Source organism: Leptidea sinapis, chromosome 21 (assembly GCF_905404315.1).
Source record: "Leptidea sinapis chromosome 21, ilLepSina1.1, whole genome shotgun sequence".
NCBI lineage: Eukaryota > Metazoa > Arthropoda > Insecta > Lepidoptera > Pieridae > Leptidea > Leptidea sinapis.
The window spans coordinates 1911564-2055742 of NC_066285.1; the positions used below are offsets into that span (position 1 = coordinate 1911564).

Here is a 144179-nt window from a genome sequence, read left to right on the forward strand (position 1 = left end):
CTACGCTTGGCGTTCGTGGACTATGAGAAAGCCTTTGATTCGATCGAGATCTGGGCGGTGCTTCAGTCTCTTCAGAGGTGCCACATTGATTATCGGTTTATCGAAGCGTTGAAGTGTTTGTATGATAACGCCACCATGTCAGTCCGTCTCCAGGATAAGCTCTCGAAGCCTATCCGACTGCAGCGAGGAGTCAGACAAGGCGATGTTATATCGCCGAAGCTGTTGACCGCTGCATTGGAGGATGTCGTTAAGCTTCTGGACTGGAAAGGGCTGGGCGTCAATATCAACGGCGAATACATCACTCACCTTCGATTCGCAGACGATATCGTAATCATGGCAGAGACCATGGAGGACTTAAGCCATATGCTCGATAGCCTCAATACAGCTTCCCAAGGAGTAGGTCTCAAAATGAACATAGACAAGACGAAGATCATGTCTAATGCCCATGTCACACCTACTCCCGTAACAGTTGGGAACTGTACTCTCGAAATAGTTGACGAGCACGTCTACCTTGGACAAATAATCCAGTTGGGCAGGTCTAATTTCGGGAAAGAGGTCACTCGTCGAATCCAACTCGGATGGGCAGCGTTCGGGAAGCTCCGTAAAATCTTCTCATCCAAAATACCACAGTGTCTGAAGTTGAAGGTTTTTAACCAATGTGTGTTGCCAGTGATGACATACGGAACACAGACGTGGTCGCTAACTATGGGCCTTATGAGTGAGCTCGCTGTTGCTCACCGGGCAATGGAGTGGGCTATGCTCGTAATTTCCCTGCGAGATCGAATTAGAAATAGGGAGATCCGTAAGAGAACCAAAGTCACCGACATAGCCCAAATGATTGCGAAACTGAAGTGGCAGTGGTCAGGGCACATAGCTCGGCGGACAGATGGCCGTTGTGGCAGTAAGGTCCTCCAATGGCGACCATGTACCGGAAGGCACTACGCCTTCCGGTACATGGTCGGTTGGTAGGACCCCCACAAGATGGACCGACGATCTGGTCAAGATCGCCGGAGTAGGATGGATGAGGGCAGCGCAGGACCAATCGTCATGGCGATATTTGTGGGAGGCATTTGTCCAGCAGTGGACGTCTTCCGGCTGAAATGATGATGATGAACGTCCTGCTCGTCTCGTCCCTTATTTTCATAAAAAAAGCCTCTTCCTGCTAGACAATCTATGAAAACAGGTCAGGTTTATTACTATAGTGTGCGTGACAAGCTACGTTTGTGCTCAAAATAGAGGTTAACTGTCAACCTCAATTTTTTTTCCAAGTTTCCACAGCTGTCAGAGTCTATTTAGTCGTATAAATGATCTAAGTTGTAAATCATAATAAGTATTTTAAATATAAGCCTGTTTACTATATTTATATATTTTGTGTCACATATTTTATGCACCTAACTATAATATTATTTCGTATAAAACCTCAAAGTTAAAGGTTTGGCAAGGGGAAAGGTAATTAAGATGTAAATGAAACAATAAAACAATTTATTCTTTAATTTATTATTAACGTAAATGAGTACACAATGCCGGAGGCTATAATGATTTACTTCATTCAACATTTTTCATTTGACAAAAAATATATTTACATTTAAAAGAGAAAATTAGCTCTGCAATCTATTTATAAAATCGCACACCAAAAAATTCAGTATCATTATCACAAGTCGTATGAAAGAGCTGGCTGTGCACATGGTCCGAACAATTTACAGTAATTTATTAGAGCGACTTACGAGCCGCGCCTCGGAACGTGCTCGTCCTATCAAATGTGTCGAACGGAAGACGAAGACATCTACCCTCTCATCCATAATAACGCCATTCGTTCATTAACGGCCGTTTTCAATAACCTATCTATCCTAAGTTTAACTTACTAGAGGTAGATAAATATGTATCCTTTTACGCTTACTTACATTTCAATAACCTATCGACAGATAGCATTGGACTATAACTATTTTGGACATGGATATGGATACATGAGTACTATGGATACATGAGATGTTATCATTAAACGGTGATAGCAATATATCCGTAGCTAGAGTAACGGCCGTTTTCAATAACGAATCTCTAGTAACGGATATATTGCTATCACCGCTTGATGACAAGATCTTATCTATCCATAATTATAATCCAATCCTATCTGTCGATAGGTTATTGAAATGTAAGTAAAAGGATAGAGTTGTCTACCTCTAGTAAGTTAAACTAAGGATAGATAGGTTATTGAAATCGACCGTTAGTCAATATCTATCGAACTGTTTCGTAATGTTAAAATGACGTTAAACAGTGTGATAGCTAAAATAAGTTAAATTAATGGCGTTAAGATGAATAACAAGGTTACACTATAACAACAGTTGATTTCAAATTACTCTATTCCAATGATTTAAAAAACGTTAAATTTTAACATTACACGAACATACAAAACACGGAAATTGAGCACGATACATAAATACTGGTCTAACATCACACATGGGTGTGTGTGTGTGTATCAAGCCGCGATCTCGCCCCCGCACGCAACGCATCATTGCCACGCAACAACTAGCCCACCACACAAATACAAGCTGCTAAAGTATGCAACTGATCAACCGAAATTAATCACCGAATACAGTACTGAGCACAGGTTGATACGCCGTATACTTTAGTGGACTGTATTCGTCGCTACTCTTCAAGCAACACTAATTAGCATATAGTGACCACTCAGAACCAGAGGCGAAGGTTGCGTTGCGTCGTTGCTTTATAAAAAAATATGACATTAAACTAGTAAATATGCCGTTATCTGTATCGAATTGATGCTGAAACGAGACACAGTTCAACATCAGAATACATCTATGCGTCTAATGGAGCGGCGCCGTCGAGTGCAATAGACAAACAAGTGTTACTTAACAACAAACTACTTTAACAATATTACTCCATCGGTATTATCGTGGTGGGCTTGCACCTAATATATTATATATAGATCGCACGTTTAAAAGGCTCTGTGATTAGATAGCTTAAGGCTCCAAGTGTGCACGCCCGCACGCACGCATGCACGCACGCACGCACGCATTACATATTACAAGCAATCAGTTAAATCAAGCCGACTAAAATTTGTTTGTGCACAGCGCGTTGAAATTATAGTAATCGCGACCGATAACAATTCATAGAGAAACTATCTCGTTAAAAAATACAATTATTATACTTAATTAACGATTACAATAATTATAATACATTTTGATTTTGATGATTTCATTTCAAAATCTTATCGTATTACACTAACCATTTTGTCAGATATGTAATGTAAATTCAGATTTTTCTCCATGTAAAAATCAAAAAAAAAAAAAAATTAAATAGTAACAATTCATTTTTTCGTGTGATTTGTAAATAAAGATTGCATTAAAATCAACTCGAAAAAAATAGATTAAATCAATAAAAAGACATTAAATTGTAAACGTAGAGAGAGCTATTCAATAAACAGGGTAGTTTAGCATCGGGAGTATAACATATAAATCATTGCAAATAGCCAGCATTCAAAACACACTCACCCTAAACACCCTGTTTATTTTTTACGTACAAGTAAAATAATAAAAAAAAAATCACGATCATTTGTGACATTCTTTATCGATAACTAAAAACTAATATAAAATAATAATCAATCAATAGGATCACATGTACTTCAGTTGATGTACTTATTGTAGAATTGAGTAAAATTATCTAAACTCTAAAATAAAGACCCCTTACAAATACATACAAATGATGCTTGAGTATTTATTTAGCAATAAAGCACGATATTGTTCAAAGCTGCAACTGGAGTGGACTACCGTAAAGTAAAAATAACCTACAACATAAGCCAGCGGCACCACTGGACGAGCGAAATAATTACGAACAAACGATCGATCGAGATAATATGACACAAAACAGCTTACGTCAGCCCCTATAGATAAAACTTACCATTGAACTCAATCAAATCGGACATCAAATTATTCGTAGCTATCACATGAAATCTTTAAGAAAAAGCACCATTATTTCTATATAATTGTGCGCAAAAGACTAGAACTTTCAAGAAAAACGTCATGGGATTATTGTTTCGGCGGCCGGCACTAGGCTCAGACAGTGAACGAAGTGTCCGGCGACCGGCACCTAGTGTGTTAGCAGTTGTCGGGGCCGTTAGCTCTTAGTTAGTGTACGAGACTCATCCGGCTTCAGCCGCGATTCCAGACTATATAAGGCCGAATCCACATGTCTATATTCTCGATCCGGTGATCAGATCTAGCAAATGATAGAAACGTGGATCCGCCTCAGCTATCGCGCCCGCACTCATTATCACTAAACGGAGTAACAAACGTTTAAAGATCACAAGCGATATTAAAAAATGTACATACTATTAGCACGTGTGTGCTACAAAGCTACAGTAACTCCAATCAGGTTACAGTACTAAAAAAAACCTTATTACGTTACAGCTAATATTTAGCAAAAAATACTCAGTAAGAAATTCAAAATAAATTTATCATAAGTGATAATTTAAACCTGATAGAGTGGCATCAGATCTATCCTTAATTTACGTTAGTATGACGTCCTCTCAGTACTAAACCACGACTCCAAGATTCGGAAGTTTTTCTCGAAGAAAGACTATTAAATCTAATGAAAGAGAACCAATGACACGCAAGAGCTCAGATTGCGTACGAATCGATGGGTAATTGTGCTTTGGTATAAATGTTGAGCGAATCAATACAAATATTTTACAATCCTAATGAAATATGTTAAATCTAGTTACGAAGTCTAAGCGGCTTGGACCCGTAAGATTAATAATTGTTCAAATCAAGTCAATGTTTGGACACTGTAAAATTAGAAACCTTCGACAAAATATAGTTTTTAAAAACATAAGTTACAGGAGAAATCTCAATGATATGTAAGAACTCCACGGAGTAATTCTTTTTTTCTTACACGCTACATTTAAAGCATACACCTACGATTCAGTAAAGTTACACCGTCTTAGTCACAAAAATATTTGACAATCTAATTTAGTTAGTTGTTAACTTACCTACTGTCTATAACAGTGTAATATTTACTAGCGACCCGTGAAAGCTGTGCCTAATATTTTAGCGATTAAGATCGTCTGACATTGAATTACAACAAGCAGTCAACGAAAATTTCAATATATCTACCGTATATTTTGTGTATGAATACAGGAAAGCTGAATACAAAAAGTGCGTAACATATCAATTGCAAACAAGTTCGATTCGATTATCTTACACTTGAGCAATGTTACGAGGAGTTCGTAAAGCCGGTCACTACTCATTTTGTTACGAGCTTGATCTACGAGCTATGAATCCTACTTATTACATTAAGTTATACTTACTTGAATATGGTATCAGTATATTATTATAACAACCGAACAAATGGCACAAAATGGAAAACGCACCACAAAATGTTCGAGAGTACAAAGTAAACATTTATACGCACAAGTGGGGGAGTATTTGTAGTACCGGTGAGGAAAGGGGGCAGAACCTAAATGCATTACACAATGAATACACTATTTATTACAATAATAATAAACCGCAAAATATTCGATCTGTGTTCGCGTAAAGGTGTCAATTTGAAAGCCATATTTGATAACCTGTTAGGAAATCTCGAATTAGTAAAGCTACAAATTTTGTTCCACACATTAATTCATAACGTACGCTTTAGTTTAGTAAAATGTGTATTTTTGTATTATATTTACAAATTCACTATGATATGCAAGGGCAAAGCTCACTAAATATTTTTACAAGGTATAAACTATTGTCAACCGTACGAATTAACAACTACGCTAGGGAACCCGTTCGCAACAATATGAAGGTATCCAAAACGACACTAATAATAATTATTATTAATATACGAACAAGTTGTAATGAACGTCGGGTGAGTGTCACCGCCCGCACTTGTATACGCATTACGACAATTATATAACAATCGAACTTATACTATCTGAATGATAAGTTGAAACGACTTTGGTATGTTTGTTCCGTAGCCCCATCGCTCGGGAGGACCTTAACTAACTATGAGTCTGGCCGACACTGTCGCCCTGTTCATTAGAAACGTTTACAAAGAGAGTTCACTGTCATGATACGTGAGTACGACGGCAAATATTCGAGTACGTGAGTCGCTAGCTGACACGTCCACGGACCTAGTACGGCGCGAACCTGTTGAAATGGCTCCGGTATACTGCGGTCTGTAAAACATAAAAACATACGTTTAATGAATTGTTCTTAGTAATCAACTAAATATATGGGTCATACTCAAAGTTTCTGGCCTATATATTTGTCAAACAATTATTTATTTGAAATTCCCAGGGTAGGTTACAGTTTCTTTGATTGTCATTTGTTTGAGCATTGTGGCATTGACATGGCAACCAGAGAGTCACAGGAGCGTTGCCAGCCGTTGAGGAAGGTGTACGTGCTTTTTTCTTGAAGGTACCCATATCGTATCGTCCCGAAAACGCCGCACAAGGAAGCTCATTCCACAGCTCCATAAAGTTAAGCTAAACCCTGAAGAGGCGGTGAACACGTCCCAAGAGGAAATCCACGACGTCATTTACGAAGACTGGAACAACTGTATATTACTACTGTATACATGCAATGGTTCCACATGCAAAATTATGTAAGAATATACTTTCAAATATAAAAAAAAGTGTGTGCGTACTAATGTACGCACGCAAGAAGCTATTCTTCTATGACGTAATAAAACAAAAATCCTTAAAGAAACTATTCCTCGTGCAAAAAAAAACAACATTGTAACAAAGAAGGTTTTAATTGCAACCAATGAAAATATTACTTTACCGCATAATTTAGTTAAGTAACGTAAATAATATTTATACAATTGAAGAGAGATATTTTTTATTGTTTTTAAACTTGGTGTTGTACGCGGGCATCGTAATAATTCACTCAGAATTTTTTTTCCTAACGCGCCAAAATAAGTATAACTTTCAATAAATAATATAATATCATAAATACATAAGGTGGCATTATCAGTGGGAATCCAGTAACTTACAGTATGACTCAAGAATTCATTGACCATTCATAGTTAACAGATGTTGCACAAATGTAGGTTTCCGCGCTCCAATTAATAGACTTATGAATTCATTCAATAAAAACTTTGTCTCTGTTCATATTGATATAGATTTTAATATAATTAATTTAGCACAATTTAAAAATGTAATAAACAAGACAATTACTGCAATACATGATCTAAAATGTAGCTTAGAAATTCTGTAACATTAGTCTTTTTACAATGTTCTTTTTCAGTAATCGTTAGTTAATTAAACTGTCCTTGTCACATTAGAAACTTTAAGTCTTAGTGAGAAATTTCTAACGAACAATTGTTTTAGCATTATATGTTATAAGCCACTTATTTGTTCATAGATTTTTGATAATTGTTCTGTTTTTTTCTGCAAATAAATAAAATAAAAAATAAATAAAAGTAAAATAAAATGAAGAGTGATATATTAGAATGATATCTTACTCCATAGCCTGTGACTGGCGCGAGACTGTGTCCTAAGTAAGGATCAGCATACTCTCTTCCGTACCTGTAATATTTAACAAAATACTCGTTAATTAATTTAGAATCGTCAAAGTTAAATTAAAATATACTTAATAATCAATAATTTTAGGACTAAATATTCACGATTTCGAGAGAGATAAAATCTTATTATTTTCCTAAAATGAGAAACTCGAGACATTTGATACAGTCTAGAAGTCTGATTTTAACAAAAATTGAAAGGACCGGTACTATCCGAACGGTAGCAGTGGTTCGACGATACCATACAGAACGAACGTTCCATATTTCGGCTTTATTTTTATATGACGTGATTTGTCTATATATTGTATAGAACGTCATGCGGCCTTACAAATAAACTTTATATAAAGTTTTAACTGATGATAAATAAAGAAAATGCAAAATGTTGACAATATCGTTGACAACACTGTCAATACAATGATAATTCTGAAGTTTTCCGAATGACAAGCTGCATTGCAAATAAACGCGGGAAACGTTATACGTCCGAGCAAACCATTCAATGTGAGTAAGCAAAATGTCTATAATTTGTAAACATTTTACATATTCTTGGCTTATGCTTAGTTATAACTCTATGCCAATTTTATTTGTAAGGCCGATTGGGTCTAAGATTGTGATTTATAGAGCGTGCTTATACTTTGCTTAGACTTTACTCGCTTAAAACTCAGATGAGTGTGTGTGAGCTTAGCATAATGTCTAATTTCGTATTTTCAGTCATTTGACAGAAGAAATACTGAGCTTAAGCGAAGACAGCCCAATACAATAGACAAGTTCGCGTTTTATCACACCTAGGAAAGTTTTACGTAAGTTAAATCTGAGCAAAGTCTTAGTACGCTCTACAGATCTCAGCCTTAGTGTGCGTCCTGAGTCACGGCGTATAGCGGATTGCAGACCGGCTTTACAAGTCGATACCTGTCCTTAGTGCAAGCGGGAAAGTTGATGCTTGCGAGCGTGTTTACTTTGGTTTTAATAATGCTGATATTGAAACTTATTAATAATATTTAGATAGAAGCAGTTTGTTTTTTACCGATATATTTATTAGATATAATTTTAAAAGATATTGAACAAGATCTTTTGAGAGCTGAACAAAATTTTCATAGAGAATTAATAAGTCCTTCTGAAAAATTGTTCCTAACTTTAAGGTTTCTTTTTATTAGAGTATACAGAATAATATTGAAATATTTTAGGTCCAAAATATTCCATTATAACATAAGAATAAGGTAATGTTCATAATCTTCAGCAGGAAAGTCAACATTCAAATTAATTTGCTATACATCACTTCGATATTCGCGAGTAAAAATCAAAATACGCGTATTCATGAGCGCATCCGCCGGAAGAATGCACCGTGAAATGTGCGCGCCCTCTCGCACTCCGGACACTTCCAAACACGTCTAACATTTGTTTAATGCGCCGTTCATTCAGCCTGCGCGGTCCGCCGCCACTCAGGACGCAGCCTAAGTTATGTATGTAGGAGTATAGCATGATACTATAGCATAAACGATTTTCTTAATGATACCACAGACTGGGAATGAAGGGAACACCCTGAGGCTCTTTAATTATAAATTTTTATGTATATGTGTATATGTAATCCATATTTTTGTATAAAAAAAAGCCCGCCGGGTTTCTTCCGCCCGTTCTTCTCAGGTCTGAGGCAGCCTATTTTCAATTTTGACATTAAATTTTTTTCAGTTATTGACGTTTAATAAGTGTTTTTGAATAAAAAATATTTGAATTTGAATTGATATTTACGTGGCTGCCAGCGGCGCCAGCGCGGCGGGCGTGGTCTGCGCGGAGACGGCTGCTGCGGCGGCTCGCGCGGCCGCTCCGTAGTTGGCCGCGGCTGCCGCAGCCGCGGCGTGCTGTGCGCTCGTCAGCGGGGACTTCAGCAGCGGGGCAGTAGCCGCTGCCGCCGCGGCCGCCTGCTGACACCATCCACATTATTGATACACATTTATAACATTACTAGCTGACCCAGCGAACTTTGTATTGATTTTATATATAAGAGGGGGGCAAACGGGCAAGAGGCTCACGGGATGGGGAGAGGTGAGGCAACCGCCCATGGACATCCGCAACAACAGGCGTGTCAAGAAATGCGTTGCCGGCCTTTAAGGTGGGTGGTATGCTTTTTTCTTGAAGGTCCCGAAGTCGTATCGGTTCAGGAAAACCGCAGCCGGTAATTGATTCCACAAAGTGGCTGTGCGAGGCAAGAAGAGGCGCGGTTATGGAATGTCAGAAGATGTCAACGTGGTGCGTTAGTACTTTGCACGTAATGTCCAGTGGTGGAATTCGGCCGCTGGAATCAAACTGAACAGCTCCTCTGAGCACTCCCCATGATAAATGGGGTAGAAGGTGCAGAGAAAACCCACATCTCTACGTTGATCGTCGATGATTCGAGCCGCTCTTCATTGTATGCGGTCAAATGGAAGAAGCTGGTACTGGGGAGCACCCTCCCAGAGGTAAGAACAGTAATCCATGTGAGGCGGAATCTGGCCTTATAAATTTAAAAATATGCTAAAGTAATAAAAAAAAAAATCAATAATAAACATTTTTGGGGTATTAAAATAGATGACGACCGATTCTCAGAACTACCAAATTCATCGAACAAAATTTATCGTACTACAATGATCATTATACTCGATTGCCATCTTGCAACTCTATTGCGTATCTGAGGATGGAATAGAATAATATTAAAATAGCAATACAAAAATAGGTGTTGTTCGTAGACGGGTGAAAATTTGAAGTTGTATGTATTTTTGAATGCTGAATCATAGTAAGATTAATAATAAAATAAAAATTAGGGGTGGGTGACTCTCATCATTTAGGGGTATGAAAAATAGATGCTGGCCGATTCTCAGACCTACCCGATATACACACAAATTTTCAAACAAACCGTTTCGGAGGAGTTGGGTAACAAACACCGGGACACGAGAATTTTATATGTAAGATAATAGATCGATAATGGAATTAAATACCATAGTACACCAGATTAGGTACTCTCAAAACTACTCTACAATATTGAGCCGGTGACACTGTGGAGCCGGTCAAACGTGCTAGCGCGTCAATACGCGATCCACAGTGGTTCGATCAGTAGTTCACCGTCTAACCGGTTATTACATAAATGATCCGGGTTTTAAACAAGTGTCTGATCTGAACTAAATGAGGGAGAAGAAGTGTTAATATATTTAATGGATGGAGAAAAGTATTGCTTTTTAATTGTTAATTTTATAATAGTAATAGTATATATAATGTTAACAATGAGCCCACAAAGGCATAATATTTGTAATTATTATTTAAATACCCTTACCACGTGCCAGTCACTCGAATCCGGATGGGCTTATATTTAAATGAATTTTAAAATGAAAAGAGAAAAAGCAACATACAAGGCATAGACACACAAGTTACAATAAGATATTATATAATATATATATAGAGTTCATACATTTAAATGATTGAGTCATGCAACAATTTGTAGCTGTTAAAACTATTTAAGTTCACTACCATGTCTTGAAGTACTGGTAGAAATACATTGGCAACGCCAATTATTGAAGCATGCATTATTTTTACTATAAATGGAAATTTTACATACTACAGTAAACAAAGGTACTAGATACAGTGTTAGTGTGGTGATTGCGAAGGCGGGGCGTATCGTTGTGGGCTCAATGTTCTAAACGGAGCATGATTCGTTAGCGGTAACAACAGCATTACCTACTCTATATATATATCACCCGCCACAGTACTGAGAAGAAAGAAATATTCAGAAAGCGTCGCGACCTTCTGTTACCACACAAGTGCAACCTGCAATACTGTCACCTCTCGCTGTGATAGAGGCAACCGAAATCCCAGCACTCACTCCAAAATCGCTGTCAAACTTATTCTAGCATAGTGGTACACAAATCAGAAAGCCATAGACAATACACAAAAAGATGAAAAGAGTAACGTTGGTAGCGGGGCGTTTACCTCGGTCGCCGGCTTCGCCGTCTGTAACAACACACCCCCAGTCATCTGTCGCTCTCTTACGGACACAAGCTGATCAATCTCATCCATCTAGAAGCGTGAACAGCAGTGTCACCGGGTCGATAGGGCACGGGTGACTAACTTACACAGAGCGTTCGCCCTTCTTAAAGGTTACAATAGCGCGATACCGATGGCCACTCATCGACAATTACAAAAAATATGATTAAGTCATACCATAAGCTGGTTTAGGTTGGTTTATTCCATAAAAGATAGCACTATTTGATATAATATATAGTGACAAGCGTAGGTATATATATTGCCCCTTTAATATTTATATTTTCATTAAATTATTTGGCAACATATGATGTTCTTATCATATGACAGTCATAAAAGTTATTTCAACTTTGTACAAGTTATTACCAATGAGACTGAGGTACTTTTTCACACTGTACATGTAAAGTTTGGAATTGGCTACTTAACTTATGTATCGAATGAAGACATCAGTTGCGTTTTAGTTGTATAAAAAGTGTTAACCAACACATGTATACAGGTTCTATTAAATTATACGAAAGACATAGCAGCAAAATAGTATATTATGTGCTGGATACGTTATGACTATGAAAGAATCTTAAAGATTTTAGGTTAGTTGACATTCCCAAATTGCATTACACGAAAGCGCGAAACTTAAGACTAAAAAATAGGGGTGATGTTACAAAAATTCCCACAATTGGTAGTATTGTTCAATACACTATTATAAAGGAAATGTAAGAAGTTCTCATCGATCCGGCACGTGCAAAAATATTAACTCGGGGTCAAATGTCACAAAAACGGGTTTTTCGCGATTTTCAGCAAAACGGTAAGTTTTATCATAAAATTAATATATAAATAACATTTTGGATTAAATAATTATCTATAAAAAGTTTAAATTTTTTTTCCTAAGAGCCACCGTTTTTGAGATATATAACGATTCAAAAAGTTAAAAGAGTTGTAATCGTCATAATATGTATAAGTACACCACGTATACACATGAAAGAACCTGTTATACAAGCATAAATGTGGTGATTGATTTTAGTGTGAAACTGGTTGAATAAGTGCTATTTAGAGAGAAAGAAAGAAAATATATTTATTGACAAAAATGGATACATAAAAATACAAAAATTAGCAGCGCTTTCCGCACTAGGCATGCCTGTATCGCGGAAAACATGTGAACATACAAATACAATTAAGTAACAAAACCGGTTCATGAGTGAGCTTCAAATTAAATTTTTAAATGAGTTCTGAAAATATTTGATAGAAGTACTCCTTTCTAAAATTAATATAATATGTTATAAGTAACCATTATCTATGTGTTTAAGCACGTACAAAATATTTATTTATGATTTTAGTAGTGATCTGACAGAGTATGTGTGAGTGTGCGTGTGCGTGTGTGATGAGTTTGTGTGAGTGTGCGTTTTGAAATATCTTAGTGGGTTATTTTAAGGAAGTTTTCGGTAGAGTCGTAGTCTAGGGAATGCAGTATATCCTTAGTTGTCTTTTTAAATTCATATTTAGACAAATTAGTAATATTTTGGAGCTTATTTACTTGACTAAATAAATAAGGAAAGGCAAATGCAGGAAAACGTTGAGCAAAACTGGTTTTTACAAGATAATGAGGGATTTTAATTCGTCTACTATTATTTTGGGATAAAAAAAATTGTCTGCAATGTTTTATGGTAGGAAGTTATGGCTTTTTGTATATATAATTGCCTGACCGTAAGAACCTTAGCCTCTTTGTATAGCGAATAAGTAGGAAAACGGAAGAGTTTACGAAATATTACCTTTAAAACAGATCTTTGTGCCCGCTCTGCTTTAATAAGAGTCGTTTTAGCAGCATTACCCCAAGAGGCAATGCAATAGAGGAGTAGAGATTGGCATAGTGCGGTGTAAACTAGAAGTAATGTTTCCTTACTAGAACCATTCCGTAGAAGTTTCATAAAATGAATTGTTTTACGAATTCTTGACGAAATATATTGTGTTTGTTCAGAAAAAGTTAGTTTTGGTCTAGGTATACACCTAGATACCGAACAACATTAAGCCTATTCAGAGTAACACAAGAACATGGAATTATGTCATCAGGGCAGGTGTGAATTTTTAAGGAAAGATTTGGTGGAGGGGATGATGGTTGGGATTTATGGAAGCATACATAGTTGGTTTTGGAAATGTTTAAGGATAATAAATTATGCTTTAGCCAGTTAGATATTTTGAGGATTTCGTTTTCAGCTTTGCAAAACACATTTTGCCATATTGATGCTTGTAACATTAGAGCTGTATTATCGGCATAGCCAATTATGTCAACGTCATCGCTAGCTCGAAATAAATTTAGCATGTCATTTACATAAATTAGGAAGAGTAGAGGTCCAAGAACGCTTCCTTGGGGTACACTGAATTTTACAATAGATGTTGAGCTAGAGAAACCATAAATTTTTATACAATGTTGCTTGTTCACAAGGTAGCTCGAGAACCAGTCCAAGGTGACACCCCTGATACCAAGCAGTTCGAGTTTCCGAAGGAGGATAGGTTGGGACACAGTATCAAAGGCCTTGGAAAGGTCTAAGAAAACGCCTATACAGCTTTTCCCATTGTCAAGCGCGTTAGATACCCCTCCAAGAAGAAGAGACACTGCATCTTCCGTTGACCTTTTCCTACGGAAACCGAACTGATTAGGTGATAAAATATTTTTAGAGTCTAAAAATCTCCTAAGCCGACTGTCGACAATTTTCTCTAAGATTTTTGAAAACGCAGACAGAAGTGATATGGGCCTGTAGTTGGAAGGGTTGGTATTCGGGCTACCTTTGTGAACAGGCACAATCAACGCATTTTTCCAGCATTCAGGAAATACTCCAGTGGATAAACTAAGGTTAAATATGTGACATAACGGTAAAAGAACTATAGGAGCAATTTTTTTAATAAGAACATTGCTAATTTTATCTAAACCTGGTGCGCAATTGTGTTTTGACTGTTGGACGATTAAGTATATTTCTTGCTCATCGCACGGATGTAGGAAAAATTACTGGGATGAAATAGTATGTTGGGTTGTATTGGGAAGGTAAATATTCGATGCCAGCTCAAGCTCTGTTTTGTTTAAGTTAATTAGGGAATCATTAGCTAGATTACTTCCAATATTAGCAAAATAGTCATTACAAAGAGTAATTAGGGAATTTGCAGGAGATCCACAGATTTTTGTTAATTCGTTACTTAGAGATATATAAAAAGAAAATTGTATAAAATGAAACAACAGTAACCTTACTTTGTACTAGGTACAGTTATTTTTAATTTTTTCATTTGGCATAGCAGTGAAGTGAGTGTAACACGAACTAGGAACTTCTTTTCGACCATTAATTTATTTAGCCTATGACAATTCGCCACTTTACTTGTACATTGTGAAACGGGCCCTAACGATTATTAAACATTTTAAAGTTGTGATAAGTAATTTATTGATAAATATAATAAATTTAAGAAAAAAATCAAATTACCTGTAGTCTATAATTCGAGTCAGCACTAGCTGCAGCTGCTAAGAAGGGGTCATAATATACGCTGAAAATGGAAAATATTGGTAATTATACTCAGTTACTATGTTCAATTGCAAATTAATAATATGTATTATCTAAACTAAAATATTTTCAGATTTTAAAAATAAAATACTTCTTAATGGTCAAAGCGGTTGGTAGTGCTTGAATTTATGTTAACAGTGAATTTTAATATTAATTATTTCGTGATAAAATTTATTGAAGTAGGCTTACTTTGCGGAAATCATAATTATCCAAATGTTTTGAGCCTTCTTTATTGTTAATTCCGGCGATACTCGTCTTTAAACAATTCGACACGTGTTTCGCCTCTACACGAGGCATCCTCAAGAGATGCTGACTCGCCAAACTCTGGCACGAGACTGCTCCAGTCAGTCAGGCGGAATTAACAAGAAGAGGACTACTCAATTGGATATTTGGATAGTTAGCGTGATCACTAGCGCCTACTAGACAAAGTGATCTAATTCTTTAAAAAGTATTTTATTTTATGGTGTAATAGGTACTCAATTTAATGCAACAGAATACAATTTTATAATATTACCAAAATGAGAGAAACTACGGACACCTAGACTTTTCATGCAAAATTAATTCAATTATCTATTTAAAAAAAAATTAGAAGAATGGAAAGAGAAAAATATGCTTCGAAGAAATGATACAATGTGAGACACAGTGACAACAAGCAGTACTTAGTAAAATAAATAATTTAACATTTTGTTAAAATTCAATCTACATCTAGGTACATCTAATTTTTCTACAAAGTGCTTGTGATGCTGTTAAGTGGTTAAGGATAAAAATATTTAAAATCATACCATACTGGTAGCTTATACAGTACAATTATTAGATTTATTATTCTTAAATATTTTCATTTGAGCTGTCTATGGACTGTTGAATCCTGTCAGGAAAAGATATTAACTTTTATTTTTGCTACGTACGTTTTAGTTAAGTTCGGTGTTTGTAAGTAGCGTTAAGCAAGCGATGTGATTATTTAGATGTCAGAAAGAACAAGATGTTATTGTGTTACGAAACAGTGCCAGAATCACAACAAAACTAGCATCACTTTGAATTGTAAAAGTTTAAAAAAAATATGAAACTGTCAGAATATAATTACTTTTTACATTAATATTAGGCACTATTTGTGGCGTTTTGTCGTGATTCTAGCTGTTCTTAGTTTAAAAATAATGTTAAGTACAAGTAGACAGAGAAAACTATGTATCATAGGCATGTATTTTAGGCTTATTTTGCTTTAATTTAAAATTATTAAGTATATTTTTTACTAACACTAAACCTTTTGGTCAAAGATTTCGAGCCAAAATAAATTTGATTTAAGTAATACAAAATAAAGATAAACGTTGCAGCTCCCTTGTACAATTAAGGAGAGCTCGCTTCTAGTTCGGTCTGCCTACAGCGTGTTACTCACTGTGCATACGCGTGCAACGGCGATGCGTAGGCAGCGCGCGGCACCATCTGCGGGAGGGGCGGGAGGGGCGCGAGGGGGCGGGGCGAGCGACCGCGCATCACGGCCGACCCGCGCAGTGCCGCCGAGCCTACATGCAACAAACGATCACGCCATACATAATACAGAGCACTCGTCTGTTCTCGCGTCACTCCCTGTATTACATATAATGTGACTCGAACTACGACATGCGGGCGTGCAAGGTGGGGGAGATGGTGCAGCTGTGCGGTTAGGCTAGCGCACACGAGGCGTGTGTACCGCGTTACCTGCGTCGCTGCGCCGCGCGTGGCGCCAGCACCAGCGGCGGCGCGGGGGAGGCCGCCGGCGTCGCGCCCAGCCACGGCCACGTCATGCCCGACACCCGCAGCCCTGAACACACACCGCGCTGACACACTGACCTGGCACTCGCACTACCCTTACACTCACCCCGACATACTACTGTCCGACTCTAACTCTCACTATGAGTGAGACATAGGTACCATGTTAAATTATTGTTTGGTGTGAGAGCCAAACATTATATATATAATATATTCTTGATAATGTAATGTATGTTCATAGGCACATAAGTGAATTTGCTAGAAACTGTCATAACCATAATGTTAACACCAGGAACAGACATAAGCTTATATTGCCTTCTAATCGGCTAAGTCGAGTTAGTAAGTCTTTTGTGGGGCGATGTATATGCTTTTACAGATAAACAAGATCCCAGAAAATGTTTAAAACAAAAGTATTACGCTATTCAAAAGAATTGTTAAAAAACGTTTGTGTGGTAAAGGTTATTATAACATAAATGACTTTCTTAATGATACCACAGATTGGGAATGCTATTAAAGAATAAGTTTAATAATTCTACAATTTTACTTTGTAAACATATCTTTTGACGGAAAAAAAGCCCACCGAGTTTATTGCGCCCATACTTCTCAGGTCTGAGGTATTCATTTTGGAATGGGTGGTAGTTTTTTTTTAACATTCAATAAGTGATGTCACATGCTATTTTAAATGAATTACATACTTTAAATAAAAGCATAAACGGGTCCTGGAGTTTGTTCAGTCTCTATTTTGAATTAATCTTGATTGATTTTTGCTGTTCGAGTTTTATGTTAAGGCCTTCATGGCATTTTTCTATACAAGACACACAGGAGTGCATTAAATATGCACACACTATTAATCCCAACCTTGATGCCACCGCCGATAGAATACTAGTGTACTATATACTCCATACAACAGTTGGATGAATGGTATCAGTGAGTGTACCGAACTTAGGCCATGCTACATTACAACAAGACTATTTTTTATCAAAAAAAATCAATGCTCACCACCGTGCGTTTGATTAAAACATTCGTACTTAATAATGCTTAAAAAAGCATGGCCGTTAGAATAATTTATACAAAATATGCTGTATTATGACATGACAACATCTCATCGAGCAAATAAACTATACCATAGTCCCACCGACATTAATAAGAAGTCATGCTCCAATGATGGTTATTGTAAAATGTAACGTGAATGCTTTGATCGTCATGTCGATAAATCACTGAATATTTTCTCACCTTCGGGCCACTGGACACACACTGAAACAAAATTCACTTGTGATATATTCTATATGACTGAGCATGATTACACACTACATATTAAAAGACTAAGAAATCAGACAGAACAGATCTACAAAGTTAACATTCTCTAATACAATATCGATATGAGTGCATATTGACATAACATACATTCCAGGATCTTGAAATTTTAAAAAATATAGAACTAACAGAACTTTTGAGATAATGATGGGTAGTTCTAAAAAAAATATATGTTGGTGTCACCAGTTAATTGAAAGTCATCTTTCCAATCAGGTGAGACATGAGTTAAGAGACAGCCTTTGACGATGTATTTTTCACAAAGAAAATATATATCAATATTTTTTTCTTGAATGCTGTTGAATGCTTGAATGTTTTTTTTAAATATTTCTGACTGTTTCACCAATATAATCGCATGAAGCTATCTGACATAATAACGGATAATAAATGTGAAATGCTTCATTTAAATATAGCTCAATTCGACCATTGAAACAACTATGATGATAGGTATCACCATTTAAGTCAATAAATTAGATGTATAAATACAAAATTAAATTGAAATGGGAAATGGGATGTTAAATTCAAATGTAGAATATTTCTATTTGTTCACATGCTATTAAAATTTAAGTTTCATTGTAAATAATGTCACAGGCTGCCTCTTACGATCTATAGTGTGTGTGTATCTAGTGCCTCCTCTACACATCGCCTGATACATCCGCAGGTGCAATTTGCCATAGATCTTCTAACCCGCATAATAAAGGGCAAACGCTTGCAAATACCACATTTGGATAATAAATCTTATACAAATCCACAGTAGCCACTTGGGATTGTTTACGATATGTTGTGATTATTTCCTAACCAATAATTGAAATATGTGACCAATCAGCATTCAGTACCCTGCGAACGCTCGGTTAACTGAAATGAATTGTTTTCATTGCAAATATATATGCAAATATATATGTATATTTATCTGTGTTACAAGGTAGAATGCGTCCGACGACGTATTCCATAATAGGTAAGTGAGAGAGCACACATCTTTAGGCTTCACTTGCTATTAAAATGAATGACAAATGATGAAACTTTTCAAGTTCATATCATCATCAGCCGGAAGAAGTCCACTGCTGGACAAAGGCCTCCCCCAAAGATTTCCACGACGATCGATCCTGCGCTGCCCTCATCCAACGCATTCCGGCGATCTTGAACAGACCGTCGGTCCATCTTGTGGGGGGCCTACCAACACTGCGTCTTGCGGTTGTCGCCATTCGAGGACTTTACTGTCCCAACGGCCATATGTCCGTCGAACTATGTGCCCTGCCCACTGCCACTTCAGGTTCGCAATCATTTGGGTTATGGCATTGACTTTTGTTCTCCTATGGATCTCCTTATTTCCGATTCGATCTCGCAGGGAAACTCCGAGCATTGCCCTCTGAGTGACACTGAGCTTTCTCAAGTTCATTAGTTGTCTGAAATTTAAAACTAGAATCCCAAACATTTACTGTATTATTAATAAACGCGAAGTAAAGTTATTCCAAGTTTAAAACTTTTTGACTTATCTTACCTTTGTCACTAGAGAATCATGTGCCAGGGAGAGGTAAATTTTAACTTGCAGTAACTTTACATTGCGTTTATTAATAAAACAGTTACGGCCTTACAAATAAACTTGGTATAAAGTTATAACTGATGATAAACAAAGAAAATGCAAAATGTTAACAATATCGTTGACAACACTGTCAATAAAATGATAATTCTGAAGTTTTCCTAATAACAAGCTGCCTTGCAAATAAACGCACGAAACGTTATACGTCCGAACAAACCATTCGTAAGCAAAATGTCTATTTGTAAACATTTTACATATTTTTGGTTTATGCTTAGTTATAACTTTATGCCAAGTTTATTTGTAAGGCCGTTAAAGTATAAACTAAACTCGACATTCTAGGTGTAAATTATGTTAAGCACGTATACTGCTAGGATATTAAATGTTTTTATAAAAGCAGCCATTTGTGTGCGGATACGTTTGCCAATTTACTTATGTATGCATTTGTATCATCTTTTTATTTAATTAATTTATTTAATATTTGCTTAATGGAGGACACTAGCCCAATTTATGTTAATATTTGTTTTATATGGTGTAAATAATTATATTTTGATTTTTTTTTGATCTGTTGATGTGTAAAGGAGGCATATGAAGAGCATTCATCTAAAGGCATTCCCAGAGATCTATGTGATGCAACACGGAACAGACAACACCGATTGATATAATGTCAGCACCCTCACCCAGAGTGGGAATCGTTCCATTTCTAGTCAGAATATCTGGATGGGTTAAAATGCCAAGATGCATTACTATTGAATTATTAAATATTTGTGTATCAAACTTTTATTTCATATTTTATGTAAACCATGTTGAACTCACCGTTTGGCACTGCTTGAGGTTTCTTCGTCTGCACTCTGGCTGTAGCATTATTAACCTTATTTGGGGAGCATAAAATATATTTTAAACTACATCCTTTAAGCTTGCAGGAGTCTGTTCATTACAGTTGTGTGCCATACCATAAACAATTAAACATAGCTTCACAATATAATATATTTATATTATGTTCATTATTTTCTCTTTTAAATAATAACTGTAGTTAGGATACTTGTTCTCTGACTGTTATAAAATCATCCAATTAATGAACCATATGAAAACTGGTTTCTACATCAACATTCCATTACGAAGATTTTTCTTAGTATGTATTCAATAGTTATATTTTGTCTCAGGAATGCGCTGCCAGGTTGCTAAAATAGCTTGATGTATTTTTTTCAAATATCTCTGCAGTTGCCACTTACGTTATAAAGAATGAGACGCACTGAGGCGTAATTGGGATATTTCATATTTATATTCAAAGTTATGGTGTGGGGGTAATGAGCAGACACCTTAAAACAAACGAAATTGAGAGAAAATCTAGACCAGATAGTAACATAGTTAGTGAGTGTACCTTTAAGTCACCAGGGATTCGAACCCAATTATAGTTAGTCCATAACTTGAAGCACAATTTTGATCTTAGAATTTATATTTATGAAAAATTTTAAAATTAGGAATACATAGGTATAGTTTGACACAAACATAATGAGAATTAAGAAACATTTTTTTTTTATTAAAGGAATTTTAAACGAAAATTAACTATGTGATTGGTGTTCTTACCTCTGTCAGACAGACGAAACGTTCGTTCTACATTCTGTGTGATACTCTCTGAATCGATCGGCATATTAAATGGCCGTCTAGAGAGTAAAGGGACAAAATAAATAAGGTTTGTTTAACGGAATAGACATACGTGGTGCTGGCCGTGCGCTAGCACGCGTAACTACTGAGCGGTCGAGCGCAGGTTGCGGTGGCGGGGCGCGCAAGACGGGGGGATGTTTGTTATGTATATAGTACAGGTTACATAGTGCTACGGATGGTAATCATTGAATCATGCACACCTCTATCTTTCTGCCCTCAACCACGGTGCCGTGAAGACGCTCTCGTGCTCGCTCCGCATCACCACTATTTGCGAATGTTACAAAACCGAATCCCTGCATGCAAGACAGACAAAACATGCATTAAAAACAGCGTCGCTCAAAAAACAACGTGCAACAAAAATTAACATAATGTTATATGCGTTGCATGTTCTTCATTTAATTTATATCTACTGAGTCAAAATGTGTCCACGGGACCTTATTTATAATTGTTTCGTTACGTTGGTAGTTTGAGCGGAGTCTAGCTGAATGGGTACACAGAAGCGTTTGGATTACAGTACATTGATACATAAAGTAATTCGTCCTAGCCGTTTTAAAAACTTTTTCATTACACATTGACAATATATTATTTCGGAGAAATTATACAAATAAAACATACTACTTTATTTGTCTAGTAATCCATATGTGAAATGTTAGCTGCAATTTGTTCTATAAAAGTCATCGCTCATGCAGGAAACTAAATATCTAAACTTGGCTAAGCAAATAATATTATGATGTTACTTACGGAGTTCAGTCTATATTTATTTTCCAATATTTCCAAGGAAACCCTCAAAAAGTATCCTCTTGCAAGACCATATGGTACTAACTTGTGTAATAATTGATTTCAATACACAATATTGTACACCTACCCTCATTTAAATAATAAAATAGTGCTTAGTCTGTACAGTGCAACTGAATCTATAAAACGTTATATAAATATAAAAGCGGTTTTTTATTACATATTATTTTAATCGGAATATGATTCTGCTTATAATAGTTAAATATATTATTGTTCGTAAATAATAATAGTACTCATACAAAAATTACATTGAATGACAGTTGTTCGTGCTAAAGAAAACTAATTTCAAATGTAAAATACATGGTGATAACCCATAGATACAAGAAGCAGCTAGCACAGCACACAATACAGTGGAAAGTATTCGAGTTGTGAAAGTGACAAACGTACGTAACGCTTACACTCAAAAAAGCATGACAGCCCTATTATTATAAAATAAAATTCAGAGTGCAACAACTTGTATACATAAACAAATATTTGGGCAGAGAGAGAGAGAGAGAGAGACTGTAAGGGTAGGAAGAAAGTTTATGTAATGAAAGCGTTGGGCGTCCACTAGGCAACTAGCGCCGACGACGGTGCACTCCGCTGCACACGAGATACGAGGACAATCGACACAAAGCCAGTCTAAATGGTGCACCAAACTTACTTCTAGAAAATACTTCATGGACATATTAACACAGTATTCAGGGTCAGCGAAGTATACATGCCCAAAAACTAATGAATTATGTTCCCTGGTTAGGAAAAGCGCATGACTGAGAAAAACTAGTATTAAACAAAACAGACGGAAAATAAGTATTCACATAACCGATCTAAAAGACTGCATTAATAAGAAGTTCAGAATGCGTCATCATCCAAACTACACTGTTTTATGAAAGAGTAACAGTAAGAAAAACAAATCATACATCTACATAATACCAAGTCTGGCCATAAGTTCTGTTACAAATAAAAATTACGTATTATTTTAAACATATTATCACTAATCACTGCATACATAGTATAAACCAAAGTCGCTTCCCGCTGTCTGTCCGTTTGTATGCGTAGATCTTTAAAACTACGCAATGGATATTGATGCATTTTTTTAAAATATTTGAGTGATTCAAGAGGAAGATTTATATTTATAATATTTGCATATAATAAAGAAGAGAAACACTGATACTTTTAGAGATTTCTAATATAATGTCGTCAATAAACACGTTTTTTGCGCTCACATTGCAAACACAGTCTGAGCCCTACGAGATAGTATTAGTAGATTTTATTTTGTGATTTTTACGAGAAATAATTGCTTATTTACGAAGTGATTTTAAGCAATACAGCATAAATCCTTATTCAATTAAGTACATTAAATAAAGATCAATATGGCCCCTTACACCATGTAATATAAATAAATATTGTCGAAGATATAACAGATTTAAAATGCAGGGGCAGGGGCAACGCGGTTGCGGCGGTACCGGCCGGGAAAGCATTAGAATGAGTATCATGAAGTTTATAAAGTATTGCAGTCTGCAAAACTTTTAGCCATTGCTTGTCGTAGAGATTTTTTAAGCGACTCGGTGTTAACGTATCGTTTAGACCAGGCCATGTATCCTTCAAGGAATTCTGGATTTAACAGTATTAACTGCCTTTTTAATTATAACAACAGCCGGCCGCCGTTGTGGTTGCCATCTGTATGGTCTTCGACAGAAGAAATTATGGGATTTCTATCGACAATACTAAATACGACTGACATATATGTAGCTGTGTATTTCAAGTGTCTTGAAAATTACCCACTGACGGCTCCACACACATTGTACAAGACAAACGCTACATTTCTGTTTTATCTAACCCCCCATTCCATTATTGACATAGTATATTGTGCAAAAAGTGCGACAAGTGGGTAATCGACAACGTCGCACTAGTTGCACATACTATTTTGTATTACAAATGCGACGATTTATGCATTATTTTCGACTCCATATTCGTTTTTAAGCTTTTGTAACTTACATTATAATTTTATTTATTATATTAAACTGTCAGACGCGTCAACCTCATTATAGTTTTGATATTTCGAAAATTGCGTGCGACAAGTACACTTTTCCCACTCAATGCACGCACGTAATTTTAAAATGGACAAACGGCTCTTTTTCAACCGCAACAGCGAGCGTCAAGATACTACTTTTCCCGCATGAGTAATACAAAAATAGTTGAAATAGCCCAAATGATCGAAGTTACAATAATTATAATAAAATTTAAATAAAAAAAATAATGTTTTTAAATTGTAACAATATTTATGGCCAGACATACATAACATTTCTATGTTTCATTTCAATTACATTGCAATAAGAACACACTGAGAGAGAGCAAGCGGTGCAGTTTGGACAATACAAAAGTATTATTATTATCATTAGTGATAAATAATAGAGTTGTCCTCCGAATGACGTGGAACATCAGCTGTTAAAGTGACGATGCATCATTCACTAATACGCGGCATATCCCAATGAGAGGCGTTGAAGAAATTTGGAGCTGGTATATCATAGAATGAATACTTTTAGACTACTTAAGGGTCGGTCATCAAAGTGACACAAGGAAAGCAGTAAACACGAATAAGCGCTCAATCCAGTCACAATGTATGATTATCATTAATCTGCAGTCACATTATTATTAAATCTTATTTAACAGCACACTGGGTTTATAGTATTGTATTGCTGAGTTGTTTTTTGAGTATATTGCCATAGATAAACTTATATGTCATGGTTATTATAGAAAACTGGTGACAAATTGCTAATAATAACAATTAACTTATTAGAGAATTAAAAAATAAATTCAATGCAATACGTTCAATATTTGATCAGCATTTTGTCACCATATGCACAGAATGTTAAATTCACATTATAATTCAAAGTTGAGATAGCATTTAATAATGAAAGGTAATAATAATATTCTGGTATATTTGCAATGATATTATTCTGCACCAAACATGACGACCAGTATTATGCAATGAAATATTTTTATAATTCAAGAATCATCCAAGCCCATCAGCCACTGATTAAAGTTAAATAATTAACATTTATAACATTAAAAACAGAATTCATTAAATATCCTAATTTAGTTTGGGCTGTAAGTAATAAATTTGAAACTATTATCTGATAACAGTATTGTCCAATAAATTTAAAAATTGTAAATACAAATACACAGGAATATGTTTATTAATGAATTTATTTTAATAGTGAAAGTGTTTAACCATTATTTCTTTATGTAATCATAATATTATAACTGTAACATATTCCTATGTACTTTAACTTAAAGAAACAATGAACAAAATTAATTATAACAGATGAAAAGCAGTCGTTCATTGTTACTTTGGATAATAGTAAATACAATGGCTACAAGGAAATCCACCACTTGGAATGGATTTCAGCGAGCCACTGGTTGAATGAAAACGACCCAAAGCCGTGCTTACCTTCGAGCCTCGTTCGTTGAAGATAATTTCTACATCAAGTATCGTGCCATATTGCTGGAAGACAAGATATGAATAATTAAATAGGTATATGGTATGGGTACGCGTTTGGTTTGTGCATGCCGTGCATAGGATACGTACCCCGAACATGTTTCTGAGGTCGGGGTCTCTGAAGCGGAACGGTATGTTGGAGACGTGGAGACGCTTTGGCTGCGAGCCTTGCGAGACGGGCACGAGGTTCTTGTCGGAGCTGGCGACGGCGGCGCTCACGGCGGCGGCGGCGGCGTGAGCGGCGGCCGCCTGCTGGGCCACCGCGGCCGCGGCCTGCTGCTGCGCCACCACCGCCGCCACGTTCACTGACTTGCTCTCATCCGACGACTCGCCTTCACTTTGCTGAAACATTCAACAAAATGCTTTAGGGATCGTTCAGACACGCGGAAGCCGCACGTGCTGTATGTTCGCGAATTGTTTGAAGTCGACAAATACTTCAAACCAAAGATAAGAATCTAGACGGAGGTAGCAAGTGCCTAAGTGTATTCAATATTCATAGATTTAAACAAAGCCTTCGTCACTGTTTCTGTCCCATCCCTTGTGACCAAGTTACAAAAAATTGGTATACGAGGAACCACCAAAATTATTTACTGATCGACGAACGTAATAGAAAACAGAGAATAAAGATATCATGCTAAGCTAGTGGCGACGCAGATGTATCATTTGGCATACCCCAGGGAAGCGTGCTAGGCCCAACATTATTCTTGGTATATATTAATGACCTCTGTAACCTGTCACAAACGCAAAAATATTTTCCTACGCCGATGATTCTGCTGTTGTCTTTCATGGGAGGACTTGTTCTGAAGCTTGGCTTAAACATAGCTTCAGCTAATTGTATATGTATTAGCGTATCCAATCGTTCAAAACCAAATACAAATGTTAATATTAAAATACATTAATTCTTTCCAGGTCTCCAGAGTGCAATAGCAAAGAAAAAGAGCAAAAGCATAAATAAACCTTCCCCTGAGATAGCAGAAAAGTATAGATAATGGGAGTAAATAGCCTCGATTAGATAAATACAATATTTTTCCTTACAAAAAATGCTTAAGAGATAGGTAAGCCGGTAAGAGGATAAACAAAGGCTAATCGTTATTCGGAAAGTTCACTGGCTATATCTAATTTCACACAGTCTAAGTCTCTTTCAATTATTATACATGTTATGGACCAAGTAATAAAGGAGGGTATTATCTATAATGCCCGGGAATTATGAATAATGAAAAGACGTTTGTTTATGTGGTAAAGGTTAATTACTCTTAACATAAATGAATTTCTCAATGGTACAACAAATTGGGAATAGAGCGACCACCCACAGGCAACTTAATTATATTTTATTGTATGAAACTATATTGCGAAGAAATTTTATGTAAAAAAAAAGCTCGCTGAGTTTCATTCGGCCGTTCTTTTTAGCATAAATATAACTCGACCGTTCGAGTGAGTGGTAGTTTAAAACGTAGTTTAGTAGAGTAAATTATGGAAGGGCTGTGTTATGTATTGCCTTACGATGTTATGTATTGCCTTACGATAGTTGTAGCCTTACTATAGTTATACATTGATCATTCCTATTATTTACTTTTAATACATAATATTGCTTCTACACTTATTATTTACTCTGAGTACTTAATTATATTCAACATTTATATCGTAATGACTCTGTTTATGTATTTTTCCCAAATCGTAATCAGTACGTAATTAGTAACGACCCTTAGCATTGTTTAATATATTGTTTACTGTTCCCATGTTTAGTTATCTTCAATACATTAGTTAAGTACACTCCTTAGCATAATATAAGCTCTTGCTAGAGCTATAGCAGTTAGTCGATACTTCAATGTCTTAGATATAAGTTGTAAATTGTGAATCATTATAATAAATATTTTTTATAACAAGTTTTCTTCTCGTCACGTAACAAATTTGGCGCAGTCGGTAGGATCTCGCGTGATCCACTTCGTGAAACACGGAAGACGAAACCAACGTACAAACGCAGCGGGACACACATCGCCCATCGCAGAAAACGTACGGTAGCCACAGGCTTTTAAACGTTTCGCCGGACCATGCAGCTCCTGATTTTACTGTTATTGTGGTGAGTGGCTTAACTTGTTGCTCTATTTTCTGATTCCATATCCTCTTGTTTCCTTTTCCTATTAATAATATTATCTACGTATATTATTGTTCAAGTCTAGGCATACTCTGACTTACTACTTCAAACTCAAACGATTTATTAATTTTTGTTATATTACTAACAAAAACATTTCAAAATGAGTAAACCAGAAGTCAAAATCAATGCAGAAGTAGATCTTAAGGTGCTACTACAACTAATTCCTGATTTCGACACGTCACAAAGTTCAGAAGTGTATCGATTCATTCGTTCTTGCGACGCCGCATTCTTGTTAGCCTCCATTCAGCAGCAACAACTTCTTTTAATTTACACATTAAATAAAATTATAGGTCCCGGTTCCTCTGACGTCCATGTTAAGCAATATGTTACTTGGGACGACTTAAAAGCATTTTTAATTCAAAAATATTCTCAAACAAAAACTTTAGGTCACTTGACCCTAGAACTACAATCCTTATTTCAAAAACCCAATGAATCGGTAACGGATTATTTCCTTCGCGTAGACTTATGTAGAAGTAAAATAATTGAAAAACTAACAACAGAAATTTCAGATAATACCCTGGAGGGTCGTAAGACAACTACCGAAGAGATAGCCTTAAATGTGTTTGTAAATGGTCTTAGCTCCGATATAGGTATAATGCTTCGAACTAGGGCTTTTACCAACCTATCAGACGCGGGTAACTTCGCTACACAAGAAGACAAAATTCGGAAAATGAATCTTGCTAGACAGTCTTTATATAGAAATGTATCTAGGCCTGCTATTTCCATACCTTCACCTAACAAAAACTCACAATACAGTTATAACACACCCAAGTCTCAGTTCCAAATAAGTAATATAAAAATTTGCAATTATTGCAAAAAACCTGGCCATCTAATCGCTGAATGTCGAAAAAGAGCCTACAATAACAATTTAAAAAAGAACCACATACATCCCTCAACATTTAGTCACCGTACATTACCTACACAATCACAGGAAAATAACGAACATTCAAAACATATCAATCATTTAAACTCACAAGCGGCCGAGGAGAGGGGCTTATCCTTGGAAACCGCTTTAGTACCCTGCTCCAATGCCCAAACACAGTCTTGGAACCCTGTAATCCAACAGGAACTGAACAACAACCTGGAAAACCTACAACTTTAAAGAAGGTTCAATTATCAAACAAACTAAAATACCCTTCAAATCCAGTCCATCGGGGACAAACGAAAATCATCTTGACCGAAACAGATAAGTCACAAAGTAATGTATATTCACAAACAAATTCAGTCTATCGGAGACAGTTTCGTGATGCATGCACACAAACAGATGACTTGACTAGCCGGTTTCAAAATACTAAATCTGAATGCACTAAATCAACCCAATTCAATACCGAACTCACTAACTCTGAAACAAATTCTAAAAATAATATCTCTCATAACTTACTACCTCATGAAACTCCTAAATCCAATACATACAAATCTAAATCAAGTCAAAATCCCAAATCAAAGAGAATATCTAAATTAAAAATAAACAAAGAAGTTTCACCTGAATCATACAATATTTCCTCACTAAATGTTCCTCCAGAAAATCTTTTACATTGCAAATTTCATATCCATGGCGTACCAGTAACATTATTAGTTGATACCGGTGCCGCTATATCTATCATTAAGAGAGATAAGATAGGTAACAACACGATCAATCCTTCTAATAAAGTTTCAATTATTAGCATCTCTAACTCAAAATCTACAATACAAACTTACGGCACTTCCGAAATTTCTCTTGATGATTTCCCTAAACATAAATTTCACATAGCCGATCTCAATATAATTGCTGACGGTATCCTAGGGAACGACTTTATGTCTCAATTCAATGTTAACATCTATGTCCAATCAAAAACTATGCGAATACGTAATAAGTCTTTTAAACTCTTTTTCCTTGATGAAATACCAAAGAAGGAAGACACTAAACAATTTATAGAACAAAGATCAGAAACAGTTATCAATTGCTATGCTAATCATCTTCCAGACGGTCCTGCTATTGTTGAAAAACAAACAATTGGCGACGATTTGACTATCCCTAATGCACTAGTCAATATTAACGATAACAAATTCCTAATTACTTGTGTAAACTCCAGCAATCAAAACAAATTCATTTCCGTTCCTTATATCAATGTCAGTTCATTTAATGAACAAACAAACCTAATTAGTTACTCTGTAAACTCCATGAACACAGGAAACAATAACAATTTCTCATCAAAAGAAAAGATTAATAAACTTATTAGACGTGATCACTTAAACGACGAAGAATGTGAATCATTAGATAAGATTGTTTCCAACTATGCAGACATATTTTACACTGAGGGCGACCCCCTAACATTCACGAATCACACCAAGCATTCAATTCCCACAACATCAGAGACACCCATTAATACAAAAACGTATACATTTCCCTTTGTACACCAACAAGAAGTAAAATCACAGGTAGACAAAATGTTAGATCAAAACGTAATACGACCTAGTACATCACCTTGGAGTAGCCCTATTTGGGTAGTGCCCAAAAAGCTAGATGCCTCTGGAAAACAAAAATGGAGAGTTGTTATAGATTATCGTTAGCTCAATGACATTACAATAGGAGATTCATATCCCTTGCCTAATATTACGGATATATTAGATAAATTAGGACACTCAGTATATTTTACGACTCTAGATCTTGCTTCAGGTTTTCATCAAATAGAGCTTAACCCTACAGATATCCCTAAAACCGCATTTAACACACCTTACGGACATTACGAGTTTTTAAGAATGCCATTTGGCTTGAAGAATGCCCCTGCCACGTTCCAAAGGGCAATGGATAGCGTTCTTTATGGTCTTCAAGGTGAACGATGTTTTGTTTACCTTGATGACATTGTAGTTTTTGCATCTAGCCTCCAAGAACATGAGCAGAAACTTAACGAAGTCTTTAGTCGCTTGAGACAACATGGGTTAAAGGTTCAACCAGATAAATGCGAGTTCCTGAGAAAAGAAGTTGCTTATCTCGGTCACATCGTCTCGAGTGAAGGCGTAAAGCCTAATCCTGAAAAGGTTAAGGCCGTCAAAGATTTTCCAATCCCAAAATCATGCAAAGACATAAAATCTTTCCTCGGTCTTGCAGGTTATTACCGCAGATTTATACCAAATTTTAGTAAAATCACTAAACCTACGACGGGTCTTCTAAAAAAGGACGTTCCTTTCATTTGGAGTGTAGAACAACAGCAGGCTTTTGACACGTGCAAAGATATACTCACTACCGTTCCCGTTTTGCAATATCCAGATTTTAGCAAGGAATTCGTATTAACAACCGATGCCTCTATTCATGCAATTGGAGCAATACTTTCTCAAGGTGAAATTGGTAAAGATTTGCCAATCGCGTACGCTTCTCGTACTCTCAACAAAGCAGAATCCAACTATTCAACAATTGAACGCGAATTACTAGCAATCGTATGGGCAGTAAAACACTTTCGCCCCAATTTGTTTGGTAGAAGATTCAAAATTGTGACTGATCATAAACCTCTTACCTGGCTATTTTCAATCAAAGACCCAGGTAGCCGTCTTGTTCGCTGGAGACTGAAATTAGAAGAGTATGATTATGAAATCATCTATAAAGCCGGTAAAATCAATACCAATGCTGACGCGCTCTCACGACCACCAATTTTTAACACCAACACAATTGATCACAAGATCAATACTTCAGATCCAAAAATCACTTCCGAAGATTATCTACAAACTAATTACGAGCGTTTCTCCGAAATCTCATCTCATAATCTCGATACCCCAAAACTGAAACTTTCACCAGATAGACTCCTAGACCCCCGACACAAAAACATCTTTGTTCCCATATCCTGTGAACTCTCCGACTTAAACGAGATCTATAAAGAAGCTATAAACTCATGTTCACAAATAAACCCATATCTCGAAAAATCTAGATCTCTTTATGACACCGATCTCTTAATCTCAAATGAAAACCAGAACATATACTTTTCTTGCACACGACCTACACATTTTGATCCTTGGAACTCAGAAAGCTATTTTAAATCTTTAATGTCATGCCTTCAAAGAAACGATATAAAAGTACTTTATGTACCAGATCTCAAAAATGATAAGACATGTAAACTCAACGGAAATGAACAATTACACATAACGGCATATCTAGCCGAATATTTCGATTGTCATATAACAATATGTGAGAATAGAGTCCGTATTCCAAGTCCCGACGAAATTTCGAACATTCTTAAAATGTACCATGATGAACCCCTTTCAGGACACCGCGGTGTCATTGAAACTACACGGAAAATCCGTGATGACTATTTTTGGAAAGGAATGACGAACGATATTAAAAATTATATTGACTCATGTCTTGTCTGCCAACGAAATAAAATTCAAAGAAAATCCTTTCAAGCTCCTATGGTTATAACCTCTCAATCAACTGAACCTTTCGAAAGAGTTTCTATGGACCTAGTTTCTTATTCCGACATAAGCAATAGCAATAATAAGTATGTTCTCACGCTACAGGACGAACTTACAAAATATGTCCAAGCATACCCACTTCCAGACAAAGAAGCTCTTACCGTTGCCAAACAATTAATTCATTTTTGCCAACACTACGGTGTACCTAAACGCTTCCACTCTGACCAAGGCTCTGAATTCATGAATAATGTAATGAAACAACTCATGAAATTCTTGGGGTCCAACCACACGTTTAATACAGCCTATCACCCACAAACCAACGGTGCTCTGGAAAGGTTTCACGCCACATTACGTGATCATATTCGCATGTATCACAACAGAAATCTTAGAAACTGGGATCAAATCATACCATTTGCAATCATGTGTCATAACACTTCTGTTAATAATTCTACAGGCTTTACCCCACACGAACTTCTATTCGGATTTAAACCTCGTCAATTTTATTCAATAAAATCTATTCCAGAATATACAGCATGTGACTACTTAAAGGACTTAAATGAACGCCTGAAGATTGCGAGAGACTCCGCCTTACGTAATGTTCAATCTATGAAGGAAAAAGCCAAAGAGCGTTATGACAGTCAAATCAAAAATATAATTAACTTCCAAATTGGTAGCCAAGTAATGCTCAGAAATCCAAATCCTAACAATCTGGATGCTAAATGGGACGGCCCGTACGAAATAATACGTGTAGGTTTTAATGAAAACCATGTTATTCGAAAAGCCGGCAAAAATCAGCTAGTTCATGCAAATAGATTAAGACCCTTTGCTACCCAAGAAACAATTAGAAACTAATTCATATTTTTATTTTTGTTTATAAATTTTAGACTAATAAAAGTTATATCTTATCATAATTAAATTAATTACAACATATACGTTGCAGGGCCAGCCATCTCGCAACAGCCCAAAACCTTCCCCCAAAATCCAATTCATTTAACAAATTTATTAATAATCCTTATATCAGTTTCACCATCGGTTCTATTATAAAATTTATATTATATATTATTTTATACAAAACGTACAAATTTATAAAATCTTTTATTATACAATATAGGCTTAAATCAAATAAATTTAACGAGACTGTTTCGTCTCTTTCAGGGCAATCGCCGCTGCCGACACCAATATAAAAATTACCCAACCTTTACCATCTCATTCAAGTTTATTCTTTCTAGAAGAAGGTTCAATTTTTCCTTCAGACGAGTCATGGAAACTTGTCATATATCGAGATCTTAAACCATTATTTATCGCTCATGAATCTCTGCTCCGATTATCTAATAAATTCCAATCTATATCAAATAAACACCCCAACTTCCCCAATGTGCAATCAACAAAATCATATCTAAAAACAAACTTAGGAAAAATCGAAAACCGGTTATCAGAATTAAATATGTATTTAGGTAAAAATTCGAGACAAAAAAGAGAGTTGTTTGATGCCCTAAGTTCTGTTCTTAAATGGCTTATAGGAACACCAGATGCAAGTGATGCGCAAAGATACAACGAATGCATCGATGCACTTGAGAAACGTGAACTAGACCTATCAACACTCATGCAAAAGCAGATTCAAATAACATCATCAACGATCCTAAATTTTAACGAAACTATTTTTAAAATTGCAATCGATGAACAAGTTATAAATGAAAACATAAATCGACTGAACGAGTACATAAATTCCACTGAAACTATTTTATTTGATATTAAATTCAGTGAAGATATCTCTTCAATCTCTCTACAAATTTTAGAATTAGTTACAAATTTAGATAGCGAAATTAATGATTGTCTCTCTAGTATACTATTTGCAAAATCTAATACGATCCACCCTTCAATAATATCTCTTCAAAAACTTTATACAGAACTTCTACTAACAAGCAACTTAAGAACTAACAGACGTCTAGTAGCCCCTGTAATCATAGAAAACATTCATACAATTTTAGATTCCTCCAGATTATCTGCATATGTCTATTCAAATCGGTTAGTTTATGTATTAGAATTTCCATTAGTCCAAAATGAACCTTATACATTATATCATATATACTCTATCCCAATCCAACATCCTAATTCCTCATACCATACCACCATCATCCCAGAGCATACATACCTAGCCACGAACCCTAATGGACAACAGTACATCTCTACGAGCTCACTGGACACATGTAAGACGTATGCTACAAGAAAAAGCGTCTGTACTAAGCTCGCCGTCTACGATTCAGCAGCAAGACCCTTATGTGAAGCACAAATTTTATACAGCGTTACAACCACAATTCCAAGTATATGCACCACAACGACATTCGCTGCCAACATCAATATTTTCCAAGCATTAAACAACAACAAATGGTTATACATATTGTCGAATGATACTCAGTGTGTTCTGCAATGTGAGAAAGAACTCAGCCATCACAAGCTTCATGGAGCTGGAATCTTAACGCTACCTCATCGATGCAAATTGCATACTGGTTACAGCACTCTATCAGCATTCCATTCAACTGAAGAAAACATCACCAGCCCAATCATCATTCCTGATATTAGAACAGAAGACTGCTTCGAAGAAATGAAGAATCTAAAAACTCCAACTCTGCTTCCAATATCAATCAGTGATTTACCATTAGATTCACTAAAGCAAATTAAACACCATCTCGACAAGAACTCCGATGAATTAGAAAAAATAAGATCCCAAAATTTTCTACAAAAGCATCAATCGAGTTTCTCATGGATTTATTTCATTATCGGCATAATAATGCTAACATTTATAACTTTCAAATGCTGTCAACGATGGCCCAATGGTTTTATTAGAACAAATCTACGTCGCCGCCGCAACTCCAGCAATTGTATACAGATCTTCAATAACTGCTTCGACTCATCGCCCCGACGTCGTGCAACACATATAAACGCTGCAATCCCGTTGTCTACGCTAGCTCAACCAACAACATCATGCATCTCTGAAGACGAAGACGACATCCATATGACGACTCCATCGCAAAGATCAGGCGCTAACGCCCAATCTTTGTTCTAAGAGGGGAGGTGTTATGTATTGCCTTACGATGTTATGTATTGCCTTACGATAGTTGTAGCCTTACTATAGTTATACATTGATCATTCCTATTATTTACTTTTAATACATAATATTGCTTCTACACTTATTATTTACTCTGAGTACTTAATTATATTCAACATTTATATCGTAATGACTCTGTTTATGTATTTTTCCCAAATCGTAATCAGTACGTAATTAGTAACGACCCTTAGCATTGTTTAATATATTGTTTACTGTTCCCATGTTTAGTTATCTTCAATACATTAGTTAAGTACACTCCTTAGCATAATATAAGCTCTTGCTAGAGCTATAGCAGTTAGTCGATACTTCAATGTCTTAGATATAAGTTGTAAATTGTGAATCATTATAATAAATATTTTTTATAACAAGTTTTCTTCTCGTCACGTAACAGCTGGCAATAAAATATACACATTAGATATGCTACGGCGGGAAATTACACGCGTAAAAAGTGCTGGTCCATGCCAGGCCATCCAGGCCCGCGTAGTTATTCTACATCAACACATCTTTAAGGAAAACAATTGACAGTATGCAAGAAAAAACTTGTTTCGCTCGAAGATGTTGCAAAGTCAGAGATTTATAAAATAAGTAATATTCTAGTGTAGCGATATAATATAAGAATATTTGAGTGGGATCAGGTGGGCAAGAATGATGAGGGAACGAAGGTAATCAATCAAACCTTGGAGATGCTTCAAGTATTCACAAACTTTATCTCTATCGATCATAATCCTATTTTCATCCCTACTGCTGTAAGCTTAATTAATTACATTATTCTATAAATGTAGATAGAGAAATGAATTTTGCTTCTATTTCACATCGTATTAATGCGATATAAGGTAACTACGATTCACGTAGCTATATTAAGTAGACGTATATACAGGGTGTCCCGTAATCAGTGGACCAACGGGATACCCGTGATAGGGGTGGTCATCATCTCTCGAAAACACCAAATTTTACTGTTCTAGGGCCAGTAGTTCAAAAGATATGATTTTTTAAGCATTATTTTGAAAATTCTACCCTTATCAACACAAAAGTTGAAAAAAAATATTTTTTATTTTTATTTTGCCCTGTTTCTTAACTTAAGGTGGCTGAGGAAACATGTGTCTTCACAATTAAATCCATTTTTGTGAATAAATATTGCCAAATTAAAAATTAAAAACCAAAACATGCGCAAATATCAAATAACTAAATTTGCAACGTGATGTTTGAAGCAAGCTAGTGCAAAAAAAATGTATGACAGCCTTGCGGACCATTATTTAAAAAACATCTGCAGTTCATACTGATTCCAAAAAGGTATAACAATATTACATTTTACAAAAAAAATAACTTAATAACCAATTTTAGACTCCAATTGCGAGAAACATTTAAGCGCTATCTATTCTGAGAATTATTTTGTTATCGAGAGAGAGATAACACAATATGCTATCTCTTTCTCGCTCAGGTACCTTTTTCGTTTACGGGGTCCTATTGGCCGACGCCTATGATCCCCACACCCTAATTTTTCAAATTATTCTTAGTTTCATCAGAGACTTGCTCATAGCTCGTAGCTGCACACGTGTTTTTTACTTCGCTACCATTACGACTCTTTTTTTTGGTGACTGACGCTTGAATTGGACCTTGTTTGTCTTTGTGATTTGGATACTGTTTGCCCGGATTTTATAAAATGCCTAATACCTATACTCCTCGTGAATATGCTGAGATGTATTTTATTTACGGTCTGTGTAATGCAAACGCTCGGCAAGCAGCCCGTACGTATCGTGAGCGCTATCCTAATCGCGACCGCTATCCGGATCATCGAATTTTTCTCCGTGTAAATAACGCGTATTTAGAAGGCAGAATTCCCGGAGCTGCAAACAACGTGGGAAGACCTAGAAGAGTCGATGAACTTCAAATACTGGCCGAAGTGACAGAAGAACCTTCTACGAGTGTTCGTCGTATTTCAAGACGTACTGGTATAGCAAAAACAACAGTACATCGCATTTTAAAAAGAAACAGTTTATACCCTTATCATATTCAACGAGTGCAGGCACTATTACCTGCTGATTATCAACGGAGGATAGATTTTTGTGCAGAGATGCTTCGCCGATGCCGACAAGATCCACTATTTTTCAATTCAATATTATGGAGCGATGAATCGTGTTTTAAAAGAGTTGGAGTGTTTAACATTCATAATTTACATGAATGGGCTGTTGTGAATCCACGTATTGTACGAGAAGATAGATTCCAGCACCAGTTTGGAGTCAATTTGTGGGCTGGAATCTTAGATGGTAAACTTATTGGTCCATTTGAGCTCCCACCGAGGCTTAATGGTGCTCGGTACTTGCAATTTTTAAGAAATGACTTAAGTAATTTATTAGCAAATGTACCACAGGAGGTATGTGAGAGGATGTGGTTACAGCATGATGGCGCACCCGCTCATTATTGCAGACAAGTGAGGGAATATTTAAACGAGTCTTACCCAAGTAGGTGGATTGGACGAGGAGGTACAATCCCATGGCCAGCTCGATCACCTGATCTTAATCCATTGGATTATTTTTTATGGGGATATTTTAAAGAATCCGTATATGAAACCGTTAACGATAACGAAAGACAGCTAAGACAAAAACTGAATGTGGTGAGTGAAAAAGTCAAAAATAATGAAAGGGCGTTAAAAAGTTTAAAAAGAAATTTTATAAGAAGATGCCGGCTATGCCTTAGAGTAAGAGGAAGACATTTCGAACATTTATTATAAGAAATAAATAAAAAAATTCTAACTATTTACTTTTGTTTTATTGTAAATTCCGCCAAGAAATTGCTATCTAATGTTGATTTAAAATAATTATTGTCTTTTATTGTTTCACAATAATGATTAATTATACCTTTTTGGAATCAGTATGAACTGCAGATGTTTTTTAAATAATGGTCCGCAAGGCTGTCATACATTTTTTTTGCACTAGCTTGCTTCAAACATCACGTTGCAAATTTAGTTATTTGATATTTGCGCATGTTTTGGTTTTTAATTTTTAATTTGGCAATATTTATTCACAAAAATGGATTTAATTGTGAAGACACATGTTTCCTCAGCCACCTTAAGTTAAGAAACAGGGCAAAATAAAAATAAAAAATATTTTTTTTCAACTTTTGTGTTGATAAGGGTAGAATTTTCAAAATAATGCTTAAAAAATCATATCTTTTGAACTACTGGCCCTAGAACAGTAAAATTTGGTGTTTTCGATAGATGATGACCACCCCTATCACGGGTATCCCGTTGGTCCACTGATTACGGGACACCCTGTATAAAGGATTTGTTGTAATTTGGAAGCAAGAGTAATGAAAAGATTCCACCGGTTTAACAACCTCTCCCTTAAACAAAACACTCGACAGTTTTAACATTAGACACGGTTAATGTTATTTAGTTTTCATGCTAGTCAACGATAGGTTATTGACGCTAAACCAGTACAGTGTCAAATAGAACATTGTTTACTTCGTCATTCGTAACTTGGTTTCTATTCACTTTGAATATGAGTGAAGAGTAATCCGAAATATATACTAACTTATCATTTTAGTTAGGCAGATCATTATTGTTACTAAAGAAGCTGAACGCTCCAAGAATAGAGGACGAATTTTTTTTTTGAAACTAAATTTTATTGTAAGAGAAAGAAGGCCGCTCTGAGTGTCTCAAGTCTGAGGCATAAATTGTCGAATGGGTGGTATTTTTTGTCGATCATAAATGATCTAAAATCCTACTTTGAATAATTACTTGGGTAAGTTCCCCAAGTAAAGTCAAATGTTTCATATGATGTAACTTATGAGAGTTAGAGAGGGTAAGCATGCTAGGCCTAAAATAATATTTTGGTAAATTTTATTAAATCTCGGTAATACTAAAACAGGACGTCATACCAAGCAATAGTTGTACGGGTAAGAAGAGCTTTCCAAATTATATATTGATGTAATTTTACTATATTTCAGAAGACAAGGAATACACGCCATGTAGAATATAACTATATAACAACAATTATTGAACTTATTATTTTTACAGAGATGCCTCAGATATCAGCAGTTCTTTTTTCATGTGATCATTCATCACATTAAAATTATCGTATTAAATATATCGTTGTCTTGCAACCTATGGCACAGGCTATGCCTAATTAGGGGCAAGATAATTTGTGTAAAAGTGTGTGAATAAACTAAACTAAAACATAAAAAGGGCATACCACGGGTTTGGTTGTAAATGGAAGAAATAATTTACTGGGTGAAATGTATGTTCTACTCTACTACTACAATTGAATATATCGGCATTAGTTTTTCAAATTTTGTATTTAAAGGAAACCTAATCGGGTGACTATCCTGTAAAAACCAAACAATAAATCGCAGCGGGGTCAACTTACCGTGCTATTGTTGAGTGTGTCCGTTGAGTTTTGTGTGTGGTTCTGCGAGGGCGGTTGTGGAGAGAAGTTGGAGGGTGGCAGAGGTGCGGGCGCGGGGGGCCCCTCGCTCTTGACAAGCGAGGCCTGCTGCGCCGCGGCGTCTGCCTTGGCCGCCGCGAGGTCTCCGTTGGCTGCGAACTGAGCAGCCGCAGCCGCCGCCGCCGCCGCAGCGGGAAACGGGTTTGCCATTCCCGTTCCCACCATGTGCTGAAATATACCATACAATCGTGTTAAACGCTATCTATTGGTTACATATCGAACATATGCGTAGACGTATGCTATTCAAGGAAGTGAGTCAAGTAATATGAAGTCTATTCACTTAAAGGAAGCCAAACGGTAGACAGTCTGCCGCAAGCAAGTAAGCGGTTTTGGCAATAATGGAAAAAATCAAGAATGCTTATAAATATATATAATATAAACATTATTTTAGTTGGAACAACAATTATATGAAAGATGTCCTAATATAACTCAACTAACACATAAATTAAACTATATATTACAGAGTCTAAGCTAATGAAACCAAACTCGATTCGGTACAATGTCATAGACTAAAAATAAAAACTATACTTCAATAGGATTCACCAAAATCACTTTGACATGTTTATTTACATTGATTCCTCGCAAGTCGCAACCAAAGCATCAATTCGGCAACAGACTGTGCAAAGTTATTTTTGTAACAATATTTTCTTAGATATTACGTGTATTCCACTAACACGACTAGTGAAAGTATAGTCAGGCGAACAATGAATGCATTAACCATGTTTGCGAATAACCAAATAGTTGAGGCAACGATGCTTCACCAACCAAACACTACATTTACATTCATGCAAGCACCATTTGAATTGCGGTATCTAATGGTAGGAACTACCTTCCTTATATGAGAGAAGATAGGATAAACGAGCGTACGGGTCAATTAAATTTAGTCAGGAGCTTTGCTGGACTTTTGGTCTTAGAGGTACCCAAGTCGTGCCTGCGTTTCCAGGACGATCCGAAAAAACGACGTCGCTTGGTTTGACTCGAAGCTTATTCAACAATTTAGTTGTACGTGGAATAAAGTCTTTTCTAGACCGCACTGTAGAATAACGCTACACATCCAGATGGTGAGGATGATATTCAAGAGTTTGTGATGTCCTGCTAGTCAGAATGATTAATCAGATGGAACAGCTCGTCGGAACACTCCTCGTGATAAATGCGGCAGGTGACACAGTGAAATGATGTCTCTTCGCATTGTGTGTCATCTAGCCGACTGGATTACCGTAGCAGTGTTGCACGCGGTCAAATGCTTCCATCCGATACTGGGGTGCGGCGAAAATAGAGATGAGAGCACTACTCGAAATGTGGCCGGACCTGCGCTTCGTAGAGCACTAGGATGTGGGCAGGCTTAAAGTACTTAGTGCCTTACTCTAATCCAGAACCCCAGCTTTTTCGAAGCCAATCTGGCTTTTTCTTCCAGATGACCGCGGAATTGGCAATTGCTCTAGTATTCCGATACTATGCGAGGCATTTAAGGGGAGCATTATCGCCTGTTTAAAAACTGTGGCCAAAATACTCATAAAAGTACAATAAAAAAATTGCAAACTTGATTCGCCAACTCACGCAAACGTTTTAATATTTGTTGGTAACAATAAAAGCGATATTAAATATTTAATCTCAAACATTCTTCCTTCTGAAGCGTGATGTAATTAATTCCAAACCCTCAATTTTATATTCAGTAATATATTTAATGAGTATTATCTGTTTACCTATCCCGAAATACACGCACGGGTTCGGGGAACGGTGGAAAACGAGCAACGCGGAGATAAACAACAGCGCGAGCAATCATTTACCAGAGTTTGTGGCTAATTTGCATGAAGTTATTATTGGGTGCAAAGTGATTTGTTTAGGTAAATCGAATAAAGATAAGCTTTTGTGAAAATTAACTTTTGCAACATCAGGCTTCAAACGTAATCATAATACATGACTGCTGGTGTTTTGCATTATACTATTTCTAAGAGGTAACCCCCGCGACATTTTTACCAGGCGGATGCTACTCTTTATATTTAAATCAATCTTTTCTTACGATTCATCGGTGTTGGTACCGATTAGTTTGGGGCCATTCGGAGGCCCTTTACCAGGGTGAGTGTAGTGGGTGGCAGAGCATGCCCTCAACTCCGTCATTTAACATTATATTATAAGGTGAAAGTATTGGCCGGCGATATGAGCTTTGTATCTTGCAAGCTTTTGGACACCTCTAATATCAACCGGCGACCTAAATTTATTAAAAACAAGGGATGTTCTGGCCCGTTTGATACTGTTTCCAACTTGAGAGATATGATAGTTTTTATTTCGATTCGTAACCTTTAAATATATTTTTTATTTCAATTTTTTTTTCAGTGTGAATATTTCTACGAGATAAATTTATGACGCACAATTTGCCAGTTCTGCTGTTAAGTTATGTGGCATTATTTCATTACAAGAACTGTAAAATACGAAATAATTATTGCAATCATTGAACTTCTACAAATTTTGTAGCATTTGTTTTTTTTTAATGAAGATACGGGGCGAGACGAGCAGGACGTTCACGACAGCTGATGGTAATTGATACGCCCTGCCCATTACAATGCAGTGCCACTCAGGATTCTTGAAAAGCCCAAAAATTCTGAGCGGCACTACAATTGTAGCGCAATTGCGCTCGTCACCTTGAGACATAAGATGTTAAGTCTCATTTGCTCAGTAATTTCAGCACATTTAATTAGCTACGGCGCCCTTCAGAACGAAACACAGTAATCTTTTCACATTACTGGTTCACGGCTGAAATAGGCGCCGTTGTGGTACCCATAATCTAGCCGGCATCCTGTGCAATGTGCTGTATAGGTGAAGCGAAGCGCACCGGTGAACAGCTAGTATTATATACGTGATCCATTCCCATTTCTTTTTTATCAGACCGTCTGTCTCCCAGAGGGATGGCCAGAGATTGCAGACCACCCTTTCATCCATCCTCCACGCTCTTGACATGTTTGCCTGTTTATATTCAAATAGAAACGATCCATTGAAACTATTTCTCGTGACACAGCCGAGGCGGTCCCGGTCGCGAACACTAATTTCGTCGCAATAAATACCCCAACCGTTTATAGCTGACGTTTCTGGGCTACGAATCGAATTATTGACACGGAGTGCTCGTGCCAACACCCACACCTAACACAACACAGCTCTGATACTCTGATCATATAGATAATACCCACACATGTAAACTTAATTACACATTATCATTAGCATCAATAACGAGATATCTGCAACAATTCGAGGATTTTTATACAAAATATGTATAGGGAAATCCAACAGTCATGGGAGGTGCCAAATATTCTATTCTGATACTTTTCTTTTACTAAGTCACAGCGAGGTAACGAGTGGTTCTACTTATAGCTGCGTTAAGATTATTGTAATTTTTTTCATGGAATAGGAGGACAAACGAGCGTACGGGTTATCTGGTGTTAAGTGATCACCGCCGCCCACAATCTCTTGCAACACCAGAGAAATCACAGGAGCGTTGCCGGCCTTTAAGGAAGGTGTACGCGATTTTTTTTGAAGGTACCCATGTCGTATCGTCCCGGAAACACCGCACAAGGAAGCTCATTCCACAGCTTTGTAGTACGTAAATCAATATAATGTTGCTTTACTAAACGGTAGGTTCTGTAATATTGGTCGCGACACACGATACATGTATATATAACGACTACTGCGTGAACAAAAGCGTTATATTAAATATAGGATATCCCTGTGTCTTGTAAGTCCGTTCTCAAAGGGAGATAATAGCGTTATATTATGTAATATTCCACGTCCGCCGCTTAAAGGAGCTGAAACACGCAGATACAACGCTGGATAACATTATAAAACGACCGCAACGCGTTCCGCAGCGGCCGGGCCGGACGGGAAGGCTTTAATTACTGTTACAGTTTAATATTCATTAGAGAATGCTTACTCACAACTTCCCAATGTTTAATTTTTTTTTTATGAAAATAAGGGACCAGATGAGCAGGACGTTTAGTTGATGGTAATTGATACGCCATGCCTATTACAATGCAGTGCTGCTCAGGATTCTTGAAAAACCTGCGATCGTCACCTTAAGGCATAAGATATTAAGCCTCATTTGCTCTGAAATTTCACTAGCTACGGTGCCCTTCAGACCGAAATACAGTAATGTTTACACAGTAACATTACTGTGTTTCGGTCTGTAGTACACATATGTATCAGAATATATCAGGCGTTAAAACCAATATAAGTAACTATAAATACGGTACCTACCTAGCGTTAATGCATGCGCTACAAGTTCTCTGCCAACGTTATCTAATCGTCGGTGGAATAGTTCGCAGTACTAGGGAGGAAACGAGAAAATTAGGAAGTGCCTATTGGCTGCAATTACGTTGACTGCTGCTGACCGCGATTCAGAGAGTACTTGTTCATTTTGTACAGGCAGACGGCGATTTGCTATTACGTACCTACTTTTTAAATCGTTTTACTTCTTTATATATTTGAAACATGCTCTATTTGACATCTACAGGGGTTAAAAGACCATTCAAGTTAAATATAACTTTAGGAGTCCATTCGTGTCATTCCCTTAGCATTACAAGATAAATAGCTGTCAATATAAAATATGATGTAAGAATTCGGGGATAAAGTAGTGACAATTTGAATTAGTTAAAAGGCTCCTGTTTCCATTAATTGATTTCTGATATTGATAAATTCGTCAAAAATAAGATTTTTAAAATATTTTGTATGCTGTCCGTACAAAACATGTTGTCAAACACATAAATTACTACCCGAGGCGAATAAAGAACAAAAAGTGGGGCAAAACAAGAATAAAATAATAAATTATTCGTTATTTTTATTTTCGAGACGAAACAGGAATAAAATCTGGGTCGAAAAAAGAATTTTTTGTGTGGGGTGAAACTTTGCAGGGCGAAACAGGAACAAATTGTAATCAAAGTTAATGAGTTATAAATGAAACAAAAACGTATTTCTGAATTATTTATAATATGTAGTAATAAAATAATAATGATTAATATCGTATTTGTATAAACAGCTTTTACAATACCGCTCTATGAGATTAACATATTATGCCATCGCCAACAGACAAACAGACAGACAGACGCGGCGGAGGACTTCATTTTTGTAAAATGTACTGATGTAAAAAAAATCTGTCCACCGAGGTTTACGGAGTGCTAATTGGTCAGATAACGATCGTATCGTAATTGGTCAGGACATATCGTGTCGTAAACAATAGCTATTTACTGTTGATTTAAGGCCTATTATACGATTGTGGTGTTTCTTAAGCGTTTCGCCTATAATAGGCTAGACCAGGTGATGAAATTGATAATTAATCAGAGCGGTCGACCTCTTGTGAATAATATTATTATCAAAAAATATTTTGTTGTAAACGAAGTAAAAACATTTGTTCGATTTTATATATGAACCAAATTTCATGATCGAGGTGGTCTGAAATTGTCGCGAGACGATAATCCAGTAGTCATCACCTAAAACTTAGAATTATATTCTTTCATAAGGTTAACAGCTTTATCTATTATTTTAGACACACGCCTGTATAGTGTAGGTACTTAGAGCACAACTTCAAGCAAATCGCACTTTTTTTATTGAAAAGGACGACAAACGAGCCTACGGGTCACCTGGTGTTAAGTGATCACCGCCGCCCACATTATCTTGCAACACCAGAGCAATCACAGAAGCGTTGCCGAGCCTTGCACTTGCTGTCACTACGCCACCAAGGCAGCGTATTTCAAAAAATTAACATAATCTATCTATCCCGGCGGTTCATTGCTCAGGTTGTCACAGGTAATTTGCAATACAGATTATAAGTAACAGTATGTTTGTATTGAAAAGGTAGCTAGCGGTCGGACGGGCTTTTGAAGCGTAACCCACTTTGATGAACGTTCTATGTTTATATTATGCCTTTCATATTATAGGGTAAGTTTTAATTACAGCAGCCATTGTTACCGCCAGCTTTTAATCAACGAATACTTTTCACCCCAACTTCCAACGCCAAAATAGCGTAATAATATCAGATATAATAACTATAAACTTGCAACTGTGTCATATTAATTTTGCTTATTATAAAATTCGATGTGCATATTAAAGGCACAGATAGACAGTGTTATTGAGAAATAGGCGACGACTTGAAGGATCTTGAAAAGTTATGTGACTGAAGGATTGACCCAAGATCCAACTGTAGACTCGGTATTTCACCATCTATGATTTTTATCCGTGATCTGTGATTTGATTTAACTCTTAAGGCGAAGAGTCAGCAGAAAACACGCAAACATGGTGTTTTTAGACAAGTTTTGTGGTGAAAGTATAGCATTTCGAGATATGAACACTACTTAATCCTGTTATACATATCCTTAAGTCTTACTTGCAGGTTGCTAATTCTTGGTGTTGGTTATAGTTAACACTGCCGAGCCTTTTTGAACTACCACTTTTTTTTGGTACTTCTCTCAGAAAAGTTATTCTTATCGCTTGTACTTTTTGTGTAGGTTCATTTATTGTCTATGTAACAAAGCCAATATTTTCAAAATTCTTGCGTGGAAAACAGTTTATATGCTTACAATCCTCGTTATTCACTACTAATCTGAACAAATGAATCTACACAAAAAAGTACAAGCTATAAGAATAACTTTTATGAGAGAAGTACCAAAAAAATGCGTCACGCCATGTCAAAAAACTTGTTTAACTTCAAAGAAAAGTGGTGGTTCATAAAGGCTCGGCAGTGTTAATAATTATAACCAACAGCAAGCATTAGCAACCTACAAATAAGACTTAAGGATATGTGTAACAGGATTAAGTAGTGTTCATAACTCGAAATGCTATACTTTCACCACAAAACTTGTCTAAAAACACCATGTTTGCGTGTTTTCTGCTTACTCTTCGCCTTAAGTGCCGTAATCGTAGTATCAATAATTCCGTACGTCCAACCAAACAGCATCCAATGCATACGACCATCAAAGAGGACCGTCTGTCCAGTGACACAATTTCGAACTTTATAACGGACTAAACAAAATTATAGCGTCTATCATTGTTCAAGGATCTTAGTAGTATTATGAATGTGTATATTTAAAAAAAAATGCCACAGTGGCAGAGGGCGCTGTAGGCGTCATGCTCAAAACTATCAAATTATCTGTAAGTAATTTTGAGAGGTAACAAAATTAAATAATACCAGAATTAAAATAGGTACTTCTTACCTAACAACACACACGTAAAAATCATTCTATCGTATAAGTGAAAGATTTTTTTTATTATGTAATTTAATTGTACATCCGAATTTATAACACTTAATATTATTATAAATAGTATGAAAGTTGCGTGCAGTGCGCACCAGTTAACATCTGTACAATATAGGGTTGCCAACAACAACAGTACTAAAATAGAGTATTGTACTCTATATCATGTAGGTGTACACTATAATCTATAACACTAATAGAATATGCTAAAATACTCTTTTTTACGCAATGTGTACTATACTAGTGCCAGTCATGTAATATTATACAAATCCATTAAAATAACCAAAAAAGTCGACAATTTACTGTTAATAAGTTGATATCCCCAATTACCCAAGCCACATTCGGACGTTTCTGAACACAGCCACTAATGTCATTCTGTCACTATCATGCACAAAAATTACCTTTTAAAAAATATAAAATAAATTATATTCTTTTTTGGAAGTACGTACTCTTTATTTACCTCTCTTTAAATGAGTTATACTCTATTTCTTCTAATAAAATTTGGCAACCCTAGCATAATGTGCATTTAAATTAAACCTTATAGAACGTAACAGCAAAGAAAAACACCGAGAGAAAGTAAAAACATACTTAGTATACCGGGTTCTAAAATATGCTTAAACACTTTTAGACTCAACAAGTACCTTGAGCTGTTTGTCAAATACCTGGTGGTATTTGAATTGCATGGATGACACAAGGTATAATTGCTGGCACGTAAGACTACTTAGGTTGGTTATATTATATGGCAGAAAGTTACTTGAAAATTGCACTGTAGAGGAACGCCGCCAGATGGTGACGATGATATCCAAGGTTGTGTCGGGCAGGGCGAAGATGGTATTCGGCGGCAGGTATCAGGTCACATTCCCCGTGATAATGCCAAGCCAATTTGGCTTTGTCTTCCAGATGACCGCGGAATTGGCAATCGTTGGTGTTTTCGAGACCCAGTATTCCGATACTAAGCGAGGCATTCAAGGCAGTGTTGTTGAAGAGTGAGAGTCATTTCGATCACGTTTAACACGCCTTGTATCAAGGTATGTAGGGAGGTAAACAAGGCCTTCACTATATCGAGACTAACGGCTAGGCCATCTCAGTGTCTTTCGATGCTTATGCTTTCCATGATTTTGGTAATAAGTACAGTAAGCGCGCGAGTTGAATACAGTCGCCCCCCTGCTGTCCGCACGCCACGCCTCGCGCGCCTAATGTGTAGTGCTCTGCCGTCGTTTATAGCTATCGCACGCTAACCGTGTTATCGCGTTAGTACTGAAGTTGCCAGCCCGGATTATTTATTTTGATTTTTATAGTGACTGATCCGAATCTATTGGGTATCGTTCCAAAATAACAAGTTTTTATTCTTTTAGTTAGTTTAAGACATGCTTGTTGAAGAAGGCAGGACAAAAGTCCTGCCTTCAACAAAACTGCATTCAACTCGCGCGTTATCTGTAGCAATAGGCCTGTTAGTTAGGTGGATCGAAGCTTTTTGTCCAATACCTATAAGATAGAAATATAAAATAATATTCGATCGAATGGATACGGGGCTGACTTCGATCAGCCCAGGACTACACCTTTTAAGTCTGATTGCTAGAATAAAAGCGTTAGCAACGACGTCAACTCTGGGGTACACGTTCTGAGGACAATGAGAAAATGCCAGCCGCCGCCTTGCCGCTCGACTTCTTAACGTCCAAAGAAAAAGAGCTCACTGAACATTTTTCTATCTGACCTGTACTATAGGCATAGAGTTTTTACATAGCGGTCTACGGTGATTTTCTATATGATAAGAGTGGAAGTAGATGCTAAAACTACGGTCATCTCTTTTTCCGCATGGGCCAAACTGTTATCCAAATGCGACAACAACCACTCAGATCATATGGATGATGATAATACCACCATTAAAACTTAATTTAGTTTTACAACGATTCAATTGTAATAATATTAGCTTTTTAAGATATATCCCTGACACCTGGCAATAAGCCTTTAATGTATTTCTGTTATCATCAGCCGGAAGACGTCCACTGTTGGACAAAGGCCTCCCCCAAAGATCTCCACCACGATCGGTCCTGCGCTGCCCTCATCCAACGTATTCTGCGCCTTCCGGTACGTGGTCGCCATTTGAGGACTTTTCTGCCCCACAGGTCATCTCATCGCAATCATTTGTGCTATGCTCATTCGATCTCGCAGGGAAACTCCGAGAATAGTCCCTATTTCTTTAAATAATTGTAAGTACGTAGTTATAACTTTCCAATTAAAGGAAAATAAAAAATCTAAATAAAATATTATTACCAAGGAACACCTACACACGAGCAACCTTAATGATGAAAATGAATAATTATAGTCGAGGCGGTAAATAGCGATTCCTTTGTTAAGCAAGCTTGAATACAAAATTGAAGCAGTTTAGGCATTCATTATTTGTAGATTCAAAGCGAAGCAATAAACCATTTATGAATACACAGGAAAATCTCACAATGGCAAGCAATATTCCGAGAAAAAAACCATCAAAATGAATACATTTTCCATGAATAGCAAAATTCGGTCTATATTGTGCTACACAATTTGGGACACGAAACAGGCCCCCAAGGTTTATTCAGAGAATTCTACCTGGATTATGACATACTTCGTTATTTTTTATTTAAACATATATATCGACAAAGACATAAAATTCCCATGGATTAAAAACATTATGAATCTGTTAATGTTTAAGTAGGTACATAGAATCTATATTCGGTTTTTATTCAAACTTTAACCATTATTTAACAGTTTTTGATATTTACTCATATGACACCGCAAAAGACCAGCGGTTTGGTAGATACGCTCGTCTCATTTCGACTCCGACGGAATTAATCAGTTAATCAGGGTCAGTAAAACACTCCATCGTTTACAATGCCGAAGTCGCGAACGAATTAAATTTGGGCTTGCTCTAGCTATCTCAGCGGATACTCCATATCCGTGCCGCTTGCGCCTCTCTCTCCCCAAGAGAAGGTCGCCTTCGATGAAGGGTTAGAGCACACCTGCCCAAAGCCAACCTCAGGTGGTGTTTAATTGGTAGGCAACTAGGTGTTACGTGAGTCCCACATAACCAACGCAGACTAAGGCTGCGTTGGTATGCATGAGCATTCACCACCTCCCTCCCGTCGTTATCCCGGAGGGTAGCCCTTTCCCTTTGTTTGTGCGCAAAAAAAAGCCCGCTAGAGACATAGATTTTCATACAAATACTCGACGCACGTATTTGGTTGGTCTTAAGAGGAAGGATGCGAAATAAATATATCCTAAGGTCAATCAACTCTATATTCTAGCTAGAGAAGGCTCTTTTAATTAGCTTTATTTTTTTAGCACTATGCATTGCACACGGACCTGTATAAATACCACTGGACAGGCTGTTCCATATGTTTGAAAGCAAAATTTTTGTGCCTATATGAAGCGCCACTCGCGAGCGTCCAGAGAACTAATTTTGACGTACAATACAAATGGCTGCGAGAGAAGCGTCCAGTACTCTGAAGTATTTTTGCCTTTTGAATTAATTTCATTCTTTTTCCGTGTTATTATTAATACTTCAGGTATCAACGTAATAAACTACACATTTTTTTTTGTAAATAGTTTCCCACCATCTATCGAAGTTTGTTTAGCTGAGGCCGTCATGTTTTAGTACCGCAGACTCACGCTACATGGCCAACAGCGCCATAATGGCGAATATCAAACAGGCGCAAAAGCACTTTGACAGCCGCCAGACCAGTGGTAAATAGTAGAGGTCAGTGCTTGCACTAGTTCCCAATGCGACGTAAGCTAGAAATAAATTTAACTAAGCTGCCTACAATTGCATTTTATTTGTAACTTTAAAACACAGCTCTAAGCGATTACATTTTTTTATGCGTACGGTCAAGAACGTTCACAATAAGTAGTCGTTATCTTGGAAGTTATAATTTTTGGCTCGACTTTTGCTTCATATAGAGAAGATTTGAAAATGTTTGCACAACAATTTAATTTGAAGATGCCGTTGACTGCAACAAAACAAGGCCGCTGCTTTGGTATTCCAATAAGTTAGTGACCAAGTGCAGACAAAGGGAGCCAGCCATCTATTACTGTATATAGTGCGAAACTTAAACATGCTCTTGATATTACGAGGTCGTAAACAAAGTAATATCTCTAAGCCGAGATCGTGAATCTCGCCGCATTATTACATTCGCGAACTTCAGCGGCTCTATATTAAAAACAACCTAACTGGGAAACTGTTTAACTTTATACGTAAGTATCTATCCCTACTCAGTAGTATAACAGAGACCACTTTGCAAACAAAGCTATAAATAGTTACACACTGACCCCTACTATATACGACTGGATGACTGTCAAAGTGCTTTTGTACCTGTTTGATAATCGCCAATTTGGCGCTGTTGGCTGCATGGCCAATGGCGAGTCTGCAACACTAAACTAGAGATGACAACCTCAACAAAAATCGGTAGATGGTGGAAAAGTATTTACAAAAAGAAGGTGTGTACTTTATAACGTTGATTTTTGGTGTATTAAAAAACAAGGAAAACGAACGAAATGAATTCAAAATGCAAAAATACTTAAGAGTAAAAAATACTTACGTCAAAATTAGTTCTCTGGACGCTCGCGAGGGGCGCTTCATATAGGCACAATTTTTTTTATGTCAAACATAGGGAACAACCTGTCCAGTGGTATTTAATATTTATAAAGATCAGTGTAGTTACATAATAAATGTGAAATATATTTTTTATCATATGAACGTACGATTTCTAATACACATTAATAATTGTAGACAACTTCTAGTAGCTACTCACGTTATTATCACAACAATAGAATCAGCCACTTGAGTTTTTGCCCTTGTTAGTTTTTAGTTAAGTGCATAATATAACGGTATATTATTAAAGCAAACAATATGATAATGACATTGTTTACAATACAATAAACATAATTAACTAAGTATAGTAAACTGTATTACTAAGGAACCTGTAGTCTGTCCGTCTATCTGTCTGTCAGCCGGCTCTATCCCATAAATCGCAACAGTAAGGACATCTGCAATTGTGAGAGAATGTGTGTGTGTGTATGAATATTTTTTATGAGTGAGCAGGAGAAACGAGCGTACGAGTCATCTCATGTAAAGTAATCCCCGCCGTCCAAATTCTCCTGCAACACCAACGGAATTACCAATAACTTTGCCGGAAAGTTGTGCGATTTTTTTGAAGGTAAGTCCTGTAAACATCGCATAAAAAAGCCCATTCGAGCCCGCTTGGTTGTACGCGAAAGAAGGTTCCTTGAAAACCTTACAGTGGAGGATCGCCACATATCCAGATGTTAGGGATGATATCCTAATTTGTGGCGTGTCGTGCGAAGGTGGATTTCGGCGGCAGGAATCAAATGATACTGCTCTTCGGAACACTCCCCGTGATAAATGCGGTAGAAGACACACAATGAAGCGACATCTCTTCGCCGTTTACAGAGCACTGGCTCGCCGACGATTTGAGCGGATATAACGGATAGTTGAAAACCATTCATTAATCAACTTAAAATTCTTACTTTGACCTCACTATATATCTATGAAATAGCATTATTTGTAAAAACTAACCCTGATACATTTGTCAGAACATCTGAAATCCACAATATAAATTTGAGAAGCAAGAACAGATTACGTTTACATGGCAGTAACACAGCTTCTATGTACTATAGTGTTCTTGAAATGGCGACGAGAATATTTAACAAGATACCTACACATATCACATAACTTAAGTTGACGGGTTTTAAAAAGAAACTATTTAATCTCCTACTGTATCTATATATATAGTACAATATCGCTACAAAAATGATGTGAATGTAGGACATAAAACAAATATAGTTTATACAAATGATTTAAGTTTTCTTTAGTGTTAATTCCGCCAATATTTGGCACGAGACTGAACGTTGGCGAGACAACAAAAAAAGACAAAAGTCCTGAGGATGCCTCGTGTAGATGCGAAACACGTGTCGAATTGTTTTAAAAACAAGTATTGGCGGAATTAACACTAAATAAAACTGAAATGGTTTGTATAATTATGGATTTCCGCAAAGTAACGCCTAACTCAATCAATTTTCAAATATAGTTTACTTGGACGATCCGGACTACATCACATCTTACAACACGTCATATTGATAGCCGAGGGTTATATTGTGAGGTCGCGGTGTCGTAATAACAAATAAGTCAACAGTGGTGCGTTGATCTCTGCGCCAAGCTCACCCGGCCGCCCTTCACGCACACATCCGGCACGACTGTAGTTCTCTCTAGCGTCACGTAAACAGACTTTTTATAGAGCGGGCTTCTGTGTTTCGTCGTTCATTCAACTGAGACGTTTTGTTTATACTCAAAATTTTGTAAAGATCTACACCGAGGTTTCAGTGCCTACCAGATATATAATTAGAATGGCGCCATTTTGGAAATCACAATGTTAGTTTTGTGAAGTGAAAACTGCTTTAGCGGTGTTGGGATGGGTATAAAATGTTAAACTCGCGTCAGAACACGTTACCTGATCGAAAATTCGTAAGACAATCTTTGAAATTATGGATAAAAGTAGATTTTTCTGAGAGATGTTTTCAATGTTAAGTTATTGTAATAGTTCTGAAGTGTAAAATTATATATGTACCTAATATAAATTGTCTTTTTGTGAACAATAGCACAATAAATGAATAATTATGCATCCACATAAATGCTAGTACTTTTATACTGATAAATAAAGTAATACTTGCGATTTTTTTTTATGAAAATAAGGGACGAGACGAGCAGGACGTTCAGCTGATGATTCTTGAAAAACCCAAAAATTCTGAGCGGCACTACAATTGCGCTCGTCACTATGAGACATATGATGTTATCTCATTTGCCCAGTAATTTCACTGGCCCCGGCGCCGTTCAGACCGAAACACTACTGCTTCACGGCAGAAATAGGCGCCGTTGTGGTATTCATAATCTAGCCGGCTTCCTGTGCAAAGGAGCCTCTCACTGGTAATTGTAGACAATTACAACAACAATATCTAGAGATAAGAATCTACGCGACAATTAATTATAATTAAACTTTTGCGCTTAAACAGACGAACATTTTATTAAAAATTAAAACGATGAGAGGAATGTTAGTTTGGTCTTGTGACTAGCCATCCCGCATCCCGTCCGACTCACAACAAACCTAATTATATTAAAGACTATTAACACTAATTGATCTCAACTGGACGAGGCGCGTGTGACGACGGCAGCGGCTGATGATGCGTCACACTATGTAAGGATCTAATAATAAGTTTATAACGTTCTCTTCGGTTCATTCGCATCTCAATTAAAAAAAGAAAACAATTTCTAGCACCCAAATGTTGTGATTTTTTATTGAGATCCGCTTAGTCTTGTCTTAAATCTATTCGACACGTCTTTCGCCACTACACGAGGCATCCTCAGGAGATGTTGACTCGCCAAATTCTGGAATGAGACTCAAGGCGACTTGGCAAGGCAAGTGACTTGACAACATCTCAAGAAGCTGAAGTAGACCGTACTTCCCACCTCGAATACCGACAATGTCTTTACCTCAGCTCAATGAGCGGCTTTTACTCTTCATCGGGTGAGATTAATGCTTCGTTTGCCCCACTCTAATATAAATTTTTTAGATGAAATGAAAAAAAGGCATACTAGGGACATACATAATAAGTATACATCTATAGAACCTGAGAATAATGAGATGTCTACTGTCTTCGCGGTGTATTATAGAAAAGTAAAAGTTAATTAAGAATATAGTTATGATATATATATATATATATATATATATATATATATATATATATATCTATGTATTTATATTCCAAAGATGGCACTTCTACTCATCCGTTTTTAAGCCAAATATAAAACGAACGACAGCTATTAAAAACATGTAACAGTATTTGTAGCGTAAGCGAGTGACAGAGCATTTATTTATTTATTTGTATAAAGAAACTTACAGCTATTTATATTACACTAGCTGACCCGACAGTCGTTGTTCTGTATATAATAAATAAAATAATGTTTTTATATGAATCTGTCAATAATATATCATAACATCAAAAATTACTTCGTAAAATATGCACCCTGCTGTCGTAATGAAATTGTTTCACAGCAGAACTGTCAAACCGTGCGTCAATAAATTCTCTCATAGAAATTATGATTGGACACATCAGAGGAAAAATAAATTTGTTGTTTTTATTTAATTTAGCAGCATTTTCCTATTTATTCACCTTTTAAACCTTCTCTGGACTTCCACAAATAATTCAAGACCAAAATTAGCCAAATCGGTCCAGCCGTTCTCGAGTTTTAGTGAGACTAACGAACAGCAATTCATTTTTATATATATAGATAGAAGATAGATAGATAAAGGTATGATAATCGATAAATATTACACTAGCCAAAATAGTTCTTAACAATACTTATTACATAGTGAACTTTTAAGACTTATTAAAAATAATTACAAAAAATATACAAAATTATGAGACCTATTTGGTTAAGTTTGCCATCGTTGTATAGATTAACCGATAAGACCATATACCCGCAGACGAACAAGCTACCGTATAAAGCTATGGTCTCGTGAACTGAACGCACAACGAGATACGCAGTTGTATTGCAACGAGGCTGTTTGCGAAGACGCGGTATGTAATATGTATTGCATAGTCATCTTATACAACAAATATTTTTTTATGAAAATACGGAACGAGACGAGCAGGACGTTCAGCCGATAGTAATTGATATTCAGTGCCTTTCTTTTGGATTCTTGAAGAACCCAAAAATTACGGACGGCACTACAATTGCGCTCGTTACCTTGAGACATAACATGTTAAGTCTCATTTGCCCAGTGATTTCACTAGCCACGGCGCCTTTCAGACTGAAACACAATAATGTTTACACAATACTGCTTCACGGTAGAAATAGGCGCCGTTGTGGTACCCATAACCTAGACGGCATCCTGTGCCAAGGAGCCTCCCACTGGTAGGTGTGTTGCGTGTAGGATTTAAAAATAAACGATTAATATATCTGGAGCGTGTACACTACACAGTACATGATGTTTTAACATTAACATACCGACAGACGCTACGCTCATTATCATCAATCTAACAGATTTACAGCGCCGCGGGCGGAGCCTCGCGCTATAAAATATAAAATGGTGATGATATAGAAATAACAAAAGCCGGGGAAATTTAATAAAATGGTTTGCACAGAGAGACCGCGGCAACGTTTCATCCGGGATTCTTTTATGGAATAATATTTCGTGTATTTAATATTCAACAGTTTGCAGGAGACGTGACTGGGTTGGTGTTTACTCTGCTCAGCGCTGGCTTCGCAAGGGCGGAAGACGCGGGGCTTAGGACCGTGATATTATGCGGATATGGATATTGGATATAGAAACTAAGTAAATGTTACTTCATACTTTTAACAAAATTAGTAGATATTCTACTCAATACAATCACATTAGAATAAAGAAACTGCATTTACCGCCGTTCCCAATATACTATCTATAGATAAAGATAAATTACTACCTTCTAGTAGTAGCTGTCAATAATCTGAAGCTGTCCCAATATACCCGATGAGTCATTCTGATCGCTTTATTTTGGTACGCGTTAATTGCAATTTCCATACAAACTTCTATCGCTGGTAAGCTATACGTCCTCCCATTCCATTGTACAGACAGCGTGTACGGATAAGGTGAGTTACCGTCGATAAGTTTATTGGAACAAAAAAGTCAACGATAGTATCGATTTTTATCTCAAGTAGGCCACCACCGGAGACTGAATATTGGGAACGGCCATTAGAGAAATCTCTTTGTCACGTCACAATGATGCGTAAGTATAAAAACTAAGTAGCTATTGTTATTTTGGTGTTGTACCTACATGCAAGTTTCATGTAATTTGTAATTTAATACAAGTAATAAACAATGAAATAATTTTTTTTTTAAGCAATCGGTAACACTGCTAATATTCATTCCATAATTTTTACTTATTAGACTTTATAACATCTGACTTGTATTGAAATAAAGACATAAAAATTGTTTAAAAAAAACACGGTTTGGTTGAAAAGATAATGATTTCAATTTAAAATAAACATCCTGCCTTGATAGATGAAAAAAATATATAAAATAACAAAAATTGAATAATAAAAAACCTAATAAAAAGCGTGTAGAAAAATCGGACAAGTACGAGTCGCCCACCGAGGGTTTAGTACAATTTTTTATGTTTAAATTACAACTGATGATTTTTTAGAATCTTCCCTATACTTGTATACAGCAGACATATGTGTCTACTGTGGTATTACATGCTAAATTTCATGGTTTTAAGTACATGGAAAATACCCTATAAAGATTTTTTCTACTAAGACTGTCGAAATATACGTTTTCTGCAGCATTAGCGACCGTATCTTTGTGTAAGTTAACTTAGCTTCAAGAGTTTGTAGACTTGAGTATATCATTTTAATTTCAACTCGATACGTCCACGCCGTTTCCGAAAAGGGTTCTGTCTTTTCCTTTAAATGTACGGACCCCTAAATATAAATACTATGGGAACATTTTTACACAAATAAAATTTGAAGTTGACCGTTCGAGTGACGTATCGTCATAAATCTTGTATGTTTTGTTCAACTCTCAGGTTGTGGCTTTGTTTAGATTTACAAGAGCGACATATCAAGTCAATTTCATAATATGCAAATATTGGGGTTGAGCAGGTTATCAACTGTAAAGCAGATCCTGTAGATAAAGCCACAACCTGAGAGTTGAACAAAGCATACAAGATTTTATGACGATACGTCACTCGAACGATAAGCTCAGTTGGGAGAGCACTGACACGGAACGCCAGAGGTCGTGGGTTCGAGCCCCGCATCGTTCATAAAATTTTGTTTTCAAATTTTATTTGTGTATTAATCCTAGAAGTGAGAGTTATCACTTTAAAACATAACAAATTGTTTGGAACATTTTTAATCAATACTTATAATAATTACTTATTCTCAATATAGCATCTAAATTAGTTGCATTAGTATGAATTCAACTATTGAAATGGCACAGAAACCAGAAATACGATTTGTCTTAACGCAATAACAACTCGTAGCCGTGTGTCGAGATACAAGTAACATGAATCGAGGAAGCGTTCAATTTAAACAAGGTATCGTTCCCTTGAGGTATTCGCTGACTAATAATCTAATAACGGAGATAACTTCAACAGTGGCTCCTTTGCACAGGATGCCGGCTAGATTATGGGTACCACAACGGCGCCTATTTCTGCTGTGAAGCAGTAATGTGTAGTTTGAAGGTCGCCGTAGCTAGTAAAATTACTGGGCAAATGAGACTTAACAACTTATGTCTCAAGGTGTCGAGAGCAATTGTGGTGCCGCTCAGAAATTTTGGGTATTTCAAGAATCCTGAGCACTGGCACTGCATTGTAATGGGCAGGGCGTATCACTTACCATCAGCTGAACGTCCTGCTCGTCTCGTTCCTTATTTCCATTAAAAAAAAGTATTGAATGGATGTAATATGATGTGAATTCAGTGCCTACCCGAATTCATTTACACTTTAAATAAAAAGACAAATTATCATAGAGTAGAGTTAAGACTGTTTTTAGCATACAGATTATTTTATCACACTCAGCTAAGTTTTACGTAAGTAAAGTCTCAGTATGCTCTATAGATCTCACCCTAATTGTGCAATAGATCTAAAATTCTATCACTCAATTGCACTCAGTATCTAACATAATTCATAACAACTTTTTACGAATTGTGTTTAATACGTTTGAAACGTTTTGATAGTTGAATTACAGTATTGCAGTGAATGATGTTGGTACTTGTTAATATTTGTATTGTGCTGGTAATAGAGTTGCGGGCGGCGACTGGCGGGTGTTCTCGGCAGATAACTGAAATAACCTCCTTCCTTCCTAGTTGAAACATCCGCTCAGTTCCCCTCACATGACATATACATTCAACTGTAAAAACAGCTTGAGAACGCTTTAGCTGTCAGTTATTTTCTTTTGTTCGCTACGAAGCTGAGAAGCCAGATTTACAGGATGCCGGCTAGATTATGAAGATACAGTTAAGAGAGTAGAAAATAATTTTTATTATGGAGGGTTTGTTCTGTAGTGATATAAAATCCAATGAAAGTTTTTAAATCATAGTATTATATACAGTTTCGTCTTTTTTCATGAAAATAAGGGACAAGACGAGCAGGACGTTCATCTGATGGTAATTGATACGCCTTGCCCATTACAATGCAGTGCCGCTCATTTAATTCTTGAAAAACCCAAAAATTCTGAGCGGCACTACAACTGCGCTTGTCACCTTGAGACGTAAGATGTTAAGTCTCATTTGCCTTTATTTGCATTAATTTTCTCTTTTTGTGTCTTTTCTAATATAGTAGATATACCGCTTCGGAAACAAATGGCGCTCTGGGAGAGAATAAGCGGCGCAAGAAACTCTCCCAAGCATTCTTTTTTTGCGCTCTTTTTAATAAAATATACAATATTGTACTGCCATTTCTATTGCTATAAAATAATCATAATCTAATCCAAGGCTGTCCGATCACTTAGATAGTCAGCTGTGAAGTAGTAGGATTTACGACGCGACGGAGACATATTTTAATAAAACACTTAAATTTATTTATAAATAATGCCTGAACAGCGGCTGGGACTTAATTATAAAAGTGTATACAATATACCCTTAAAGCTATCATGTATCTTATGAAGCCTACTAAATAACGAAAATCACCATTAAGAGCAAAAAGGTGACGATTTTTGTGAACGGATACACTATTGTTATAAATTATAATATAATAATAATGGAAATACATTAAATCGAAAACAATTAATTTCATAACACTAATAATTATAACCACACTTACCCCCTTATTCATAATAGTCTGCTAACTTAAAGCATTGCTAATTCTCACTCTGTCTTCTTCTATTGACCTAAGTCAGAATGAGAAAAAAACACTCCTAAGCGGCTGTTTAAAGTTAGCGGACCATTATGAATAAGGGGGTTATTGTTAAACAGCTGAGGCAAGAATCGAAACAATTCCAATGAACATTATGTTTCTGCATTCGATTCCGACAAATGGAATGAAGTTATTCGCACCTAAAATTGGAAAACACGTCATTCTATACCGGAGCTCCACAATGGTTTAGTGTGCTACGAGCTTTGTAACTGTGGTTATTTGTGAAAACTAACGACGCCTTATTTGCACTGAGCACGCAACAATTTCTACATTATCTAGCTATTAAAGTTGCAATATCTAATTTGGATATATTATTAAGTACAAGTTTAATAATAATCAATGGCAGAATGAAAATGGGAAATAACTACATAATTTTTTCACAAACGATGAAGCGGTCTGAATACCTCCTTATTGTTTAGAGGGCAACACGAAGAATATGAATTTATAAATGTAGTATGGAACCGCATCATCAAGCAGTATATATATATATATAGCACTTTACAAAAAGCGGCCAAGCGCGAGTCGGATTTACGCTCTGCATTACCCCGAAATTTATTATTATTATTTTTTTCTATTTTTGTGTGAAGTTCTTATAGTTTCGGAAAAAAGTGGCTGTGTCATACGGACGGACAGACAGACAGACAGACATGACGAATCGATAAGGGTTCCGGTTTTTTGCGATTTGGCTACGGAACCCTAAAAACAGTAGCAACGCCGCGCCGTGCTCTTTATACATATATAATTTGCCTTTAATAAAATATGATAAGACTATCGGAGTACTTTAGTCCAGATGAAACATTTACGACTCATCAAAGAACGTGGAAGCATATAAAAAAATCGCGGGGAAACGATGAACTAGTTATATCGACAATACGCCACTTGCTACGAATACCCGCCTCCACCGCTGTTATACGCATTAAGATCCCAGTATGGAACAGTCGAGTTAAGCTTAAGGAACTTTGATATGAGACTATATTGAGCAGTTAGTTCATACAAAGGCTGTCTCATAGAGTACTGAGCTGACTCGGGCGCGACCTATTAAGTCAGTGCTCTGTGACTCTCACCGTATAGAAACTATGCTGTGTTTTATCACACTCAGCTAAGTTTTATGTTGTTGTGCTAAAATAGAACTAAAATTTTATAACTATTGAGTTATAAAATTTGGTTATGAATTATGTTGGATCTATTGAGATCCAACATAATTCATAACCGCTTTTTTACGAATTGTATTTGATAAGTTTGGAACTTTTTAAGAGTTGAATTACAGAATTAAAGTGAAATATGTTGGTACTTGACAATATGATGAACTAGTCATATCGACAATACGCCAATTGCTACGAATACCACCGCCCGCCTACACCGCTGTTATACGCATTAAGTTCCTTGTATTAAACAGTCGAGTTAAGCTTAAGCAACTTTGATATGAGACAATATTCCGCAGTTAGTTCATACAAAGGCTGTCTCATAGCGTACTGAGCTGACTCGGGCGCGATTTTTTTTTTTTTAATTAATTAATTTATTTATAAAACAGTATACAAAGTTAGAACCATACATATTGTAGTCGCCAAACTTTTACGTTTGATGGCGAGATAACGCTCTTATAATAAACCAATACTTTGCACAGTAAACACTTGAAATCAAAAAAAATATACACATATTATATTAATGACTCACAATATATAATTAACATTAACCTTATCACACATTTTCTAAGAGTAAGACTTTTTTTAGATTGTTTTTTAAACAATACTTGCTCATTTTCGGTGTTTGCCTCAGAAATTGTACATTATTAAAAACCATTGGTAATATATACTTAGTTAATCGTTCTCCATAATAATTTTAAACTTTGGCTGATATAATTTTTGTCTCTTACATTTTTAGTTACATAAACATTTTTTACATTAAATTTATGTTCATCACTAAAATAATATTCTATTTATTCCTATTAAAATAATAACCTAAATTTCTTATCTATCGGTAATATATTGCACATTTTAAACAACTGATTATAATCTTTATTGCAACTCTCTTTGCTATGTCAGTGCTCTGTGACTCTCTCCGTAGTGTAGGAGCTATCATATATAGATAATAGGTTCAACACACCAACAGCAATACAAATACGTCGCTCCACCCTCTACCCCACCTTTGCACCTGTACCAATTGCTTTTATTGGATTGTCTCCGGAGCTCATTGCAACTTGTACAATAATATATAATAAAGATACCGCTTTCATAATATGAAACACGTTTTATACTTTACGTTATATTTAACTGATTGAAAGAAAAGAATAATTCATGATTGCATATTCAAATGCAATTCCTCATTGAATGTTAAAACTCATTCGCATATTGCAGAACGGTGTTAGCTAGATAATTTACATGTATGGAAATTTTATTCAGTGAATTGGATCTCAGCTTATATGGAACATGTATCTTTTTATCTATGCTAACTCATTCCACATTTCTGCTATTAATATTTTATGAGTTATTAAATTAAAAAGAATCCCTTAAACATTTAATTTTATGAAGCAAAGACAGCTCTTACTGCTACTGTATTTACGACGGATATAACAAATAATGTAATATTATATGCCTATTACCACCACCAGAGGGAGACCTTTGCACAGGATGCCGGCTAGATTATCGGTACCACAACGGCGCCTATTTCTGCCGTGAAGCAGTGATGTGTAAGCATTATTCTGTTTCGGTCTGAAGGGCGCCGTAGCTAGTGAAACAAATGAGACTTAACATCTTATGTCTCAAGGTGACGAGCCCAGCTGTAGTGCCACTCAGAACTTTGGGGTTTTTCAAGAATCCTGAGGGGCACAACATTGTAATGGAAGGGCATATCAATTACCATCAGCTAAACGTCCTGCTCGTCTCGTCCCTTATTTTCATAAAAACAAAATATTACGATGTTTGGCTTGCCTAGCAACTGAAAGTTTACTTTTATCTGTTTTTTTTTTAATATTCAATAATTCCGATAAAAAGGAGTGTTTTATTAAACGTATTATGCTTCTGGATTCCCCTTTGCGCTCGCTGCCCTCATAATTTGGCCGTAAAACTCCGTCGTGTTGAATGGTGCCGTCAAATGAAAGATTGTTTGCTCAATGTGTGTTTCCTTCCGAAGAGTTGCCAACTAAAGTGAATAGAGATCCAAGCGTGGGAAAATAGATGGTGGCCTTGTTCTTTGAAAGGGCAGGTAATTACGAGACAATTGTTTTAGAGGATCGAAAAACAGTTACTGCAGGGTGGAACACTAATTGTTAGTGTTCCAACTTCCACCCTGCAGTTGTGAGTTTGCCACTTTGAAAAAGTTCGAGAGAATCGGCCTCGTAAATGATCTTTCTTCACTACGACGACGCCGTATTTTATGTAGTCATAGTATTGTAAATATAGTTATTAGACTACACTTATTAGTATCTATCTAGCATTCGGCACAGAAACAAACTGTCATACGAGCCAATTATGAAGTAGTTCTGGCGTAAATACGAGCACAGGCAAGTAGTCCGAAGCAAAGCAATCTGTGTGGAAGTGCACCCGGGCCACCTAGCCACCAGTTACCTTTATGTTATGGGTCGCCGCCCCCGTTCATTAACTAGCTAACGTACTGCTATCATTTCTGTTATATTATTTTAACTTTTGTGTTCTCTTTTGATAAATAGAATTACCGATGCTTTATGCAATATTCAACATATTCAATGGCAAGTTATTAAATAATGTTTCTTTTTAATTAGCAATCATCATCAACACTCATGAGGCTCACGTGTTAAAAGATGAAACTTAAATTTGCGTTAGGGCGCCGCTTGTTACTAAAAACAAGCTTACACATCCTATTAATATTATAAATGTGAAAGTTTGTATGTCTGGATGTATGTTTGTACTTCTTTAACGCAAAAACTACTGAATGGATTTTGATGAAACTTTACAATAATATAGCTTACACACCAGAATAACACATAGGCTATTATTTATAAAACTATCCCGTGAATTATACTTTATATGACATAACAACGTTTGCCGGGTCAGCTAGTGTGTAATAAATATACACTTTGGTCGAAGTCAAAGATTTTTTTTTTTTGCATAAACATGTTAGATTGGATGCTTTGGGATGCGATCATAGATTTTTGCATGTGCATAGTGCATACATAAAAAAGCAGATTCTCTGAAACAATATAGTTCTACAGTAAGGTACTTGTAGTTTTGTGGGGTCTCTGGATACAAAAAGAGAAGTGTTTTCATATTTAGTAAATTCGCTAATTTTTTTTCGAACAAACACAGAGCATTCAAATATGTGTAAAATAATAATCGTTAATAAGTTATATATTTAAATACAGGTCTGCAGCTATCAAGGGGCCCTTTTTCCGCTGCAGCCCAAAACATTTTTTTTGCGCTATTAAGACTAAGTATATTATATTACTGTCAAGTCAGCCCATATTATTATACCATAAATAATTGTAGATTCCACGTAAGCGTGGTAAGCCGTTAAAGCTGCTTTTAACCGACTTCAAAAAGGAGGAGGCTATCAATTCGATCGGTATTTTTTTTATGTATGTACTACGATTAATGATCCGATTTACGTAATTTATCTTTAGTTCGATGCAGAATAGATGCCATTTGGTCCCATAAAAATTTTACTTTTACATAGTTTGGCCCAGTAGTTTTAATTTATGAACATTTTTTATGAAAGTTTTTGTTTACCTCGATGATATAATTGTTTTTTGCGTAGGTACGGCTTTTTAAAGAGTTTTCATTCAGGTTGATAATATATATTATAATTATAAACTGACACTTAAAAAATAAAAATAAACTACGTTTAAATAAACCGACATCAAAAACTGGAAGGTATCAAATAACTAAAAATTTTATTTAATACACCTTTACCTCTAATATTAATAAAATACTACTATTTGTATATGCTACATATTGATAGCTTTGAAGTCGGTGCTAAGCCAAATGTAATAGCGTAGGTACCTACACTCGCCACGCGTGACTTTGAGTGGGTTAGCTTCGTCTAGAACAAAATAACCAAAGCGGACAGACACGCGTGGCCAGACAACCTTAAGCGGGTTGTCGCGACGGCCGTGGCGGGCGTATTTGTCTCGCTGTCTCCAGCATATTATTGTAATGTGAAATTTCAATATGTGTGCACACCAGCTCTATCGGAGGTGAAGCATTTCTCTGGCACGCTTCTACATAATGACTAGTCACGCTAGCTACAGAAAATGCAGATAATCGGGGTAATAATTGTGAATAATAATTAGTGGAGTGTCGGTGTGTGATAAAAGCGGAACGATTTGATCGATGCAATGATTGACGAGCCTCGACACGAGTTTCAAATACGAGTGATGGGTTCAAATTTCAAATAAGCTGGGCTCTGTAGTCCGAACAGGAGCGAACTGCGGTTTACTCTTTCATATCACAACCACAATGATTTCAGTACACACAGGTATGATAAACAATAAAAGTGTAAACTCCTTTAGACGCGCTGAGCTATATGTTGTCGATACTGAATGAGACTGAGCCATCGGGCTTGAGCTCGGCAATGTGTCGCTCTTTCAGGGAAGGCGGTTGAATGGAGCACAACAAAATATAGAACAAATTTTGACGAAGCATTTTAAAATCATTTTGTATTCATTTCATATATATTTTAAGCTGGGTACCACAAACTTGCCCTATACTTATAATATGAGTACGGTACAAATGACGATAAACCATAAAAATAACAAATAATTGATACTCTAAACATTTTGTTATTGATATCCCTCACTTCTGTAATTAAATAAACCTATACAAAGTATAGTCAGGAACTCAAACTCTCGCCACTCAGGTTACGTCCTTTTTTAACCAACCGTCCGTCGATTGGTCTCGCATCGTTCATAAATATTGGTACAAATTAAATTTGTAAATTTATAACTCTATTATAACACTGATATGTATAATTTACTTAATATAAATATTATTTATTGCTCTATAAAATATATGTATTTTATAAACTATACTTTTATTCTATGTTAATATAGTTTTATATAGTACTAGCTGACCAGACAGACGTTGTTCTGTACATAATAAATAAAATACCGTTTTAAATGAATTTGTCAATAATTTTTCATTGTAACATAATAATATGCTCCTTGTTGTTATAATGAAATTTTTTCACAGCAGAACAGTCAAACCGCGCGTCAAAAATACTCTCACAGAAAATATGTCCAAACAAAACAAATATTGGAAATAAAAATAATTATGGGATTAAAATATTGGAATTAAATAAATATATCCCAAATCGAAATAAAAACTATCCTATCTCTTAAGTTGGACTAAACTGCACTCCATGAAGTAATCCCCATTGAAATCCGTTCATTAGTTTAGGAGTCCATTGAAGACAAACATTGTGACACGAGATTTATATATATATAGATTATTAATACCGCGTATATGAAGTTTTCATATAGAACGTCATTGACTGCACGCACTATTTTCGGGTCACATGAGGGGGACTAAACAGCACCCAATGTGATTCACTTCAAGGTTTTTTTTTATGGAATAGGAGGACAAACGAGCGTATGGGTCACCTGGTGTTAAGGGAACACCGCCGCCCACAATCTCTTGCAGCATCAGAGGAATCACAGGAGCGTTGCCGGCCTTTAAGGAAAGAGTACGGGCTTTTTTTGAAGGTACCCATGTCGTATCGTCCCGGAAACACCGCACAAGGAAGCTCATTCCACAGCTTTGTAGTACGTGAAAGAAAGCTCCTTGAAAACCGCACTGTGGAGGACCGCCACACATCCAGATGGTGGGGATGATATCCTAACTTGTGACTGAGCAATCCGGTTAAACAGCTCTTCGGATATACCAACAAGTGACTCCTGTATCCGCGCGTCACAGGTAACATAATGAAATAGATGTTCAGAATATGTACTCTACATTTTAATCTTTCATCTTACTCAAGTGAAAGCACGAAACTGAAAGTGCACACGACAGAGATAAGGTTACTACTTATATTATATTACTTAGATAACATGGTCAAGGACAGCTAGAACAAAAACTGTGGAAATTTGCTACGACCCCTTCTAGATTATTAATATAATATATAATTATGTTATTTTGAAAGTGATATTGCTCACTTCTCACATTAATTAAATCGTAACCAAAATTTAAGGAATATCCCTTTAAATAATTGTTGAAAAAGCGACATTTCAAGTCAATTTCCTAATATGGAATTATTGGGGTTGAGCAGGTTATCAATTACTGTAAAGTAGATCCTGTAGATGGAGCCACAACCTGAGAGTTGAACAAGACATACCAAGATTTACGAACCGTCACTCGAAAGGTTGGCTTATTTGGACAGGCGCTCGGACCGAACCTAATAGATTGCGGGTTCGAGTCTCCCATCGTTCATAAGTTACTTAATAGGATAACTAGAGTTAATGCGGCAATGTGTTTGCATGCATGCGGCAATGCATTTGTGGCGTGTTTCATATTTCGGCTTTGATTTTATACGACGTAATTTGTCTATATGTATAGAACGTCACTGTATAGATATGATAATATTATGTACAAAGTAAAACGGCGAGAAAATAAAAGCTAGGAGTGAAACTCGCAAGAGCACTACTGTACTTCTCACCCTAAGCGCTTTGAGGGCTACAACCACATAGCTATCGATGCCGCAAGACACTCAGACCGGAAAAATATACGAGCGACAACCTGCTAATGGAACCCGTGACCTAGTGACGAGGCCAACTGCCCGAACCGCTCGATCAACGAGCTCGCAGAAGTAACTTGTCTTAGCAACGTGGTAATTGTAGAGCTGTGATTTGTGACCGACTCGCGACGCCATCGAGGCCACACTTATTTACGAAACTACACAACACCATCAAGTCGCACCAACTTTATACACTTCTTAGAAACATGTGAACTCTCTCTAACAACTAATCGGTTTGTTAATATAAAGCTGTATAGCATATTATAACAAGTTATTAGTAAAATTAAAAAGCGGTGGTTTAGTATGTGAACAAAAAATGATAAATAAAAGGCATTTATTTCAGCTATAATAAAATCACAATTACAAAAAATTTTAGACACTGTAAGGGTGTGCCAAGTTAAAAGTAAACTTAGAGTAACTAAAACTATATATTGCACATATTTGTGCAGTCTTTTTTTGTTGTTGTCCATGTGAACAGAGATCAAGCGCTTAAACACTGGATTCCTGATGTCGTCAGAGACAGTCACAAGTATCTTGTTGTAGTAAAAAAACTTTCGTTTAACATTAATCGTTAATCTTAAGACATTGAAAAGTGTCATTATAAATACAAAAATGTAACTAATTTGAATAAGAACATAAAACAAAAAATTATCGCGAGAAATAAAGATTCCTGCTAGTACTCCGAACTGTCTTATTAATAAACACAACGTAAAGTGAAACAAGTTTAAAATTACTTCTCCCTGTCATGGAATTCTGTAGTGACAAAAAGTATAAGTTTAGGTGTAACCATTTCTGGGGTTGGACTAGAAATTTTTGTCAGTATTAAGGGAACACCGACGTCGAATCGCTTGATAAATTTTTAGACCAAGTAGTGAGTGAATCCATGGATTCGTAGTCAGATTAAAAAGACCTGTAGCCAAAGGTAGTCGTCGCGAGTAGATTTATATCTGAGACTTCGAAAAAACACATTTTAAGTAAAGATTACAATACGTCTAAAAAAAAATTAACCCATATATATTTTATTTGAAATAGAACTTATGGGCTAGACTATGTATGTATAGGTATAATTTACAACAACATCTGTAGATTAATGATATTATAGGTATCGAGATAAAGATTTAAATAATTAATTTGTTAAATTAAACTTATTTGAAACAATTAAAAAATGAACTTGACAAAGACATCCATACACTTAATGCATGGTCATCATTGAGCGCCTAAACAACCAAACATGAAAGTGATATTAATAAGTATGAGGTACACAATTGGTATATGTGCACAAAAGCGTGCGATTTGCCAGATTAATAATTCCTCGATGAAATACTGCAATAGTTTCCATCTTCTAACTTTGAATTATTACTACTATTGTAAATATAGTGTTAGAAACTGTCGTAACCATAATGTTAACACCAGGAACAGACCTACTTAAAATGCCTACTACTCGGGTAAGTCGAGTGAGTAAAGTCTTTTGTGGGGCGATGTATAGCATATACATTAACAACAAGATCCCAGAAAATGTTCAAAACAGAAGTATTACGTTATTCAAAAGAATTGTTAAAAAACGTTTGTGTGGTAAAGGTTGCTATAACATAAATGACTTTCTTAATGATACAACAGATTAAGAATAGAGTGACCACCCTCAGGCTATTAAATAATAAGTTTAATTGTATAACATTACTTTGTAAACATATTTTTTCGACGAAAAAAAAAAGCCTGCTGAGTTTGTTGCGCCCATTGTTCTCAGGTCTCAGGCATTCATTTTAGAATGGGCGGCAGTTTTTGACTTTCAATAAGTGATGTCACATCCTACTCTTGTGTTTTTATTTACATTTATTTTATTTACTCGTGTAAAGCATTGAGTATTTAAAATTTAAGTATAATTGTTGCATCACTTTACATATTATATTCTAATTAAAATAGAAGAGTCACAATGAGTTGCTTGCCACTTCTAAGTTTTTTTTGTTTGAGCTTTAAAAAAAAACTTTTGAAACTCATAAGTGTCATTTCCGTGACCTAAATGAACGCTGTGATTTGAAGTTGAATTACACAGGCGTGGAGAAAATAATGCTCATTCTGCCAAATACACTGCAATGTTAATGGATGTCAAACGGTTTGAAAATGAAAATTGAAAAGGAAAATAAATTATAAGCTGGTTTAGCATCGTCACGGTCGAACGCTGCGACCACACAAAGATGAAAGTGGTATTAATTAGGCTGGGCCACATGAATATAGGTTGCGTCCGATCCGCCTGGTAATCCTGGGTGACAGGCGGCGAGCAACGAGACCGTCACCCACAAGTATCGATCCTCCTTGAGCTTGATTAACTCGAACGTAGCCGACGTGCTAATAATATCAAAACTCTGGCAACGGTCCAGTCCAGTTTAATAGCACTTCGATCATAACTGCTCCCAAAGTTTTACGATCGAAAATGGCACATGTAGGTATTTAACTTATTTTTCTCTTAATAGTGATTTTCATTATTATAACACTAGAAATAAGGGATTGTTTGTAACTAAGTCTAGTAGGCTTCATAAGATACATAATAGCTTTAAGGGTAAATGTATACAATTTCATAATGTAGCCACTGTTCAGGCATTAATGTTTTATAAAAAAAATGGCTCTGTCGTAAATCCTATTATTCCACAGCTGAACATCTAAGTGATCGGACTGCCTGGGACTAGATTAGATTGTTTTATAGCGATAGAAATGACTGTACAATATTATATATTTTTATTGAAAAGACCGCAAAAAAGAATGCTGGGAGAGTTTCTTGCTCCGCTTCATTTATCTCATAGCGCCATTTGTTTCCGAAGCGGTAGTAGTATCTAGTACATAGGTTCTCAACGTGGGCGATAACGCCCCCTTGTGGGCGTTTGAGACTTTCGGGGGGGCAGTAGAAGACCCAGAGAAAATTAGGGGGCATTGAGATGGCGCAGATGGGGCGAGGGTAGATTAAAAATAATATTTTAAAAAGGCAAAAAAAAATACACGAAAATACTATAGAAAATAACATATTCTCAAAGTGGGCGGTGAGCAAATTAAGGTTGAGAAACTATGATCTAGTATATTAGAAATGACATCAAAAAAAAATCTAAAGGAATCAATTTTGAGAAAATAAATGCCTTTATGCCTTTAACTGAAGGATTTTTGTCAGCGGTTATAATTCTGATATCTCGTATGAATAAGTTGGCACCTTATTTAAATTCCAGACGTCTACGACGCTGTTTATCCCGACTTGCACCGATAATAAAAACGAATTATTCTAACTACCATACATTATACATTCATTATTTTTCTGTTGTTTACCCTGAAACTGTCTGAATAATGACTAAATTTGTATGTATTCAAGTTATTCGTTCAACGTGATTTTCATCGCCTTCAAGACATGCGATTTATGTGATAATAAGTACACGGAGCGAGGAATATATCGCTGATCTTATATCATAACTTGGATCACCAGGAGCGTATTGTGTAAGTTCACTAGTAATATAAGCTAATGATTTCCAAGTCGTACAAAATATGTGTTGCAGAACAATTTTTGTTTTTGCTAGTAATACAAAAATATTACTGTTGCTTAAACTGCTAACTAATTTTTTGTAAACTACAAGTTATATGATCACTATTTACTAGTCCTAATGTATTTGAATGCATAATGTATTTATCCGAACTAGTAATATTACCAGCAAGCCAGTCGATAGTAGAACACAGTTGTTGACTGGGAGAATGTGCACCACCATTGTTTTTTGAGGACTGGCATGTGAAATTGCTTGAAGAATTCGCTCAGTTTAACTTAATATTAAACCCTCTATAATATAATAGATCACAAAAATCATGCGTGTGTTGACCGCATGACCGACAAGACAAGTTGTGTGGATAACACACAGCGCGAACAATTGCCGCACTGCAATTAGTTCCCTTTCTGAGGTTAGCAGTGAATGTGTTAATCGATGGCATACAGCACATTTCATAGAAGTGTGCACTATTTTAAAGACGAAATTTATTTGGAAAAATTTAAACAAGAAAATCGCTGACGCCTTGTTTGTAAGAGTAATAATTTATCTGCTTCTTCATCTACTGATGAAAATATAAAATCTTGTATGCTTTGATCAGCTCTTAGGCTGTGGCTTCAGACTTTTTTTTTCTTTTAGATTTACAAGCCGACATCACAAGTCAATTTCCTAATATGCAAATATTGGGGTTATCAACTGTAAAGTAGATCCTGTAGATGAAGCCACAAAATAAAAGTTGAACAAAGCATACAAGATTTTATCAACGATACGTTGGCTCAGTTGAAAAGAGCGCTCGCACGGAACGCGGGAAGTCGCGGGTTCGAATCCCGCACCGTTCATAAAATTTTGTTTTCAGTTTTATGTAAGTAATTAATCCCAGAAGTGAGGGTTATCACATTAGAAACATAACAAATTGTTTAAATAGAATAATATGTTATTAATAAGTATAGGCGGGAGTAATGGGAGAATGAACTAAAGAGAATAGCCGGACCTTTTTCACAGTCCCCTAACGGTAAAGATCCCGTTTTCACGGTTCCATTAAATACTTCAGTACAATATTTTTACGATGTTCCTATGCGAGACCGCTTTCTCGGTCATGGTTAACAGCATCGACCTCAACTATAATAAAACATGTATTCAGACTATATACATAAAAATATAGAGTTAGTAAGTCTTTTTTACAACAAGATCCCAGAAAATGTTCAAAACAAAAATATTACGTTGTTCAAAAGAATTGTTAGAAAACGTTTGTGTGGTAAATTTAACTATAACATAAATGACTTTCTTAATGATACCACAGATTGGGAATGGAGTGACCGCCCTCAGGCTATTAAATAATAAGTTTAATTGTACAATATTACTTTGTAAACATATTTATTCGATGAAAAAAAAAGCCCGCTGAGTTTGTTGCGCCCATTCTTCTCAGGACTGAGGCATTCATTTTGGAATGGGTGGTAGTTTTTTTTGACTTTCAATAAGTGATGTCACATCATATTTTGAATAAAAATATTTCAATTTGAATCATATATAAAAGCTACAATAATATGATACAATAAACGTATATTCGTACTTTGAAATTTTCTGATCAATGATTTGATCACAAACTAAATGGGAGGCTCCTTTGCACCTGATGCCGGCTAGATTATGGGTACCACAACGGTGCCTATTTCTAACGTTAAGCAGTAATTTGTAAGCAGTACTGTGTTTCGGTCTGAAGGGCGCCGTAGCTAGTGAAATTACTGGGCAAATGAGACTTGACAACTTATGACTCAAGGTGACGAGCGCAGTTGTATGAGTTACCGCTCAGAATTTTTGGGTTTTTCAGTAATCCTGAGCGGCACTGCATTGTAAAGGGCAGGGTGTATCAATTACCATCAGCTGAACGTCCTGCTCGTGTCGTCCGTTATGTTTATAAAAAAAATGTGTAAAACTTAAATATATATAAAACACACAATAATTATATACATATATACTTAAAGTTAGTGAACGAATATTTGGTACGTGCTAAACGATAATATTTTTTTCGAAGATCCATCTATAATTTTTAAATACTTCACTATAGCACATTCTAAATTCAAATATAAGCCTAATCCTAAATGAACATTAGAACAAATTGTTAATTTTTAAAATGTGATTTGTTTATATGCCGACAATAATGGCAAACACGAGCGTTAAAATGGTGTTTAGTAAGATGAGTGGAAGTTATGGCGTTACGACAATAAACACCTTTGAGATAATGAATAATATGTAGAGGTAATAATTGTATGTACCTACTGACATATTATATTTTATTATTTATGTACATATTATAATTAGTGAAAATTAGGTTACAAAGTAAAAGATACGTACATCTTTTACTTTTTAAATATACTTGCTGTGTGTCCTACAAACAGTATATAAAGGAATAATAAGTACTTTATAGAATTTCCGTCTGTTTGTCTGTATGTAGGTACTTATGTCCGGGTAAAACGTAAAAACTACTGAAAAGGCACGGACAAGTAAAAAAAGAAAAAGTCCGTGCCGTGATATAAGCAAGTGAAGCACCGTTATGCTAGTGTGTGTGCGGTTACGGGGGATACCAATCACACAATTTTTTCTCCCTTAAATAATCATAATATATGGCCACAAATACTAATTTAATATCGTTTTACACTTTTTCACATCGCACACCGGCATTTTTAGATATTTTATTGCGAGGCAAACTGATCACACACAAACACAGACGATGGCAAATCTCATAATGGCGGCCAATCGGCTTGTTTTAGTGTGTGTGCGTGGGGCTATGTATTTACTCGTTTACCGGTTTGTTTTGGTGCTTCACTGTTATTACAGGTGACACGGAGTCCTTTTTTTTTACTCGTCCGTGTGAAAAGGTATAATTCTTATTTTCCATGAATATTAGAGGTTATTAGAGGTTAGGAAAACATATGGGCTATATATTATTATGCTATACACAAGCGTAGTTTTAGTGTTGCTTTAAAGCGTCCACGCGGATGACGTCGCGGGCAGCAGCTAGTGCAGCTATACGCCTGCACTGTTCTGGAAAAGTGGGCTAAATGTCAAAGTAAAACGTAGCCCGGAAACAATAAAAGCTGCGAGTAAAACTCGCAAGAATACCCGTCAAAAGCACTTGACATATTACTATGTGACCTGCGCGTCTGTGTGTGTTCACCTGAACAAAGCCAACTCCAAATTGTCATCACATTAATAAGTGATGCGTTATCATTTCGCCATGATTGGATTGAGCGTGACAACCAATAATCAAGGGAAATTCACTCATCACAAGGTGACTTCTACGATCTGTTGTCATGAAATGAGCTGTAGGTATTTCAGGACTTTTTGTCGAGAAGTCAGTAAACGTGAGATCACAACATCATACATAAGCCAGACAGACCAGATATTTGATTAACAGTCTGAGCTGACCTCTACTCGGCGAAAGTAATATACCAACCAAATTTCCAGTCTCTACGCCTTATGATGTTGGCCGATTCTCAGACTTACCCGATATGCACACAAAATTTCATTCAAATCGGTTCAGCCGTTTCGGAGGAGTTTGGTGACAAACACCGCGACACGAGAATTTTATATATTAGATATAAAACACACTTTTTTTACAAGATTACCAGAGTCCAAATTGTGATATAAATTGCCATTCAAGACATGACAGTACATTACAGTACAGTACATACATTGAGTGTGTGGGTATGTGTGCGGTGTGGTCTTTAGACGTTTCACGAACATTTGTGGGTATCCGTAAAAAGGGAAACGCCCATCAATGAGGTTTCATAATGGTGACTTTATATTTTTAAAATATGAAGTAACGACCAATTTCGACCATGTGTTTAGGCTATAAGAGAAAATCGTTCATCTCACTGAACCTAAATCATTGAATGGATAAGAGAAGACTTTTTCTTCATTATTAGATTGGGTAAAACTGCATGTTTCATGAAGGTCAGATAAATAATTTGTGGTACAAACTTCCGAGCTTGCCTTTGATCCAACACACGGTTTATCAGCATCCACCTATTAGAATTATATTGTCTGATTACGCTTTCCATCTGAAACTGCTTGTTTTGTAACAAATTTATTCTCCAAATAAAAAAAACGTGGAATTAATACTGGAGTCTGAGGGAGACATTTAAAGGCAACAATCCGACAGCTATTAAAACAAAAGTCATGAACTCAAATCCACTATCGTGCCTGACATATGGATACCAGACACGGAAATTCACAGCCAAAGCAAAAAATGTAATAAACATATGCCACAAAGGAATGCAACGTAGTATGCTCAATATACAAAAAGGAGACAAAATAAGAAGAAAAACGGGGCAAAACTAAAACAACTGATGCTTTTAGTTATGAACAATAACTTAAATGGCAATTGCCCGGCCATGTTGTACGAATGTAAAATCAAAGATGGACAGAGAGAATCACAAGTTGGCGCAGTTCGTCTGGGAAAGAAATAGAAGATAAATCCAATACTAAATTGGAGATTGAACTAAAGAGAATAGCCGGACCTTTCTGGATATAAACTCAGGGTAGAGGCATTTGGAGCATGACCTACGTACAAAAAATAAACAAATACTAACACTTAGAAAATAAAGTTATTAGTAACCTTTGTAATAAATCTAACTGAATTGAAATACTGTTCAAATTTAAGTTAGTTCAAATCTACAGGAAATAAAGGGCTATTTCATTTAAATGTATTAAAATTTGTGCTGGCAAGTTTTGGTTTAAAATTGATATGATGTGGGCTATATTCAAAGTTTCTGAACTGTCCATTTGTAATATTATTTAAAAACAATTACGGTATTGAAAATACAACACTCCCCAAGTAGGTTATATTTTAGTTGTGTGATTGTCATTTTTTTTGTAAGATTTATTGAAGAAGGCAAAATTATTTATTAATATTGGAAATCCATAACTATAAAATGTTTTGAGCCCTCCTGAGTATTATTTCCGCCAACATTCTTCCTCAAACAATTTGACACGTGTTTCGCCTCTACACGAGGCATCCCCAGGAGCCGTTGACTCTCCAAACTCGAAACGAGAGTATGAATCTCGCTCATGCATTGTTTTGAAATTTGTGGGGCGGCAGTGCTATTTATTTCGAGAAAATATACGCACCACGACTTTTTATGATTTTTGCTATGGCTATGACACTAAAACAAAGTTTCCAGACACTTCAATTTGCATTTGGTGATGAAGCTCCTGTAATTCTATGTATTCCGGATTCAAAGAGCTAAGCCGTTGATGTGATTATTTCTGTGATGATTGTCATGACGGTTGGTGATTCCCGAAGCTAATATTGATTGATACCAGACAACGGATTCAAACAGACAAAAACTTACATGTTAGTAAATTCGTACTGTATTAGGTATTGATACGAGCTAAGTGCAAAACTTTGTATTTGGTTGGTATGGTTCGGAATCTTGCCACTCGATAGATACCGCATGATTTAAACGGGTGACCAGTAACGACTGCGTGTAGAGTGCTGCCGTAAAATGATAAAAAAACATAATATAGAACAGTTATTGACTGTATGTAATATGGCCACCGATGACGATATCTAGATACATTACAGCGTTATTTTGATGCAATTTAAAAAAGTTAGTCGTCTGTAAAGTCGGTTTAGCAACGATAATTTTACGTAATAACGTCATAAGATAACATCCTTATATGATTTGTGTGAAACTTTAACATAACCTATTATTACCACAGTCACCGACCGATGCTCCTTTTTTTAAATAATCAATGAACAAGATGCGTCGCAAGCCGAACGCTTAGCCTCGATCATGCCTCTCTATCGCTTGTTCTTCGCTCTCGCTTGCACGCTCGACTCAGCCGGAACGTGACATTTTTTTCGTGCATGCAGCCGCCGTTCATTTATTTATAAGACGTTATCTATAAATACTATTGTAACTTTAAATATATTAACGATATCGTTTTTTTTTTCAATTAAATATTTTATCCCTTCCTGTCCACGCGTTACATTCGTAATACTAATTGAATTTTAATGATAATTACAGCCGAGCTCGAGTTCGACATTTGGTATTCATATTCATTGAGTGTATTTACAATAAAAGTGACGCAACTTTGAGCCTATTACGCTACTATATAGAGTTGAAAATATTAAGTGTTACATTGGTGAGTCAATGAAATAATTTTGTATTCTGCACGGATCGGACGTTAGAGTTGGTGTCACGTCCACACTACAGGTCTAGAAGTTGTACGTCCATATAAAACGGCGGTACACTCGTGTTTTATAGCTGAGTTTCTTGCGCCCGTTCTTTTCAGGTCTGAGGCATACATTCTCTAACGGGTGGTAGTTTTTGACTTTCAATAAGTGATATCGTATCCTATTTTAAATATAAATGTTTGACTGTGTAAATATAACAAGTTTGCAAACGTTCTTGAAATCGAGAGTCCAGACTATAATTGAGATATTTTCGCTGCCTATAAAAGGGGGAGATTTTATTTTAAAAATTTAGAACCCGCAGACTTAGCTCAGTTATACCTGGAACTGCCGTCAGGGTTGCCTCCAATCTCGATACAAAATTTTCAGAAAAAACCTTTTTCTCTCTATGACATCTCCTAGAAGCACAGACATTAAGGACCTTTATTTTCCACAGGTCTGTTCTACTTCACTGGCTTTGTCTCTAGGGCTGGACTTATCCTCGGTATCCGCGTTATCCTTTTCGAAAAAGCCCACACCACATACCGATTCTAATCAATATCGATAGCAGGTGTCAGGGCGTCATTATATTTCATCATACTGATAGCTACAGAAATATTCATTGAACAATAAGTAGCAAGGTAAAGTACCCATTATACTTATTCTTAAAGCTCAGCTTTAATTAGTTACGCGAGAGTACCCATGTCCCTCATGACATGTCGTCCCACGGACAGTGACAATATTGGGCTCAATTAACCTCAGTAAACTATTAGAACATGGAACCTTCATTATCTTCGGCTATATTTTAATGGATATAGCTTGCATGGCTATGGCAAATTATGTCATGGCACATATTTCTGCCGTGAAGCAGTGATGTGCAAGCATTATTGTGTTTGAGACCGTTGTGAGACCGAAACACAATGCTTGCACTTCAGGGATCCGTAGCTAGTGCAATTACTGGGCAAATGAGACTTAACATCTTATGTCTCAAGGCGACGAGCGCAATTGTACTGCCGCCCAGAATTTTTGGGGTTTTAAAAGAATCCTGAGCGGCACTCCATTATCAATCACCGTGAGCTGAACGTCCTGCTCATCTCATCCCTTATTGTCATAATAAAAAAAATGTAAGTACATATAATGCTTGAACGTACTTTATCCGTTATAATCTTATATATAAAATTCTCGTGTCATAATGTTCGTTCCCGTACTCCTCCGAAACGGCTTGACCGACTCTCATGTAATTTTGTGAGCATATTGAGTAGGTCTGAGAATCGGCCAACATCTATTTTTCATACCCCTAAGTAATAAGGGTTGTTCACCCTTAATTTTTTTTTTTTAATTTTTGGATGAAATTTTTTGTTTTTATTTTTTTATAATGTGGCATTAAAAATACATACAACTTCAAATTTTCACCCATCTAGGATCAACAGTTACTTTTGTATCGCGATTTTAATATCGGCAATACAACGTTTGCTGGGTCAGGTAGTAGCATAATATATTCATGTGTTTATATTGACATATTATGTTTATTCGAAATGTATCAAAATTTAATATCGGTTACAATGGGCAATAAAATTCGCTCGTATGATATTATTATCTACTTTACGTTCTCGCGCGGGAGTGATCACCAGCAGTGGAGATATGTGTTTCATTTATCCATTCGAAAACAATTTTAATAATATTATGTCGACGTTAAGAACTACTAAACATACTTACTTTGGAGTGTTTTGCTAAAAGTTTAAAGTAGTGCCCAGTAATATCTTACTAGGCTACGTAATCGTTGACGAATTTGATTAAATTTAGAATAAGGATATTATTGTGATGCTGTATACATACGGTATGTATATTGAATTTATATTATGTCATTTAATGTGACGAATTAGGGACAATGTCCCGTTCTAGTAAATGTCCTGTTTTGTGCAAATGAATGTGACAAGAGCTTTCGCCTATTATTAATTACGACTTTTGTTGCCCAACCTATCAACAACTATGTTATAATAGACTACAATTGACGATTCACGACGAAACTCTAGCTCGTGCCACTGTTTATAACTGGTCCAAATGACTTGGAATTTGATTGCAGCAATCTCCAACGTCTTTCGATTTTAGTACAGAGACAATACTTAAGTTCTTCGGACACGCGTCCCGGCGCGAGAGTGAGTCCATTGACCGGCTTGTCGTGCAGGCCAAGTGGAGGTCACCAGAAGGCGAGAAAGGTCGCCCATGCAATGGACCGACCAAATTAAGTCTGCTGTGGGCGAGTGTACCAGAATGTCAGCCAGCAGGGAAAAGTGGCTAATGCTCGTGGGGCAAATGACGTCTGTGACAAAAGATGGCACTTCGTGCAGACCACGGCCGCTCTGCCAAGAGTGTCACAAAGAAGAAGAGTACTAACAAACTTCGTACCTTACATACCCGAAAGCAGTTCAGCTAGTGAGAGACACTGACAATAGAGACATATCACTGATTTGAGCAAGTTTAGGCATTGGCATGAAATTTGATTCAGTCAAAAATCAGTCAGCCCAGAATTTGATTAACAATTTAAGCGTCGGAAAGATTTTCATCTGGTGGATACCTTATATGATAAGCGATTAAAGAACTCTACGAAGGCAATGATCCCATTTAATGATCGTTTATAAGTGCTCGTGGCGGTGTCGTGGGGCGAGTCGTTACGTTCCTAAGACGGAGGAGTGTAGATCAAAACGGTGGCGATGAGATTTTTTTACCATTTCTTCTCATTAAACTTCAAAATTACCGTAGTGTTGCTTAAATTTTGACCTAATTTAATTAATCATTTTTCATTCTTACCTCCAGTTTTATGATTATATAAACATGTTTCGTCGCATACCGTTAGTATATTAATTGCACTAATATTTATTTGTCACTAATTGTCCAAGCTATTAAGTTAGTACAAAAAACATTAGCCTCGATTTGAAAAACAGGTGTTAATAATGTTTAAAATATTAGAGCACATGCAAAGAGACCAGCATGCTGACGGGATAAACAAGTTATAAATACCAGTAGGGTCGGTGTTCCTGTGTCGAGGACATTGCCGTTACTCACCTGAAACAGAAGGAATTCACGTTAATATCAAGCCTAGGGAATCTGGCAGCGTACAGAAAAACAGTGTCAAGTGGTCCACTGGGCATAATACGGGTGCATCATACAAAAACTCGTAGCAAAGAACGGCCTAGTTACAGGTATTGTATTCCCAGAACGACTCGAACTCAACAAACTTATATTCCGGCCTCGACTCAAAATTCGTCGTGGCTTAATTTAAATGCGTTTTTCGCTATGAAAAAGTTACTTTTGGAATAAATTTACAATTCTATTAATGAATACTTAATAGAGAAAAAATGCCTTACGAGGTGCATGTGATAATTATTTAGTACTACAATTTTGTTTAGTAACTAAGTCGCATGTAACGAAATTAAATAAAAAAAAATAATGATATGTGGAAAAAACTTGTAGAACTTGCAGAGCTATTTTAAAGTGCATTTAAATCTATACATTGCATTAGAAGCAAATTGGGTATCAAATATCACAGTTTTTTTTTTTTTTGGAATAGGAGGACAAACGAGCGTACGGGTCACCTGGTGTTAAGTGATCACCGCCGCCCACACTCTCTTGCAACACCAGAGGAATCACTGGCGTTGCCGGCCTTTAAGGAAGGTGTACGCGCTTTTTTTGAAGGTACCCATGTCGTATCGTCCCGGAAACACCGCACAAGGAAGTTCATTCCACAGCTTTATAGTACGTGGAAGAAAGCTCCTTGTAAACCGCTCTGTGGAGGACCGCCACACATCCAGATGGTGAGAATGATATCCTAACATGTAGCGTGTCGTGCGAAGGTGGAATTCGGTGGCAGGAATTAGGTTAAACAGCTCTTCGGAACACTCCCCGTGATAAATGCGGTAGAAGACACACAATGAAGCGACGTCTCTACGCAACGCCAAGTGATCCGGCCGTTCACAGAGTACTGGGTCCCCGACAATTCGAGCTGCTCTGCGTTGCACGCGGTCAAATGGATCCAGCTGATACTGGGGTGCGCCAGACCAGAGATGACAGCAATACTACATGTGTGGCCGGACCTGCGCTTTGTACAGCGCTAGAATGTGGGCCGGCTTGAAGTATTGCCGTGCTCTATTAATGACGCCCAGTTTCTTTGAACCCAATTTGGATTTGCCCTCCAGATGGCCACGGAATTGGCAATCGCTCGAGATTTCGAGACCCAGTATTCCGATACTAGGCGAGGCTTTTGGGAAGTGTTGTCGTAGGGAAGTGAATATGACAGATACTATCGCGACTCCTGTCAACCGCGGTCCTCCTGAAAACGTACTCTGGAAAGGTCACGCAACGTCAGTTTAGCTAAAATGTGTTCACACACGCGTTTTGATCCTTTACAAAATGTGTGTCTTATTTAAAGCTGTAACACTCACGTTAGTCAAAAAAATACTATGGAATATGAATGACAAAGAACCGACAGGCCGCCAATTGTAGCAGGAGATGCTAAGACCCGGTATCCACCAAAGCGGAGAGGAGAGGAGATAAACCGCGAAGCTGTCAGGTTATTTCCAACAGAGCGGAGAGGAGATGTGAGCTGTGTTAATAGCAAGCAACGCTTTCGGGTGTACGAAGCGCGGGGAGAAGGTAGCGGGGAAAATGGCTCGCGAGCGAGGGCTGCCCGAATACAGGGCTACGAGCGGAGATGCGTATCTCCGCTCCGCCGCGCCGCATGATCGCTCGACGCGGCACAAAATTCTATAGACATTGGTCACTAAAATACATCTCCTCTCCGCTTTGGTGGATACCGGGCCTAAGAGTAATCACCAGACCGTTACCGGATGTTTGCCGGCCTGTAAGAATTATGCGGTGTCTTTGATTGTAATGTAGAAATATCGGATACATAAATAAGATACTCAACATTTATAAATATACTAGCTGACCCAGCAAACGTTGTATTTCCATATAAGGTAATTATTAAATTAAAGTTTGTTTTTTACCTCCTGAGAAAGAAAGAAAGATGTATATATTCTAATTAGTTATTCATTTTGAACTATTCTTTCATTTTGATTTTTGAACGACCGGGGACACATCAAAGGTAAAACAAAATTGATGTATTTATTTGATTCCGAGCATTTTCATATAATTATTCACCTTTTAAACCTTCTCTGAACTTCCACAAATAATTCGAGATCAAAATTAGCCAAATCGGTCTAGCCGTTCTCGAGTTTTAGCGAGACTAACGAACAGCAATTCATTTTTATATATATATATATAGATTACTCTAGACAGCAGAGAGTAATAATGTGAACTGTATTTATCCCTTTATATACTCTTAATATATATACTCTTAATTTCTTTACTCCAACCACCTCCACACGACAGCCATGTCGCAGACCACAGCCTCATTTAATAAGAGGATACGGACGTGATGAAATAGGCATTACGATAATTATTAGACCAGCTCAATTACATGCATCTGTTTGAAATAAGACCGAATGGTATTTAGTGCAATCTATTGATTTATATGAACGCATCCGTCGTTGAGAATGATTTAAGAGCTGCATTAATATCTGCCAATTGTTTATATAACGTTTGTAGAAATACAGTGCACTTGAATGCGAGGTATTGCATATCAAACAACAGTGGCTGGGTTCGAGACGGTGCCCGACGGAGCAACGCTGGCAACGACCCAAATATTTTTCATGTACTTGCGACGTTGAATCGGGATAAATCACGTGACTGTCCGAATCCGAATACGTTTATTTAGGATTGTGGCTGACGGAGGCAATGTTCGGATCAGCGCGTAAATAAACAACTGCGTGTAGTATGTGTGGATTCAATTAGCGAGGAGTTTCAGTGCGACCGAATGTCGTCGAAATTTACTTTAAATGTATACTTAGCAGCTATATATACATTCTGTTACAATTAATCAATATCACATTCAATCCATCATCAGTTTCCCAGATCCCTAAATCTATAAAAGGGCTTAATAACCCAATTCAAATTTGATAAATAATCGGCTTAAACGTTGACACGATTAAATCAGAGTAACTTTGCAGTATTCATTTTATATTTAATACTAGCTGACCTGGCAAACGTTGTTTTGCCATATAAATTATGTTTAGAGTTAGACCGTTTCTTGCATTGCAACGTTACTTTATTTTTCTAAAATAAACATAGCCTAAATTACACCTTATTACATCAGCTACCTGCCAATAAAAGTTCCGTCAAACTCGGTCCAGCCATTTCAGAGATTATCCGGAACAAACAGACAGACAAAAATTGTAAAAAAAAAAAAAAAAATTTTGGTGTATGTACCGTAGATTTTCATATACATGTAGTAAAAAACGGTTATTTCAATATTACAATCAGACACTCCAATTTTATTTATATGTATAGATTAACATTAATATGCGTGTAATTAACATATTAATATACGTACAGTAATTGGTTATATCATTTCAAAGAATATGCAAAAAAGGAGACAGGTAAGAAAAATAATTTAAAAATATGTCTTAACATGTGCACTTCGAATTTCGTAAGTAAATCCAGTTTATGATAGTTTTGAGGCCGAAGTCCCTACGACTGGTCAGAAAAAATTGCCACTATAAGAAGTATAAGAACAAAACTCTGATAAAAATGTCATCCAAATGTGAACAAGGTATTTCATTTAAATATGAACGTTATCGGCCTTCGAGAAAATTCTTGGATATTCTGATTGAAACCCATGTGATATCCAGCCATATTGAATCACGACGGAAAAAAGTTTATTAGAACTTTAGGTTGTACGTCGGAGAAGAGCCTCGAAAACGCCCAGTACGGCTCGCCAAATACATTTCGTCTGACTTTTTGTGTCCTCTACACTGTGGGGCGAATTGTGAATGTCGAGCGTTTAAATTAAACGAGCCGTAGAGAATAATAGCCTAAACACATGATCGGATTTGGTACGGCCGGACCTTCAATCGATCCGGTGGACGCCTCGCACCAATTGGTACGGCGTCGTACTCAGAATTTTTTATGAAAATAAGGGACGAGACGATCATGTCCTGTCCATTACAATGCAATGCCAGTCAGGATTCTTGAAAAACCCAAAAATTCTGAGCGGCACTACAATTGCGCTCGTCACCTTGAGACATAAGTCTTATTTGACCAGTAATTTCACTGTCAAATGACTATAAAAACGAAATAATAGACAATGCTAAGCTTACACTTAGCTAAGTTTTACGTGAGTAAATTCTGAGCAAAGTTTAGACTTTAGCGTACTTAGGTACGCTCTATAGATCTCAGCTAAATCATTGAGTGCATGTTTATGAATTCGAGCATTCAACACTATTAAATCGCCCCCCTGAAGAGCAGGCCGAGTCTACAATTTACTCGTACTGACTCGTACGTAGGTGGGACGTGATACTGTACAGGTCGCAGATACATCAAGCTCTCGAAAGACGAATTCCATACGTAAACATAAAATTCTCTCAATCCAACGAAAACGATTGATTTACGTTCATTACGCTGGCCACGTGTGCTTCTATATCTTAACAGTGCACATACCTCATGATACATTACATACATGTAATTTTTTTTATGGAATAGGAGTACAAACGAGGGTACGGGTCACCTGGTGTTTAGTGATCACCGCCGCCCACATTTTCTTGCAACACCAGAGGAATCACAGGAGCGTTGCCGGCCTTTAAGGAAGGTGTACGCGCTTTTTTTGAAGGTACCTATGTCGTATCGTTGTAGTGCGTGGAAGAAAGCTCCTTGAAAACCGCACTGTGGAGGACCGCCAAACATCCAGGTGGTAACATCCACATAGAGTAAGTTATATAGATAAAATGTGTAAACAAAATTTGTGAATGATGCGGAACTCCAACCCCTGACCTAATTAATCCCAGAAGGGTATTCACTTTCAAAAAAAATAACAAATTGCTTAGTGTAAGTTTCTTCCACTAAAAACGAAACTAATGCTTGCGCTGGAACGAATATTATTTTAGAAGTGAAAACTTCTTTAGAGACGTTTTGCATTTTTCTTGGGAAGGGTATGAATGTTAAACTCGCGTCAGGACACGTGACCTGATGGAAAATTCGTAAGACGTCGTTAAAATTATTGTAATAGTTCTAAAGTGTTAATTTTTGTGAAATTTTAATTTATTTTTGTACCATAGAATATGCAAATAAATAACACTCAATAAATGAATATTGTATTTAACCTAAATTTTTAAATTATTCCCTAACCATTAGAAAATATTCAATGCACAACGTTAATGTTCAAGTTTTTACTCGAATGCAACCTGTTATTTTTTATTTTCATTCTATATACATATAAATAATTAGTTGTCAATTTGTGTTATCAACTAGAAAACTAACAGATGCAACATATAAAACACGACATAGGCTGTTATATCCGCTAGGGTGTGTACACAGCATAACAAAAATTGAGATTTAAGTATAGAAACACAGAACCTAATCATAGGCAAGAAAGATACATGTATGGTATGTATATAAAAAATATATACAAATAAAATCCCAAAGGATTACTAAGAATCGTTTTTTATTATATACTAGCTGACCCGACAGACGTTGTTCTGTATTTTTATATATGTTGGCCGATTCTCAGACCTACCCAATACACACACAAAATTTCAAACATTTGTTTAGCAGTTTCAGAGGAGTTTGGTAACAAACACCGGGACACGAAAGTTATAATTGTGTATAATTTCCTCGGTAAAATTTGCTCTGTAAGATCTAACTGCGAACAATAAGGTGTTGTGTTTACGTAGGAGGTAATTATTTAATCATTCACACTACTTAATAGGAGCTTGTATTAACAATACAAACACTCTGGGTGTTTAATCTTAGATCATTTTTATGTCTAGATAGACTGTGACAGCTGTGAAAACGTCGAAAAAATTTGAGTTTAGAATTAGCCTCAATTTAGTTTGAGCAATGCACGCACACTTACACAAAGTGTCGTACAAATCGGGAGTGTAAGATACGTCTTATTACGCACTTGGCTTGTCACGCACACTACACTAATAAACCTGGCCTGTTTTCATCGGTTGTCTAGCAGCAAGAGGCTCTATCTAGACGCATAAACAACTACAGGGCAAGCTTTTTAATTTTGTTAGAGTACAATGTAAGAAATTATATTATATTTCAATACATAGTTTAAAAAAAAATTAAAAACACGCTAGAAGCACAAAATTCCCTTTGGTGCTCGGCCTTATCGACAATAGATTAAAATTATATAAATTAACAAAAATATTTTTTATTTGCAAATGGAAAAATAGAATAATTTTATCAAATTAATGTATTGTCATCAGTCCTCGATAAATCTACACAGTTTGAACGAAATCTAGCCCTTTTAAGTGGGTCAAAATCGCGCTCAAATGAATCGATTACAAACAAACATACATACAGGTGAAGCTAATAAAAAGCGTGTAAAAAAATCCAAGTATTTCCGTGGGCTCGGAACGTCACGTCATGACTACCGTTAAATTGGAACAAATAACGAAACATTAACCGGCCGATCTAGGCGCGAATGACCAGCTTCGCTTATACGCTCATTGAACATTATAACATTGCCAACCATATTGCAATGGTATGCGCCTGCGCACAATTAACTCGCCAACAGGTATTTACTGACTGGTTCGCCTTCACATGTCGAAAGAAGTACTACCCAATTCTTACGAGTACCTATCACTATTTAATATTTATTACTACTACCGTATCGGTTAAATAAACTTGAACACAATAATCGAATTCATTTTCAAATTCACTCCCACTGCGTATACCTATCGAGCATTAGTGATGCTGAACACCTGAGGCCATAACGTGTATTTGCAACAAACACTTCACGGCCACTGCATGCAATATGCATTAGGGAATTAAGCTTTGTCATCTGTCGGACATTATTTTTCTTCTACTATTATTGATAATATTTTTTATGACAATAAGGGACGAGACGAGCAGGAGGTTCAGCTGGTGGTAATTGATACGCCCTACCCATTACAATGCAGTGCCGCTCAGGGTTCTTGAAAAACCCAAAAATTCTGATCGGCACTACAACTGCGCTCGTCACCATGAGACATAAGATGTTAAGTCTCATTTGCCCAGAAATTTCACAAGCAATAATATAATCATGTAACTTCATCGTCTTTACTGACCAAACGTACAATATCTCGTTTAAAATTCCAAAAGTACAGAACTCTTTTTTTATTGACACGTCCACCCATTCCAAGATATCATCCACCCAGCCATAGCTCACTCTTCCTGCTAGTCTGCCCCTCAACCACGCGCACAACTTTTATAAACATCCTCTGATCACAAACATGGGCAGAACATTACAATTTCATCATATTATTATGTCAAATATTATATCAAAATATAAGATAAGAAAGAAATCTTTACTAGAAGCAAACACATTTACCATTAATTATAGTCAATCAGCTGATAGCGCGACCTCACTATCTGACCGTAAGCAAGAGATGACAAAGTACAATGTCCGAATGAATACTTATTGTTAAATAACGTTTACTTAATGTTAGTTATTAATTTCGTGAAACTAGATACTGATACCATCCAATGCATACAATTAAAACAAGACTTAATATTTCCAAGTCAATGATTGATAAGAGATATACAAATTATTTAAGTTTTCTTTAGTGTTAATTCCGCCAATATTTGTTTTTAAAACAATTCGACACGTGTTTCGCCTCTACACGAGGCATCCTCAGGACGTGTTGTCTCGCCAAAATCTGGCAAGAGACCTCTTGCTTAAATCATTTGTATAATTATGGATTTCCGCAAAGTAACGCCTAATTCAATATTTTTTTTTTGATAAGAGTTAGTTATTATTAATAAGTTTTGTACTTCAATCGTGACTTTATTAATTACTATAAAAAGTATAAATAATATATATAAAAGTATATCTTAATATATATAAATTAAGTGACACGTTGTTTGTCCGCGATGGACTTCTACACTAATGAAAGGATTTTAATGGGGATTACTTCGTGGAGTGCAGTTTGGTCCAACTTGAGAGATAGGATAGTTTTTATTTCGATTTGGAACCCATTTCAACAATTTCATTATAACAAGAGGGAGCATTTTTTTTTACTATATTAGCTGTCGAGTCAGCTAATATAGTATAATAATAAATAACATAACTAACTCATGACTTAAAGTTAAGTACATGTTAAATACATTCTGTCAAATACGGATTGGGAATGGATGTGTTTTTGTTTTGATAGATCGGCACAACTGTTTGTCATTTTGGCGCGGGGTTTGAGTTGCATCTGTCATTTAGATTAGAATTTAGAACAAATACATCGCTGTTTCTAGTTAGATCATATATCATCATAATGGACAACCTTAATGGACCTTAAATTTTGCATCGCCACTGAATAAATTTTATACAAGGCTTATGGTGAATCGACTTTATCAAAAAAAAAGTTCTTATGAGTGGTTAAGTAGTTCAGAAGCGGTCGAGTATTAGTAGACTAATAGAATTTAACACCGCAAAAGTAAAGGAATTATTGACTGAAAATCCTCATTCAAGTTTGAGAGGGAAAACCGCTGATATTTCTGTCTAACAAGTCGATCACTATCATTTTAAATAATCACTTGGGATGTAACATGTTGCCGCTCAGCTAGTCTCAAAAGACCAGAATATTCTCCAATAACTCAAAATCACTATAGTAGGCCAATCTATAATAAAGCCCTTTCGTCTTATAGAGTTACTGTTGCGGAACTATCACGTATATATTCCCTTTAAAAAGTCATATTCATTCTGACGCACCACGTTTAAATCGCCACATGCGAACTCTTTTATAGGATGCCATGCATCTACGGACTCTCAAAATATATTCTTCTAAACTGTGACCCATACTTTTCTAAATAAGATGTATGAAATACTCGTTGCGTCGTATAGGCATTATCGGGACTGCCTACCGTACGAATTTAGTATCTAGCGTAAGGAAATTTTGAATGAGTCGGTGTTCAATAGAAGTTTGGAAGTTTTTATAGAATAACGGAACCAAATTATACTTAGTCAACTTTATTATTTAATATTTTATTTTAATTATATAGGTATTGAGTAACTGTATTTATTTATTTAATACTTTCATAAAGTAGGCAATGCCTAAAGGCATATATGGAATGCACGCCCCTGAAGGCCCATTTCAGTTTCTTTAGTGTGACCCTCGTATAGTATAGTGTTGTAGTCATAATATGTCGATAAATAAATAACCATTAAGAATGTAAATCATACGTAGAATGGCACACAGCAGTAATGTAAGTGACGGCCGACCGATACGATGGCGTTAAAATTGCTATCTGCGATGTCTGTTGGAGCGGAGCCAGTTTGTCCAAAAGATCTTTACAAAGATATATGAGGACGTGGATCCTTTGTGTGGCCATTTCAATACTTCTGATAAAAATGTTCATGGCAATTACATGGCTTGCGTGAAGTAATATAACAGAAATAACTATATAGAATATAATCTCTAGTTACGGATACATCGCTGTCACCGTTTAATGACAATATCTATCTATCCATAGTTATGTCCAATATAGTTATAGCTCAATGCTTTATGTCGATAGGTTATTGAAATGTAAGTAAGCGTAAAAGGATAGATTTGTCTACCTCTACCTCTAGTAAGTTAAAGTAAGGATAGATAGGTTATTGAAAACGGCCGTAAATGCTCATATGAGTGACAGTTCTAGGTATGCAAATTGGAAACAGTCGCTGAATTGCGCCAGACCACAAGCTTAATAAACACTATTAATACGTAAAGAAAATGGGCGGTTAAATAAATCACGATAAACACTTACAAGTTGCAACACCGCTCGTGTTATAACTAGTTGCTCGACTCGCGAAATCATGCTTTAATGTGTAGACGATTTGCGACGAGAACTTGCTGAATTATATCCGACCGCTTAATCTAACTCAAAAGTAAGATCTACGAGCTTACTCATTACAACAGATACCACTCGTTTTCAACAATCTCTCGACAGTGATGATGCATGCTGAGAGTAAGCTCCGGTACGGATCTTCAGCAGTAAACGAAATAAATATATCTAGTTGTATAACTTATTGTTAGTGCATTGTGCATATATACTACCGATGTTGATTATGAGTTAGTATTTGGCGCGATCGATATAGAAAAATCCTATGAATACAACCAATTATATTACATATTATTTATAGACTACAGCAAGGCTTTCGACTCTTTATGTCACAATAAGATATGGGATGCCCTAACTAAAAGAACAAGGTATCGAAAGCAAGTACATAAGAATACTGAGGAAGATATACAAGAAAAGTACAGCATGCATACAGTTAGAAAAGAAAGGTGAACCATTTAGCATACAAAAGGGTGTGCGACAGGGCGACTGGCTTTCCCCACAACTTTTCTAGGCAGTTCTTGAAATGATATTTAGAATACACATTTGAGATTTGCAGATGACATAGTTCCCTTGCAAAAACCCCACACGAAAAGACTACCTGGATTTTATATAAGTTAGATATAAGAAAATGTATTCTTTTTAGTCGAATAAAAGGCTTTATTATTAATTGTACACAATATTATGTCACCCCCACGCCAAGTTGACTCCGTTCAATGACGCTGTTTAATTTCGTAATAACATAAGCCGAACAGACAATAATTAAACTTTTTCTAGAACCTGCCTGTCACGTATTATCTGTTTGACTTGGAAGAGTAATGTTTACTTATTTTATTTATTATTTTAAATACACTGGGAGCCTACACAATTTATTTGTGTTAAAAGACACGAAGAGATACCTTAAAGAAATGAATATAATGTCAGAAATCTGGTTTAAGACAGTTATTCTTTCAGAAAGGAATTTCCGCTTAAATGGAACTTACATGCTATTGTTATAAAAAGTGGTTTTGCATCTTAGAGCGTACAGTAAATACATAGAAATTAAAATGTAGTTGAAATAGGTAAGTCATATATAGTAAAATAAACACAAAAGTGCGTGTGATAAATTTTCAACGTCAGAAAAAGTCCCTCGACATATCAATGGTTTCCAACGAGACGCTACCATGACACTACACAGCTCTAGACTGCATACTGCTGTAAACAGTACACTGCTGTAGACTGAATACGGCGAAAGCACAAAGAGCCGCTTCTCATATTTTAAGCTAACGCAGAGTAATGTTGCTAATTGTAAGCCGTAGACAGACAGAGTAAAGGTGTCTACTTAGTATGATGTTATTGAAGTGGAAAGTTCTTTAGCCGCGTTGGACACTTTTTGGTAGGGGAAAATCTTATAGGTTCGCGTCACCGACATGCCCATGACGGTCGCACGCGATAAATACATATAAAAAAAGTAGTTAAACACTTTTAGGATGGGTGAAATCACGTGACATTAGTGATGTGTATATCAAGTGAAATTGATTATATTTATTGAACAGTTCAATGTGTACATATAATTAAATAGTGTGCATTGCAGTGAAATAATGTTCTTGTTTGATTAATATATTATTAAAATCAGTTTCAACTGCCATTTTTTTTTTAATAAGTACTAGGTAAAGGAAATAGCGTTGTTATATCTCGTGAGGGAGTAGTATATTCTTTGGTTATTATATTGGTTATGGTTTAATATCATAGGCGTAATTCGCAATTTGCGCAATGTGAAAGTTTGTATATCTGGATGTATGTTTGTACCTCTTTAACGCAAAAACTACTGAATGGATTGTGATGAAACTTATAATATAATACTAAATACTATAATATAATATCTTACGTATAAATATAATCGTGCCAATAGCTGTTTTAAATTCGCGACAGATGGTAAATAAAATAGAATTGGGGGCTCTAGAAAAAAAACATATTCTCAAAGTGGGCGGTGAGCAAAATAAGGTGGAGAAACTATGGCCTAGATGAATAAAGTGATTTTGATTTGATTTTAATTACACATCGACTATCTACAATAGTAGTTTAGTCATGTTGTCATACTATATAGGATGGATCAAAGTCGATTACCCAGGCGTACAATCGACGGTCAAATCGAGAATTTAAAAAAGGGTCGGCAAGGCTACCAGGTTACCAGAAGCTTGTGCTAGGTGAGGTTAGGTTCACTAGAGACTGATGTTTAAATATTATTTTGACCGTTTTCGTCCATGTCAATTAGGAACCATCCATAAATTACGTCACACGAATTTAATGATATTTTACCCCTCCCCCGTACTTGTCACAGTTGGTCACATTTGTGATAACCCCCCCCCTACCTAGTGTGATATCACAAATTTAACAATTTTACATTTAAAAATATCACACGTCCCCTTATCACGACCTCTTCCCCCCTAAACGTGTGACGTAACGGCTCTAACGGAAAAGCTGTTTCGAATTAAATAGTATAAGAACCACCGAGTTAACCCAGCCCTTCAGTCTGTACCTTTACAGCTCATTGAAAATGCTGGGGCTGTATATGCGAAACGTGATAAGAGGTCCGTTAACATATCATAAACTGGTCTAACTCATAGTATCGTATTGAATATCATAATATAATAACATATGGTATATTACAAGCACAGAGTATTAGCGTTTATTACAACTTACAAACCATAAACTATAAAGCAGGGGTCAGCAAGTAGTTTATGATGGAGTCCGGGCAGTGTGAAAAAAGTGCTACCTATTGCAACGACCTGCATAGCCGAGTGGTTAGCGATCCTACCTACTAAGCTAGAGGTCCCGGGTTCGAATCCCGGTAGGTGCAAGCATTTATATGATGAACATGGATGTTTTAATGTATTAATATATGTTTAAGTAAGTATATTGTATTAAACATGCGACCAAACTTGCAACCCATAACACAGGCTATATTTGCTTAATTTGGGGCAAGATAATTTGTGTAAAAAAGTGTGTGTGTGTCAATACCTATTAATTGTCAATCATCAATCAAGGAAACCATTAGGCCTAAAATTTGTGTTAGAAACTCTGCAGCGACGGTCTTGAGACAGTTTTTTATAGTTTCGAGAAGAACAGCAAATTCGAAGATATTGGCGGTCCCAGGTTCGACCTTGCTAAAAAGTATTCCACTATTTGATCAACATTCCTTCCAACACAACAAAAAATACAAAAGTGGGATAGCCTTAAAGCATTCTTTGTACTTTTGGATGGTAGACATTTTATTATTTTATAGATCGCTGAAGTCTTGTTCTAGGTGACATTAAAAAATTTATGTTTCTAGGGATTGGACACATGTTATAGGCCAGTGGTTACTGATCCTTACTACTGAGCTAGGAATCGCTGTTGCAAACGTTTGTATGATGATATGAATACTAGTTTCACTAATCATGGTTATTATATGTATTTTACTATTTTTACGTATATAAATATATATATATATATATATAAGGTCAACTGATATAATTATCTGGCACCCATACTAGAGGCTAGTTTGGCTTGACAACCGTTTTACCTATTAACTATTTATCTCGAATTTGTATCACTTTAGATATACGAGACTTCTATTACAAAAGGAACATTGACTGTTCGAGATATGACGCGCGCTCGTTAATCAAATACTTTATGATGTAAAGCACCCGCACCACTCCCGTACTAGATAACGACTATAATTATTTATATCAAATCTAAATACATCTTTACAAGTACATCCCACGTAGTTAAGTGGGATAGATATTTACTAGAAAAATATAAGGATATTAAGCGAAATTACCGTCGGATCATTGACAAAAATTACAGTCAAAATGCAAGGCTTGGAGTCAGTTTAAAATTAAAAGTTATTACGTACCGGATAAAACTGGTTTGTATCTATTTTATCGCTCGGAGTGTAAACATTATGGGAGTTCTTTTATAACCCTCAGTAACTGCTTAGTTACACAAAAGTGGAAATAAGACAAGTGTATCAACAACCAAACGGTAGAGCTCCTACACTTGTTTTGTTTTGTTTCATTTACTTAGTTACACCAACAACACATCATTATACAATTATAATTTTAGTAAGTACATAAGGGGTACTACAATTACCCTTTACACTCAATTACACGCAATCAAACAAATAACTTTTATAAAACGGTGAAAGCCAGAAATGTATACGGTGAGAGAACTACAGCATACTTAGTACCCCGCCTACTTAATACAATCAATCCTGAAATAAGAAACAAGATAAATACAAAAAATATTAAAACTAAATTAAAGTTATTCTTTTTAAACAACCTGTATATTGGTCATAACTTTATGTCTTGAGTTGCCTTTCGTTGTCGAAGCCATGATTAGTGCGTAGCGTGATGTGCTATCCGCAATTGAGCACTTAACTATTCGTTATAAAGTTGAGTATTGCTTACTAATTAATATATCTAAACAGACGGTCATTCAAAAATTCAATACATTGCGGTGGCAGGCCATGCGCCTCACCCGTGCTACAATAAGTACTGTTGTTGTACCTACATTAATTTTTTCGTTTGTATTGTACCTATATTATTAAATTGTGTATTTATAAGTTAATATTAATATTTATTGTAATTGTAATCGATAATAGTATTTCTTCTAACATGCCGGACAAACCTCTGTGGTTTTTGGCCTGTTATATAATAATAAATTGTAATTATATTATTCATAATAAAATAAAAAAAATAAAAATAGACATTTCTTTACAGGTGAAACAGCATTTACAATTACCTAGTGTGGTTAAACAAATAATAAAAAAAAACGGATTATTTAAGAAAAACTTTAAATAATGAACTTAATAAACCAAAAACCGTAACATTTGGTTAAAAGTATAACATTAATGATTATAACTATTTATGTATGTTTAAGTAAGTATATTGTATTAAATATATCGTTGTCTTGGAACCCATAACACAGGCTATATATGCCTAATTTGGGGCAAGATAATTTGTGTAAAAAGTGTGTCAGTATTATATTATTTTAATAAAATTTCTGACTAGGTGCACTACCAAACTTTTGTTGTGCCCCAAGTAAAATGGACAAACACAGATAATATTACTTAAATAAATATTTATAACTTTATACCAAGTTTATTTGTAAGGCCGTAACTGGTTAAAAAATCGATTTCCAAAACTTGGTTCTATGGCCTTGAATGACATATATAAGGTAGACGTATTAAGAGAGTGGATGCGTCCCGCGGCTTAATATATCACTGGAGTACTTTCAACGAAACACTCAATTGATTCTGTTCGGGCCCAAATGCTACATAAACTGTTTGCCCGATTATAATATCAATATCATCCCTAAGGTAGATAGAGTATGCCCGGTCGGCTAGTGATCCTAAAGAATCATTGAGAGCAAAATTCAAAGAAATTAATATCTGGACTGTTTATTCTCAATATATTCATGATAATGTAATGTATGTTCATAGGCACATAAGTGAATTTGCTAGAAACTGTCATAACCATAATGTTAACACCAGGAACAGACATAAAATTATAATGCCTACTAATCGGCTAAGTCGATTTAGTAAATCTTTTTTGGGGTGATGTTATGCTTTTACAAAACAAAAGTATTACGTTATTCAAAAGAATTGTTAAAAAACGTTTGTGTGGTAAAGGTTACTATAACATAATTGACTTTCTTAATGATACCACAGATTGGGAACAGAGTGACCGCCCTCTGGCTATTAAATAATAAGTTTAATTGCACAATATTACTTTGTAAACATATTTTTTCGATGAAAAAAAAGCCCGCTGAGTTTGTTGCGCCCGTTCTTCTCAGGTCTGAGGCATTCATTTTGGAATGGGTGGTACTTTTTGACTTACAATAAGTGATGTCACATCCTACTTTGAATAAAAATATTTGAATTTGAAAACATGCGGCAAAACGTTATTTCATGGTACACGTGATCGACAGAATGCTTGGTTTTATTTTGGTCTGAGAACATTGCCATGTTATGTGGCAATGCAAGCGGCGTTGGGCACGGTGCCATTCGGTGACGGTTTACTGTTTGTAGTTTTTAATTAGAGTACGCTTTAATATGCAATTATTTTATTTTTAACCTGTACGATATATGAATTGATATCAATTAAGCCTTCTAAGTTTTATTCCTTAGACACTTGGCCGTTATTTAAAAAAATAGTTGAGATATCTTCATTAGATTTAAATGTTTTGAGAAACAACGATTCTTATAAGCACTACGTACTCAGACATGTGTAAGCCGCGAGTGTCAGCTAGTTTATAATATAAAGAACTAAACCTTGGTTTTGGTGTCTGTTAGACATTTTACTATAAGTTAAAACAGAGTAAAAAGCTCTTTTTACATAAATTAAATTTATATTGAAAATCAAATATTTTATTTATATTATAAGAAACGGTTAGATCCGAATCAGGATTCAGGATGAACTCAGGATATTTCATTGAACCCAAACTTCTGTGCGGCATCACAATTGCGCTCGTCACATTGAAACATAAGATTATTATAATATTGACACACTTTCTACACAAATTATCTTGCCCTAAATAGGAATATATAGCCTGTGTTGAACAGACAACGATATATTTAATACAATATACTTATTTAAACATACATTAATACATATAAACATCCATGACTCGGAAACAATCATCCATATTCATCATATAAATGCTTGCACCTTGCACTAGAGGTACCGGGATTCGAACCCGGGACCTCCAGCTTAGTAGCTAGGATCGCTAACCACTCGGCTATACAGGTCGTCAACATCTTAGTGCCACTGTCCCAGTAGTGTTACTAGCTTCGACGCCCTTTCAACCAAAATACATTAATATGCTTGTACAATATTGCTTCACGGTAGAGAAAGCCACCACTAGTCGGCCTCCTGTTCAAAGAGGCCTCCATTTCACTGGTGCGGTTTTTTATGGTAGAAGAAAAAGAAGAGACGAGCGTACGGGTCACCTGATGTTAAGAGTGATTACAGCCGCCCACATTCTCTTGCAACACCAGAGGAATCACAGAAGCGTTGCCAATCTTTTAGAAAAGCATACGCGCGTTTTTTTAAGGTTCCCACTTCGTATCGTCTTGGAAAATCAGCACATTAAACAGCTTGGTTGTGTACGTGGAAGAAAGTTTGTTTTATAAACATATTTTGCTTTCCTAGGTCGTAGGTACCTATTATGTATACTGCATTCATTTTATACGAGGCGAGGACATACAGAATATCATTCATTGTAATCGATTGAATCTATTTGTAGTCAGAGCAAACGAGCGGTCGGCGTCATTATTTGTAATACCGGTAATAAGAAATGTTGACGAAGAGAACGAACGTTCAATTATTGAAACAACAACTTTGTTCAAGTCTTCGATAAATACCTAAATGAATTTTACTTTACGTTTCAAACGCGCAAAACAACTAAGTCATTAATAGTCTCAACAAGAGCCGCGTTAGCAGCATTAAATTAATTTGAAACTTTACCGAAGCCCGAACAACAACGGAGGCAGCCATTAAAATGGGCCGGGAATCTGGCTCCAATAAACAAGTTAGGTACGAGGTTAATGAGATGAATGTTCTATTGTCATATAAAACGATAGTATTACGGTACCATTTGTATACCCTCGGGTAGTGCAGTATTGCGTTTGTACCAATACATTTCCTACAATGTTTCGTCGTTAGGCAGTAACTAGTATAAAACTTAATCTTTACTATTATACGGATGGAAGACTTGGAAGATCACAAAGACTATCTTACACAACGTTCAGGTCTTTTTAATTTTCTATGGATAGGTTGCACGGTGAAGAAAGTTCCTTGAAAACCGCACTGTAAAGGACGCTAAACATCCAGATCGTGGGTAAGATTTGTGACGAGTCGTGCGAGGGGGGAATTTGGCGGCAGGAATCACGTCAAACAGCTCTTCGGAAGACTCCCCGTGATAAATGTGGTAGAAGACACACAATGAAGCGACGTCTCTACGTAATGCCAAGTGATCCAGGTGTTCACAGAGCCCTGGATCCACGACAATTCGAGCAGCTCTGCGTTGCACGCGATCAAATAGTTTTAGCTGATACTGGGATGCGCCAGATCCGCGATACTTTTACCTGCGCCTTTGGAGACATCCAACATATAATTGGTATGCAGAAAAAATAGTATAGGAAATAGCACACAGCTTTAAGGAACTCCAGCGTGCACGGGCTTCGGTTACGAACAATACCCGTCAGCAACAACCTGCATTTGTGCGCAAAGAGGAAGCTGGTGGTCAACTAGCATAAACTTTTGGGAAGATCAAACGATGAAAGTTTTGCGCTTTGCGCCATAAACGATCAAAGGATCGAGTTGGATGCAGAGCGCCTAAAATATCGGGTTCTCTTTTGCCGTATGTGCCAGGATGTCAAAATTATTATTTATTTCAGAACTTTGATCCTTGCATTAATATTTGCACACAGAAATGTTCTGTGAATATTTGTTACGATAGCAGCAATGTCAAATCTACGCTCTGTCATAAGTTCAACTGTCTATCTATTGCGGTTGATGAGATACAGCCTTAACGTGATACTGGCAAATCTGTGGTGTGTCTTCCACAGAAGCCACAGTAGGAAGAATAGAATAGAGATAGCCTGCTGACTAGTTTTTCTGTTCTGTGCTGCTGACAGATAGTAGTCTTAGTGGTAGGGTTCTCATTTGCTGATCTTTGTTTATGGAATCCTAAAAAGTAAAACTGTAAGTAAAATGTTTTATGTCAGCTCAAAGCTCAAGCTTAATATTATAACTTTAGGCAGTTACAATAATAGCTGACTGTTACTAACTGTGCTCTCTTAACCGTTTTCTCGGAACCGCAGCTATCCGCAAACAAAACAACGTACCTGCGCGAACCAAGCAGGTAGCTGTCCGAACAAAATAATTACAAAGGCATCCATATTATTTTTCACGATCGTATATTTAACTTGCTATTATTATGCGTTCGCTTGACGTGTTGACCTTGAGCGTATGCCGTGCCTTGTTCATCCCTTCCTCGCAATTTAACTTTCTACTTCCAAGCGGACTCGGGTAATAATTTCGTGATGATCGAAGCGATCAGCGGTGTAGATATTGCAACAATAAATTCTTACTCAGATTGTCCTTAACTGCACAATATTCACCTTGAATCTTGTGTTTCCGGTTTGGATTTAATTTTGTTTATTGATTGATTCTACAACTGAGTACCTACCTACTCATGAGATGTCTCTCTTTTTAACTCAAATTAAATATTTTCTACACTTGCGTTGTAGTATTTTGGGCCATAATAGATAGTCAAAAAAGCAAATAAACTCCTAAATCATAGATTTTCATGAAAATAAGGGACGAGACGAGCAGGGCGTTCAGCTGATGGTAATTGATACGCCCTGCCTATTACAATGCAGAGCCGCTCAGGATTCTTAAAAATCCCCAAACATTCTGAGCGGCACTATAACTGCGCTCGTCACCTTGAGACATATGATGTTAGGTCTCATTTGCCCAGTTATTTCACTAGCTACGGCGCCCTTCAGACCGAAACACAGTAATGCTTACACATTACTGCTTCACGGCAGAAATAGGCGCCGCTGTGGTACCCTTAATCTAGCCGGCATCCTGTGCTAAAGAGCCTCCCACTGATAATATAAAACGGCTACAAAAAGTGGAACTCAAACAATACTTCCACCTTGTATTTTCCTCTATAGAAACCTACAATATCAGCAAATAGCAATATTGTTTATTTAAGGAATAAATTCAACCTGAATGTATTAAGACTTGGAAACAAAAAACCTATATCAAACTGGTTAACGTTAAGTACATATATAGAGAACATTATATTCGGTTCGGTTCTACCTTTAGCTACTGTAGATTTCCTCGTAGTAAACAGTATTTCTACCTATCTTCATCGTCAAGTCGTTTAACGGAGTACTAACAATTTTAGTCTCAGATAATTTATACGTCTAGATAGACTGTGACAGCTATGAACACGAACTCGGAAAAAAATAGCGGCGAACTGTTAGCTTCTATTCTCAGCAAAGCACGCACACAACGCACATTCGAGGCTCTATCTAGACGTATAATTTATCTAATATTTTAGTGATATTAACAATGCCGTTCTATACATAGATATTAACTCGCCGCTTGACCGCCCGATGCGAACGGTTTGGTAGGTAACCTTGTAGTGTCGCGGAATTGACTGGTTAATAAGGGTTAATAAAACACTCATTTGATGGAACTCCGAACGTTATAGATAGATAGGCGTCCATGGATCTCAACTTTTATATTTAAAACACACAGCTAAGAAAAAGTATTTTATTTTATGAAAACATAAACTTATGATGCCTACTACTCGGCTAAGTCGAGTAAGTAAGTCTGTTGTGAGGCGATGTATATGTTTTTACAACAAGATCTCAGAAAATGTTCAAAACAAAAGCATTACGTTATTCAAAAGAATTGTTAAAAAACGTTTGTGTGGTAAAGGTTACTATAACATAAATGACTTTCTTAATGATACCACAGATTGGGAATGGAGTGACCGCCCTCAGGCTATTAAATAATAAATTTAATTGTACAATATTACTTTGTAAACATATTTATTTGATGAAAAAAAAAGCCCGCTGAGTTTGTTGCGCCCATTCTTCTCAGGTCTGAGGCATTCATTTTGGAATGGATGGTAGTTTTTTGACTTTCAATAAGTGATGTCACATCCTATTTTGAAAAAAAAATAATTGAATTTGAATGATATTGTTATATAAAGGTCGATGGAAATTCAATCTATTATTCTTGTAATTGATTCAGTGCCGATCACGATTCTTGACAGACCCAAAAATTCTGAGTGGCACTACAACTGCGCTCATCACCTTGAGACACAATACAATTTATTTATATCTCTGAATAAATACACAATTTAAATTACTATAGTAACCTCTACCCAGTCTTAATTTAGGTACAAATAAAACTTACTGACATCAATAAATGTTGCTTACAATAATCCGCTAGATATTAAGTGGCACTATTTGTCCATAATATGACAATGACAGGCAACAAATTTTATCTGAGTTGTCACATCATATAATAACCTAAAGTGTTGTTTAAAACTATACAACACATCTCACTGCGCCCTTCTGTCTATGAATTAAATATTGAATATTCCATCAGCACTCACACCATTCAGTCCTAATCACAAATTTATTCCTGCACCTACTATAGAAACTTTACTTTTATCAGCAAAGTAACAGATTTTAAAAGTATGAGGCTCAATAAAATAGATTATTTCTTATGTTACTGACATGAACTGAGATGTTCAGTAACAAAAGCTAGTATAGCAGATTTTTTAATTATTTTCTGTTATGTAAATTTGCATAATTACAAATAACATATGAAAATGGTTAGAAATATAATATATATTAATAGGTTAGATATAAACTGTTCAAATTTCTTAATAAAAATGTATTTTATAGGCATTTTATGTCCAAATTAATAGTACATACTCTAGTATTAATATTGTTTGTTACCATTAGAGTGCATGTACTATTTTGTAAGAGTAATGAATAATTGTTGCAGAAAAATAATTCATTTAAATAAAATATAGAAATTAAACTACAAGAATTGTTGTATTGATAATTCAAAAATTATTAAAAATGTAGTATGGTACTTGGAATCATATTCTACATTATTATAATTTGATCCAACAGTTTTCATGAAATAAAAGGTGTATTTTATGTAACTTAAATTATAACAAATTAATTGGAATAACTAAATAACATTTTTCTGTGAGTCATCACTTCATGGTACCCACTGAAATGCCAAATGAACAAGCCTATCCATTAAATCATGACTGTGTGCCACCATTTATCGAGTATTGGAGTTATATGCTATGATATGTGAGCACTCTGCAATTAAACTCCAAATTTGGACCATTTTGCAAACACCTTGACCTACACTCAGCCAAACCCAGAACCTTCATGGGATGTTCACAGACTCCATAAAGCAACATAGTATTTTTTGAGTTTTTTACTTGTTGGTTCGGCCACTCCTTATTTTTATCATAAACTAGTTAGAGAGTCCATTTAATTTGTGTTTTTTTGCCCCCTTGGCATACATAAATCAAACATTTCTAGTACTCAGAATCTATTTGAATAACAAAATACACCTATATGCTTAAAACTCTATGTTGAATGTCAAGTGCAAGCGCTGAATAGACAGACAGACACAATATTGTTCCTTTTGATCAGCATGCTAAATTAATTCTTTGAATGACTGTCAACATTACAATGAAATAATTACAAACAATTTAACAAAAAACCCAAGACAAGACTAAACTCATTTTCCCATTCCCGAGGTTTTATTAATATGGAAGAAAGCTTGTCTGATTCATGCATTATGTTACTTCAATAAATTATTATTCCATTTCTACCAAAGGTGCATGGGTATGGAGAAGTAAATATTTTTTTATTTAAAACTTTTTTACCTGAGTACAAATTTTATGGGTATTGAATGAGACATCACACTCGGAAGTATATCACTTGTTCGGGTAAGAGTCTATTCAAGTTCAGTACGGAGTATCAGGAGAACATTCTTGCCTAGGGTTACAGTTTAGTAATTTGAAATGTACGGACAAACAGCCTGAGATTTTGATAAAAGCCTTTTTAGTTGATCTCATTTAGATTTCGTTTCTTGTAAAGATTAACTACTAATATGATATTAGTTAATATGTAGTTTTATTACTACATTCTATCTAAAAAAATCCGGACAAGAGTTTTAAAAGTACCGGACATGTCGGGATTAATATGGATGGATGGTAACTGTACTCCCACCCATTATTTTATATAATGCTATGCTTCATAATATAATGCTATGCTTATGCACATGTTATTTATTGAAGTGAAAAATTCTGTTGGCTCATTACAATTTTGAAAATTTGTTGCTGCAGTAGAGCATTTTCTGCACAATTATAACCTGAATTATTAGGAGAAAAATGTCAATAAATTCATGTACTAGCTGTTATATTTTCTTTAGTGTCATGTATGTTCCTGTGATAATCATAATTAGAATATTAATGATGGCTGAGATGAAATTAGATGAATCATGAGACGGGACATTATTGGGAACCCATACCACTCACCCTGATAAAGGACCATCAAATGGTCCGAAACTAGTTGGCACCACATAACATATGCATGGTTACTATTAAATGTAATGATTGTCCGAATAATACACAACTTGGGAACGAAGTGATGACTCGAAGGCTATTTTACTAGTAAATTTCTATTAAAAAAGGGGACAGCTGAATTGCTACCTCCTTGCACTTATTCTTCTCAGGTCGGAGTCAGATACATATTAAAATAAAAATATGTACATATATGAATATGTAACTGCTAATGTCAGTAGAATATTATCAGCATTACGTATTCCAGTCGACTAGCAATGACAATAATTAAAAATCCAAACAACATAATATGTACTTTATACTTTCCTATTTTCTATACAGTCTGTTTTTTAAAAGGATTAGTGATTACTAGAAATAAAAAAGTCACTGTAAAATATTTATAACAGAGAAATATGAATGATTTAGTTTCAATAATGTCTTTCAAAAAACATGGAAGACAAAATTACAACAAAAAAACCTTTTTGTACAAGATTAGATTGTATTTTACAAGGGTGCTCTTATTGTTTTCGTTACCCATGCATATTTCGAGCTCGAGACTTGCGAGGGGCGACGCCGACAGGTCTAAAAATAATACAGCCGACCTAACTAAACCATAGATATTTCGTTATAATACAGCCTCAACGTGTGGCGGCATAAATTTCTGATCAAAAACGTTTCACATTGTCATCCTCATTATTATGTTACGCACTGATAATTACTACAATATTATGTCCGTGAAGATGGGTACATAATTTTAATGATCTATTCTTCTCTGTCTTACATGAACCTTCAAAGAAAGGAACAACATCAATAGATTCATTCACAGTTCAATGTCACAATGGATTTTAAAAAGTAGGTAGGTACCTTCCTCTTATTAAGGATTTAGGAATAAAAATAATAGGTAACGTTGAAGCTATATTACCAAATCTGGTTTTCGGTTTAGGAATACCTTAAAATGTTTTGTTTGTCTACTTATAATTTTCAAAATCAGTTATTATTATGTTCCCTTGTAATTATAAATTACTACTAATCGTGTAGTAATATTGTGCCATGAATTGTTGAAAATTATTTAAATAATACAATAGCGACGTAAACAAAACATAATTTTTAATAATTAGGTAGTTATTTAATTTAGATTAACCCTGTGCATAAGTTTATCTTTTTAATGAACAGTTAACGAAAAACAAAGGAATATAGATAATCTCAAAACAAATCAAATACCTAACAACGAATGAGAGCGGCGTCGTATGAGTAACGCCATGCGCCATCATAAATAAAATTATATTATTCAATACAAACAATGTTTAGCTATATAATTTTTGACTGAACGTGCATCTAACTAAAGAACTCATAATGCAAAGGCAATATTTTTAAACAATTTGTTCTTAAAACTTAACTTTTATTAATAGATACTTACAGGATAGTACATCCCCTGCGGCGGCAAAAAAAAGGCCCCTGAACCCCACAGCTTGCCGTTTTTTATAACTTTATCTTTCACAAAATACACTTCACGAACGCCTTGACTAGGCGTTTCAACACACACAAAATATTAAAATAAAATCTACGAAAACATGAGTATTAAAATTGGATTATTGAGGTATAAATACGAAGCAATACCGTTTTATTTTAGGTTAGAAAGATCTAGCGCTAAGAAACGCGCTATAGTACTGAGAGCGTTTGACGCCGATATGCAACAACGATACGATGAACGAACTACGAAGCACACGAGTCGCGAACCCACTCAATGCAAAGTGCAAACAGCCGTCTGAGCAAAAGAGACAGAAAATAGAAGTCGACTACATCGCTTTCGTTTGATATCCGATTCCAGATCGGTTGAAGATAGATACATAATATTATATTGTACATCCCTCCATAACTATGTTATTGTTGACTATAACAGAGCACAGAGATTTTAAAATTGAGTTAGGTACATATTACATTAATTAATGAGTACACGTTTAAATCGATTAGAATATGTATGTATAGCAGACCCCAATAACATTAATATGACAATGGAATACTTAAATGATTGAACAAAAGATTCATCAAAATCAGTATAAGTATCATTTTAGTGTGTATTTATATTCATTTTAGCTACCTAGTACCTACCAACAATTATAAACGTATTACCATTGATTATTGTAATCAAAGCTTATTACTCTCATTAATTGTTGTTAAGTATCAATAATCATTGCGGATTAAACTTATGACAAGTCTAAATACAAACTGTATTTTTTAACCGGTAGGTATAATATTATGAGCAAATTAGATAATTCTAATTATAATAATTATAACAGGTATCATAAATAAAATAATAGAGCATTGATATAAGTTGTAACTTATACCAACCTGATAGTAAAATGAAAAGTAATCGCAATTGCTAAATGAAAATTGTAGCTCCTCGTCTCTTTCTAACAATCGAGGGAGATTCGGATCAATGAAGGGTCCCCGCCTCCCGGGATAATGCACAGTCTCTCGACTCTCTGCTCTCAGTGCCAAGATTCAAATTTTCAACTCAAACTCTGAGCAGCTATTGGCTAGTATTTCGTTTAATAACACCTTAATAATTATATTCTAATTAATATCCACCAATTTTGTAGGATTTTTATAATTTAAATACTTTTATTATATGGCGCATTTGTTCTCGTATAGTTTTTGATCCATTTGCTAGGTAGCTTTAAAGTTATTTTATTGATGGTTAATGTCCAAGTGAATCATGTAATAGGTATGTTAATTGTAGAATTACTATCTACTATAAAAAATCGTTGGCTTAAATCAGTGAGGTAGGTAACCTCAGAGTGCCTGCTTTTACCAATACTTCAGGCCGGGCCAAATTCTAGCGCTCTACAAAGCGCAGGTCGGAGTATTGCTGTCATCTCTGGTCTGGCGCATCCCAGCGTCAGCTCGAACCATTTGACCGCGTGCAACGCAGAGCTGTTCGAATTGTCGGAGATCCAGTGCTCTGTGAACGGCTTGATCACCTTGAGTTGCGTAGAGACGTCGCTTCATTGTGTGTCTTGTACCACATCTATTCCAGAGAGTGTTCCGAAGAGCTGTTTGGCCTGATTCCTACCGCCGAATACCAATGTCGAAAAATGCGGTACTTATACAGAATGATCTTGGACAATTCGAGCAGCTCTGCATTGCGCGCGGTCCAATGTTTCGATCTGATACAAGGTATACCAAACCAAAAATGACAGCCTAATACCTACTCAATATTATGATGCCGGACCTGCTTCTTGTTCATCATTATATTGAGATTAAAATCTGGGGCGGCTAGAAGTTTTGCCTTGTACTGATAATCGACACCGATACCGGAGAGGCAGTAAAGGTACATCAATGTAGGTACCTACTTAGCTTCTGAAAATCCATTAATTGTTTGATTCCTTTAAATGCGCATTTTGAAGAGGCGCAAATTGTAGGGAACATAGCTTATAAGTCCAGACCATTCTGTTTCTTAATTCCTACGTTTTACAGATCCGACATTGTACTACTTGTACTATTACCAAAGAGTATATATACCTAATAATACAAGTACTTACCTACATTACTACATTACATATTCTTTGATTGGACATAAACATCCTGCCTTGTCTTCAGCATAGGGGATATAAATATAAATTAAAACAATTTACTCTACTTATCCTACTTTATGATGAAATAAAAATTTGAATTATGAAAGTGTTTAGTGGTTTCACCCTTCAGGCTTCCAACCCTAGACCTAGTTCCAACTCCTTTTAGTAAAAGACGATAAACTTAAGTAAAAGTACTCTTTAATTATAATATTGACAAACTTACACAAATTATCTTGCCCCATACTAAGCACTGTAAGTACCTATTATGGCCTATGGGTACAAGACAACGATATATTTATTATTTAATACATTATACTTACCGAAACATACATAAATACAAATAAACATCTATGACTCGGAAACAAACATGTATATTCGTCATATAAATGATTTCATCTACCGAGATTTGAACCCGCGACTTATTTATATTAACAAATAATAATAAAATTTATTTTAATTGGTGTATATCCGCAACTGATGGCACAAAATTTGAATACATACGTAAGTATCCATCCCTACTCTGTACATTCAATCAACGCCACCTATTGTAGATTTTTTATAATGCAGATACTCACCGCAGTGTTATTTTGAACTTAATTAATTTCTTTAACTCTCACTAGATGGCACTTAACATGCAAATACACGGAGGATTTTACGTTGACACGTAATAGGTATAATAAATATAATTATAATTCCAAATAAGTAGGTGCTACGATATATTAATAAATATTAAGATAAATTTATTTTTTGTAGCCCCGTGTGGATCACTGCGGTACTTTGACGTTAGTATTAAGAATGCAATTTGAAAGGATGAAAATACCTATTAACTACTTTCACATTGGTTTTATAAATGCGAATACGAGTTTATTTGTTTAGTACCCACCTTTAGCCGAAAGAAAAAAACAATTAAATGTCAAGCAATACAATAATGTTCGTTTTTTAAATCTTGAATGTCAAAGCTGTGTTTACACTTATTTTAATTATTACAATATGTTTTAAACTTTCACTTTGACTGAAATCTCGTGGCCTAGCCAGTAGTACCTACCTTTTACAAAACGGCAATTTCAAACATCCCGTATAATTAGTAAGGATGACCGCGAATTAATTAACCTATGGAAGGAAAGAGAATCATTTCCTATGTTTTTGGATATATCTCAAGGTGACGAGGGCATTTGTTGGGCCGCTCAGAATTTTTGGGTTCTTCAATAATCCTGAGCGAAACTGTATTGTAATGGGCAGGGCGTACAATTACCACCAGCTGAACGTCCTGCTCGTGTTCTTCCTTTATTTTCAAAAAACAGGTATATTGTCAAAGCCGTGTTATTATAACTTCACTAGTGATATTATAATTAAACGGTAGATTGTTATAGGACTTCATTTCTTATAATTTAACGGCCTGGTTTTAGTGACATTGTAATGTCACGGGTACACTATAGTGATATTTTAAGGATGATATTAGGCCGTCTCTGATTGGTCTGTTTCTTGTATTTATTTTATAGTCATTATTGTTTAGTTTTTATGCTTTAATGTACTTTATACGTACGGGCTCTTATGATCTTAGGCACTCTGAAGGCAATTGAGGTCACTGGTACTGTGTGATTTGACTCGTAACCATCTGAGATTTTTCGGGCATACTCCACTCATATTTCAAAGTACCACCTACCAGTATTCACTCTAATTGCTACACTAATAATTATAGCGTATATAGGTACTGTAAATCCGACTGGACTCGGAGATTTCTTCGAGTGGAAGAAAATATATTTAAGAATTTCGACCAAGTGCTTACTAGCAGGGCTCATACGTCGGATTCAGATTCCACCGACACCGACAGACTAAAACCTCCCCTATGTCGGTAGCTCTATAGTCTATAGCTTTTCCAGCGAAACGGGACGGGCCAAGTCAACCAAAACTTATAGCTCACAACCACGAAGGGACTCAAGTTTTGGATCGGTTTTGTGAAGCGAATAGACATTTATTTAAAAACTGAATGGATTTTGTACCTATGCGTGTATGTTTGTAATAACCCTACATTAAATTATGTTTGTATGTAACTGTAAAATATGTAAGCGTATGTATTTAGTCGTACTTGTATTATACTCATTTAGTGAAAACCCCGCATATACATAAACTAGCTGTTCTGTTCATAACAAAAAAAAATCTTGCGGGTAGAATTTCGTAAAATCCGTTCATAGCTAACCTCTACTCGGTGAAAAGAATATTCCTAGCAAATTTCAATCTTTAGCTCTAATGGTTCCAGAGATATCGTGATGAGTAACTATATACGTGGAAATCTCTTATATATATATAGATATGCTAATGCTGACCCAATCGCTTGGTTGCGATTATTTCCAATACAACAGTTATTAGGCACCTAAATTTTTTTTAAATAAATTATTGTTACAATATCCACGTAACGAGTTATTTATGGTTATTTTTATTTATTTTTTTTATTTAATTCCGTTACATGCGACTTAGTTACTAAACAAAATTGTAGTACTAAATAATTATCACATGCATCTCGTAAGGCATAGCAACAACAGAGGGTCGGAAATTTAAATTTTTTTTTTCTTCTATGTATTCATTAATAGAATAGTAACATTTTTCCAAAAGTAAGTTTTTCAAAGAGCTTATGAATTTTTTAATATTGGTTTCGGCTTTTAAAAGTTCTGGTAACTTATTACTTATAAATTTTAATTGACATTGGGTAGATTTCGGAACTGTGTAATGTTAATTTAGATTAAGTATACAAAAGTTTTTTTATTAAAAATTATTTTTATAGCGAGGTGTGATATGAGTGTTTTCTTACTTAAACTTACATATTTCGAGTATATAGGTGCACGGTAATTTTAGAATATTTGGTTTTTGAAAATGAGGTTTGCAGCTTTCTCTTTGTTTAATATTTGCAAGCACACGACCACATTTTTTCTGTAAAATAATGCGTTTAGTGGCTTTAGGAATATAAGTCTAAAAATATTCGATAATGCAACCTACGAAAAAGCAACTTATTTATCTAAAATATCATACATATAGTTCAAATATTGTTTTTATAACATTTAAACTTTAAATAAAACATTATATTTAAATGTAAGGTTTTTGCTTACCCAAATACATGTATTAATATATTCCCAATCTTGATGCCACTCTATCAGCAACAGATATTTATAATTCATTACTCAAATTATTTATTTTTCACTAATAATTAACTATACTCATTTGAATGAATAAATACTTAGATTATTATTTAAAATTACAACTTATTTGAAACTTGAAATTATTTATATTCGAAATTTGAAAATGTGTGATGAAATGAAAATTGTTATATATTTTCCTCAAGATTTTCTTTTCCCTATATATCGAACAAAGAACAACCCTTTATTTTCTAGCAACATTATTACCCAAGATATAAAACGTATAAAAGTTTATTGAAATCTGAAGTAAAGTTGGAGAATATAGATAATAATATTATTTTATGTATGTTTATATACTTATAGATAGATCTTTATAAATTTTGGTTTGAATATTTAACCATGCGTATTTTTATTACTTATTTTATTTTAATGCATTTGTATTTTTCATTATTTGCAAAGGCTTTCATAACAATCGAAATATAAATATGCGAGAACAAACCAACTACGAATAAAAATTAAATAATCCATATTCAATGAATAATCTATGGAAAATATATCCATTTATGATCGTAAATAAGATCGTTATAGTTACTTAAGAAAAATCTGGCTGTATATAGAAACCCTTATTTTTTTATCTTTATTCATTAATGAATTGCCTTTCTGATACAAAATTTTATCAGACTGTTCCTAGTAATGGCGTAAATTGTTTATTTTAATATTCTTTTTAAAAAATGGATTTTGGTTAAAAATACGGCCTCTTTGCTAATGCTATCAATAAATAAAATATAAACATATGTTACTTTAAGACTAATTAGCATAAGAGAATATAACAGATTAGACGTAACAATAATGTTGCGTTACCATCCTTTGTCTGGTTTTTTAGTCTATGACGTTGAAATAAAAAAAAAATAAAAAGTTTTTTTAAGCATTACGTTACTTCAGTGTTCTGCTGAATATGTACATCTAAGACAAGTCAGTAGAAATTAAAATAAACAAAATTTCATTCAAATTGAAAAGTATAGGTAATATCTTTACTTATAAGTTTAGTCTTATAAGTTTTACCAACGTGTTCAGCGGTTATAGAACCTGCGATACTTTTTGATAATAAAATTATCAAGCCATTCGCATAAAACCCTGTTTCACATTGAAACCTACGTAAAATCATAACTCTTTGATTAGGAATAAGTGACGAAACGAGCAGATGGCCTGCGTGATCTTGAGAAGATGGATCTATCCCTCAACATTGACACAATCATCAAGTAACACGCATCATAAAATCATAACATTCTCATATCATAAAATCATTCACATGATAGCTCTATGCCCATCACTTAAATAGGCTGCTCCATGATTGATAGGATCAAAATATTGTGTGTTGTGAATAAATAAAGTAAACACAACAGTGCAAATGAACCGGTACTCGAATGATCATAAAACGGTAGAAAGATGTAGGTAAATATAGTGTGATGGCTGTTAGGTTAGGAAAAAAAATTCTTTTGATTTTATATGAAAACAAAAGACAGTGGGACAGACAGTTTACCAGTGGGAGGTTCCTTCGCACAGGATGCCGGCTAAATTATGGGTACCACAACGGCGCCTATTTCTGCCGTGAGGCATAACTGTGTTTCGGTCTGAAGGGCGCCGTTGCTAGTGAAATTACTGGGCAAATGAGAATTAACATCTTATGTCTCAAGGTGACGAGCGCAGTTGTAGTTCCGCTCAGAATTTTTGGGTTCTTCAAGAATCATCAGCAGAACGTCCTGCTCGTCTCGCTCCTTATTATCATTAAAAAGACAATTTTATATAAAGTTTATAAACATCTAATAACTGTAAAAACGGTAGTTTTAATTAGTGATGCTTGAAGTCTGCTCAGAGCTGACGTCACTATGTCGTCATTAAGATGGCTTCCTCTCCCTCTTTCAACTTACGGGATTAGTAAATAAAACGCTGTTGGAATTTATTACAATTTTAGTGTTAATAATAATAATTTTTTTTTTCTTCTTTTGGCAATAGCGTTTACTTTTTGCCAATAACGTAAAATAATTAATTAATTATAATTATTATTATTTATTAATTAATTTTTTTAATATGATTCGAAGCAAAAAATTGGAAACAGATCATTAAATTTCTTCACTTGCAAGCTTCATTTTCATTTGTTTCTTGGGTAATATTATATACAACAATGGGAAATGTTTCTATTGTTCAAAATAGTGTTTTAAGAGTCAACATTAATAAGTTGGTAGACAATGGAGATATTAAAACTTCAGTTATGTTATTGTTGTCACGAGTTAAGCTGCTTGGGACAACATTTACAAGGGAGCTAGGTGGGCTGAATATATTCATTAACTTTGAAATAATTGCACTTCTTATGATAAAGGCGACATATTTTGTAGTTATTTTCTAACCAGTTCGTTAGTAAACAATTAGTAGTTTTGCCGTACAAGCTAAAGTCCAAGCTTTTTATGTTAATAAGGGACGAGACGAGCAGGACGTTCAGCTGATGGTTATTGATACGCCCTGCCCATTACAATGCAGTGCAACTCAGGATTATTGAAAAACCCAAAAATTCTGAGTGGCACTACAACTGCGCTCGTCACCTTGAGACACAAGTTGTTAATTCTCATTTGCCCAGTAATTTCACTAGCTGTGGTGCCCTTCAGACCGAAACACAGTAATGCTTACACGTAACTGCTTCACGGCAGAAATAGGCGCGGTTGTGGTACCCAAAATCAAACCTGCATCCGGTGCAAAGGAGCCTCCCACTGGTTAACGTCAAATAACTTTTAAGTATCCAATAAGCCGATGATTTACTTGTGATATACCATAGATATAATATTTAAAAGAACCGTTGTTGAGTTTTTATCTCTTTTTTTCACAATGTAGTACAGCTTCTTGGATCTTATCGTCAATTCGTTATCCCCTGTTCAGAAAGCATGATGTGAAATGTAAAGCTCCTGATATTTATAAGATTTGACGAAAAACGATTATAAGGTTCATATCTAAAAAAAAGCGGCCAAGTGCGAGTCGGACTCGCCTGTGAAGGTTTCCGTAGTAGCAAGTAACATAATATTATAAAAGTTCTTGTACTTCGTTGTATTTTTGATCGATGTTTTAATAATATTGATACGTTATAATTAGGTACCTAAATTGTGGGATTTATATCTAACTATATGCGAGCCCATATAGGCTTGTGATAGCTAAACAACCGAATACACTTAGTCTGGCCATAAATACTGTTACAATTAAAAATAAACAAATATTACTTACATTTGAATTTGGAATCTGTCATTTTTATATGATTGATCATTGGGTTTTTTCATTTTGGCGCCAATACATTGTACAATATTTTGCGATATTACAATGGAGTGGGGTGATAAAGAGAACCGATTCGCTGTGATTGTATTACACAAAGTAGGTATGGCGCCAAAAGAAATTTTTAACACTCTCCATACGCTTGATATTTGTGTACCAGGCTATTAATAGGTACAATGAGACCTCCTATGTGTGTGACAGAAAAAGATCTGCCCGTCCACGTAGTGTTCGTACGAAAAAGGGGGTCAAAGCAGTAAGGGAAAGAATTCAAAGAAATCCTGCCCGAAAGCAAAAGATTTTATCTCGGGAGATAAGATAGCTCCTAAGATATTACTAAACAATAAGTTTTTCTAAATTTTTCTTTTTAACCTTAGAATAATAACGCTTAGAACGTGAGTAGACTCAAGCGAATTGAAGCACTTTCATGTGGTCGTATAGGACTGTGTTTATGACCACATATGTTTCCCGCCGCGTCAGTGTCATTCTGTCAACTTCCAGGACAATCAGTGCGTGAAATTTAATTGAACAATTATCACAAAGTCACAAAGCGTCTTATAATAAAAATTATGATATGAAGTATGAACATCAGATTTCACACCTAAATACTATTTCACAACTTTAAATTTAAGCTCATACATTCGTCAAAACAGCAAAATATTTTGTAAACAAAACAGACGCCATTTGAAAATTATGTTGCCAGCTATGACAGTACTATACTATACCCCGAGTTCCTCCGCAGGGATAGTATTTAGAGTTTATTGGTAGATATTGAAAGGAGGCTATAATGTACGACGCAACGTGATGTTATAAGTATTCAAAGTCAAATAATCTTGATTCAATTAGGTTTAAACTAAGCGCTTTGAATAGTCACTATAAATATTTCTTTTAAATTACTGAACTTACCATATGTTTGGAAAAAGTTGAGCTCGTGAGAACAGAGCCACTCTTTTTAACCGACTTCAAAAAAGGAGAAGGTTTTCAATACGTCGGTATGTTTTTGAAGTGAACCAAGTGATCGACGATTTTATGGCAAATCGTCACGATTTTCGGTTACGCGCCATTTTGTTTTTTATATCCCAGATGGCCGCCGCGCAAATTTATGATTTCAATAATATTGCTATTGGATCCGAGGCTCTCGAGGGTGCAGAGAACGAATTTGAGATCATTTTTGAAATACAAGATGGCTGCCGCGCAAATTTATGATTTCAACAATATTGCTATCGGATCCGAGGTTCTCGAGGGTGCAGAGAACGAATTTAGGATCATTTTTGAAATACAAGGTGGCTGCCGCGTAAATTTATGATTTCAACAATATTGCTATCGGATCCGAGGTTCTCGAGGGTGCAGAGAACGAATTTGAGATCATTTTTGAAATACAAGATGGCTGCCGCGCAAATTTATGATTTCAACAATATTGCTATCGGATCCGAGGTTCTCGAGGGTGCAGAGAACGAATTTAGGATCATTTTTGAAATACAAGGTGGCTGCCGCGCAAATTTATGATTTCAACAATATTGCTATCGGATCCGAGGTTCTCGAGGGTGCAGAGAACGAATTTAGGATCATTTTTGAAATACAAGATGGCTGCCGCGCAAATTTATGATTTCAACAATATTGCTATCGGATCCGATGTTCTCGAGGGTGCAGAGAACGAATTTAGGATCATTTTTGAAATACAAGATGGCTGCCGCGCAAATTTATGATTTCAACAATATTGCTATCGGATCCGAGGTTCTTGAGGGTGCAGAGAACGAATTTGAGATCATTTTTGAAATACAAGTTGGCTGCCGCGCAAATTTATGATTTCAACGATTTTATTTCCATGGGGCACAACAATTTCCGAAAGATGCCTATAACTATATGCCAAACAACTGTTTGGCATAAGGGTTATCATTATAGCCACCACGCATGCGTGTAGCCCCAAAATAATTTTTCACCGCAGCATTCTTGCAAGAACTTGCACTTCAAAAATTGTTGCAATAATAATTAAAACGTGACGTGTTGTATCAAATTCTTAATTTAAATTTTTTATTTTCTTCTTACATACATTACATATTATCTAGTATTTCTTACAATTTACTGATTTAGGGAAATGTCTATTCACTTGCAACATTATTTGGCTGTATGTGATTGGCATTATTGGCGTGTTGGCGAATGTAAGTACGTGATGCTCACGCACACATTAATTATAATGTTACTTATATATTGACAGGAACTATGAATGAAACTATCGTTCTGAGCGTTATTATTCTATGTTTTTAACCATATCTATTTTGTTAATAAGTTTTGTGTTTTAATTAATATTCTGGTGACGGTTAATTTGTTATTGAAAATCCATTTATTATTTAAAAAAGAAAAAATTTTATACTTAAAAATCTATAAGTACTTTTCAATTCTATCTAAACCTTTAGTTACTTATATAGCGTAGGACACAACAACTTATGCACATAATTAAATAAAATTTGGCGTGTTGATACCTTATATTACCGGTCCACATCTTATATACCTACTTAATTTCATGCCGGAAAATTAAAGACTTCCCGTGGGTTAGCTAAAAACCTATAGTTACTTATATACCTTATATAGCGTAGAACACAACAACCTATGCATATAATTTAATTTCTTATGGCATGTTATAATGATAACTTACATTTCCGGCCAACGTCTAAGATCCTTTACGTGATGTGTATTATAAAATTTAAAAATCCCATAAAAATGGCGGATTCCCCCAGGAAAGTAAAACATTACAAAAACACAGCCCAGCACAGCGTCATTCATATTAAATCAATTATGTGTGACGGACGTCATTTCCACCTGAGGCAAAGAGTGAGAACGACAAGTCATTTAAGTCAGATATATTAAAAAATAGGTACATCGATACATACTAAACATAATCTTTCAACCCTGGGTAAATCTCAGCCCTACCTGCAGGCTTTCCAAAGAAGTATACATTAATAAATCTAAGTTTTGGCTATTACATATTATTATAAATTATTTTAGTTTTCAATTTCAATTATTATTATTCAAAATAAGACTTAAGATCACTTATGAATGCCAAAAACTACTACGCATTCGACAATGCGACACTCAGACCTGAGAAGATTTCGCAAGAAACTCAGCGGGCTTCTTTCATTTTAACCGACTTCAAAAAGGAGCAGGTTATCAATTCGATCGGTATTTTTTTTTATGTATGTACATCGATTACTCTGAGATTTATTATCCGATTTACGTAATTCTTCTTTTGTTTGATGTGAAATAGATGCCATTTGGTCCCATAAAAATTTTACATAGTTTGGCCCTGTAGTTTTCATTTTATGAACATTTATATGAAAATTTTCGTCTACCTGGATGACATAATTGTTTTCTGTGTACGGCATTATTTGGAGTTTTCATTCAGGTTGATAATATATTAACTAAAACGTAAAAAATAAAAAAAACTATGTTTAAAAAAACCGACTTTAAAAACTGAACGTATCAAATACCTAAAAATATAATTAAATACACCTGTTATGCTAACCTTTACCTTTAATATTAATAAAATACTATTATTTGTATGTGCTACATATTGATAGCTTTGAAGTCGGTGCCAAGCCAAATGTAATAAAGATACCTACACTCGCCACGCGTGACTTTGATCGGGATAGCTTCTTCTAGAACAACACAACCCACGCGGACAGACACGCGTGGCCAGACAACCTAAATAATTACAGTAAATAAGCTGTTTATAATATTAAGTTTAATTTTGTTTAGGGCTTGGCACCGACTTAAAACCTTTCAATAGGTAGCACATATAAATAATAGTATTTTATTAATATTAAATTTTTGTATAAGGGATGTATTAAATTATATTTTTAGTTATTTGATACTTTTCAGTTTTTGAAGTCGGTTTTTTTAAACATAGTATTTAGATAGCCTACGGGCGGTCGCGTCATTCCCAACATGTGGTATCATTAAGAAAGTTTTGTATGTTATTTTCGTGTATATATATTCATACACATGTAGTAAAAAACGATTATTTCAATATTACAAACAGACACTCCAATTTGATTTATATGTATAGATGAACCGGAACAAGTAAACTTTAAAAACCTAAAAAACAACAAGTCTAATTGTGTGGTTTTTGGCGCTTATTATCTACGGTAGATAGTATGACAAGACTGCTTCCATGTTTTATATGCGTTCGTTCCCTATAATACGATCAAACGGAGTGGAAGAGTGACGTAAAAACATGCCCACAGGAATTGAAGTGCTGCCGGTTGATCTAAGGCTGACAAGCGATTGATTACAATAAAACATCTTATTATAATTGTCTTCAGACAAAGACGTTTCAGCAGCTTTTCAATCAAAATATACTACTTTAAAACTAATGTTACAGTAATCAAATATGGTGTTGGGTGCAGGCACGGATTAGTAAAAAAATAAGTACTCCTTGTCACCTTACATAACAGTTTAGCACCAAAACAAGCCGGTTAACTACGTGTAAATACATAGCCCCACGCACACTCACTACTACAGGCCGATAGGCGGCCATTATGAGAATTGTCATCGTCTGTGACAGATCAGTTTGCGTCTCAATATAATATTTAAAAAATGCCGTCGTGCGTTGTGAAAAAGTGCAAAAACAATAATATAAAAGTATTTGTGGATATATGGTTATTTAAGGCAGAAAGAATTGTGTAACTGGTATACCCCGTAACCGCACACACTAGCATAAAGGTGCTTTGCTAATATCATGGCGCGGAGTCCTTCTTTTTTTACTAGTCTGTGGGTGCAGGATAATATAGAATAAATGGAAATTAAATCATTTTCACTAGCTTAAGTCTTAGTATAGCCAAATCAACATAATTGTATTTTTTTTACCTATATTTTAGACTTCGGCAACACACTAACTTTTTGTGTTCTGTGTTCGGCTACGTCCAAATAAAACATCCGGAAATTAGAGTCAATCGTGTGTCAAATTAGACAGGAATTATTCTCAAATCAGTTGTTTTTTTTATTTGATGTTCATAAAGATCATTATAAATAAATGTTTATATTATAGTGATTTTCATTATTATAACACTAGAAATAAGGGATTGCTTGTAACTAAGTCTAGTAGGCTTCATAAGATACATAATAGCTTTAAGGGTAAATGTATACACTTCTATAATAAAGTCCCAGCCACTGTTCAGGCATTATCTATAAATAAATTTAAATGTTTTATAAAAAAATGGCTCTGTCGTAAATCCTATTACTCCACTGCTGAATATCTAAATGATCGGACAGCCTGGGACTAGATTGTGATTATTTTATAGCGATAGAAATGACTGTATAATATTGCATATTTTTATTGAAAAGAGCGCAAAAAAAGAATGCTGGGAGAGTTTCTTGCGCCGCTTCTTCTCTCTCAGAGCGCCATTTGTTTCCGAAGCGGTAGTAGTATCTAGTAGTATAAGAAATGACATCAAAAAGAATTCTAAAGGAATCAATTTTGAGAAAATAAAAGCCTTTACTGCCTTTACTAATACCAAATCCCTTATTATATATAAAAAAAGGCATATTATGGCCTATTGAACCACACATAGGTTTTAATTAAGCCAATGAGTAATACACACCTATAGAATGTAAATAAGTAACAAAATTTCTGAGTATTCTCATTGAAACTAAAAAAAATATCTAATTAATTTTAATTAGTTAAGTGACTGGCGCAGTTCATGTAAATAGACATAAACCGCATTGACGATAGTACAGAGTAATTATCTTTACCAGACTCTGGGGTACTTATAAAACTTTATGTTTTTTCTTCTTTTTTGGAGCCTTCTATATTCTTGTTAGTTTTAGTTTTGCCGTAAGCGAATCTTCTAAGGAAGTGTAAAGAAAAGAAAAATAAAGAAAAAAAAACTAAAAAAGTGTCTGTCAAAAAAAACAACTTTTGTTTTTCTCTCATTTTTGTTATTTTCTGGGCCCTTGAATTGTCTCCATGGTCTCACAAACTTGATTTTTTTGTCATTGAGGGCTTTTACTCAGGTGTTTCTACCTCCACCCCAATACACAATGAAGTTGTTTCCGTTAGGAGAGATTCGAGCTCCGTACTTATCTTTACTGCTGGGAGTTCATGTTTTTGAAATTGTGTTTCTGGACTAATAAAACTATATATCTATTAACTAATATCGAATAAGCCTTTACGAAAAACGAAATCTAAACGAGATCAACTAAAAAGTCCGGACTCTTATCGAAATGTCAGGCTGTTTGTCAGAACTTTTCAAATTACTAGACGGATCTATAGAGCGGACTTAGAATTAGCTCAGAATTTAGTCACGTAAAACTTAGCTGAGTGTGATAGAACCCGAACTTGACTGTTGCATTGGGCTGTCTTAGATTAATCTCAGCATAATTAAAACTGTTAAATGGCTATAAAAACGAAAATAAAGATTATGCTGGAACTCAGCAAAATCTACGTGAGTTAAGTCTGAGCAAAGTCTCAGATCTCAGCCTAAGCCAATCACAAGCCACTTTCTGTGTGGGTTAGATACTTAGACATTCAGTATAAAAATCTACTTCCAGTTCCAATCATATTTACAAAATTACAACACAAGAACCTTCTTAATAAATAAGTTTAATTAATGCAAAAATTGAGCAGATTCATATAAAGTTGAAAAAGCTTTGGTTAGGTATATTTATTTTGCGAGTTCCGAGAGCAATTAATTTGCGAGTAAAGAAATAATTACGCGATGAAGTGCAATAGATACTTGAGTGTTCCAAGAGAAATAAATAAAATTATACGTATTTATAATTTAAACTTTGAATAATAATTATGTTTTGCTTCTTTCTTTAATAGGATACTAAAGTAGAAAGTAAATAATGTTTTACAGACTTTTGGCAATTTAAACAAAACTTTTATAAATTGTTGACGAATTTTATTCAATTAAATTTTTTATTATGGTTTTAAAAGAGATATTTACTATTCAATTAAAAAATATAATTTCACTTCTCATGCTCTGAAATTGCTTATATGTGCAAGATATAGGCTGCACAAAATCGACTTTTGTGCACAAGTGCACAAAAGAAAAGTTCAGAGATAGAATTTCTTATTTTTAATATTTCTTTAATTTATTTGCCTCATGTGTTTTCTAGGCCTAAAAGATATTAAATTTTAAATTAAAATACGGTAGGTATTTAGTTAATTAAAAAATATATATATTATCAAATTAATTTAATAGTAGGCTGTATAGGTCTGGGGCCCAAGCCTAATATCAATGTCGTAATATGAAAAAAAAAAGCGACGGGAAATAGGTCTTGTTTTTTCGAGCGTTTATTAATTTCTTCAAATTTGCTAAAAATGTCCATGTTATACTACTGTTTTATTTCCTCGCAATCGAAATGAAAAGCAGAATTTATAACTCGTCCACAAATCCTTTTTATCCTCGACATTACTATCAGCTAAAAGTCTCGGATAAAAATGGTTCGTTTTGTGCACTCGTTGTAAAGTCTACTATATATAACCTACCTAACCTTAAAAAGTTAAATTTCGTGAGTATGTCTCTATTTATTTATTACTCCCCAATCTCAGTATATTGGAGTATTAATTTTGGAAAAGTCCTAAACAATTTGTTTTCTGTATAACAGTTATTTTTTATTCTGATAATTTAAATCATAGATACTAATGCATATTTATTTTATGACCTAATTTTTATTTGTTCTGTAGTTCCATTTTAACAATACGAATGGCTCCATAAATATAATTGAGTTGAAATTATTGAGGTTTTCAGTACAAATACAATTAAATTGAAAACCTTTCTTGAAAGTAAATAATACAATGGAAAAGTTTTACAATGGACCCCGCACCCCGCACCTCTCACCTGTACTGGAGGTCAACGTTACCTACTACCCTAAAACATATTTCATAAAGCTTTCGACAAACTAAAAATGATAACAACAGCTGTTATAAAATTATTTGAACTGAAAAACTTTTTTTTTCTTTATTTATTAAGGGGCTTTTATATATGTATGTATATGTCAGCCCCATTATAACATAAGTACATTAACACTAAAACAAAAGAAAAACAAAATTCTTAATTTAACAAACTAAAAAAAATTAATGAAAGGTACAGCAAGTTATACAGACTTCAATAAAAATAAGACTTATGGATTCAAACATACTTATGGCATCCTTAGATGCAAGACGGGCAAGAATGTACAAACATGCCCGTTTAAAACTATTCAAACCCATAAGTCCTACAATTTCGTCTCTACTAGACTAAAAAGTGTTCAAGATCCTCAGTTATTCCACATGAATCACATAGAGGTGACTCCGTAATTTTCATCAAAAATTTAAACTTATTCAAAGGATCAAAATTATTCAAAGTCCGGATCTCAGTCTGTGAGTAACTGAAAAACTGAGCTTTGTTTTGTGGGTGCTGAATGAGACTAAAATGTCACGCTCGTCTGTGTAATGATCGTTCGGGTAAAGTTGGCTCGAGTCGCCTAAGCGCGTTTAGTCAGAGCAAATATTACTATGAACAATGTATTTTTTTATATATATATTATTATATATGATTACTTACTCAATCACTATGAGATTATACATACAAGTTGGCAGAAGTACAGAAAACTTAACTACCTTTCGTATAGAAAAAGTAGTGTTCCAGAAGGCGAGAGAATATATATATTTAACTAACTGACCCAACAGACGTTTTTTTTTCTGTACATCTATATCTATATATATAAAAATGAATTGCTGTTCGTTAGTCTCGCTAAAACTTGAGAACCGCTGGACCGATTTGGCTAATTTTGGTCTTGAATTATTTGTGGAAGTCCAGGGAAGGTTTAAAAGGTTTGAATAAACATGAAAATTCTCGGATTTAAATAATAACAACAATTTTGATTTTCCTCGGAAGTGTCGATCAGATATCAAATAAAAATAATAGTTTAAAATGAACTAATTAGAATTTTTATATCTTTCTAAATTTCTAAGGTGGTAAAAAATAAACTACCTTAAAACACGGGTAATACACCTAAAAAACGGATTCCTTTTGTTTGTTTTAAGTTTATTTTATACAAAAGTTTGGTCTTTTATTTATCGGTTGAGGCAGTACGAAGTCTGCCGGGTCAGCTAGTCTATATATATAAAAATGAATTGCTGTTCGTTATTCTCGCTAAAACTCGAGAACGGCTGCACCGATTTGGCTAATTTCTGTCTTGAATTATTTGTCCAGAGAAGGCTTAAAAGGTGAATAAATATGAAAATGCTCCGAATTAAATAAAAACAACGATTTTGATTTTTCTTTGATGTGGCCCCGTCGTTCACGAATCAAATTAAAATAATAGTTTAAAATGAATAAATAGGTATATGAATAATTAGGTAACTGTAGTAGGTAGATTAACTACAGTTGTTAACTATATATTAGATTATTTAGATTGATGAATCTAAGTTTTGTCCAAAAATAAAAATAAAAAACAAGACAAAAACTTTATCAGAAAGCTTTGAATTGATCATAACCGTGTGTGTCTATCAATATCAAATTGTTACCTTATAAATAGCCAGTATATCAGTAAAACTTTGTTTTGTAAGTAAGAAATATCGTGTGTAATTAATCGAAAATAATAATAAAATTTCATTTGTAGCGACCATTTTTTTTTATTTTTTTTTTATAAAAAAGGTATCCTTTTATTTGTTTTAAGTTTATTTTTTACAAATGTTTAGGTAAATATGTCCATACAAAACAAATATTGGAAATGAAAATAATTATGGGTTCCAAATCGAAATAAGAACTATCCTATCTCTCAAGTTGGACTAAACTGCACTCCATGAAGTAATCCCCATTAAAATCCGTTCATTGGTTTAGGAGTCCATCGCGGACAAACAACGTGTCACGTAATTTATATATATTAAGGTAGATCATCAAGTATATCAACACGATCTACTAATATCAATTAATTTCGACACGATGCTTGGAGTACAGATAACGGAGAAGAAACCTATGGTATCCCGGAACAAACTTTGATTTCCTGAAAATATAACAAAAATATATCATAGAGCCAATGTTAATAAGCAAAACTTTGCTGTTAAAACCACGCAGGGCGTTAAATTTTTAAATTAATTATGTATTACATTTCTCTTAGGGTTCCGTACCTCCGATTAAAAAAAAACCCGGAACCCCGTATATAATCAATCGTGTCCGTCTGTCCATTTGTTAGAACAAAGTTATTCCAAAAATATTACACTAATTAAGTTGAAAGGACATTGTCATTTTTGGTCTAAATTTGAAAGTGTCTGTGAAATGTGCCAAATTCAGTTAAAACTTGGCCCCCTAGGCCTAAACATTTCTTGGGTTTAGGCAAGTGTGGTACGTAACTGCAATTGGCACGTACGGAATAACGGGCCCTTTGTCGCCAAATTAATTTGTGTGTTGTAGTGTGAACACAATCTTAAAACTTGTGTTTATAATTTATATTATCAACATAATTTTTATATTACATAGTATATTACCTACACCAAAGAAGTAAAAATTATATAAAACTTCGGTATAAACAGGTGAAATGTCACAGAAGTGGGAAGATGCTGTGCGGTAGTGGGAGAGGCGGTTACTGTGTGAGAGTTTGACATCGTCCATCTTGTGGGTGGCCTGCCAACAATACGTCTTCCGGTACGTGGTGTGAAAAACTATTTGTGTGTCCATTTCAGCCGGAAGACGTTCACTGCTGGACAAAGGGCTCCCCCAAAGATCAGCATGACGATCGGTCCTGCGCTGCCCTCATCCAACCTACTCCGGCGATCTTGACCAGATCGTCGGTTCATTTTGGGGCCTATCAACACTACGTCTTCCGGTACGTGGTCGCCATTCGAGGACTATACTGCCCCAACGGCTATTTGGCGGTGACTTTGGTTCTCCTTGGGATCTCCTCATTTCTGATTCGATCTCGCAAGGACAATCCGAGCATAGCCCTCTCCATTGCCCTCTGAGCGACAATGAGCTTCCTCATAAGGCCCATAGCTATGTGTGTGTATTAAATATTTAACTATAATTATAAAGCGAAATTTGTTTTCCCCGTGTTTTACCTGGAGCCTTAAGGGCGACGAATCTTGTACTCGTTTAAATTGAAATAGGTTTTTGATATTCTTGTTTGATGAGTTTTGACTTCAACTGATGTTTGCTTAAATACACACACACACCTTTATTTCTATCATATTATTTACTTTTAAGTTTTTGTTTAGGAACCCTCAGTGCTCAATTGGAGTCGTACACCTCAGTGCTCAATTGGACTCGACACTGCTGACCACTTGCCTGAAAACGATCTTGTGATGATCTGATCTGATCAGCGTTGCATCGCCATGATCGTTTCTTCATTGTATATGTCTCTCAGTCTCGTGCCAGAATTTGGCGAGTAAACATCTCCTGAGGATGCCTCGTGTAAATGGCGAAACACGTGTCGAATTGATTTATAACGTATCTTAGCTTTTTACTATTACTAATTACTATTACTATAATTAAACGGTAGATTGTCAATCGACTTCATTTCTTACAATTTAAAAGTGTGAGACGTCGAGCATTGGAGCTTGCATGCAATTTTCCATTTGAACTTAATGTTTAATTGGTAGCGAAAAAGGGCCGATTCGGTTCTAGCACTCGCCGGCCGCTGCTGAAGAACGCTACGTTCGGCTCGTGTGTTGTGATTGACGAACAAATTTTTTGATTACACTAACACATAACTAAAAAATAATAATAATACAATAAATACAAGAAACAGACGGAGAAGGCCTCATAAACTAACCAGTAAAATTGTCAAATTATTATTGCCTTACAATATCACTTCCCGCGATATTACAATGTCACTATAACCAGACTATTGTAAGAAATGAAGTCGATGGACAATCTATCGTTTAATTATAGTATCACTAGTATCGTGGCTTAGACAATATACCTACGACATGTATATCAAATAGATATATATTATTTATAAAAAAAAGACGTGTGGCACTCGGGAACTGCCGCGGTAAAGCTATTGCATAGCATTTTTTATCAACTTATGCAATTATAATTATTTATTATTTTTTTTTTATAAAATTAATTTAAAAAAAAGCAAACGGGAAGCCAGTAATATTTAACTTGCAAGATTTGATTACAGACAGACAACGGGACAGGTGAAACTAAATAAAAACGCTTGTCATAATAATAAAAATTAAAAAAACGTGTTAAAAAATAAAGAAATTAAAAAAAAATCAAGATGTACCCCAGGCTCGAACCTGGGACCTTCTGCACAAAAAGCATACGTGATAGCCGCTGTTCCACGGCAACTGTAATGACCGGGCCGAAATATCTATATACATCTAGTAAATAAGTGTTAGGTTATTTTCGTTACGGAATTTCTGGATTCGGTCTCCACGCTCAAGGCCTGCTATAGAAGCTATGCAATAGCTTAAAAACCGTAAAAGTTTATGCAACTATAACTACTGAGTTAGTACAAAACTTAAAATGAATTCGCCATTGAGCTGAACCGAAGCTACAACTTTCAATATTAAACTTTATGCGACCTCTTACATTTCTCTTTTCAAAACATTCAAGTTCTGCCAACATCAAAGTACAAATACAATTGAAAAATTTTTGGCAGCCCTCTCTTAGGTCAAACTTTACTTCTTACCTTTTTACGAAGTCCTTGAAAATTTTAATGCTTTATTTAAAATGCTATTGTAGGTATTAATTGCTTAAATATTGGACTTAATTCTCAAACAACGACTCTGGCTTTTATCCAAATAAAGGTACTCTTGTGTAAGCCTCCATGCCAAATTACGTATTGCTGTTAAAGTTTTCAAAGGTGGCTTTTAACTTTAATCAAACATAACTTTATCGCGCTTCTGAGCTTTGTTATAAGTATGGTATTTAGTGTTAATTTATAGTAGTTAAATGTTTCCCCAAACAAAAACGTTTTACAGGAATATTGTTTATAATGTTAATAAAGATAAGATACATTGCATGATGTATATATTATGTTAAGGTAGGCTACCCGTGGACACAGTGCCGGATAACCCATGTAGTAAAAGTAGCAATTGCTTCGGGCCCCGCACGAAAGGGGGCCCTGCATATTTAAACCATCCCTCTCTAACTCATCTCTGCTTGAGCGTAATTTTTTAATGAAACTTATTAAGATGTGGTTTATTGAATTTATTTGGAGTCACAAAAACGTGAAACTTTTACAACTAAGAGAGTCTACGTCAGACACATGGTAACAGACTATTTCCAATATAGACCAAGGGCTCTCTGAAATAATATGCTACGGGCCTCGCATTTGCTTAATCCGGCACTGCGTGGACATCTGCAATACCACAGTTCTTGAAGATGTGTAAGCGCTAATTGAGGGCTAGAAGTTACCAAAGTCATATTAGTTAGGAGTTCGGACGTAGCTGTTAAAGCTTGCCATTGCGCAGAGAAGTCGCTTCATTGTGTGTCTTCTCCCGCATTGCATACGGGGAGTGTTCCGAATAGCTGTTTCATCTGATTCTTGCCGTCGAATTGATCGTCGCACGGCTCGCCGCTAATTAGGTTATCATCCCCACCATCTGGATGTGTGCATGCGTTCCTGCATAGTGCGGTTTTCAAGGTATTTTCTTTCACGTATCAAAGCTGTGGAATTAGCTTCCATCCAGCAGTGTTTTCGGGACGATACGACATGGGTACAAATTAAAAAATCACGTACACTTTCCTTAAAAGCCGGCAATGTTCCTATGATTCAACGGGTGTTGCAAGAGAATGTGGATGGCGGTGATCACTTAACTAAACCAAAAAAGGATTTCCGACAATTCTAAAACGTATTCGTATCATAGAAATATAATCAGAATGTATTAAAAACGTTATCTATAAGTGTTAATTACTTGCGGGACGACTGTCGTCTTAATATTTGCCTCCCACCTAAAATGTTACAACTACCGATTAATTCGATTCGCCTTTTTAGGGTTCCGTAGCGAAATGGCAAAAAATGGAACCCTTAAAGATTCGTTTTGTCTGTCTGTCTGTCCGTCCGTATGTCACAGCCACTTTTTTCCGTAACTATAAGAAACTGTTGAAACTTAGTTAGTAAATGTATTAAACGTATTTAGATTTTCACACAAAAATAGAAAAAAAACGACAAATTTTGGGGTTTTGCTTTGGTTCTTTCCTGAAACTGAATAGCTTGCGCGACAGACACTTCCAAAAAAGTGATAAAATGTGTATCCCCCCCCCCCCCCCCCCCCTGTAACTTCTAAAATAAGAGATTGATTAAACAAAAACATATATGATGTACATTAAATCTAGTAAGTACTTTTTTTAATACGTAGGTATACATGATGAGATCTCATGTGCACTCTAAGATTTTGAGAAGAGATATTTTTGGCCTTTTCCAGTTAAATATTTTCATATCATTTTCCTTTCTATATAACTTTTATATTATGTTACTTGCTGCTTCGGAACCTTTCATGGGCGAGTCCGACTCGTATTTGGCAGATTTTCTACCTATTCCGTGATTCTAATTTGTCTAGCTAGGTGCTCTGCAATCGTCCATCTACGTGGTCGATATTTATCGATATTCAAATAGTGTGGAAGATTGTTGAGGTTATAAGCATATCGAGTTAATTATGATTAGAAATTAAGAATTGCTTAGTGATGATTACGCAGTTTAAAATAGTACGTACTGACGCCTTATACGACGTCCACGTCCCGATCAATATGTACATACTTGGACAGCCTGGGACTAGATTGTGATTATTTTATAGCGATAGAAATGACTGTACAATATTGTATATTTTCTTCTTCTCTCTCAGAGCGCCATTTGTTTCCGAAGCGGTAGTAGTATCTAGTAGTTATAAGAAATGACATCAAAAAAAAATCTAAAGGAATCAATTTTGAGAAAATAAATGCCTTTTACTATAATGGCGAATGTTGGTATCAGCCTAGCGAAACTCTCTAAGAAAAAAGCGATTCACTCGATTGTATGAAACGTGCAGTCATTGATAGATTGACACATGATGGTTACAATCTTATATAGGCGATATCCACTACGTTTTAAGCACATGTTCGCTGTAATCACTACCATTTCAAACTTATGTCAAATGACTGCACGTTTCATACTTAACTAAATTTAAATTTTTAGTTAGGCAGTCCTGCCTCTTGTTACTGGTGAATGCATAGATTATTGCAAATGGTAGAGGTCTATTAAGTCACTGTCAAGTAATATACTATCATGTTTTAAGTAGCAGCCCTGTTTTAACTACCTTCAAAGAAGATAAACAAATTTGTTATTTTTTTAAGTGATAACGCTCCCTTCTGGGATAAATTACAAATAAAATTTGTAAATAAATATTTGCGATGCGGGACTCGAACCCGCGACCTCTCGGATTCTGTTCAAACGTTCCACTGAGCCAACCGTTCAAAGAAGATTATCATTAAGACAGGTTGATGCTTTGATAGGTGTTTATTATTAAATCTCATAACTAATTACCTAAGTCTTAATTCTAATATCCAATACAAATTCATTAAGAATTGTAGTTAGGCCAACTAAGAGTAATTAAAATTATCGTTTTTAAGTATTTTTGCCAGGTTATAGTTGCAGTAGATAGTGTGATTTTACCTCAAACTTTTCTAATTCCTATTATATCCCATTTAATTTCAAACATGTACACACGTACCTAATAATATCTAAATAAAAAAAAACATAGACAAACTATTTCCATTCCATGCGTAGATTTGAAAATAAGTTGCTTTTTGTGATCTGATACATTGCGTCACAGAACACAGAAAGATTTCTGTATTCTGTGCATTGCGCAAATAAATTCTATGGGAATTTAACGTCTTTTTTTTAAATACAGAGAAATGTCATTAGTCGGCGTCTACACGCACGCTGGTCATCATCGAGTCCAATCTACACCAGGCCCAATAAACAAACACCGAAATATTGGTCTAGGTAAATTCTCATATCTACTAAGGGACAACAGCCATGTTCATTTTATCTTATATTAATTCCGATATAGATTTCAGTCCATGTTGACAAACTGGCATCCACATTTAGTATAAACATAAAACTGTCTTAAAAATGAAACATCTGATATGAGTAGATATTGCACATAAGCTACAACATTCAATATTAAAATTTACTGCTGTAAGAATCAGCAAAGGTAGAATACGGTATATAGTATCTATACCTACGGCACAGTAGATCAACGAAACAAAATGCCAAATCTGAGGAAATATGAAAGCAATAGGAGAAAATTGGCTGAATACCATGACTCGTTAAGGCTCAGGTAAAATGTTGTTATTGGTTGTTGAAAAAGTAAGTACCCGTAGAAGTTGAGCTTCCCGATAATCTCTGGGGATGGCACGTGTAGCTGTAACCCCACACACTAGTAACTTATATCTAACTTGATTGACGGTTACATAAAATATAACGTAGAAAACGAAAAACTCGGAGGCGCGTTTTAGGAGAGTGTTTTTGGGTCATTGCTGCCGAATTCATATAATTATTGTGCTTCCTCACGGTTCGCTTCGTGTTTATGTTGCAGGAAGTTTGATAAAGTGGAAAGAAATGATGTTTATTTCCTAGAATGATTCAGAAATATATTAAACCTTTTAACATACATACTGTATTATAACTATGTTAAAAGCGGCATATACAAATATTATATGCCTAGATTTTTTCTTCTAAAGCGAACTATCTATCATAAATAGTAATATATATATTATTACTATGTTACCTTGCCTAATATTAATATAAGGTAAGGATAATAAGGTAAATAATGTTTTCCTAGATTTTGTGATTTCATTATTTTGTGATTTGAAATTGTTTTCTTCGCATTTTGTATTTTTGCTTAAATTTTATTTACATTTAACTACAGCATAAATGTGCCACTTTGTTCGATAACTTGTTGCATTTGAAGCAGTAATGTGTAAACATTACTGTGTTTCGGTCTGAAGGGCGCCGTAGCTACTGAAATTACTGGGCAAATGAGACTGAAAATCTTATGTCTCAAGGTGACAAGCGCAATTATTTTTCCGATTAGAATTTTTGGGTTTTTCAGGAATCCTGAGCGGCACTGCATTGTAATGGGCAAGGCGTATCAATTACCATCAACTGAACGTCCTGCTCGTCTCGTCCCTTATTATGATAAAAAAAGCTGACTTTTTCGGACGTTCTTATTATTTGTGATCCACTTTTCACCGCCAGTTATCAAACTCTTCTAATTTGAATTTGAAAATACACGGTTCATTAGGTTTCTTTCAGTGAGCTCGTATGGCACTCGAATATCGAGATTTTGCGGAGCTTTTTTCAAACGGGCAAAACTATTTTGTGGTGAATTTCCAGCTCTTCAGCTATGTTGTAACTATTGATATGCAGAACTTTTCATGAATGGTTTGCAATTTATCCGTTCAAAAAAACGAAGTATCTTTCATACAACATATCCGGATTAAAAATGCTTAAACCAAGTTTGTGCTATTCGTCCTTGCACTACAATAAATCCATAAGCATCAAATTATCCTTTTTTCGCGGCTTGCGTTGCATTGTTTCCTTTTTAGAAAAAAGGGATTGCTTGTAACTAATTCTAGTAGGCTTCATAAGATATATAATAGCTTTAAGGGTAAATGTATACACTTCTATAATAAAGTCCCAGTCCCAGCCACTGTTCAGGCATTATCTATAAATAAATTTAAATGTTTTATAAAAAAATTGCTCTGTCGTAAATCCTATCACTCCACTGCTGAATATCTAAATGAACGGACAGCCTGGGACTAGATTGTGATTATTTTATAGCGATAGAAATGACTGTACAGCATTGTATATTTTTATTGAAAAGAACGCAAAAAAATAATGCTGGGAGAGTTTCTTGCGCCGCTTCTTCTCCCTCAGAGCGCCATTTGTTTCCGAAGCGGTAGTAGTATCTAGTAGTTATTAGAAATGACATCAAAAAGAATTCTAAAGGAATCAATTTTTAGAAAATAAATGCCTTTTTATGCCTTTTTTTATTTGTTATAAAGTTACTTAAGTAAAATACGTAAGTATCCATCCCTACTCTGTGTCCTGTGATTAAATACAATGCATTATGCAATCGTTCCTGTTTGTGACAATGAAAGATAGATCTTTAGAGACGGCTAACGGCCGTTCCCAATATTCAGTCTATCTCTTATTGAGATAAAATTCGTAACTATCGTTGTCTTTTCTGTCCTAATAAACTTATCGACGGTAACTCACCCTATCGCTACGCTGTCTGTCAATGGGACGAAATATAGCTTACCAGCGATATAAACTTTGTATGGAATTTGCAATTCACGTGTCCCAATATATGGCGATAAGCATGATATATCATGGGTATATTGGGACAGCTTCAGATTATTGACAGCTAAGTTCTGACAGTAGAAGGTAGTAATTTATCTCTATCTGTAGATAGTATATTTGGAACGGCCGTAAAGCAGGTTACTACTTCTGTAATCCTGTATCTTAAAAAAAGACAAACGCTGTGGGGATTTTGTTTTAGAGCTTGTCCACGATGCTTAAGATGGTTTTTTATCTAAAGTTTTTATGAAACCCACCTGAATAGATAAATTTAAAAATCAACACACTGTAAATATAAAGATTCGTCCAAATCGTCAAAACCTTTTTCGAGATACTTCGTTAAATAATAATATAATATAATATATTGACACACTTACACAAATTATCCTGCCCCAAACTAGGCATAGCCTGTACTATGGGTACAAGGCAATTAATACAATATACTTACTTAAACATTCATAAATACATATAAACATCCATAACTCGGAAACAAACATTCATATTCAGCATATATGATCATAATGATAATGATTGCACCTACCGGGATTCGAACCCGGGACCTCTAGCTTTGTACTCAGGGTCACTAACCATTCGGCTATATGGGTCGTCAATAAATTAACTAAATTTACACAGGCACGAATTACTCGTTCGATGTTCGCTGAGAGATACAATGTTAATACGTTATTGTCTAAGCTGTAACTCTTACTTTATGATAGTCGTCAATACGAGTATCATCACTAGAATCACTATAGAATCAATATTCTCTTCAAGGCGGACGTGCTTAATCTTAAATATCACAACCACTTGTGACTGATACCTATCTGGCTTTCTTATAAAATTATGTACGATCTGAATTTTGTAATTTATACAAGTTTTAATAAAAGTTTCTAGTAACGGCCGAGCCTACATATAACCCCCACGGATAAACCTTACATGGTTTCTTCTGGGTGACTTTATATGTATTTTCTCTGTAATACTTTTTTATTGTGAACAATAAAGAAAAAAAATAAAATGAATTCGACAATAAAGTTATGGAGTGAAAGAGAATGAGTATGTGTGACTCGGGGTGTGAAAAAGGAAGACCTTTTGTTTGTTGTCGTTCGTTGCATGTGGACAAGGCCTAAAAGAAAAATAAGCCTTCGACAATCGTCCGTCTGTCAAGACCTTATTTTACTGCGTCTCTGAACTTTTGAAACTGTAAAATAATAAAGCTTCTATATCCAACCCATTAAATCTACGGCCATTTTAGAACATGAATTTCAATTTATATAAAAAAATATCGTAAGTCATGTTAATACAAAGTAGTGGTACGTAAAATATACAGTAGTCTGCAATTTATAAGTGCTGCCCTATAGGGCTTATAAACAAAATAAATGATATTTGGAAGTTAGTTTCTCCTGGCGTCTCGAGCGATTGTTGATGAAGGTGTTAAGACTGGTCTATCAAGGCGTGTATTCCATAATCAGACCTATCTGAACTTTTCAGTCTTTTTGAGTCATCCTAAATGTACTGAAGTGGCATTGGGCAGGGTACATAGTTCGACGGACAGATAGCCGTTGGGGTAGTAAAGTCCTCGAATCGCGACCACGTAGCGGAAGACGCAGTGTTGGTAAGCCCCCCAACAAGATGGACCGACAATCTGGTCAAGATCGCTGGAATACGTTGGATGAGGGCAGCGCAGGACTGATCGTCGTGAAAATCTTTAGGGGAGGCCTTTGTCCAGCAGTGGACAAAGGGAATCGAGAATTACAGAGGTTGTATAAAAAAATTCCTTTAAGTGAAGAAGAACATAGAATGAACAGCCGTGCCAAGACAGTACTCGTTTGGAATAGAACTGTGGAAATAGAATGGTGAACGCTTGACTTCTGATTTTATAAAAATAATGAGTACCTATATTGATACCAATAGAAAGTGCATCTTGCAATATATCGTAACATTTACTAAATTTAGCTATCAAACCAAAATAAATCAAATAAAGTAGGCAGCTTTATTTTCTTTCAAATGTCCAGGTAACAAATGGAGGCGGAAAGTCGGCGGGGCTGAATCGTTAAGATTCTCGATAAGCAAATAGCCCCGTGAAGTCACTATTACTTTGTCGTGTAACAATGAAATATATTCTTGAAAGCTAAAATGCACACTGTTTTGTTGTTTTAGCTATCACATGATTGCTATATGTAATTTAACTTAGTTTTTAAGCCTATAATATAAATAGACATATTCTTATTAATTTTTTTGTTATGAAAATAAGTGACGAGACGAGCAAGACTAATTGATACGCCCCACTGCAGCGCCGTTCAGGATTTTTGAAAAACCCAAAAATTCTGAGCGGCACTACAATTGCGCTCGTCACCTTGAGACATAAGATGTTAAGTCTCATTTGCCGAGTAATTTCACTAGCTACGGCGCCCTTCAGACCGAAACACAGTAATGTTTACACATTACTGCTTTACGGCAGAAATAGGCGCCGTTAATACCTATCTACTATATACATGCTACAATACACCCACAATCTAGCCGGCTTCCTGCGCAAAGGAGCCTCCCACTGGTGAATTTTTATAATAATATAATACAATAGTAGTGCTTATATAATAATTTGCTGTTTTTAGAATAATAATATTTTGTAATAATAATTATTTATAATAATACTGACACACTCGTACACAAATTATCTTTCCCCAAACTAGGCATAGCCTGTATGGGTACAAGACAACGATATATTTAATACAATATACTTACTTAAACATACATAAATAAATACAAATAAACATCCATGACTCGGAAACAAACATTCATATTCACCATAAAAATTATTGCACCTACCGGGATTCGAACCCGGGACTTCTAGCTGTCAGTTGGCAGGTTCACTAACCACTGAGCTTTAGAGGTCGAAAAGGTTGTATTAATAGGTATTACACAACACAACGATCACAGATTTACATAAAGTGCGTTCAAGGGATTCATTGAGAGAAAAGTTTAGTGAAATAAATATTATGACAGTTAACTGCCAGTACATATACGAGAACCTCTTGTACCCTTGTAAAATATTAGCCAAATGCCACTTCTCGAAACAAACATAAGCTCGCAATTCCATCTACTACTCCTTTGCACCAGTGGGAGGCTCCTTTGCACCGGATGCCGGCTAGATTATGGGTACCACAACGGCGCCTATTTCTGCCGTAAAGCAGTAATGTGTAAGACTTACTGTGTTTCGGTCTGAAGGGCGCCGTAGCTAGTGAAATTACCGGGCAAACGAGACTTAACATCTTATGTCTCAAGGTGACGAGCGCAGTTGTAGTGCCATTCAGAATTTTTGGGGTTTTCAAGAATCCTGAGCGGCACTGCAATGTAATGGTCAGGGCGTAACAATTACTATCAGCTTAACGTCCTGCTCGTCTTGTATTTTCATAAAATAAAATACTAAAATTAAGGCTCCGTAAAATTGCTAAATATTTTAAGCGGAATTACATTTTTTTTAACTTCCATATGAAATTAATAAATTAACAACAATAAATTTAAATTTTATGTCAAAAAATAACATCTAAGTTCTTTTATAATGTGAAAGATATCTTGAATGATAAAAATAGTTGGGGATGTTTGTAACTTGCAGGTAAAGTGAGCCTTATTATATCGTTTTTAGGGCCATAAATCGTACCAGTACTAGTAGTGCATATAATAGAATTATCCCTACAAAGTAAAGTTTGTACCTAGCTGAAAATTATATGAGAGACGTAAGTATCCATCCCACCTCTGTGATTAGAGTAAACAGAGCATTTTTAATTTAACCGGGTAATACTAGTTTTTTATTGTAACAAGAAAGAGGTTTTATGCGGCAAAAAAAAACCATTTACATTTTTGGAATAAATAAATGTCTTATTAAGACTTATTAAGACGAAAAAACTACGACGACTTAATTTTTTTAAATATTCACAATAATTTGCTAATAAAATTCAATTATGGCATCTTATCACTAAAATTATAATTTTCAAGCAGGCTGTATGTGATCAATCACCTTACATTTGGCGCGTGGAAAATAAAAGTGCCCGTCATATCCCGTAATTTTCATATTTTGTTTGAAATTTGAACGATTTATGCAATACATGTTTGTTTTTCCATCGAAAGTGTATTGAAAAAGTGCATATGAAACTCGTGAGCAACTAGCTCCCTAGACACTCGGCTCATTTACGCCCTCGCCTGCAGCTCGGGCTGCAAACCCCAGCCTCGTGTATAAAGATCAACTTAGCTTACTTGTACTGAATATACTATATAAGATACTTCATCTGATTTGCACTTAATACCTTTTAAAGTTTTACAGTGAATAAGGTTTCTTTTAATTTAAAATATCTCACCATGGTTCGTTCGAATAACAACCCAGATACATATATAAATAAAAGCGGCCAAGTGCGAGTCGGACTCACCCATGAACGGTTCCGTTGCTGCTAGCAAGTAAGATAATATAAACAAAACTTGTAGTTCGTTGTAACTTTGATCGATCTTTTAATAATAATTTATTTTTTTAATTAGGTTATTTATGAAGTATTTACAAAAAACTACTTACTGGATTTCGTTCAAACCAATTTTTCGGTGGAAGTTTGCATTCATTCTCTTATTTGAGAAATTACGGGGGGGGGGGGGGGGGGCACACATTTTACCACTTTGGAAGTGTCTCTCGCAAGAAAAAATATAATATATTAGAAACCTCAATATCATTTTGACCACTTACCCAGATACTTACTTAGACACTTACTTAGATACCCCATTCGGTTGATGAAAAAAATGTTTGAGTTTCAGTTGAGGCTGTGACATACGGACGGACAGACAGACAGACATGACGAATCCATAAGGGATCCGTTTTTTGCCATTTCTCTACGGAACCTTAAAAAGTTATGGCAAGCTCCCCTATATTTCAACTAATTAACAACGTTTCATATTTGTTACTATATATATACTATTCAGCTTAAATTAAAAGCATGCAAAAACTTAATTAAATATTCATATTATTGAAAGCATAGATTTTTCCCTCCAATATTTTTCCAGGTCATGTTGTCATCATTTGATGATTGATGATTGGGTCCTTAGCTATGTGATAAGTGCTTGCTAACGAGGTAGTGTGTTTTTTTTTCAACACTTTTGGAGTTATTTTAAACCAGGGGTACACAAAAATAAACTGATTTGGAATTTATATTTGAATACTGGCGTCGTTGGAGCTTTAAAACTCAAATTTAAATTTAAAAACCTTTTAAACCTTTGTGAAACAAATAAAATCAAGTGAGCTTGCAGACCACACGCTTAAAGTTAAACAAAATATTAATTTATAAAATTGTTCAAGAACGAAATGAAATTGCAAAATAATCAAAAAAATCACCGTTCGCGTACTTCAGCGTGTACTGTAGTACGAGTAGGTACTCGTACTACAGTCTACAGTACGCAGCAATTTTTTCGACGTGTTTACAGCTGTCACAGTCTATGTGAACAAGGTTTATATTAAACAAGAAATACAAATGTATTACTTACTTCAATTTTTGTGATTTTTTGAGTAGTTGTGAACTTTTATGAGTAATCAAATGATTGCTCCAAATAATGTTTTTATTTTCATGAAAATAAGGGACAAGACGAACAGGATGTTCAGCTGATGGTAATTGATACGCCCTGCCCATGACAATGCAGTGCCGCTCAGGATTCTTGACAATCCCCAAAAATTCTGAGAGAGATACAATTGCGCTCGTCACCTTCAGACATAACATGTTAAGTCTCATTTTCCCAGTAATATCGCTAGCCACGGCACCATTCAGACCGAAACACAGTAATGCTTACACATTACTGCTTCACGGCAGAAATAGGCGCCGTTGTGATACCCATAATCTAACCGGCTTCCTGTGCAATAGAGCCTTCCACTGTTTAAATCCTCCCATTGTGTAGATAGTCTTGTTTCCGTTCATTATGGCGACTACCGATATGCTATTGAAAGCAGATTTAGGATTAATTGACAGATGAAATAAAATATAACCAATTCTAAATAAAAGATCGATTATGGAAAACGGTTGCATGATGCATAGTTAATCATACCTATAATAATACTATTCGATTAAGAAAATGATGAAATACAGTAGATTGGTCAATTATGTAAATTTAATTGGTCGGGATATCTAGCCGATATTTAATGCTTCGACCAAGCAATCAAAAAGACATCAAAGTAATCCATGGAGTAACATTTCGGTACTTGGCACAATGAACTGAAACGCGACTACAAAATACACAGTATTTGGTCCAATTTATTTGATAACTTATCAAAGTTAACAAGCTTTCGATTTATTGGCGGTACAAAAAAGTGCTGAACATCTTTAACAGGAAACATAATAGAAATCTGTCTTTATTAGAGGAAAGGAGGAAAAGGAAAGAAAGAAAAAATTCACAATTCAAAAGAAACAATTTCTTTTTATTTTAAACCAATTAAAGTTGATGACAGTAAAAATGGGGAAAAACAGTTTTTTCGTGCCAAAAATTAATAATTCAACATGTATTTTTAAAGTTCTCCGCCAAAATGTTGCTGGCTTTCTAGCAAAGAAAGACTTAATAGAAATCATGATTGAAGAACTGCAAAATACAGATAAAATTGACATACTATGCTTCACGGAAACATTCATTCCAAAAGGGCATAAAAGTAATATAAAACTGGGGGGTAATATAAAACTAAATGGGTATCTGTTAGCATCAAATTAATGTAGAATAAAAAGAAGGGGTGGTGTTTGTATATTAACATCACAAGGGATAGGATCGAATAAAAATTAGAATACCTACATACTTTGTGTGAACCGAAAGCATTTGAATGTTGTGGGATAGACATAGTGGGCAAAAATTTGTTTATCATTTGTATCTACAGAACACCTGATTCTGATGGAAGTATATTTTTTGAAAAACTAAGAACCGTGCTTCAGAAATACTGTAAAAAGAATAGAAAAATTATTATATCAGGTGATTTTAATTTTAATACACTGAATTGTAATAAAATCTCTCAACAGTTACAGCAAATCGTGCAAAACTTTAACTTTAGATTACACATTAATCTACCAACGAGAAATAGCACATACATTGATCATATAATGAGTAATATTGATGAAGCTATGGGTTCTTTACATAATTACGATATTTCTGACCATAACTCAGCACAAATTCTAGGATTCGAAAGTGTTAACATTAACATTAAAATTAAAATATCTATGTTTATGTACAAACGTAATTATAGTAATTATAATATTGAGACATTCAAAAATTACCTAAAAAGCTTGTCGTTCAATGAAGTCTATGAAGAAAAAAAATCCAATAACGTATTTAGCAAATTTCATTCCTTAGTAACTCTATTGTATAGACTTTGTTTCCGAGAATAAAAATTAAAAATATGGAATCCAATGGAAAGCCCAAATGGATAACTAAAGGTATTTGAATATGCTGTAAAACAAAAAGAGTATTAAGATATAGAACATGTAGAAAAAAAGACGATAGCAATAAGAATAATTATTGAAATATGCAAGAACACTTAAATATTGTATTGCCACATAAAAAAATTGAGTTGTACCCATTATGTAGCAAACAGTAAAAACATATGTTATGCGACGTGGAAAATTACCTGTATAGAATCAGTTATAGTAAATAATAATGAGATTAATAACACTAAAGATATAGCAAACAGTTTTAATGATTATTGGATAAATTTGACTAACAGCAGTGATAAATGTTTGACAAAGCGAAAGTTGAAACCTAGCATAAATCAAAATAAAACTGGAAGTAGTATTTTTCTCAATCCAGTAACGGAAAACGAAACATTTAAAATAAGACAATTGTTGCGGAATACTAAAGCAGTAGGCTATGTTGAAATTCTCACAAAAATTATTAAAATATGCAAAGATGAACCAGTTATAACATACCTAATCAATTTGTCGTTTGAAACTGGTGAATTCCCAGACGCACTAAAATTATCGGTGGTCAAGCCACTACATAAAAAAGACGATAAAAAACAACTTAATAACTACCGCCCAATTGCACTCGTATCTATTTTTTCAAAACTCTTTGAGAAAGCAATGTATGGCCGTTTAACAATTTTTTTACATAAAATAATATAATAAACAAGCAACAATTTGGCTTTCAAAAAAACAAGTCGACAACATTAGCTGCATTTAAACTGGTTAACAAAATAACAGAAAATATAGATAAAAAAAACAACGTGTGTAATATTTTTTGATATGAGCAAGGCTTTCGACTTCGTATCACACACCATCTTGTTGGATAAGTTGGAGCAAAATGGCATTAGAGGACCAGCACTTAACTGGATGGAGTCTTTCTTAAAAGACCGTAAGCAATGTGTGGAGATCAATTCTATCGACGAAAAGGCTACCATAATTGCCCAACAATTAAACTTTAAATTAAATAGATTTGGTGTTCCGCAAGGAAGCGTCCTTGGACCATTATTATTTTTAATTTATATTAATGGCCTGCCTAGTGTGACAAAAAATGACTGTTATTTATTCGCCGATGACATATCAATAATTATGACATGTAATAATAAAAATGAGATTAATATTTATGAAAGTGAAATTAACAATGAAATTAATGCAGTGGTAAATTGGCTAGAGGATAATAATCTTCAAGTTAATATTAAAAAAACCTCATTTATGCAATTTAGTTTAAGTAACCGCTCTAATAACTATAACCTTAAGATAAATTATACAAATACCCAAATAGAAGAAGCTCTGCATGTTACATGTTTAGGAGTACTTCTAGATAAAAATCTAAAATGGAAAAAGCATGTAGACATGGTATGTCAAAAAATTCATAGATATGTTTATGTGTTATATAGATTGCGTAAAACGGCTTTACCAAGTAGGTACAGTCCTGGCAGCTTATCATGGTTATGTCGCATCAGTACTTCGATATGGACTCATCTTGTGGGGAAACTCTAGCGAGGCTAATAGGGCTTTCATAGCCCAAAAGAGATTCTTAAGAGCTATGACAGGAGCTATTTACTTAGATTCGTGTGAACCACTGTTTAAAGAATTACGTATTCTTCCATTTCCCTGTATATATATACGAAATATGTGTCTTTGTCAAACAACATGTCCATTTATTTACAAAAGCAAGAGATATTTATCCGAGAAATACAAGAAACGGTGATAGACTTGTGATTGCACACAAATTTCATAATGCATCCTACGGAAAATGTAGCTATGTCATGTGTATAAAAATATTTAATAAACTGCCTCCAAGCTTACGCGTATTACCCGTCCAACGATTTAAAAAGGATCTTTTTACATGGCTTATAGATAAATGTTCTCATTCCATAAATGAAATGTTGACACATTAGATTAAATTAAATTGACTTTAAAATATATATTAATTCTAGTCATTATAATTATAAATATAATGTCATTACATTTAAAAATAATAATTATAATTTAAATTGAATTGAGACTAAGTGCTTAAAATATAGAGTTTATTAATGTTAAATCAATTATAATAAAAACTAGAATTTTGTAATGAAACGAAGAATGAATTAATAGTTAATAATAATTTTGCTTGCCATAAATGGCCGATAACATTGATACATTAAAACTATTTACACCCATTGTTACTTACATGTTTTCTAGCAAAATAAAGGATTTATTTATTTATTTATATTTTTAAGGTACCAACTATGGAATACGTCTCTAATATGGAATACAGTGATATTTCCAAAACAACCTAACTAACTACCAGGAGGGGTAACTGTCTTGTTACCTCTCCTGGTACCCTCGTTAACAGCCAACGCGCGTGCTTCGTAAATCAACATTTACAGCTTCATTTTTTTACATATCATTTTAGTTACAATATATGTAAAGTGATGCAATTAAAATACTCAAACGTCAAATATTCAATGCCTGTCAAAAAAAGTAAATTTGTAAATTAATACGTAAAAACGAGAGTTATCGAGTACAGTAGATGCATCAATCCACACACAACGTAAATAAATAAAATAATAAAGTATTTAGCGAGCACTTTATTATAAAAAATGTAATAATCTAAACATAAACCTCTATACAAACTCAAACTTGTAGAAATAAACTTGAAGTATACTAATAACTAATACTTCAAGTTTATTTCGCCGATGTGCCGGATCGTTAGCAATGTGTAACACTTAGTAACATTAATAACTTTATTATAGAAAATTTATTGAAGTAGGGCGTTACTTTGCGGAAAAACATAATTATTCAAATGATTTAATTTAATTCAAATTCAATTATTTTTATTCAAAATAGGATGTGAAATCACTTATTGAAAGTCAAAAAACTACCACCCATTCCAAAATGAATGCCCAGGCCTGAGAAGAATGGGCGAAACAAACTCAGCGGGCTTTTTTTTTTCATCAAAAATATGTTTTACTTAATAATGCATCCTCAGGACATGTTGAGTGTAGAGGCGAAACACGTGTCGAATTGTTTAAAGACAAATATTGGCGGAATTAACACTAAAGAAAACTCAAATCATTTGAATAACTTTATTATAACAATTAAATATGATATTCTCTAAAGATAATTAAAGTATTTTGCTGATAATTCTAACTTGATTCCCCCACGTGTTCCTAAGGAAAACGGCCATGAGTTGAATTGTAAAGAAATCTAAGTTTTGCTATGCGCATTCAGTCGGCATTTAAAACACAGAAAGTGCAACGCGGTACTAAAAGCGATAAACCTGCCGAATTGTTAAATTTTCTGCACTTTTACAGCCTACTTCAAAATTATAATTTTAATGATAAAAAGCATATTTTTACATCAAATTACTGTGAATTATTAATAATTTGATAATAATAAATGTTTTTCGTCTTAATCAGGGACACATTTATTTATGGCATTAATGTAAATATATTTTCAGCGGCTTCACACCTCTTTACTGTTACAAAACAACTGTATTATCCGGTTAAATTAAAAATTCTCTGTTTACTCTCATACAGTTTGCAGTTAGGTAATAACTTTAATTTGTAAGGATTATTCTATTACGCAGTAACGTGTAATATTATTATGGACAGGTGTGTTATTGTTCGGTTTATGGCCCTAAGAACGATGTAATAAGGCTCACTTTACGAGCAAGTGTGTTGAAAAAATATTAAACCGTATGTTTTTGTGTATAATGCTACTAAATCATGAGAGATTCTGTTTTCGGTCTATAGAACTTAGTCGTATAATATACAGTGCTACTATATCCCATTTGATAGGAAGCGATATGAAGGAAGTGAGAGGTCATTATATCACACGCGCGCTGATTGAAGTACAGCAAGCATTGTGTGAATGATGCAAGGTATGATAAATGTAACGCCTGATCATATTTTGCGAGCGAATACTTTCTTACTTTACTTTTGTCAAAAAGTAAGGCGCAAAATAGTTATATGCTTACAATCCTTGTTGTCGATTACTAATGCTAATAAATGTACTTTCACAATAAAGGTACAAGCTTTAAGAATACCTCTTCCAAGATTCGTACTAAACAAATGCGTTATGACGAGAAACGTGTTTAACTGTAACTAAAAATGGTAGCTAATAATAGCGCTGGACTGTTAAGTGGAACCAACAGCAAACATTGGCAAGTTTCAAATAAGATTTAATCTTATGTATGTGTAACAGGATAAAGTAGTGCTAATAGCTCCAAATGCTATATTTGCACCATAAAAGTTGTATTAAAACACCTTGCTTGCGTGTCTTACCCTTCGCCTTAATTTTGATCGCATCAGGACGTTACGCCAATATCCCTCGAAAAAATTGTTTGTACTGTCGGTCTATTGTCTATTAAATGTCTTTGGTTAGCACGATGCTAAATTTACCTTAATACCATTTATCAACATGGTATCAAGGTACAGATAATTTTTGGTACCAATAATTAGATTCACCTAGCTTCATAACCTTATATAAAGCTTTACACAAAAAGGTCTTAAAGTGACTTGCCATAAATATAAATATTGATACAAGGAAAATATTTTTCTATTACAATAGAGTAGAATGAGAAATAACTTTAGTAGCAACAAAAAACACAACACCTATAATTTACAATATTAATTATAACCATACAGATAATTTTTGACCAAATACAAGTTCCCGTAAAAATCTCGCCACCAAGGTTATAGTCGATTGCAAGAGACAAGCTCTGTTCGTGTACCAAAGTTGTTTTGCTATTAAAGTAAGTACACTGAATTAAAGCAGTATAACACAACACAGGTTGTCTCAAAATAATGACACTCCAGGTCGTCATGAACACGAGCATTTTCCTCACACGTCCTTCTCTAATGGGCCTGCCACACTCTTGATCTGACTCTTGATATGACTCTTCGTGGCAGGGGCGCTACTTCCCCGGAATGGAGACAGATACTAACACCCCTTTGCCCTGTGAACACAGTGTCCAGTTTTGCAGGATACAGTATAAAGCTGGTCCCGGAAAACTGGACTGCCGTATGAACACGGTTGCATCCTGTTTTTTCACCATTCATACGCCGGTTATTAGATGAAATGGACGTGAATACTTTCCGTGGACTGCCGTGTGAAAGGCGCGTAAATGAGACAATATGACTCGTCATGCCGTACATCATACTTCTTGTCGTGC

At 35.3% G+C, this 144179-nt stretch overlaps 1 protein-coding gene across 12 annotated transcripts; it reads right to left on the reverse strand.

The window, feature by feature from the left end:
* Window positions 1–1478: 1478 nt before the first annotated feature.
* LOC126970580 (RNA binding protein fox-1 homolog 1-like) lies at window positions 1479–105017 on the reverse strand. 12 transcript variants are annotated; one of them, XM_050816559.1, is made up of 14 exons: window positions 104697–105017; window positions 80240–80284; window positions 39588–39833; window positions 25676–25927; window positions 25538–25591; window positions 21510–21602; window positions 20461–20515; window positions 18033–18053; window positions 16749–16851; window positions 14979–15039; window positions 11470–11490; window positions 9262–9431; window positions 7462–7525; window positions 1479–6172 (listed from the first exon to the last, which is right to left on the reverse strand). In XM_050816559.1, exons 1-14 carry the CDS (start codon window positions 104706–104708, stop codon window positions 6128–6130), a joined length of 1242 nt encoding a protein of 413 aa, XP_050672516.1. In that variant the 5' UTR covers window positions 104709–105017; the 3' UTR covers window positions 1479–6127. The 12 variants fall into 12 exon arrangements, 11 of the variants coding, with proteins under 11 accessions (XP_050672516.1, XP_050672515.1, XP_050672519.1 ...); XM_050816558.1 differs by having other exon boundaries at window positions 11470–11556; XM_050816562.1 differs by lacking the exon at window positions 11470–11490.
* Window positions 105018–144179: the final 39162 nt, after the last annotated feature.

What these genes read in the sequence shown, in the direction of transcription:
- LOC126970580 (XM_050816558.1), bottom strand. An exon ending in CAGGAACACCGACCCTACTG is followed by an intron (nt 39,834 to 80,239) that starts GTATTTATAACT and finishes GGTATATTTCAG; the next exon opens with CACATGGTGGGAACGGGAAT. An exon ending in CGGCGAAGCCGGCGACCGAG is followed by an intron (nt 9,432 to 11,469) that starts GTAAACGCCCCG and finishes TGGTGTCAGCAG; the next exon opens with GCGGCCGCGGCGGCAGCGGC.